The sequence below is a fragment of the Aphelocoma coerulescens genome, chromosome 26 (assembly GCF_041296385.1).
Source record: "Aphelocoma coerulescens isolate FSJ_1873_10779 chromosome 26, UR_Acoe_1.0, whole genome shotgun sequence".
In the NCBI taxonomy this organism is placed as follows: domain Eukaryota; kingdom Metazoa; phylum Chordata; class Aves; order Passeriformes; family Corvidae; genus Aphelocoma; species Aphelocoma coerulescens.
This window is the reverse complement of record NC_091039.1, coordinates 4176871-4315397: the sequence shown is the minus strand read 5'-3', so window position 1 is coordinate 4315397 and position 138527 is coordinate 4176871. Positions and strand designations below refer to the sequence as shown.

Sequence of the window (138527 nt, the reverse complement as noted above, 5' to 3'; positions counted from 1 at the left end):
CACAAAAATGGGGACACCACAAAATCCCCCCATCAAACACACCAGAGATTAGCCCAGCCTGCCCCCCACGCCAATATCAATCCCCCTCCTTCCAGGGGGACTCCCGCTGCAGGACTCAGAGTGTCAGGGTCGGGGGCATTTCAGGGACCCCCAAGGCTGCGCTGCCCCTGGGTAGGGGGATCGCGGCTGCGCTGGGGTCCCCGGGCTGTGGGCACGGTGCCGCTGCCCTCTGCCGGTCCCGGCACGGCCGGGGCTGGGCGTTGCTCACATCCTGCTCCTGCCAAGAACACAAAGCCCCGGACGAGGCCGGCCCTGGGCAGGCAGGGCTCTCAGGATCCCCGGTGTGTGTCCCAGCCTCTCCGGGGTGCTTCCCACTGGTGTGGAACAGCGTGTGGGGCTGAGGACCCTGTGACAGACCCTGTGTCCCGTGTTCCCCTCCCCTCGCTCTGCCTGGGGCTGGCTGTTTGCTGGAGGAGAGGGGCTGCTGTCCCTGCCCCCATCCCCATCTACCCCTTACCCCACACCTCATCCTGCACCAGTGAGGACATTAATCTGGTAGCCTCTTGCCAGGACCACCACGACAATGAGAACAAGACCCTCCAGACTTTCACTGCCCACCACAAGCTTAAAACTAAATTCCAGGTCAGAATTTTCTCCTCTTGCAGCTCCTCTGAGCCAGACTTGCAGGGGCCAGCAGGTCCCCACATTGCTCCCCATGTTCCCTTCAGCAATGGGGACTCCCCGAAGCTGTGCCACCCTCCCAGATGTGTCCCTGGTGTTTCTGAAGGTGCAGATGCTCAAGCTGCCAGTCACCCTTGCCCTGAAAAGAAAGTTTCCTGCAGCACCTTCTCAGTTGCCAGGGATGGCTCCCAGTCTTCGTGGCCTCCCCATCTGGTGCAGAGCCCTCGGGGCAGTGGGAAGTGGCACTGTGGGTGCCTGGTTCTTGCTCTGCCCCAGGGATAGAAAACCATGGGGTGAAGTCTGCACTGGAGAAGCCAAGCACCTCTCCGATGATCCCCTCATCTCCTGCTGCTTCCACTGCTCTGTCAGACAGGTACTTCCTGTTCCTCACCGTGCTGTGGTACATCTGTGCTCCCTCTCCATGCCCAAAATGCTGACCCTGAGCTGGGCATCACACCCTGCAGCCCACCCTGCCCAGGGCACAGCTCTGCTGAGGGCAGGGCTGAGGGGATTGGGACCTTGCTGCCAGCCAGGGCTGCTTCCAGCACCATCACTCTCCAGGTCCATCCCGAATTCCCAAAGCTCCTGCACATCTTGCAGCCTGAGGAGGTGGTCTACAAGATGCTGGTGGAGGTGTTGCACAAGGGGGTCCCATGGCACACACAGCTGCTGCCTGCACAGGGTTCTTTGCAGGGGGGGCTCCCACTTGGCTGAGCCACATCTGCCCACCCTGAGGAGGAGGTCCAGCTCCCAGCTCGATGGTCAACCAGAGCCTGCAGTGTGGCAATACAGAGGTGGACACAACCACCAAGCACCCTGAGCACCCACAGCTTCAACACCACCTCCAAGTCCCTCTTTCCCGGCAAGAAACCCTTTCTATGAAATGTTTCCAACCAGAACAGCCACAGCAGGAAATAAACCAAGTCAAGCACAACCCAGGTGGCTCCCTCAGATCCTGGGGCTGCTGCATCTTCCCCTCCCCAGCATCCCCTTTTTAAAACTCCCCTTGAGCAGAGCTCAGCCCATGGCTTACTGCTGGCCTAGCCCAGATTATTGTAGGATTGCACACACATATAGGTAAAGCCATCATGCCCATGTGGTTTTTTCCCGGACCTTCTGGCCCTGCCGTCCCCGTCCTGGGTCGAGTGAAAAAGCCACCTTGCAGCTTGGCAGAAGCTGCTCTTTACTCAAATTCTCCCACAGCCGGATCCAGGAATCCCTGGAGAGGGGGAGAGACACGGTGGCAGGCACAGCACAGAGGGGCACGGGGGGGGGGGGTCTCTCTTCACCGCCGCCTGTAGGAGTCCTGGGGGTCCCTGCAGACACCGAAGTCGCTGTTGGTGATGGAGCCCACGATGGTTTTATCGGCGTCACAGGTCAAGCCTCTCTCACACGGACACTTGTAGTAGACCCCATAGATGCTCTGCAGGGAACAAGGGCACAGTGCAGTGTGGGGGACATGCCCCCATCCTCGCCCAGCCCTGGGAGCAGGGAAGCACCTACCTTTGGGGAGCACTCCTGGAACTCAGCTGCCTGCGGAGCACATCGGGCCAGGCTGAGGCCGTTGACGCGGTGGCAGCAGCCGCTCTTGCACTGGGCACTCTGCAGGCACAGCTCCCCGATGTCCTGCAGCACAAGGCAGGGCCTGAGCACCAGGTCCCTCTCTGTTCCCCTTCGATCTCCCCCTAGCTGTGAGCCCAAGGGGTTTGGGTGGGTGTTGAACACGAGCTCTGCCTTTCAGCTCGGCACCACTGCCCACATGCCCCAGCCTCCCTCTCTGCAGTGTTTCCTCAGTCTGGCCCAAAATACCACCCACCAAAGAGGTGTTTTTTGCTGGACTCACGGGAGTAGGGCTGAGACACCACAGGGAAGACATCTCCCCTCCCCAGTCCCTGTGAGCCATCCAGGGTGGGGGTCCTGGCTGGCTCAGGCAGCTGAGAGCTTCAGTCTGATCCCCTTTCTGTCTTTCCTGTCCCTTTATAGAGCTGATTTCCCAGGCTCCAAATTCCCTCACAACACCAGAAAACCCACCAGACCCCTCCAACCCTCCACACACTGCGTGTCCCTTGCAGCAGCTGGAGGGTCCTGTGCCAAGGACAGGGTCTCCTCTTACCAAGTTGAAGATGAGCCCTCGCTCGTGCTGTGCTGACAGGGCTGGAGCCAGGAGCAGTAGGGCCAGGAGCAGGCAGGCAGGCAGCACGTTGGCCATGGTGGGCTCGTTTGTGGCTCTGCCATGGGGCCAGCAGGTGTTTTATAGCCGCGGTCTCCATCAGCTGACCTGGCTGCTCCTATCACACCTCAACTCGTGGCATTGGGGCACTGCTGCACTGCCCAGGGCAAGGAAACAGCGATGCCTGGGCAGCCAGTGCTTCCAGGTCCTGCTCCCAGGTGACTGTCCCCCACTGGTGGTGTCAACCTGCCCTTTGGCAGCTCCTTTGGCCAAAGGGAACACAAAATAATGGCACTGCTGTGCTTCTCGTCCTTCCTCCTCTGCTTCCCCCTGGCAGCAGAGGGTCGTGGAGCTGGAGTTCTCTGGAACGCCCTCCTTGCTGGGTGCTGCTGGGTTCACGGGCAAAGTGAGGGCTGGTTGCCACGGCAGGAGCTCTGTTCCATGGGAAAGCCACCAGATCCTCCATCGCTCAAACGGTGGGATCATGGACACCAAGAACCCTGCTGGAGAAAGCTCATATTGTGCAGGATAGCACAGCCCCCTGTGAGGATCCAGAGCCCACCAGGCTCCCCAGCCCAAGGGCCAGCACTTCAGCTTGCCCCGCCAAGTATTTGCTCTGTGTTTCAGTGCTTGGGGGGTGTGGCTGATGAAAGGAAAGCAGCCCTGGGAACGGCACAGCTTTTCATGCCCACAGTGGCTTGGACATGATTAATGGCCATGCAGCCCTGGCCTTTGACAGCCACAGGAGTGATGCTGAGGCTGGCACTGGCTGCGGGGTGACTGTCACACACAGTCCCCATGACAGGAGCTGAACCTGTGTGGTCACTCAGGATGCAGGGCAGATGTGGCTCCTGGAGAGAGGTCCCAAGGTGGACACAAGTGTCTGCAGCCCTCTGGGGTTGCCTATGCTCCTCTGGCAGCAGGACATGGGGACATGGGGCTTGGGCAGAGACCTGGCCCTGCCCAGGTGCTGGCTGACAACCCGGTGTGTCAGGCTGGCAGGATGAGCCATTTCCCTTTCTGAAGTGGAGCTGTGGGGACAGTCCCCTCCCAGCCTGCAGCCCACCACCCCAATGAGACAGCACCCTTCATACTCCTCACCAGTGTGGGAAGACCCTGGTGACACTGGCTGGGAGGGCAGAGCGGAGCAGCCGAGGGAACACAGAATTTGGGACACATCCCAGGGCGCACAGCAGAGCCTGGTGGGATCCTGGGGGTCATGGCACAGCCCCAGGCACATTCTGGGGCACACGCTGGGGGTCAAGACACATCCTGGGTCTCATCCCAACACGCATCTCGGGGGATGTGGCACATCCTGGGACACACCCAGGGGTGCACGGTGCAGCCCAGGCACATCCTGACGCACATCCCAGGTGTGCATGGCACATCCCGGGGCACACAGCACGTTACTGGGGGCACAGCAGGGGACAGAGCGCACTCCTGAGGGCATTGCAGGGCACAGGGGCACTCTAGGGTACAGCCCAGGAGCACAGGGTGCCTCCCAGGGCACACCACGGGGTGCACATTGGGGGTATTTGGATTATCCCAGGGTGCGTGAAGGAGGCTAAGGGTGCATCCCGTGAGAGCATCCCAGGGACAGAGGGGCACATCCTCGGGGCTCGTTCAGGGAGCACATCCCGAAAGGCACCGCCCGCCTCCTCCCGCGCCCGCCCCTGCTCTTCCCGAGTCCCCCCCGGCTGGGCGAGGGTGGGAGGAGGTCTCGCCACCGCCCCCCGGGGCGGTCCCGGTGCCGGAGCCGGTGCCGGAGCCTCCCGCTGCCCCCGCGGCCGCCGGGCGGGGCCGGAGCGGGCACCCCGGGAGCGGGGCCGGAGCGGGGCCGGAGCGGGCACCCCGGGAGCGGGGCCGGAGCGGGGCCGGAGCGGGGCCGGAGCGGGGCCGGGGCCGGGGCCGGGGCCGGGGCCGGAGCGGGTCCGGGGCCGCTGCCCCCGCCATGTCCAAGCTGCTGCCGGCGCAGGAGGCGGCCCGGATCTACCACACCAACTACGTGCGGAATGCGCGGGCCATGGGGGTGCTCTGGGCCCTCTTCACGCTCTGCTTCTCCATCCTGATGGTGGTGACCTTCATCCAGCCCTACTGGATCGGCGACAGCATCGACACGCCGCAGGCCGGCTACTTCGGCCTCTTCTCCTACTGCATCGGCAACGCGCTCACCGGTGAGCTCATCTGCAAGGGCAGCCCCCTGGACTTCGGCACCATCCCCTCCAGTGCCTTCAAAACTGCCATGTTCTTCGTAGGCATCTCCACCTTCCTCATCATCGGCACCATCCTCTGCTTCAGCCTCTTCTTCTTCTGCAACGCAGCCACCGTCTACAAAGTCTGTGCCTGGATGCAGCTGGCAGCGGGTGAGCAGCGCTGGGGAGATGCACGGGGCGCGGGGGGGCTGCCCGTGAGCCGACCCTTTTCCCTTTCTGCCCTCGACTCTGCTGGGGGGGGTGGGGTGGTCAGTTAAGAGACACCAGTGTCACCTCCATGTCCTTTGCTCCCCCTTACTGGTTACCAGTGGGGAGTTTTTAGTAAAAGACTCCTTCCAGAGCAGCTGAGACGCAGCAGACTCACCGCCTGTCGGCTGATGCTTCCCCGGGTGCTGCTGCTGCCAAACCTCGTGGCCCCACTTACCCCACTTCTCCCAGCGCCACTGCTCCTGCTCAGCTGCAGGGAGGCTTCAGAGGATCAGTTCGAGAGCACAAAAAAAAAAAAAAAAAAAAAAAACAAACAAAAAACCCAGGCCACAGAGCGCTCTGCTGTGTCTGGAATCCTGCCGGAATTAAGCAGGGAGACGGTGATGACGCTTGCTGGGCCATTGTAGTAACTCCCTGAGCTAAGGGAATTATAGACGAGGAAGATGAAACACGAGGAGGGGACTGACTGACTGATTTGGTACCACCACTCTCATTTTATTACGTTTCTGCTCATCCCGGTGGATCTCCAGCTTTCCCCATCTCTGTCCCAAGGCACTTGAGACACCTGGTAACCCAACTCCTGTGTTTGATCAGAGCCTCAGCTGAAAGGCAACCCAGCGCTTTGCTGCTCCTGAATCATTCATGCGAGCCCTGGCCACAGCCCCCACTGACACCCCGTGGGAGGTGGCATCGGGGTTTCTTCAGTTCCCAGCTAAAGAATCGAGCTCAAGCAAAGATTTAGATAAGGAGCTTGGGGCAGCTCAGCCTCCTGGGGAGCTGGAGCAGGGAAAGGCTTTGCTGTGGTAGTTGGGGTTTTTACTTTTTTTGTTGTTGTTCCGAATGGGGGAAGAGGAAATGGTCACAGGCAGTTCTGGCCAGATGGACAGGTACTGCTGCATTTTAGGAATTATTTTAAAAAGTGGGCAGGCTAAGAGAGGATCAATTTCCTGGCCTTTGCTCTGCACCAGGGTGCATTTTCACAGAAATTATTTCTTTCCCGCTTCCCCATTCCTCTGTGCAATTCATCTTGGTTAGTTACAGGGAAGATTAATTAAATACAGAATAAACCTACTGCTTTTCCATTAAGAGGAATCCTCTCTGCAGACCAAGGACGCTGCCTGTGCACCTTGCTGCTTGCTTGTCCCCAAGCCAAGGAAAAAGAAAACGTTGGCAAAGGACAAGACAGCTGCCCCAAAAGGGGTTTCTGATTTGCTGAGCACCCTGTGGCAGAGAAGAGGCACTGGTGTGGGGCAAGGTGCATTTCAGGAGGCTGCAGATGTCCACGAGGGGAGGGACAAACATCTGCTTGTCCAGAGCTCCCACCATGGGGTTATTTCTTGTGTGAGAGGAGTCAGGGACTGCCTCACATCTGCACCAGTTACTTCCATGCTCTGCACCAAGGTAAGAATGGAGGATGTGAAGAGTTTTTCTTAATCATGTCCCAGAACCTCGCAGATGAACTCATCCCAAGCCTGGTCATTGTTCTTGTCCAGTAAATACAATTTCTCTGAAGGGGGCAAAAAGGCACTTCAGAGATTTTGGGGCATGAGCCACCCTTCAGCAACCTGCTGGCACCGAGGTTGTTGCAGATGCCATGGCAAAGCTGCAAAGGTGAGGTGCTGGGGACCCCGTGGCCAGGCTGGAGCAGCTCTCGAGGTTGTGTGTGAGCTCTGAGAGTAGTCACAGGAGGAGCTGGTGCTGGAACCACCACAGCTGAACAAGCAGAATTAATCTGCCTGCAAAGCTGATGCTGACGGCAGCTCTACCTTAGCAAACCCTAAGCTGGAATCGGCTGCAAGGCTCTAGCCAGGTTCTCCATCTTGCACAGACTAAACCCTCTGCAGTTTTGCTTGGAGAAAGTATTTCCTTGGAGTGACACAGCCAGAGCTCCGTGCAGAGGCAGGAGAGATGTTGCCCAGGCAACGCCGTGATGAGGGATGCTGGTACAGCACATCCTTGACTGTGGGGAGGCAGCACAGCCTGGATCCTGCTCCTCCCTGCCTGTGGAGCAGAGCCCACGGGAATGAGCAACCACAGGGCCTTTCAAGGGATGAGTCTGTGGTACCTGGTGTGTTTGTAGCATGATGTTTGCTCCTCCAGCTGCTCTCTCCTCTTCAGTATTGATGCCTGGAAAACAGAATAGATCTTTCCAACTGGAGTGAATATAAAAGCAAGCCTTTAGTTGAAAGCCTTCAGGTACACAACAAAAATCACACATGGTACAGTAATTTTAATTTTTATAAGGTTAATCAATTAGTATACTTATCATATACTGTCCAATTAAAAGGTTAGTTGGTTAGGTAATAATTCCTGGGGTCTTGAGCTGTGGGTTATGCCCAGGCCCTGCCCTGGAGGGAGGCCTGCTGATAAAGAGATTGTACAAGCTCCCAGCAGAATCCCCTTGGAAAAGGCAGCACTTTCGGTTATGGTGAGAGAGGACACAGAACCACGATCCTCTTGGAGACCCTATGTAGATCCTTTGTAACCCATTGGCTTTTACCCTCTCACACCCACCTCTGTATCCCCATAAAAGAAGCCTGGCTAGCTCAGTCGGGAGAGTGAGCCTGTCACTGGTCACCTTTCGCAGGTGCAGGACAATAAAGCCACTTATGCAGGAATGGCACACGGGCCTCTTGTCTCTCTTTCCTGGTCTGGCCTGGAGATTGCCTCACAGAGCAAGAGCTGAAAGCACTAGCTGAAAATCACTAAAGAGCTGTTAGCTTGCTGAAACAGGCACCTCTCTGTGAAGGCACTCCAGTGGCTGAGGGAAAGCTGCACGGGCCCTGGGAGACGGTTCCTCACAGGACCATCTCTCTGGACTGGTCAGGGCTCCCTGGGTTTGAGCTACAGACCCCACACCAGCTGCCACACTGACCCACTGGAAGCAGTCTAGAGGTTTCTTTTGCCCCACTTCTGTTATGTCTGCTCCAGGTTCTGGTTGGAAAACAGAATGTCATTGTAGCTGGTTCTCTTCTTGGAATAAGACTAAACCATTTTTAGGAATGTGTTTATAAGGTTAGCTTATTATTCCTAAATGTAGTAAAGAAAGGAGAAATAGTAGAAGCTACAGCCATGCTTAGCAATCTACAAAGCTACAAATATATTAAAAAATATATAAAATATATATTTTTTTATAAAATATATAAAAAATATATAAAAAGCTAAAAAATATATAAAAAGCTAAAAATCTTAGGCGTCAGTATCAGCTCAGCAGCAGCTGGTGGGCACTAATGTCCCCCTCTCCCTGCAGCTACTGGGCTGATGATCGGCTGCCTGATCTACCCTGATGGCTGGGACTCGAGCGAGGTGAGGCGAATGTGTGGGGACAAAACAGACAAATACACGCTGGGCGCCTGCACCGTGCGCTGGGCCTACATCCTGTGCATCATCGGCATCCTCGACGCCCTCATCCTCTCATTCCTGGCCTTTGTGCTGGGCAACCGGCAGGACAACCTCCTCCCCTCGGATTTCAAGGTGGAGGAGAAAGGTGAGTGCAGAGAGAACACTCTGACTGCAGCGTTGCAGCCCCGCAGGTCACTGCTGTTGTTTGGGTGGATGGTGGGTGGCTTCCTCCCTGCCAAAGTCACACGCTGCTCTGTAGGGATGGAGCCAGCAGCAGACAGAAAATTGATGGAGAACAAGGCAGGAGCCCAAATTCACCCAGATTACCTTTCCCAAGTCTCTGGGGCTTTCTCCTCATCCTGTTTTAAAGATACTCCTTTTTGAAAACAAACCTGCAAAACACACCCAATGCTTTCAGTTTTACATATTAACTCTGCAATTCTCTTTTTGTTTTTACAGAAGAGGGAAACGACTGACAGAGCTGATCACCATGTAAGTGATAACCCACACCGATTTTTTTATATTCCCAGCATCCACTATGTCACTGTTGTATTCTGATTACCAAAGGACTGACAGCTGATTTTGGTGCTGGAGTCACATTGTTTTTATTTGTGGTTAGAGGAAATAGTCTTTGCTTTGCCTCCCAAAACTGGGAAAGCACAAAGCATTGTGCAAAACAAAACAAGCATAAAATTTGAAGCCATACTCCATCTCCCAACAGCTGACTTACTCTTTCTGTTCCCAGGGACATCCAGAGCTCTTCTTCCATCAGCCCTTTTCTTTGAAGTGACTCTTCTAGGAAGCCTAAACTTACCAAATTCTGTGGATTTTCTGCAGCTGTTTTCCTCACCCATGGGGCTGCTCTTGGCTCACAGCTCTTGTGGAGCTTATTTGGTTGGAAGAGCCCAAAATGGACATAAGAGTTTTTCTGAGTCCATCAGCAAGAGGGACAAGAGGGGAAGGATGGCAATTTTCTGCTTTTGGAGGGTTTGTACACCTTTCTTTCGAGGAAATTACTTATGAATTAAAAAAAACACCACCAAAACATTAGTGTTTTGGATTTTGTGCTCGTCTCCTGAGGGCAGAGGAAAACATCTGCCATGTCCCAGGCTGCCCTTTTACTGGAAAAATACCATGACAGGCCAATTCCCAGCTCAGCCATGAATCAGTTTCCTGCTCTGGGCAACAATAACCCAACACAACCTCTGGAAAAGGGCACTTTTCTGGGAAAAAAAGAAAACCAAACAACAAAACCAGAAACCAGCATGCTGGGCTGCAGCAGGCCTGGAACAGCACCCGCAAAGCACAGCAGCAGGTTCCAGTCAGCATCAACTCCCTGCATCACCCAGTTAATCTGATTTACCCATCATCTCCCATCCAGCATCCATCCATGGCAGGCCTTGGCACAGCCCATTTTTGCAGAGGACAAAGCAGTTCTTACCTGGTCAGGACCCAAAATCAGCCTCCATTATAATTTTCATTTTTACTTGCTGTAAATTACTGGTTCCTGCAGCAGTCAATTCAGTTCAGTTCTAACAAATACCTTCCAGTTTTAGGCTTCCCTCTAAAAAAATGTTTGGGAAGGTTTTATTGAGACTTTTGGCTAGATAAGACAGCAGAGGTATGACAGACTTGAAGAAAAACATACTTTAGAATGGAAAAATTCCAGCAGAGTTGTCCTATTTTTCACTCTTCTCCTTTTTAAAATGGATCACAATACCAGCAACAAAATCTTTACCTACCTCATTCTGGAAACAAAAACTGAGTGTTCACTAGTGAAACAAATCCCATCCCTGAGCCCCTGACTCAGAATTATAAGGGGAATGTATGAAGACTAGGGCTCAGTTATTAAATAATCTGTTTATTGTAGGGCTTTCACAAAGGGAAAAAAAAAAAAGACAAAGCACCCAAGTAGAAAGAATAAAAATGTATTTTCCTTCAGGTTTTAGACTGACACAGCAAGTACAAATCCTTTAGTGTGAGCACTTTGTGGCAATTTGGAAATGGAACAAAGCCCTAGTGAACGAGCGGACGGTACAAGACAATCATGACAGCTGCTTCTGCAGGTCTTCAACTCACAAGCTGGCTCTAGCCTTGGCTATCATGGTAAAAAAACCCCTCCTCCAGTCAGGGCTAGCAGAGGGAAGGGAAGGAAGGATGGGCAGGAGCTCTCAAGAGTCAAAGAGTGCAGGCCCCTTCTGGGAAATGTTCCTTCATCAGCCAGTCTCAAGTAGGCAGGACTGGGTGAGCTTTCAAGACCACAGGAATTGTTTGCCCTGCCAATGTATCTTCACAGTAAGTTGGAACCCAGTACTGTCTGCAGTCCTCCTGTAACAGGTACAGAAGTGACCCACAACTGGAAAATGCCAGATGAAAGGAAAAAAAACAAAAGAAAAGGTCAATTCAGCAGTTTAAAACATTTTTTTGGTATGGTACCTGCCTTTCTTTTATGATATGCATAGAGAACCTGATCTACCACTAAAGGAACATGCAGCATGATTTGCATAAATAAGCCAAATTGGGCTCTGAAGTGGAGAAACTCTGTTCAAGTGGATTAAATGGCCCCATTTGTGAGGGAATGATCCTTACGAACCACAGTTCCCAAACATACACACGGAAGGGACATGTAACAGTGGTCTTGGCAGCTTTGGCAATAGAAATTGTCTTGGATAGCATCTGCACGGTCTCCAGCAACTTCTATCCTCTGCAAACCACCACAAATCCAAAGGCCTGTTTGGTCCAGAGTAAGGAAGTGTCTCTGAAGTCTCAACGTTGCCAAATCTTGCTTAGAGAAGAGTGGGATGCACTGAATCTGTAACAGGATGGGTAAGTCTAGAAGAAGCCATCATAGAACTATCAAATGCCACAGTGATTTAACTTTTAATTAAAATTAACCCATTATGTCCAAACCCCCTCTGAGAAGCTTACATAGAAATCCCATAGAACATTTTTTTATTTGGGGTAACTCTAGAAACAGCTTCTAATCCAGTATCTACGTGGAAAAGTCAGTTCTCTTCCACTTCTGCTAGCTCTCTTCTTGTGCTAATGGCCCAGAAAATAAAAGGCAGTCCCATCCTGGGAAGTTATTTCTGAAGGCCTGCACCTGAAGCAAATTAAAAGAAATCTTTACACTGGAACTTCAAGTGTTGATTTTCAAAGTCTACGGCTGCAGCTTGGCTGTGATACAGGCGCTGCAACCCTTTCCTTGGAAAGGAATGGTCAAAAAATGAAAAATCACAGCAGACTGCATCAGTGAAAGCCAATCTCTCATGAATACCACCTCAAGCAAGGCAAAAAAGTGTCAGTAAGGGATAAAAAACCCCCAAAACTTATGGCTCGCTATCATGTTAAGAGTTGCCTGCAACAAGGCTCTCTCTGCAGGCTGAGGGTGCACCCATCTGTTTGCTGAGGGTTGTGCGTTTAGTCAGTTCCAGCTTTTGCTTATTTTGCTTGTCACCTTTAAGTCACAGGCATTGAAGTAGAAAACATCACCAAGTCCAGAAACTATTCTGACTATCAAGGGCACAGGGAAGGAGAAAAAGTAAATGGACAGGGCACTTTGGAGGAAGAAATAAAGGATACTAAAACCTAGGTTTAAAAAGCTCTTTCAAAAGCAGTACTAAATAAAAGGTTGTGACTGGAAAGCAAAGAATACAGTAGACACCTAGAGAGTGATGGCAGATTTCAAGGTCTTTGCTCTAACAAGGATCTGGCACCACCTTGATGCCAACTGTTACATCTCACCCCATCAGTAGCTACTGGATCAACAGTGGGAAAATTGACTCCTGAGTCAGTGAGATCTTCACAGGAAGACAGGAGGGTTGGAATTTAGCTAAGGGAGATATCTGAGCACAGGTGAGCTCACATCTGTCACACACAGTGCTTAACAGTGAGGAGACTGAGGAAAAATCTCTGATTCTAGTTAATTAGTCTTTGGTGAAGCCCAATCAAGGCAAAAACATGGATGATGCCCACTGGCTGAGGAGAGTCCCCATTAAGTCACACAAACAAATTCAGCAGAACAGGTTAGATTTATCTAAAATCTTGGAAGCCTCGAAGGAAGAACTCCACACTGAAACTGAACAAGGAGAGAAATGGATCTGGGAAAGGGCAGCTGGGTGTGTAGGCTATGCTGTAAACCAGAGTATAACGTTGTGGCATTGCTTGGAAGCTTCTAGGAGTTAAGCCAGGGGTGCCTGAGACACTCTGCTGCTGTAGCTCGTTTCTCTGGGATCAGCTCCAGCATAGGGAGTAAGAAGTCTGTGAATGCAGCTGCCTCATCTTGGGACCACTCGTATTTTTCCACCAACACTTCAAAAAGGCCCCAGGGCTTCAGTTTGGTGATGTGCTTCAGATCACCTGAAACCCCAAGACAAACGGGTTAAGTGCAAGACATGGGAACAGGGCAGCTCAATAAAGGTGGCTGAACAGCCAAACATGACCAAGTGAGCTCAAGAGACTGTGCAAAGGAAATACAAAGTGCTAGGGCACGCTGAAGGGACAAGTCAGTTATATTCAACCCCCTTTTCTATCTGCTTCAGAAGCCTGTTATAGAAATGTACTTCCTCAAAGGGTTCTTTTTTCACCCCCTGCTATTTCAGCTCTCCTATCAGCAAATATTTACTTCATTAAGTTACCAATTATGCTGCTTGACATGACAGATAAACTGTGCCACTGATTCTGGAATACATGCAATGCATGGAGCACTGTTTGAGAAATCAGTACACTACTAATAAAGAAGGGGTTGTTTTTATAAAAAGAATTAATAAACTAGATCAAAACCTAATTTTTTGACTCAATACATTTCTGGGGTACTCAGGACTTTTATGATAATGTTCTGTGTTCTAAGCAACATGGCTCATGATGCCAGGCACTATTTAAGGTGCCTGGCATGCCAGAAATGGAGTCAGGCTGTCTAGAAAAGCCTTCAAAAGTGAGTCCCCACCTCTAGCTGACAGAGATCAGCTAAATAAAACCACATCAAGTTTGACAAAACATCTACTGTGCTGTTTTTCTACCTGCTGCATTTGACCTACACCAAGATGCTGAGCACTGGGGTGTAGGATACTTTTAGGAGTAAGACAAGAATGCCTTACATTTAGCTGCAGTTTTACTGATAAAGCATTTCATAAAACAAAGGAAAGACTTAAAGATGCATCTTTGCTGGCATCTATTTCTAACTGGCATTTCCAGCAAGATACTTCTGTGTATTTGGGGCAAAGGATGAGGAGATAAGTGATATTTGCTTTGTTTCCTTTTACCTTTTTTGGTGAAAAACTCCTTGGAATATTTTCCTGCCAAAATGAGCTTGCGAGGTATTTTCCCCAGAAGTTCTATGATCAATGCAATATGATCTGCATGTGAAAAATAAAAAAAAACCAAACACAAAAAGACAATGAGATTCATCCACACAAAACATCTCTATGCTATTTTCATGCTCTGGGATATAAGGATAAAGACATTATCCCTTAAAAATTACTTTGGAGATGCACCTGAAACAAGATTACACTAAGCAGCAACAAAGACAAGAGGAAAGAGGAAAACAAAGATGGGCAATTTGAGGCACAATTGGTTTGAGACACAAGATAGAGAATCCAGAGCAAGAGGAATGCAAAACACCAGAACAAGAACATGGACTTCATTGCACAGTGTTTTACTGCAGAGGCTTGAGCACAGTTGCTGCTGATTTGGGTAAATGATCTTTTTGCAAGGAGCTTTTGCATTGTAAATTTGTAAGAGAAGGCTCATTTTGAAGGGGCAACCGTTGGATTTCAAGTCCCATTTTAAAAAGGAAAAACGGAGACAAACAGACCTTCATCTCGTGAGTAATCTTCCCCAGAGTGAGGCTCGAACAGATAGTCCCCTGTTGCCAACTCAAAGGCCTAAACAAACAGAAATGAGCACATTAAATCACTTCAAAACACTCTAAGATGTGCTGTAGGTTGACTCTGCAAATCTCTGTGGGCCAGAAGCAAAGCAGTGGGAAAGAATAACCTGCAAAACTCTGTAAACAGCTGTAATCTTAAATACTCCGTTACAGCCTAAAATGTGCTGTGACTTTGCAACACTTCAAAAATTGCATTAAAAACGTCATAGGCACACCTAGGATGAATTTTGGGTGCAGGACCACCAGTTAACCACAAAGTTAAGGTATTTCACATGCTTAGCCTTTGCTCTTCCTCACCAGAGTTTTGCAAAAATAACACCATGTCCAAACTATAGTTTCTAGGGTTGGATATTTTTAGTTTGTTTTGTTTGCTTGGAGTTTTTTGGGATTCTTCCCTCTCCCCAGTTTTCATTTGTTTTTCAAACAGTTAATCTCTGAACATCTGTCTGTAGAGACGAAAACACATTTTAAATGAGAAAAACATCTGCACTCATTTCAACTCACCACTTCTAAATTCTGTAACACATTCACCCTTTATATATTTCACTTGTACTCTGACCTTCTGTATTCTCAGTTTTCTTTATGACCTGCTAGTGCCAAACAGTTGAATCAGGCACACTGTGTAATTCTGGCCACATGCTCTGCAGAGAAAACATGACCCTACTGCATTTTCTTTTACCACATTCATCAAAATCCCAACTTATTTTCCAAGACAGCAAAAATGTCTATTTTCCAAACTTAAATTATAAAAACCAAGCTTTGGTTTGTAGAAAACACAGAATGGAGACAATGAAGGGGCACATGCAGTAACTGGCTTGACTGATTTCTTTTCATTGCCACATTCTACATTTGCCAGCTGTTACAGGAACAGCTTCAGCCTCATCTCAGCATTACTCAGATTAAACATTGATTCCAAACCTGCAGAGGATGATTAAAATTAGAAATTATACTGAAGGCACTTGTGAAACAATGCTAGATGCAGCAGAAAGGCTTCTTTTTTAATATAAAAAGATATTGCATCCAGAATTGCCTGGTTGTCTTGTTTTTCCAAAGAGCACGATGGCAAAGTGCAATCATACTTGAAATCTGCTGATGCTGGACAACGAAACTTTCAAAAGGAAAGCCACATGTGGAGAAAAAAAGATAAATAAAAAAACAACTCTGGTGTGGAAACATATTATTCAGCAAGTCTGGGAGTTGAGTGAACACTTGTAAGGGTTTCTTGCCAGCAGCTCAGAGGGCAGAGCACAGAGGAGGAACATCCCCAGCTGGCAGAACTCACCATGCAGGCCGTGCTCCAGATGTCAGCAGGGGTGTTGTACCCCGACCCTATCAACACCTCCAGGGACCGGTACTGTCTTGTCTGGATGTCTTCAGTGAAATGCTTGTGCTGAAGAGAAGAAATATTTTACTAAACAGCTAAAGACTGCTTAGAAAAGGAGAATCAACAACCTGGAAGGCCAGAGTAGATCAAAGCTCATTGCTGTTACATTTCAGCTACATTTTACATCCTTGTTAACTATTTCCTTATATTCCTGCAAGTGCTGTTCAAATGTTCTACACGAGATACTCCTCCTCAAGTGAAGCAGTCCAGCAACTTAGAGGAAAGCAAGCCACAAAAATCGAACAAAGGAAGACTCTGCAGCATCTCCTACCCAGTCCTGGCAGACAGGCCATGGTCCAGCTACCTTAAAGCAGATAAGCAACAGCAATGTGAGAAATCACCTTGCCAGGCACTGCAAGCCTGACTGCAACTCTGAATTGAGACTCATCCCTCCCAACAGATCTGAAGTAATTTGCCATTTTAGAAGCCAAGTAAAAAGAGACAGTTCATCTATTTGAAATGTCAAACATTTGAAAGCAGCACAGCACAACCATCAAAGAATAAATCTTGGGAGCTTTATTGTGTGAGTCTCTTTCATATGCTCGTGAATGCACTGAAATGGTCTGACAAGCTACAGAACCAGCACATCAGAGCAATTGTTTGCAACTTTCTCAGTCTCCAGGAGAGCTACAAACTCCTTCAGCAGTTTCACATGAGCAGATTTCTACACACTGTAATGTGACATGGGTCACAGCCCTATTAAAAGGAATCAATACCAGTGAGGCACCCAAAGCATGGACTGAAATTTCGTGTTTAGAGGACCATTTCTTCCTTTGTGTCCTTGCTTCCCCCTCTTTTTTCCCTCTCATAGTTTCAAACTTTCACAGCCAGGTCTAAGGATCTGTTTTACAGATTATTTTCCATCTTGGCAAACTGACTGAATCTGCAGGTTTAAACAGTCAATGTGAAAAGACTAAACTTACCACCCAGCAGGCGTTTCCTAGGTCAGCTATCTTCACTTTGAGCTTATCTGCATTCTTGGGCTCAAGAGGATTAAGAAGGAAATTCCCAGCAGCTGATTTTCCTAGAGGCAATGTGTACAACAGCTGATTAAAGCTACATAAGCAGTGTCACCATCTGTCACCCAAATCCTATCAATCTCTACCCAGCCAGGAAGTTTTTCTTATGGATCAGAACTGCTCCCTCCCTGATGCTTGGGTATAAAAATGAGCATCACTCTGCACTAGCAACAACATCATTAAGACCCAACTGGTGTCATTAAGCAGAAGGATAAATGAGCATATGCAAGAGTGACTATTTCCCAGCATTTTTTGCACAGCCTGTCTGTATTTTAAAAAAACCCTGTTGAAATAAGGGCATTGCCAGAAACAAAACAAGCCTCACAACCCCCCTTAAGCCTTCCTAAATCTTTGAAGGAAGAGTCCCCATTGTTACAGCATCTTTCTGACATACCCATCACTCACTGCTGCAACACAATTACAAGAGTTAAAGGATATATTGGAAAAATTGAATCACACGATGGAGAGTAAAAGTATTAAGTCACTAAATGACATCCAGCTGTACCTTTAAAGCTAAAATTTGGGAGAGTTCAAAGCTGGAAATTTGGAAGAGGGCTGTGAGAAGCAAAAGATGTCAGTAACCTAGCAAAGGCATCCAGCAAAGTACAGTTCAAGTTTCAAAATCTAAATTTCTCTTGTTACTTTTCATCCATATAACTCCCCTAGTGGTACTCTGGCAAGAAAATGCTGGAATACTTTTTAAAATAAGTACAAATGGTAGCTTTACCCTCCTTCTCCAAGCAGATATGTATCACCTGGCACGGACACAAAGAGGCAAAATTGGACAATTTTACCAATTCACATTTTTAACATATACACACCTGGAATGTGTTTAAATTGCTGTACACTACTTCATGTCTTATTTTCTCCTAAGCCTACAAGACACATTTTTTCCACTCTGAAGAAAATCATATTCAAATAAAAGGATTAAAGAAGTTGGGGTTTTTTTCCCTACACTGTATAAGCTTTGTTTCAGGCTGCATTTTCAGTTCTGGGAAAACATTTACCCATCTTGAGTAACTGAGAGAAGTTATCTTTGCTCTGTATTAAGAACCAAACTGTCAGAACACACTGAACAGTACCAATCCCTTAATTTAACAGCAAGTGACAATCTGTAGACTTAATGAATATCACATAAGCAACACCTGATTCAACAGAGGAAATGTTCCTCCACTGAAAACCAAATGTACAGGTGTTTTTAAAAAGTAGGAATACTTAGGCATTCAAAAGTCAAAACTGAAGCACAACTACAACTAGCAGCTACAAACAGCAAAAGTCTTGGAGTATGATTGTCAGGTTAATTACTCCTGGCAGGAAAAGTCTCAAACAGGTGGTTCTGATTACTTCAGCCTAAAAAATGCACATTTCTATTAATATGATGAAGTGTTGGAAAGGAATCTCCCACATCAAGGAGCCCTTTCTTACAAGGTTCTTCTTATACCTTTGTTGTCTGTTGGGCTGTTATTCTCATTCTCATCCTCTGAAGGGATCTCTGTCCTGATACTTTCCTGAAAATTGTTCATCTGCTCACTGAATGCCTGCTGTTCGTTGGACGTGGGCTGACACACCATGGAATCCTCTGGGGCCAAGGGCACAAACGAGTCCGACATTGCTTCTTGAGGCCTGTTCTCTGAGTCACTGTTGTGCTGAGTGTAATTACAGCTATGGAAGTTCTCAGCCTTCTGTGTGTGAGGGTGATTGCCACAGTCATTGGCATTGTGAAGGTCGTCCTCGAGTCGCACAGACCCTTCATTCCCAGAGTTTGTGAAGTCCGTCACTGGGATCACTCCGTTGCAGTTGATTTCTCTTGCACGTTTTTCCACGCTGCTTTCCATGAGATTAGATTGCTCCTGTCCAAGGGTTTGTGCTGGAAGAGGGGGAAAATGAGAATGTAGCAGAATATGTCTTAATAAATAGCTGGAAGCTGTTCAAGGGGGCAGTCTAAATGTAACTGAACACAGTAATTCATTAATTTCGTAACAGGAGATTTCCCAGTCTCATTAGAAGGACAGAACCCAATGCAAACAGGTGAAACGACAACAGCCACCTCTGCTAAAGGTACTCCCTCCTCATACCTACAAGGAAATGGACAACACTGTCCATTCCATGTTGGCAATGCTTTAGGCCCATACCTGGCTTTTTGCTGACATTTTCCTCTGGTGGACTGACTTTTATGAGCATTTCCAGAGGGGTCTGAGCTTCTTCCTCTTCTTCAGGTTGTGTCTGCCCAGGGTTTGCTTCCTTCTCCATTTCCTCTATCTCTTGCATTCGCTTCTCCAACAACTCAGCCTGTCGTTTCTGCTTCTTTTTCAACTTCTTTTTCTTATTCTTTGACATTTTGTCAGCCTACACAGAAGCAAGCAGAGAAATTGGACTTAACATTTTATACTTCAATAAATTTAAAATGCACCAAGGTTTAATTTATCTTAGAGCTGAGGAAGCAGTCTGTGATGAAAATGCTGGAGATAGCTCCTCTCCCAGATAAAAAGCAGCTATTCTGGGTTTTGAACCACTTGTCTATGGCTTTTATCAGTGCATTTTTGCCCTGACCTGAAAAACCTACATTATTCTCCAAGTGAGGGATCTCAGACTCCATAAAACAGTCACTTTCAGAACAGACCTTGAGATCACCACAAGGACTCCTTGTTCTGGTGATAAATGAGCCAATACTATTCACAAGTCCGAGACAGCGTTGAACCTGATGCCTATGCCAAACACAAATCACATTTTTTCTTCTGATATGAGATTGCTTTCTCTTAATGCTGACTGGATTATGAAACAATGCAAGAGATACTATCAGTAGATGCATACTTACAGATGAAAGCTATTACACTTACTGGTTTTGGCTGTGGTGCAGTGCTCACTGAAAGGGAAAGGAAGATCAGTAAATCAGTATGGCTATATTCAAAAGCTGCAACTGCATTCTGATGTTAAGGTACATTTCTCCTAGGTGGTTTGTTAACAACATTTTAATGATATCAGCAAATGTGATTTTGAAGGCTCATTTCTCTACAAAAACACAGCAATTAAAAAAAAAAGATAAAAACATTAAATGAGCAAATGCATTATTCAATTTTCAGACAGGAGACTTGCTTGACTGATATCAAAGACTTAAACTTCCTGTCACGTAGCTTCATTTACTGCATGTATTATGCATCCTACCCAAACGAAAATGCAAATCAAAGCATTAAAATACCAAACTTCAGGGAGCTTCCTTAAGCTAAGATATGCTATGATCAGTTCAGCTCAATGTTGGTGTTGTAAAATTATGACTGACAGAGCCTTCCAACACACACTACAGTGGTTTTTGAGAAGTACACATTGCTACAGATGGATATTCTGAGGAGGAACACAAGGAATAAAAGGAAATTTGCCCTCAGATCTTTAGGAGTGTTTGCATGCCAAGGAAGCTGTTTCTGTTGCAGTTTTTCAGACTTCTGCAAATGGACAACAGGTAAATCATCTTGTTGAAACTCTCGTCAAATCCATTTCCAGCATCATGCAATGAAAGGCAATAAACTTTAGAAGGAAATGTGAGAAGTATTTTGCCACATTTTCACTCCAGTTCTATACTGAGTGCATCAATGTTGTGCTACGTAAGACTGACTTCACCAGTGCCAGATTAGTTGTTGTTAAAAGCAGGTGCCAGTGTGCATTTATCCTCCCTCTTGTTTTCTTACACAAAATGCCTTCCCAGTCATCCCTGAGTTACAATTCATGACTAATTTCACAATTTACACTCAGCTTTTCAAAGGTTACTTGCATTATTGCTCCACTGTACTCAGGAAGTTTTTCTTAGTGATGATATGGGGGTATGTGGGGGAAATAGCATCCATTTTCAGAGGAAAAAAAAAAAGAAAAAAGGCAAATCACCTGCAGAGCCAGATGGTGGGGGAGCCCCAGATCTCTGCCACTCTGTTGCCTCTGCAGCCAGCCTGCGAATGTACTGGTCATTCACACACAGCAGGATGTTCTCAGGTTTTATATCTGTGTGAATGATTCGACACTTTGTATGCAAGTAATCCAGACCCTGAAGAACCTGCAGGCAAGTGAGAAGGAAGTCAACCATGAGACAATCTAATTGAGAGCAAAGTGAAAATGCATAAGTGCCTAGGGTGGCCAGTGAACCTGAAAGGGTTTGTGTGTTTGAGAATACTCCAGGTTAGAGCTGATGTGATCAGTGGTTACTACTGAGTTCCACAAAAAAAAGAGATTTGCATACAGATTGTAGCTACCATTTGGAAATACTCTATTTACCCTCATAACTTAACTTACCACAGGGGAAAATCTAATTTTAATATTCTACAATGAAATTACACTTTCCTCCTTCCCCTGCACCTCCCATGTAGAAAGGTGTTTCTTCTTAGGCAACCACCCAGTAGGGAGAACCAGTTTCTCTTGCTCTTCCCATCATTAAGCACTTTGCTTACTGTGACAGCTTTAAAAAAATACTTCACTTATGAGAAATGATTGAGGTAAGAAGAGGTTAAAAGCAAAAACCATCATGGTTTAAGTGTCAGAAAACCACGATCTGCAGCAGAAGGGGCTTGCAGTAGAGAAAGGAAGTATTAACCCAAGAATATTTTGCTGCATGAGTGGACCAGGGATTTTTAACTTTTGTTTCCTTGGATCTGAGAAAGATTAATGAAAGAGTTTTAATTGGGTCAAGGGGAGGAGTGCAGTCAGAACTGGAACTTACCTGTTTGATGATTTTTTTGACACAAGGGAGCGGAAGACCCTGATAATTTGACTTGATGATCCACTTCAGGAGATGATGCCCTAGAACTTCAAACACCATACAGATATCTGAAACTGAATCAAGGAAAAACCCAGACATCCAGACCCAAGGAGCCCTGAATTCCCAGGACTGAGGATCGAAAGAAATCCATACCACTTGGGCACTTTATGTTAAAGAACCCTAATCCTGTTCTGACACAGCTTGGAAAAGCTGCCTTCCTCAACAGCATCATCCTACACAACAGTGCCATTATCTAAAATAAAATTAAAAAAAAAATACAGAGGATGGAGCTGCACAATGGTCCTACTGCAGCAGCAGCAATCTCCTGCTTTGAGTGGAAGCCAGTTGCACAAATGGACATTAGTATTTCTGTATGTTTTGGAACAGCCTATGCTTTTGCCCCAGGCAAAACTCAATGCCAGATCTTTTTGTACCAGCATTACCTGAAAAGATAATAAAATTTCCATTTCGTAAGTAATCTTCAGAACAATTAAGTCACTCTTTCTTTGCCCTCCTTTGCCTCTTTACCAGCAAAACAAACTTTTGACAAGCCTGGATTTCAACTTTACTTGTATGATCTGCTTTTTAGCTCTAAGATCTCAACAGCTACAGTCACTCCAGAGACATATTCAGTACAATGCCCTTGTTTTAGAAGCCAAATGTCTACAAGTTTATTAGGCTGCTTTTCATCTACATTGGCAGAAAGCATACATTTCACAGGAGTGGAAGAAATACAAGCTCAAATCAACATTTACTCAGAAAAAAAGTTAGAGAAAATGCATTATGAGTCTACTGCTTATAATCTACAGCTCAATTCTCTCAAGCAGCCCAGCAATTCTCACTGAAATGAAATTTAAGCTATCTCAAAGTGAAAACAATGCACAAAAGTCCAACTTTCAAATTTTAAGGATCCATTATTAGGACTTGCTACAAATCACTGCCTATGAGAAGGCTGTTCCCAAAACTACAGGCCACTGTCAAAGCAATACACCTCAAACATCCTAACAACGTTGATAAATTACAAAGTAAGGTGTTTCCATAACTAGATACCAAGCTTATTTTCAAGTTATAGATGGCTCATTCACTATTCTCAGCTACTGATTTTAACATGCTATTCTGCTTTACTGAAATAACAGGTTATTAGCAGGCTGCTTGCAAAATTGAGGGGTTGAGATAGATGGGCTCTTCTACCTCGAAGGTACCTCTGACACAGCCACTCAGGCCTGATTCACAAATTGGTGGCAGAACATTAAAAGCACAACCAAGCCGTGCTGACACAAATTACGCCAGACTGAATCATCGCTCTGGATCCGAGCTCAGCAGGCAGTTTTGAGGCAGATCCTTCTACAGCAGCTTTCCTTGGGCAGGGAAAGGGATGCCTGGGCATTGCTTGCCAAAACAGGACAGCTGCCCAAGCAACTCCCATCTTTCTGCAATTCTTGGCTTTTATTCCACAAAAGGATACGGGAACCATTCACTCCTGAAATCTTGAAGTCATCTAATAACTGAACGACTCTCTCTTTGCTTGGATCATTTGGATCACTGTTCCGGACCTGCAGAGAAAGAGGTTATTTTGAAATCAGATCCACTGCACTGTTTGGTTCCCACACAAATTCTGGATGATCTGGAAATGTCAAGCACGTGACAAATGTAAACTCCCCAAAATGGAAAAAAAGAGTAAAATAAAATTGAGCCCAACTCAAGCACTCACCGATTTCAGCAACTTGATTTCATCCAGTGCTGTTTCTGTGTAGTGCTCTGCACTCTTCACCACCTTCATTGCCACAAATCTCCTCCCTCTGTGCACACATGGCAAGTAAATTGGGAACCGTTAATGCTCATAAAAAGAACTTATTCTCCAGGATTATCCCAATTCTTTTGCATGCAAGAGAGCTTATTTAATGCATCATGGTAAAATAGGGTTTAAACACTCAAAGACTGTCTTTGAGTCTTTTTTAAAAAAAAGATGCATGTTAGTCATTTCTCAAAATATGGAATAATAGGTCAGAGGCTGCTGAACACAACTCTTCCCACAGATACGGTTTGTCCTGTTAATTCCCTCCCACGCACTTGCATGAACAATATCAGGAGAAATTTCTGTGCTAGGATGTGGACAGCTAATACTTTGTGCTTTTATCTAAAAGCATGTTTTCTGCTCAGGTTTGTGCATTCCTGCCTGGAACACCAGCTGGAGCAGGAACACTTACTGGATGTCCCAAGCCAGCCACACGGTGGAGAAGTGGCCCCATCCAAGCTTCCGAATCACGTGGTAGCGTCCATTGAAGAGATCTCCTATTTTCACAAGGTGGTAACCCCCTGGAAAAACACAAGAAGCAGAGAGGTGTGTGGAACAAGCATCACAATCACGGCAGCATCACAAAATATTTCCTATTTTCCAGTCTGCTAGGCTGACCACCTTTGGAAAACACAGGTTGTGATGGTAACAGAATCTTGCAGCTAAATATCAGCATTGCTTTTGCATGCTCTGACCCTGTAACATGAAAGAGGTACTGCAGCCAAGATCCCAAAAGTTTTCCTTGCAATTTTCCTGACCGAAAGGCTCTCTGCCACTGAAAACAGGAAAGTCTCCTCTGCACCCTTCATATCTCTCAAGCTGCTGACTATACAAGGTGATTCCATCACAGAAGCAAAAACATGAAAAGCCAAAGATGGAACTGGCAGAAAACAGAACAAAGAGAAGAAATTGTGATTTGGTGCTTTCATTTGCCCTATATTTAGTTGCTACTCAGAGAAACAGAGGAAGGCTATTTGCAGAAACAAATTTTTCTGAAGAATAGATATCAAGATAATGATCTGATCTTCAAAAGAAAACCAAAGAATATGAAAAGGATTTGAAAGTGTCCTTTTTACAATGAAAATACAAAAAGAATTAAATGCCTACTTTCTTTATCAATATTGAAAGCCCACTGGTACAGAGAAAAAGTTAACAGCTTTCAACTTATGCATTAAAAACAGCTCTGCAACTTAAATCTTGACTGATAACAGAGGGAAACTTGGAGACCACTTTCTCCATTTCATGTTGGCTTGAAAAATGTTATTATCATGCAGTTTCAAAACACCCAATATAAGAGGGAGTCTATTTTCATTCTCTACAGCAAATGGGAAATGGAGGGAATTCCCTGATTGCATTGAAAATCCTGCATCTTAAACAGACAAGTGCTCACCTTTACAGTAATCATTTGGATCCTCTTGCTCATCATCATCTGATCCCAGGATTTCCTCCTCTTGCTCTGGAAGATCATTCTCGGAATGGGCAGCAGGGCCCCGGTGCTGCGTGTCAGGTCTGAAAGAGAACACACTGCATGTCTCACACACATTACTCCTCAAGTCTGCAGCTTCCACAGCATACGAGGGACTGCTGAGGATGGAGGAGATGCAATATTCAGCCTTCAGAAAAGCTATTCACATTTCAGTGCTTTTATTTCTAAGCTAGGATTAAAGTGGACAGAACTAATTTTTTTGTATACTAGCGAGAAATGCACCTTAATGCCCTAGACCCACTTTTTTAGTGGAACCAAGAAAAGTCCAGACAAGACAGAGAGTTAAAAGTTTAGTGAACCCACCAAAATATTAGCCTCTGAACCTCTTCTCTGCTTTTCATTCAGTGAGAACTCTTCTAAAGCAGGTTTATATTTTATTTGTTATCCTAGGTAAAACTTGAAAATTTAAATGTTGATGGATTTTATTTTAAAGACTAACATCAATTAGTTTTTACTCTTTCGGACAAAAAAAGTTAACCAGTGTTTTAGAACTTGTGGCCCTTTGTTCCTTTCACATTCAAGGTCAAACAAATATTTGACAGTCCTTCTGCTTCTATCACTTTAGAACACTAGAGCCCCTAATCTTGGCATTTATTTCTCCTGTTCTCAAGGGGCAGGCTGCATTTTTAGTTCATCTCTTTACTCAAGATCCAAAGTTTATTACAGTTGTCTGAACTACAGAGAGCGAGAGGACGCAGAGCAGATGTTCAGTAAACCCTCCTGAGAGCTTGTGATTGCAGAGGGATTGGAATCAGGCACTAAGGTGGTGGAGGTTTTTCACTCCCACATTCATAAATAAAAGCATTCATTTTAGGTGTTTAACTTTTCACCAAACGTGCTACTCTTGAGTTCTTGCTTGTGAAGGCCGTGTCAGCAAAGGCCACCTCCGTGCTCTCGCACACTCAGGCTGTGCTCCCCAAATAAAACATCTCCCATGTCTCAGCTCCTTCATGGCATCACACTGATCACAGCCAATCAGCTCATGAAAGAGTAACACCAAAATCAGGTAATTTATTTGCTTTACAAAGCATTACAGGGAACGATTACGTGCCTACAAAGATTCAAGATCCTTCTGTACAAAGCAAACACTTATAATGAAAACAGTGCCTACAAGACCATTTGCTTTGGCAGGATTTAAGGGCAAAGTACTGCAAGATAGCAACATAAAGTTTTCTTTCTTTAGAAGCATGAGATATTAAAAAAAGCTGGAATTGTCCAAAGAAGTGGGGAGCAAACTTCATTGCAGCAGTGACACAGAAGCACAAGATAACATTCTTTACATCGAGTTCCTCGGCAGTGAATTAGCGGAAGTTTCTTGTATTGAAACTATTGTTGCAGGGAAGTAGCAGATAACACCGGTGCCTTCCAGCACCCTCTTTCAAATTCAGCTCATTTTGCTCCAAGAAAGAGGAACTGCCCACCCAGTGGAAATGCCAGCAACATATGCAGGCCCTCAGATGCAGTTTTCACATCTTAGACCTGAGCTGGAGTCTTGCACATCGTACCAACTCGTCTTAATCCATGGGGGAAATGTAGTATTTCCATTTGGAATAGTCATACAGTAGAATGAATGTTCAGCACTGACCTACTACACATGCACTCTGCTGAGATTTCACACATTAAATACACTGCTAACACATTCAAACTACAGCCATCTTAAACATCATAAAAAGGGAGAAATCTTGCATTCCAATCTGATGATGACCAAATTTGTAGCTACTTAAAAATCCACAACTGAAGTTCATTTAAGCAAGGAAGAGCCACAAAGGTCATTCCAGGCACAACCCATCACCAGACACTTACTTTCAGTCTGTTGTCAGTAAGTCCTCCTGACTTTTTAAATTCAGGAACAGCTTAGTGGTCTCAAACCATAAACCAAAGACTGCCAAGCTAATGAGACTTTTATTAACAACCCTGCAGCTTGATCCAGCCCCGAGATATTTAGCATTTAGACTTTTTAGTGACTGAATTATAAGTTGGGTGTAGGAAGAAGCAAACCTGCAGTAGGGGATGCAGAAAGTCTTAAACTTTAAAATTGCTGCATTCCTTTGGGGACAACTGAGATACAAATAAAGTCATGCATTATCCCCAAATTAAGAGCAGGCATCAAAGGCAAGAAATAGCCATGGACAGAATGGTTGAAGGGGAGATTAGATGCTCATAGACTACAAATCCTATAGACAGGGTAAAGAGAACAGGAACTGGACAGAAAGATTTTAAGCCAGAAACCTCACACATAGCGTGAGTAGTAAAGAGTAATTCTCCCCAGTGCTGCTTCAGGATTTTCACTTTTTTAACTGCACAGGATGTAGGGGATTAAAAAGGACTCAAAAGAAAATTCCCCTTAAGTGGCAGTGATGCAGACAGACACATCACGCCACTCTGCAGTCCCAGTGCTTCTCAATAATAGCAATTTCATGCATCGAGGAAGAAGTTACTGGAAGCACTAAAGCCCATTCTCCTGGAAGCTTTCTGTGCCCCTTCTAAGGGGCTGGCAAATCCTGCTGCTGGCAGTCTCACACACGACACACCCTGGAGTCTGCAGCTGAGTCTTTCATGGGGATCCAAAAGCGTTTCACTTCTACATTAGAAGCTATGATACCAAGTAATGTAAGAAAGCCGTATTCAGGTCACAGACATCTCTACAGTGCTATTTCCTTTATGAAATCACCTCCAAAATACATCCCATTCCTTTGCCTCCCTGTGAAAATTTGTTTGATGTTATTACACACCACCCTCTTCTTCCCCTGAAATGACCATGTCAGCCAAAGATACAGATTAAGACAAAATTAATCAGTGCAGAATATGTGTTAATACCTAATGATATACAAAATGATATACAAAAGCACAAACCTCGTCTGCCTGCTTTGCTCACAAAGACAGTACTCTAAAAGGCACAAAAGGCTTAAAAGAGAGCAGAAAAATCCATACCCAGTATTTAAAGATGACAGCTGAAACAGCTGTTATCAAAATTGCAAAATGCAGATAAAGTACATAAAAATTCTATACTAAATGATTGTTTACACATTAAAAAACAAGTGTTCTAGGATACTTTTTTTTTACAGCCACCTCTGATCTACAGAAGAACACCATGATCACCTTTTCCTTTTGCTCTCTCATTCTGCTAATTAATCATCAGAATAAACTGGATCTGCAGGGTCTCTCTACAACTATATAGCAATATTTTACTTAATAAAAACAACATGGAACAGCAAAGCTAAGGCAAAATGCTAGGTCTTCTATGGAATTCATGTGAATCCACATCTACAGAGACCCTCCCAAAAGTCCCTATTCCCTGAAGAACTGCAAATTCACAAGACAAAAATTAGAGAGGGGCACCTACCTGCAAGAAGCACGGCCTCCCATGGATAAAAATATTCCCGAAGACAGCCCAATAGTTTTCGAAAAAGCCATCAAAAATCAGACACCACAGTGTTGGGGAAGGAGGGGGACATCAGCAGCAGGCAGAGGGGCTGGTTCTCCTCAAATGCAGCAAAGCTTTGTGCAAGAGTGAAGGAGAAGAGGGATTTGCCTCCAGCACCCAGCTGCAGCTGCCCAGCACTGCATTGCAGGTGAAGGGCCGTGCAGCAAGGCTGGGGCTTTGCTCTCAGCTGATCTTCCTGCAAATTCAGTCGTGGCAGGGGGGTGAGCATAAAGACTCATCCCCTCCTCTTGATGTCTACATGCCTCTTCTTCCCTCTAATGAAATTAGAAATTCAGGCAGATACTTTGTTTCATCTTCCTGAACTAGCCGGTTTTATTTGCCTATTCAATAGCCCAGTGGATTCAAAGCTGGGATGAAGACAAGGATCATGGTAATTGTTGACAGAGCAACCCTTTTGATAGAGGAATTCCAGCACAATCACGCAGCAGGGAACGGGCGTTCAAAGGAAAAATGAATTTTCTGAAGTGATTCCACACCTCCCCTTCCAAAGTTACAAGAAAAACTTATCCTTTATGCTTAAAATGACAAAACAAGCAGAAGGAGTCAAATCTTCTTTAAAAAGTTGAACTGAGTATTTTTCACAGCAGCGGGCAATTAACATCATCCTCCAACAACGTACAATTCCCAGTCATTTCCGGTGCCTGTTTATCCTGCTGGTTTATGTAAGTGATAGGGGAAACAAGTCAGCAACATGACATAGCAAGTAACAATGTAGAAATTTCTCTCCTAGGGAAGACTATTAGTGAAAGACACACTGAAGCTGCCCCTGCACTTTTAAAGCAAGAGGTTTAAAGAACCTCTTTAATATTTTCACCTTAAAAGTTCTCAGAAGTCTGAATATGCTTTTAATAGTTTAGCATTGCCAAACCTCTTCATATTAAAAAGGTGCTAAAAATATTCAAAATTTTCCACTGTAGACAAGATTTTGCTCCATGTTGACTGAAGATATCTCCCAACCCCTGCAATGCACAGCAGGGATGGTAAAGAGTTATTTGCAGGAGCTAAGATTTGAGTCACTCACTTGTTCCTTACAGAAGGTGTTAAAGTTGGAAAAACACTGTGGAATTCTCCTGCCAGTTTTCAATGATATCACTTATCTGGTCCACACACTAAAAGTAAGGTAAAAAATGATTAAGAAATCTCAGCCACACAATGTGGGTTCTTATGGATTTGCAGTGAAGAAAGGGTGCCCTCTATAAATTACCCGACACACAGCCAAGTCCCCACCCTCAACCTCACCATCAAACTCTGAGCGTGTTTTCTCTGCTCCAATAACTTACATTAAAAAAAACAAACAACCACTTGAAAGGAGGTGTTTGGTTCTCTTATTCAAGAGTATTAAGAGTGACTTCAAAACTCTATTTTGGACAGAAAAGATGTACTCTTCCTTGTCCCTAAAACAGCAGGAATATTGTCCATGCTACCTAATGACTTGCCTTAAATAAATACAAAAACAGACTCCTTCCATCCTCAAGCAAGGAAGGCAACATACTTTTAGGCCAAATCATTTCTGTCACACCCATCATCCTTAAATACATACTAACAAAAAAAGATACTCTCCTTACTCCTCTCTCTCCCTCTCCGTTTGCCTCTCCCTTGATATCTGCAAAGATGACGCCCATCTGCAGGAAACTGAGGGGAAATGCTTTCCTAATTTTAAGTCGCCTGCAACACAGTCTTTATAAACAGTGTCATCCCTTATTGGTGAGCTCAAATTACACACATGAAACGCCCCCAAGCAGAACTCAATTCAGTGAATGCAGGACAAATGACGAATCCAGCTCCCACTGTAGGCACCACAGATAAAGGTACTGCAAACACACCCCACGACTCTTCTTTCCACCTTAACCATCCAGTCAATGACTTCCTGGGCTCTGCACCCACTACAGCAAGATCTCACTTAAGGATTCTGTGTCTTCATTCGAGAAAAAGCTCCATATGGCATGGTGAAAAGCCAGGATTTAAAATCCCCCTCCCATTTTCACATCTGTGCAATGGAGACAATGTCTCTTTAAGGAAGAATGCTCGCAGGCTGCATCTCATTACTATTTCTTAGTGTGCCTGTAATTTCCAGATCATGTTAAGACACATTTAGTGAGAATGAGTGCTGCTGGTGCCAGCCTCCAGCGTGCTCACACACAGATCTGCTGGCAAACCTCATGCTCAATGAATATGGTAACTGATTACACACAACTTTCAGGACGAATCCAGGTCTGAAATGATGAAAGTGTTTCCCTGCTTGTACGCAGCTGACCTTTCTGCTCAAGAAATTCCACCTCTTTTGGGGGAATTATAAATCACAGATGGTGGGGGACTTAGGAGTGTACAATCCACGTTATTTTGTGATTATTGCAACTTATTCACTGTTGCATCCCTATTTTTCTGAGTAAATAACTGGTGTTTTCTGCCAATAGGGCAGATCCACAATACTTGCTGCTATAGAGCACTCATCCCAGAGCTACAAGAATACCCCTGTCAAGAGCTTAAAACAAGACTGGAGATGGTCAAGCATTTAGTTTTTAAATAACAGCACTCAGAGGCACCAAGACATACTTTTGATTAGCAGATCTGTGGGAGCTCAGTTTGAAGACAAGTACTGGCTTTCACATGAGAACAGTATTAAAACAAAATAACAGGCAATCAAGTTTCTTGCTTCCCATCCCCACTCCCCCACACAAGCACTTAACAAGCTGTTTGTAGAACTGTCTGCTATTCCAGCTATCACAAACCAAGGAACTTCCATGGAAACCAGCAGATTTCAGTTGTGTCCTGTCATGGTCTGATAATCACTTCTGTATTTGAATGAAAAAATTACAAGGGCAATGCATTCTGACTCTACCTTAAACTTTATATTCAAAATACTTAAGGAAGACAAGTGAGGAAAACATAATCCAGGATCCTGATCCCAGGCAAAGCTTTGAATATTGAGGGAGAACCTGAGAGAGCTGTCAGAACTCTGGGGCTCCTCAAAGACAGAAGTGATACAATACAAAAACAAGCTGGAAACTATCAGATCCTATTAAGAATTTTCTTCTGCCCAGACTGCACAGATGGAAAAACCACCAACTGTGTCTCTCTTCAGAGCAATTTTAGAGAGGAGGAAGAAGTGAAGCTTCACTACATGGCAAGAGTCTTGCCAGAGATTTTCAGGTAATGATAATCTTGTAAACCCAGCTGATGATCTCCTGTTAGCCTGCTCTGCTTCCTAAACAGACACCACCTTCTGCACCAGGGCATTACAACGTTCCCAGCACACCCGTGCAGGGACACCTGCAGAGCACAAAGCAGGGCTGAAAGGCTGAACTGTTGGCACACCCATCACACCTTCCTCCTGGCACATCCCCATCCTGGACAGCTCATGAAACATCAGAACACAGAGAATTATCTTTGCAATTCCATAGAATACAAGGAAAACTAGTAAAAGAAATGTTCCCAGGAAAGCACTGAAAATAATGAATATTGCAAGCATTTGGGAAGAAGTGGGGAGAAAGCAAGACTGCTAACTTAGCTTTGCCACTGCTTCCCTGCAGGAATAGAGGGAGACAGAGGATCTATTCAAAGTCCTGTGAAAAAATACCTCCCACTCAGTAAAGCCTGTAAGAAATGATTAAATTCACCAGTGCAGGCAGAATTAGCAGAAAGAAATTCAGATCATGCACATTTTCCAGAACAAGCCACATACCTTATGGCTACCACTACTTTTGTAGATATTCATGCTTACAGTAATAAAATGCTCTGCCTTGAAGCACAATTGGTTCAATATCCCTTACATAGAACTAGTGGTTTTATACATGAATAGGCCAGCTTTTCCTGAAACGAACACTGAATTGATGAAATGGCATTATCATTTGGGTTTGCTACTGAAACAGCCACCATGTACATATTATACAGACCTGTAGCCTAGTTCTATGTAGTACAGTTATTTTCTTCATTACAGAGAAATGAGCTGTAATATACAAATTTTTCTTCAGTCTCTTGCCTGTTTCTTTAACTGCTTTGAATCTGGATGGGTGCTTCAGACTAGTTTTTAAATTCTGGCTCTTAATCTCAGTAGTAACTAAAGGAGTAATTTTCTCCTAGGACAAAGAAAACAGTTTGCACTTCTAAGGCCTTGCAACACAAAACATAGACAGAAAAAACCCACAGTATTTTACTAGCAGTTATGATCTAACAGTCACAAGTGCCCAATTTCATTACAAATTGTCAAAGACATCCGTAAAGTACAACTGTATTTGTATTTTAGTTCAAACAGAAGCTTGTATTTTCAAACAGGAGCACAGTTCTGAAGTAAACACCAGATTTGCCTTGTGTATTAGGCTTTTACTCACACAGTGCACTTTTACAGAGTATGGTAATGAAGAAGGAATTCTCTGGAGGAATTTCTCCATGGAAAGGGTTGTTAAACATTGGAAAGGGCTGCCCTGGGAGGTGGTGGAGTCACCATCCCAGGAGATATTCCAGAAACACCTGGAAGTGGCACTCAGTGCCCCAGTCTGGTTGACAAGGTGGGGAGTGGTCACAGGTTGGACTCAATGATCTTGGAGGGCTTTTATGACCTCAATGATTCTATGAACATGAATCTCTTCCAAACGCAAGCTGACAGAAGCTGTGCTTCAGCATCACTTCTGAACAAGAGTTAACTCGAAGCAACCTTCCCATGCAAACAGCACTCGGGGTCTTCAAAAAAACCCAGCTGATGATCTCCTGTTAGCCTGCTCTGCTTCCTAAACAGACACCACCTTCTGCACCAGGGCATTACAACGTTCCCAGCACACCCGTGCAGGGACACCTGCAGAGCACAAAGCAGGGCTGAAAGGCTGAACTGTTGGCACACCCATCACACCTTCCTCCTGGCACATCCCCATCCTGGACAGCTCATGAAACATCAGAACACAGAGAAATATCTTTGCAATTCCATAGAATACAAGGAAAACTAGTAAAAGAAATGTTCCCAGGAAAGCACTGCGCATTTCCCTCCTCAGGAGCAGGGCAAGTATTACATCCAACACATCTGTCCACTATGATGAACTCCAAAGACACAGTAACTGCTCCAAAGAACTGCAAAAGCCTTGTCAAAAATGCAGAATTGGGCAAAACCCAACTACCTGAATGCACCTCATCAGATACTGCTGTCTGGAGAGTTTACAGTTGAAGTTACTAAAGCTCTGGTATGAAAAAATACTTGCAAGCCTACAGGCTCCTTTTTTAAAAACAGGTTTTTTTGAGTGCCTTTGGGAATCAACTGACTGTGAGCACCCAGGATGTTCACACCTCAAGAAATGATAAAATTAATACATTTCATTCTTCCCCAGATAACTTTTGGAAAAGCTACCTTTGGGCAGCAACACAATCTGCAGGAACCTACCTACAAAACTTTTGTTAGTAACTACTTCTGGCATGCAGATCTGACATTCTTAACACTAAGGAAAAGGCCTCTCATTTACCAAAAATAGATTAAAGCAATTTTAATTCTAATTCCTTGCCTTTTCAATGGAAAATAAGTGAAATTAAGAAACTGATAACAGTGCTTCACTCAAGGCCACAAAGCAATCAGTGACAGTCAATATGAGAACTCAGGATCTCCCTGTATCTCAGCTTGTCTTTTGTCCCTTCAGGGCATTCACCTGTCACTGTCCCTGCCCTGCTCCTCAGTTCTTACAGAAATGGGACCTGAACAAAGGTACACAGCCAGGACATCCTCCCAGCCTGACAGTGGCAGAAATGGAACCACCAAGCAGGCAAGGCAAGTAGAAGCTTCCTGAGCAAACATTTGAGGCAGCTGGCTTAATGAATCTTCCAGGTTACCAAAAAATTTGGGGTAGTTTTATTGGATTGGGAAAATACAGTTAACTCACCTTCAGAACTCCGAGAAACTCTGCCTGCTCTTTTTCTATGGAAGAGAGTCAGGATAAATGCATTCTCTACTTCATTGATGTAAAATTAAACTTTTAAGACAGGAAGGAATGAAAGAAATAGGATCATCTTGAATTTGCAGAAAATTAAGAAAGTGGCTGATGTTCATATAGGAATATATATTCATTTCAAAAATATATATTGATTTCCTATAAAAAAGTTTACACACAGAACCATAATTAATATTTCCAAGGTGGTTCTGTAAATCATCAGTTTAGACTGGTCTTGTCTGAACCAAACATGCAGCAATGTTAACTACTGGATGATGAAACAAATAAGTAACTTTCCAGTTTCCTTTAACCTTTCCAAGTGGTTTCTTTTGTTCTGTTTTGAGTGATATTGGATTTATAGGTAAACTTAAAGCAGGTGTAGCTCATTTCTAAAATGAAAGATATTTTTAATTGTTTTAAATCCCTTCAGAACATTCTCTGCATTTTTATACTTACTCATAATAATTCATAATGCTGAATTAAACCTTTTAAAATCATTGTTTCATGCCTTTTACTGCAAATGTATAGAAAAAGTATATTACAGGAAAAAATTTCATGTGTGACCTAAACTATCATGGAACATCAGATATTAAAAGCACATTCCATGTGGTTTCAAGTATAGATTTTACGAAACAACCCAGTTAAGCCTATTTTAGAAGATTTAACTAGAGCAGCTTTGTATTTAAATAGAATAAATACAGTGGAACTGTACCTAAAGTTAGAGGCTGACACTTTTAGTTGCACAGCATAAAGCACGTGCAAGCTTTTTTAATTTCTGAGGTACAATCCAATAAACTTATGGTACCAGAGAATAGAGCTGAAGCATGCAGTGTAAGAATATAAACACAGCATTTGACAAACAGCATGGCTCTGCACTCCAATCAAGGTTAGTGGCAAAATCAAGAGCTAACCAGCAGTGCATTTAACCTGTCCTGAATATGTGGTTAAAAAAAGATTTATAAAAAACCCCTAACGTGCCAGCTCTGAAGTTATCACTCAGCAACCTCAAAATCTACACAGAAATCAGTTTTCCCAGCTACACTGTGGACTTTATTGGCAGAATCAGTATTGCTGGTCTGCAGCTAGCGATGGAAAAAAACCCCCATAGCACATACAGGATTAAAGAATGGATTATTCATACAGAAATTAGAGAAGGAGGAAAGCATTTCAAAAACTGACCTAATGCTACCTTCAAGAAATACCAGGAGCATGTACAGAATAGCATGGAACCATAACACACATCTCCCAAATACTTTGGTTAAGGCTCCTCACTCTTCAAAAGCCCAATCTCAAAACCACTGACTCTTGGCTGGAGGCAACAAGAAAAAAATATTTTAAATCCCTGTGATGTGTCTGAGGAAGTGATTGAGAAAGCATTACTCTAGGCCTAAAGAAAAAACCCTCCAACTCCCACCTCCAGTGCCTTAGCCTTACTTACTATCTTTGGTTCCTGGACCCCTTTGAGTAAAAAACATCCTGAGGCACCAGAGATTTTATAGAAATAAGCTGCATTTTATGGAGCACACAGAACCAGCTCCAGGATTTACATCACCTTTTTCTAGAAAGGAATCCACGAGCAGCACTGAACACAGCGCTTAGTGCAGCCTTGCTGAAAGCCATTGTTTAGTATTTACTTGAGTTCTTTTAATTTTTACATCTGCCTCCAAAAGTTCCCCACACATAAAGACTCGTGACATTCCTGCGGTAGGAGAGAAGCCACACGAGAGCATCAAAGTTAAAGAACGAAGTAAACAACACACCACGGCATTCTTTTGGCAGGATTTAAGAAAAAAAAAAACCAAAAAACACCTCAGGGGGAAAGAAAGTCAACAGAAGCTGGTTACTGAAGTGCCCCGGGGACGGCAGAGAGGGGACGCTGACAACTCCCGCCGGGGTACAACCCACGGCCAAGGGGAGATTGCAAGGGCAGACCACCACCCGGAGCCCAGTCCCTAAGCACTACCACAACTCCATGGTCGGGCTTTGGGGACAAGCAGGGAAGGCAGAGGCTCCCGTTCCCCGTCCAGCCCAAGAAGCCGTGACCGGACCCGGAGAGGGGCCGGCAGCCAGAGCTGGGCGGCAAAACGGCCGCCCCCGGCCACGCGCTGCGCCGGCTCCGCTGCTGCCCGCGCCCGAAACGTGCGCTCGGTTAACTCTCGTTAAAAACCCGCCCAGCCCCGGGGGCTCGCACATTCCCCCAGCGCCGAGCGCCCTCCGGGCCGCCGGGCTCGGCAGCCCCTTCTCCGCGGGGAGGGCCGGGGGGGAACAAAGAGGCGGCGGTGCCGGCGGGAGATGCCGCCTGAAGGGAGCCGCGGCCGCACTTACTTCCTCTGGGCCTTGTCCTTCTTGGCTTTGGTCCGCTTCTTCCGGGCCTGCAGCGCCAGCACTGAGGGAGAGAAGGAGAAAGAGGCGTGAAGGGCGGCGAGCCCTGCGGGGGCCCCGCGGGGCGATGGAGGCCGCGCCGCGCTCACCTTTCCGCTCCATGGCCGCCACCGCCGGCGGCCCCGGGCGCCTGCGCTGCGCCCGCCGGGCTGGGCACGCGCGGCTCGGCCGCGCGGAGCCGCCGCCTCCCGGCCCGGACCCACCCCTGCCCCCGCCCGCCTCGCGCGGCTCCGGCTGCTGCGGCGGCTCCGGCGGCGGCTCCGGCTCCGGCAGCGGCTCCGGCAGCGGCTCCGGCAGCGGCGCGGGCGGGGCGCAGGCGCGGGGCCGTGCGGGAGCCGCCCCGAGCCGAACGGCGGCGGGTGGTGCCGGTAGTCCCGCCGGGCACGGTGCGGGCTCCGTTTGTCGCCCGCCGCCGGGGCCCGCTCGGGGCGTCCGCCGGCCTCCCGCACCCGCCGGCCTCCCGCAGCCGTCCCCGCCGGCCTCCCGCAGCCGCCTCTCAGCGCGCAAAGCCTTTCGCTGCACCCATGTGTAAACTCGTGTGCCCCGAGCAGAGTGCAACGCCCGGTAGACTCAGAGATTCTTAATATTAAATCATTTCTTTAATAATGCCCACGGAAAAAACCTTTGCAGTTATTGGGCCGTTCAGGCATTTTGCTGCATGCGTTGAACAAATACCTGTGTTTAAGGTGGTTATATATTCACCTAGGAACTTTTGTAGGTTCTACTGTCTGTAGTTTTGCTCAATACTTTTTAACTTGAAAGGAAAAAGATGAATGTTCACAAACATATTGTGTGAATCTGCTTGTAGGTGAGGCCAGAGACTTGTAGATAAGGAAGAAATGGGAAAAACCATCAATTTCAGAAAATGTTACTAATTGACATAGACTGCTGCTCAGCCAAGGTCATGCTAAACTCCTGAACTTTGGGAAGAATAACAAAGACTTATTAGGGTTATCAATATTACCTTCTCTGCCCAGGGTGGACTTGAAGCTAAGTCTAATGATTACGTATCGTATGTTATACAAAAGGAGGGGTGCATATTAAGGGGGACATAAAGTAGGCTGATTGGGAAGTACCTTCCAAGTCCTCAGCCAGTGGGGAAAGGGAGAGGCTGATGAGGCTGGGAAAATTAAGATAAAAAGGAGGCTGTGTCCTCCAACAATCTGAGGGACCCCATGGAGAAACACCCCATGGCCTCTCCCTTTGTTCATGAATAAAGCTACAGGATTCCTCTGTCTCCTTTCTTGGACATAAACCTCTGGCAACATGAATTTTTCTGCACAAACTGCTCCAACCTACTTGCAGATCTGCCACAAGCACATTACATATTCTATCAGGTGTCTATCTGGGATTCTGATCCCCTACTGCTGTCAGGGAGCCACAGAGGGAGTCACGGCAATCAGCTGGGACCAGAGCTTGAACCATGTCTGGTGTGGTTTTAATTTCTAGGACATTTTAAAGCATTCCCAAGAGCCGAGCCCTTCGGCATAGGATTATGGATATTTTTCATGGAAAGGCAGGTATGCATGTGCAACTTTGGAAGACAGAAAAATCCTTTTCATATTTGTAATTGTTGCTGTATTCTACAAGCAGCAGATATTTAGGACATCTGTTCTGCAAAGAGTTCTGTGTGAGAAACTAACACAAGATTTTGTGATAACACAACAGAGGGGCAAATTTCAGCCTTTGCTGAAAAAGTGATCAAGGTAAGGTTGAGCTGCAAAGACCTCAAGTGCAGTAGAGTCCCTCCCCTGCAAGCATTGCACAGCAATGTCCTACCTCAAAGAAGACACAACATTACAGACCAGAGAAGATTATTATAATCTCTGGAGTCTATCTGTCATATCTGTACAGAGTGACTCGTGCTGTTGGCTCTGCAAAGGTGTGTGCTCACACCTGGCAGGCTCTTCTGTGCCCTACAGGTTTCTTCATGTGGGGATGACAAAGACACGGCTGGATTTAGAAAGCCACAGTGAAGCACATGTGCAGGCTGGCATTGTATGCCCTTGAGCAGTAGCTGCCACCAGCCTGAATGAGGACCTCCCCCCTGTCCCCCCCAGAGTTCTGCTACAAAAACAAGAGACTACTGAGCATCTTCCTCCTTGCCATGTTTCTTCCACACTTTCCTAATTTGAGGTAGAAAACATGAGAGTAGCACCATCAAGGGGTTGTTGAGCCAGGCCTAAGCCAAGATAGAGTCATCTTTCCACAACCAGCCTGGCACTGTTTTTTAGAGCAGAATAAATGTCCCCAGACTATGCCCTTACCTAAGTGGTTTATCTGGTCCTTCCTCCAAGCTTCCCAGTGCAGAGGGACACACTGCCATGCATGGCCCCAAGAACTGCTCCTGCCATGCTCTACATGACACCGAGATTCCTCAGTTGCTTTATGTCTTCTGCAGCTACTTCTGCACAAGGGGAGCATGTGAATAAAAGCACAACAGAGCAGGGGATATGGAATAAAACCACACCAATATGCACACTGCACCATCAGCAATGATAATGTGCATGTCTGGGGATCTGTATCCTCTAATTCAGTGCAGTGGGAGAGCAGCCTGGGTTTCTGCAGCATGCCCTGCCAGGAAAACATTGTGGCATCCCACTAGCTGGGAAGAACATTAGAATATTGCTGCGTGTAAAACAATTGTAGTTGTTGCAACTATGTCAGGGGAGAACATCAGGCTGCCAACAAAAACTATAGACAGGCCTTCAAACTCTGACTTCTGTGGGTTTTTAGATATAGGTGGAATATGGGGCGATAAAGCAGGTGCTTTGTCACTTCACAGCCCATGTCCAGGGATTTGTGCTTGGCTGAACACAGAAGCCTTGTGTCTGTGTGTGGGAACAATGTTATGGCACTGCACACCTGCAAGGGAAAAAGATCAGGATTTACTGGACTTTCTCTCAGCAGGATATTTGTTTTGCAACATGAATACCTGTAATTTGCATGCTGACATTCTGACGCCTGATTTGTCCCCTGGTGCTAAACTCTGCAGTCATTGTGGTAGGAAGGGAAGATTTGGAACTTTGCTGAATAAGACAAAAAAAAAAAATCTCTTTAAGTTTTCAGTGGAGACCTTTCATGGTACCAATAGCTAGGAATCCATTTCATCTTAAATCAAGGCTGCCGTAGGAGAATAAATAGAATCTGGAAATGAGGGCTAAGCTTTTCAGGGGTTTTACATTACTCGTTTTGAACAGAGCTGAGAGGAGCTTGGCATGAAGCCACTGTCCAGAACAATGTAGGGAAGCATATGTGGTTTGAGAATTACTCAATACCATTTGGGCCTTCAGTTTTTCCTGTCTTTCAGTCCAAAAAGTTCCAGGATTCAGTTTCCTCTGCAGTAAGAAACTCTACACAGTAATGTTCACTAAAACCCTTTACCATTACACTTTTTACACTGCAGTAGTGTGGCTTCCATCTAGAAACTGCTTGGAAGCAATCAAAATTTAAATGGCAAAAAATGAAAATAACATTAGAAGAACCCAGTGGAAAACACTACAGATAATTTAATACTAATATTAATATTCCAATTAGCCATCACATCATTGCTACAATTTTACAGCTAGGAGGAACAGAATTCAGAGGAGCCACTTTGCTGTTACTGCACACCCAGAAACCACAAAATGCCCAGCAGCAAAATTTAGAGCTGCTCACATGTTAACAGATTTAGCCCAGAGCACATGATCAGTGTACAAAGGATCCATCATTTGAATTCAAGCTTTGCCCTAAAATGGGGTCTGAATTGTATGTACTCACAGTGCTGGCCATCCATCAAAAATAATTCACCTGCAACTCTTCACACAAGGCAATTTGTGCCAGGAGAGAATTCTTCAGACAGGATATGGTGAAGCCTTGTGATGTGTATTGCTGGTGTAGTTAAATGCTTCTGCTTTCAGCAGAAACCTAGGTCACATTTTTATACTGATATTACTGCATCAAACTCCATGGCTGATCTCCAGACAATATAACTAAGTTGATTTTTTTTTTTCCTCAAGGGCTAAGTTTATTTATCTCAAGTGCTAAGTCTACAATTTTCCTGCCTCTTCAGAACAAAGGGAATGCATTCCTCCATTCTCCACTATTTCAGTACAGGACTACAAAATATGAACAAAAACATTAGATTGCCTACTGGGGTTTAGTTCTGGTGGATTAGAAAGGGACTGAGGAAGAAATTATGGAGGGACACCCTGTTATGCTGGTGCAGTCAATATCAGCTTCAGCACAGTGATGAAGAGTAGTAATAAAATGTTTTCTTTGAAGCTTCACATCATTCTAAATACATCTGAAAATAATAAAACTGCTTGCATGTAATCTGTTGAACTACACTAGATTGATTTTACTTACTAGCAAGAAAGACATATTTAAGAAGTGCTGAGTTAGGACATTTAAACTTCTACAGAATTTTGAAAACCAAGTCCAAATAATTTTTTTAAAGTAGCTACAAAACTAGGAATTATACATTGAAATTTCTCTGCTTTTGGCATTGCTGTGTAGCATATCTATTTGAAAATACTTGAAATAAGTAAGTGTTGCTTTTTGTTTAGAAAAACAGAATTTCTGGAGGCATTAGTTAGGCTATTTTAAGAACTCTGGAACAGAAAGAATGAAAAGAGGATCAACGGCTGATGAAGAATCACCAGAACTGTTGCTTAACTGTACTTTTGTCATCTCCACTGAAATCTGAATCCCCCAAAAGTTGTCCTTCAGGGATTGCTGATGTACCTCCATCTCTTTCTCCAGCCTGGGTCCTGGAAATCCAACTGAATGGGTGGAGTATCATGCTGCTGGGAAGAGCTTGGCTCTGTTTTATTCTGGGCTGAGCATGAGACCTCGGACATTGCCCTTCATGCAGAACTTTGTTGTCAGAGCTTTTTTCAGAGAAAAAGTATTTATTCTTCTTCAAAAGCCAAGTTCATATCTGGATATAACTCTGAGCCAAGCGTGGCCACACTGTCAAGGTGGTCAAGTGCAGTTCCCATAACAAGGCAACACTGTCTGAGCAGCGAGAGGGCCCTGCTGGCATGGGAGCAAAGGACAGTCCAAATCCCCACCTCTTGAGGAACTGAACTCACAGGGACTGCTGAAGGTGACATCCCCAAGCTGCTGTGGGTCCCTGCTGCACTGAGATGAGCCCAGCCTCATCTCAAAGGGGGCTCCTGGGGAAACAGTCACCTCCTGTCTGGGGGCTGCTCCCAACCCTCCCACCACCTGCATTAAAAGGAGATTGGGGAATATTTACTGTCACCTTCATTCTTTGAAGTTTTTTCTATGGGGGAGAGAGTCCAAAAGGTCAATATCCTTACATTAGACTATTAGGTACAATGTCAAGATAAGAGAGTTAAACAAGTTGTTCCAAGAGCAATAGAACTCATGAACTCTGCTTTTCTGCAGATTTGGAGAGGTTTTTCTCCTCCTCCTTGCCTCATTCAGGCGTAGGACCCCAGCATAGGATGATTAGCCAAGACTGGGTTCTTTCCCTAGGTGGAGCAACTATTGGAATATTTTACTCAGAACAATGGCTTTTCCTGGAACTTCCAGCCACCTGCCTATTCAAACTTGGCTGAGACAGCCACCAAGCTTAAAAATTATTGCAGAATACTGACAGAAAAGGCATGTGCATAAACTCCAGTTCTTCAGGAAATCAAGCTATCTCTGTCCTTCACTTCCCCCATCAGCCCTGAGACAGCTGGTGCAGTAACCTCTGGAAAGAAAAAAACTTGGAGCTTTTGCCCTATCCTGGCAGGGTCCTCACTCTGTCAGAGAAATGGAAACAATAACAAGGTCATTCTCTGCTGCAAAACTCAGCAGGATGCCTTTCCAGCTTGCACACAAAGATGTCATTGCCCAAACAGGAACACAGGACTCAAAGCAACAAATTGGATTATCGATCCATTACAAAAAGACAAGTATTGGTGAAAAAAATGAAGAATTCAAAGGAGGATTTGCCCAGCCCCATTTCCTCAACTCCATGGCAACATTTAAGTTACTAACAGGATAATGTAACATGAAGGCTTAAATGTCAAGCCAAATATTCTACCTTCTGCTGTTCTGCTAGACTTCAGCAAACTGTTTTGCAGTCGATTCTACCTCACCTAACTTTTTATGCTTGTCCAAAGCAGCCAGCACAGCATCATAAAGAGTCAGAAAGAACCTTTCTTTGATGACACAGCTGTCAAAAAAAAAAATTCTTCCCAAAGTCTGCTATCTGCAGGGCTCCATCCTAGGTTCATTTCTCTTCAACATCTTCGTAAACCCCTGGGACACAGGAGACTTGAAGGCATACTGAGTAAGTTTGCTGACAACACTAAACTGGGAGGAGCTGTCAAATCCCTTGAAGGCAGAGAGACTCTGAAGAGAGACCCTGACAAATTAGAGGGCTGGGCAATCACCAGCTGTATGAAGTTTAACAAAGGCAAGTGCTGGGTTCTGCACCCGGGATGGGGCAACCCTGGACGTATGGGCAGACTGGGGAGCAGTCTGTGGAAAGGGACCTGGGGGTCCCTAGTCATAGCAAGGTGAACATGGGTCAGCAGTGCCCTGGCAGCCGGGAGAGACATCCCTGTCCTGGGAGGTCAAAGATGGGGATTATCCTGCTCTGCTCTATGCTGGTGTGGCCACACCTCAAGTGCTGGGGCACTTCTTGGTGCCACAATACAGGAAAGATTTAAAGCTGTTAGAAAACATCCGAGGGACAAGATGATGATGAGGGATCTAGAGGAGAAGCCATACAAGGAGCAGCTGAGGTCACTTGGCTTGTTCAGCTGGAGGAGACTGAGAGGAGACCCCAGAGGTCTGCAGCTTCCTCACGAGGGGTAGGCACCTGTCTCTGCTCTCTGTGAGCAGGCACAGGACCCAGGGAAGGGCTGGAGCTGTGCCAGGGCAGGGTCAGGCTGGAGAGCAGGGAAAGGTTCTTCCCTCAGAGGCTGCTGGGCACTGCCCAGGCTCCCCAGGGAATGGGCACGGCCCCGAGGCTGCCAGAGCTCCAGGAGCGTTTGGACAGCACTCCCAGGGGTGCACAGGGTGGGATTGTTGGGGTGTCTGTGCAGGGCCAGGAGCTGGACTGGATGGTCCTTGTGGGGTCCCTTCTGACACAGGAGATTCTGTGATTCTACCACACAGGCTATAAAACATAGAGGAAAATAAATAAAGCAGCAAAACCACATCAAGAAGTACAATTAAAACATTTCACTTAAGTTCAAAACTTATCCTTGGAGAAAAGTCAATACTAGTAAACAAATACTGCTCCCAGTGACAGACAGCTGTAAGGACTGTTCAACCCAAATAACCTTTAAATGAGATACAAAGAGAAAATAAGAAGATGCAAAATGACCACCAACTCCACGCCAGCACTTGCAAAGTGCAGACAGTATTCTCCTCACAGTTGTATGAAGAATGTACATAGGGAAATGTCACAAAAGATATAAAACAGATTCATCCTCCACCTGAATGACACCAGTCAAAATGTTATTGATGCAGTAAGTGAAGGCTTCCATGTAATTTTTCATAATTCTAGGGTCTGAGAAGGTGTCCAGTGAACCATTAGGGGACAATGTTTAGTTGAAATTAGGATGCTGAATGAGCCTAGATCTGACAGATGGAACTGCATGAGATATTGCTACAAAGATTTGCCTTAAAACCACACGTCCTTCTCTTCTCCTCAGCATCAGTCTGTGCAGTATGAGACAGTCTATTTCCATTCATATATATAATTCACATATATCATTAACTTCTACTGTTTCTAAGTACCTAAAGTTTTCCAAATCCTGTCTGAAAATTTCAGAGTCCTACCATTTTATGACTAAAGACTTCAATTCATCAGATGCACAAGAAGAAGATTTTAATGTAAAACACAAAAACATGACACATTATAATGAGCTGCCAGAAAGACTGAAAAAAAGACAGAGAAAAAAATTGCTAAGTTATCTGACAGGCCAGAGCTCTACATATCCATTTATTATGATAATGTGAAGGGCCTTCTCCCATATGAACAGCAATTTAGTAAGTTAGCTTCTGAATAAACTACAGACATAAACCCATCAAACATTAAGCCATGACAATAAACTGCATGTAGAAGACCATGGAGAAGACCAGGACCCAAATCATGATTCACAGTGACATCCTGGGGGTAAATGTGAAGCTGCCTACACTACTCTTTATGCAGGAGACGCCTCCATCAGCCTCCAGCCATCCCCTCTGCACAGGACTCTGTGCTACAGGAGCTGTGCCAGCTCCATCCTCAGGAAAACAAAGCAAACTTTACTGACATGGTGAAATTCTCACCACAGAGCAGCTGCAGGAGTGGAACAACAATAAACTGAGAATCTGGAGGTCTGGATTCTCACCTAAATAACATCTGCCTGTTAGATGAAAAAGACAGGACATCTTGCCAATACTTCGAAGCAGCAGTGAACAAAACCTCCAAGTCCTGTGGAAACATTTCATGGTACAAAATAACCCTCACCCAGGTATTATGTGAAGCCTCAAATATAACATCTGTCATCAAGCAGCAGAAAGCAGAAAGGAGGTCATTCATATTTGGCAAAAGTAATCTGGTCAGCCAAACTCCTAAAAGCCCCAGAAAGTAAAAATCTGTTTCTAGAATAAAAAAAATTTAGTATCCTTGGTTACTGTTTTTAAGTAAAACTTTGCTGCTGAAAACCTGACAACCTTTATGAAAATTCCAGTTCAGAACCTGATAAAGCCAGGCCAGTTAGCAGCAAAAGCCAATGCTGTTTTACGTTATGGGCTCTTGCTAATTAGAAATTAGACAAAGAACCAGAACAACTGTTCAGTTAGGCCTCCTATTAGTGGGATGGTTATGCCTGTGAATACCTACCAGACCTGATTTTGCAAGGTGGATTTTAAAGACCATGATACTTTGTTTATAGGAAAATGATGCTATTACTTTCTATTTTGAGTAGTGTCCTGTCCTTGAAATGGTACCATGGAACATCTGATTATAGGAAAGTTATTTTCCTGCAGATATGCAAATAATTTGCTGATGACTCAAGGAACTTCCAAGCTTAAAGCTCCCACATAACCTGATGACATCAGAAAGAACAGAAACTCACACAGGAGACAGATTATGAAAACCATGATATATAAAAGGGAAGCTTGAGTATGTTTTTCTCTCTGCTTACTTTGAGGAATCTGAAACACACCAACCCTTAGATCCCTCAAGATTCAATCTTTGAACCAGTATGAAAACAGCTGATTTAGGATAGGGAATGTCTTGAGTGTGATCTTTCTGAACCTTCCACAGGAGAAGCTGAACAGATAAACAATTCCTTTTACAACCTCTGTCTCTGCAGTGCTTTTATGTGACCTCATGCAACTCCACCATGGTTTGCTCTCTGCAGGCACCTGCACAGGTGTTATCCTGCCGCAGAGCTGACACACAACATCAATCCCAGGTAAGCACCTCTGTGCCTTTGCATTCCACCCAGATGAATCACAAATACTCTGTGTGCTGTTCACATGATAGCCTGTCACTGGAGAAGCCCAGAGCACTGGATACATCAATTACTTGACCTAATTAACACTGCAGAAAAAGAGGGGATGGTATTTTGATTCCTCCTGTTCTGACCTAGAAGAAAATCATATAAACACTGCATCTGGGAAGCAAATATAAACAAACCTATCCCACCTCCCCCAAACCAGACAAATGTTTCCTGTATTACCTTATTTAGTAAGTGAGTTAAATCAGGACTTGACCTACATTATTTATTTCCCATGCATGTGTTTGAATCAGAATTTCCAGTAGCTAAACTCTGACTAACCCCACTGCCCAGAGCTCCTTCTTCCCCCTTTTAATTCCTTGGCAATGTTGGTGATTTTTTTTTTTTTATTTCCAAATCAAATATAAGTGAGGCTTCTGGCATCCCTGAACTGTGAATAGTGACTATGGGGACTCACATTAACATTAACATCATAGAGCTGTGTCCCTCTCCATAATTTCGTTGTCAAAGGTGGCTATGCTGACAAGTGGATACAAAATGGAGAACAGAGAAAACACATGAGATAGGGAAGTGGTAAAGAAACAGGGAAAAGATCATGAGGAAGCAAGGCAGACATTTTTCTTAAAATAATGAGTTGGAGGAAGAAATAAAAGAGATTTTCTTATAAAACATTAACTGCAATGATAAAGTTCCCAATAATATTAGCAAAATTCTCTCTTTGAACTCTGGGCAAATCCAATTTTACTGCATCAGGTAATTTTGAGTGGACAGACATAACTCTACATCACATGTCATAATTATATACAAATCAACCCTTTCTATCAAGTGATTTTGTTTCTCTGACTCCAGAATTTCATCCAAACTCCTTCTTACACTTTTTAAGATATAAAAAGACAGTGGTGGAACAGAAGGCTTTTGCACAATCTAAAGGATCTCACCATAACAGAAAGTAACTTTGTTGACAAGTCTTCATGGTTACTGAAAACCAGAAAACACAATAGCAATTCAAACCATAGCTCTTTTTGTCTGCATTTATCACCAGAAAATTACTTTACAGCAGTGTAAATTGGACAAAACCCATAGTTTTAGGCTTCAGTACCACACATAGCTAAGCTGATGAAAGAGCTGGTTATCCAGAAGGAGAAGGCTGGCTCCCCTGCTGTCCTTTCCATGTGTGGTCCTGTTCCTTTTGGCAGCAGCAAGCTGATAGACTAGCTCACCACACCTTGGAGAACCTCACCCAGTGTCTCAGTCTTGAGTCTCAAGCCCTGTCCTGGTCTCAAAACAACAGTTTAAGTTTCAGTATACACTGAAACAAAGCCCAGATAAATGATGAATCAGAGATTCTGTGTTTACTTTCTTAGGAGGACTTTGTAGAGCAGACATAGCCATAACCATTGAGAGTCCAGTCTAGATGTAAAAAGAGATTCAGAAAGGAAGCTGCGATATTCATAGTCAAACCAAAGTCAAAACCAAAGTCAAAACAAAGAAACAAAACTAAGATAAATGGGACCTGTTTCTTCTGATGCCACAGCAGGGACCCCAGCATTGTATTTACTGTCTTGTACATGTACACCTGCCCCAGTCACTCCACCACAGAGAGAGCGAGCTGTGTCTGACATCCTCGAGCACAATCACCTCTTCTCAAGGCAAAGTCATACAACAAGCAAAACGAACAGGAAGCAAAAGAGTTTGCAAATTAAAGGCATTAAAAACCCTAACACACTAAGAAGTAGTTACTTTATAGATGATAACTTTTAACTGTTTACTTCTGTGTGGGCTTCAATGACTCACAGGACCTGATAAAGCCAGGCCAGTTAGTGGCATAGGACAGAGTGCCACTTTGTGTAGAGAAAGAGAAGGGTTTTGACACGGGAAGCCAAATGTTTTAAACACAAGCTTCTACAACCCATTAAGAACGTGTCTATCTTGCACTGTATTGCTAACAATTCATCTTTCTAAAGCTTGAGATCAAAAGCTAAGTGGCCTTGAACACAGATCCCTAACATTAATTATTTGCTGTGATATTCTGTACTTACTACCTGGTGAAGACACCATGGGTTCCACTCCAAAATTAGCATAACCTGCTGCACTTAATGACTCGAGACTTATGCATGCACTTGAAAGCAAACACGTGTATCTTTGATACTGCAAGGCCTTTTGAGAAGTATTGAGAAGTAGCTTATCCTCCAAATACACAGAGAAAGATCAGGACACGGGGAAATCTGTGCAGGGCGAGTAAGCTCTCTCCATCCCTCCTGGCTTGACAGCCCTGGAAGGGAACAAAACATCCTTGGGAAGTTCACAGGAACAACTCATACCAGCTTGCAAGGCTTCAGGAGCACTAGGGCTGAGATACACCGTGGCAGGCTGTTACTCACCCTGCGCTGCCCTAGCTAAGCTTTCTTATCTATTTTCCTTTCTAGTTTTAGAACAGCCCAAGGAGAAGCGCAGCGCTCGCTGAGGCGAAGGCGGGACAAGCTCGGCCCGGCCCCTCCGCCCTCACCGCCGCTCTCGCGAGACGCCGCCGCGCGGGCTCCATATTGGGGCATCTGTGCCCGGGGCCCGGAGCTCTCGCGAGCGCGGCCCTGAGGCGCCGCCGGGCTGTGCCGCCCGCGGGGAGCGGGCTCCGCGCTCGGGCTGTGCGGCGACAGCAGGGCCAGTGCCCGCCGTCAGCGCCCGGGGCTGCCTGGGCTGTGCGGGGTGTACGGGGCCGGGCGTCCGGGTCCGCCGCTCGGGCTGTGCCGCTCGGGGAGGGACGTGAGGGGCGGAGGCGGTGGCTGCGGTGTCGCCTGCGCCGTCCCACCTGCGGCGGGAGCGTGTCCCCGCCCCGCACGCCGGCGCCCCCGCCTCGCTCGCCGCTGGCCGCACGACCTCCGGCCGCGCCTCACGGGGCCATCCCGCCCCTCGTGGCACAGCCCGGGGAGGGAGAGAGGGAGGGAGAGCGGCGGGGGAAGGCGGTGACAGGGCCGCGCTCGACCTCGCCCCCCGTGCCTGTGGGAGGGGGGGCAGCGGCAGCGCGGGGCGGGGCGTGAGGGGCCAGCGGGGGCGTCGCTGCTGCGGGGCTGCCCCCACCCGGGAGCGCTGAGGGGAGGGAGCGAAAGAAGGAAGGAAGGAAGAAGTCGCTGCTGCTGTTGCTGCAGGAGGAGGAGAAGGAGGTAGTGGCGGCGGCGGTGCTGTTGCAGCCGCGGGCAGAGCCTCCCCCTCCCGCCGGGCCGGGCGGGGCGGGCTCCGCAACCGAGATGTCTCAGGAGCGGCCCAAGTTCTACCGGCAGGAGCTGAACAAGACGGTGTGGGAGGTGCCCGAGCGCTACCAGAACCTCTCCCCGGTCGGCTCCGGGGCCTACGGCTCCGTCTGGTGAGTGCTGGGAGGGGACCGGACTGTGCGGGGGAGGTCGCGTTAGGTCGCTGCCCCGCCCCTCGGCCCCCTCTGCCCTGCAGGGACCCCCGGCGGGATCCGTGCGGGGCGGGCACCGCGGCGAGCGGGGCTGGTCTGTTCCCCGGGGGTTCCTCTCCCCTAGCTCTTCACCAGCCTCCTGCAAGAGGCATTTTTCCTCCCGGGTTTACGCGCGGTGCTGCCGGGAAGCCGCAGTCTCGTCTTTGGAATGCGTCGGGGATTGCACCACATGGCAGGTGGCTCTGAAACATTTTTGCAGGGGAAGATAATAGTGTGTCGTTCCCGGCCCCCCACCCCCCCGAATGATCTCATAGGGGCATATTTCTGTGTGGTTTCTTGTAGCCAGTAGGTGAGGAGTGCAGAGGGATGGAGCCTGGTAAGCCCCCCATAGCTGGCTTTGTAGAGCTGAGGGCTTGGCAGCTCTTGTCCCAGTTTCTTTCTGGACCTGAAAGATAGATTATACTTAAGGCAATTGTATTTTTATCTGGAATTTGTTGATAAGCAAGAAGTAGAGGGAAGGCTATGAGAGCTTTTGTATCCCTGACTTGTTATAGTGGATTTACAAGCGCCGATATTGTCTTGGCAATAATAGATGAACACTGGAAGACTCGTTTTATTGCTATAGAATTACTGCAGTGTGTGCTCCCAGAGAGAGTGAAGTCCTGGTATGAGACCTGCAGAAATACAGGGAGCTTGAAGAGTTTAGTTTTTAATGCTTACCTAACAGGAACAAGCCAGGCCACATGTGTGAGGTACAATACGTCCTTAATTTGTAGCTTCTCTGCTGAAGTATGGTGGATCATTAAACATAAATGGAGCTGCATACTTTGCTTTAGTTTTAAGACAAGGTAGTATTTGAATCAGTTTGACTCCAGACTTTACCGATCATTTAGTAAAGTGTTCACAGATTACTGCCTCCTTTGACTAAGAAACATCTTTCACGTGACCATTCTGGTTTTTATTCCCTGTTCTTTGGTTCTGTCAAAGTGCGGTCAGAATTTTGAAATATGGGTGCATAATTACGTAGCTGCTTTGCTGTTGTGTTCAAGCAGGCATGCATATGTTTCTATGAACACAGTGTGCAAATTTATGTTATGAATATCATTTTTATTATAAGCAGGGATGCATGCTGCATTCTGCTAGTAAAGAAAATAAGTTGCTTTGCATGTGCTACAGTTTTAATGAAATACTCTCAGCTGATCTTAACTGGTTATAAAATTGTTGGTAAGTTGAGCTTAAATAACATGCATTTCTTAAAATGCTGCGATTGAAGTGTGCAGATGCTTGCATTTTATAAAATTAAAACAGGCTGGTCAATTTTGTAGCAAGAATAACCAGTATACATGCTGAGGTGTTTTGTTTATTTTGGTTTTTTTGAACATAATCATAGAATGATTTTGATTGGAAGGGAATAGACAGGTTTCATTTGGTGAAAGAAGGATCTTGTTGACACAGCTGATAAATACCCCTGTAAGTGTCACAGAGTTATGCAACTCCTGAAATGTAATGGGAAATTATTTTGCTTGGTGCCTTGTCCTTTGTGTTTTAAGGTTGATCCTACATCGTACACCCCATTCCCTTTGTCTTTTCCCCCTCCCTGCAATCTCTGCTGTACATATAATACTTGCAAAGTTTGTTTTCACAACCAGTAACTAAAGAGTTTGCCTCATGAAATTTCCTGTTTTGCTGTGTCAAAACTTTCAAAGATTGTGCAACTTTGTTCAGACCAAATGAAACAGTTTTGTATTGGAAGCAATTTCAGACATGTGGCACAGATTCTTTTTACAGTCCATGTTAATGGCTTCCTGTATGTTCTTCTAAAAATAGTTTTCAGAAAAGATATAGTGATATGGAAAGTATGTCAGAATTGAAAAATTCAAGAAAACAACAAAAACCTTTGCATATTTTTGGTAGTTTATTAAGCTATAAGCAGTGATGCATATTATTTAGGGTATTCCTGCAAAGACTTGCTCCGCTCTCTGTCCCTTTAGAGATTTTTTTTTCTCCCCAATAAAAAGTGACCTAGTGTCATTTGAGACTTGGAGTTTGGTGTATCCCTGTTGGGACAGTAAATAGTGGTGTTTTAGCAATCCTTAAACAAAATGGTTAAATATACTTCCATGTATGTTCAGTGCATTATTATATTCAAATGTAATCAAATTCTCTGTTGTTTTAGTTGTCAGAATGAGGCATTTGAAAATGAAGAATCTCTAGAAAGTGGAGGAGAAAATGAATAAAAAAGAAAGCATTAAGCTGGCAGATGAGTCACTTAGACTGTGGTGCTGTTGTGGGCTGCTTGACTGTGCTGTGAGTATGGCTTGGAACATGCTAATACACAAACCTGACTCTTGTGGAGTCAGTGGATGGAGGGAGAGGCATTTTCTGCAGGCAGCCTGAGTGAGACACCTGAGACATGTGCCTGAAGTGAGAGCATATATTGCAGTGTTTTCTGAAGGGTGATGTGCAGTGTTGGAAGAAGGAGGTTCCAGTGGCCAGCTCAGGTATTTTTCAGGATCCATTTTTTAAAAACTCGAAGTGTTAGAGATACAAATAGGGATTCAGTTCCAAAAACTTTGAGAAAAATCTACACGTATCCTCAGATTGATTCTTACTAAGTCACGTAACAATTGTCGTGGCATCTGTTGTTTGAAATGCTGTTTCATTCATTCTCGCAACAGTTTTGTATATTTATACAACACAGGCTTTTGCGTGCTTTTGTAACCAAGCCTACATTGGGGAAAAAAATGGTTCCTGATATATCCATTTTGTAATATTTCACGTAAGGAGGAGAGGGACCTAGACAATACAAATCTTGCAGTGGGAAGTTGCTGAACAGAGATGGGATTGATTGGTGACTCACGCTTTGGTTGGAGGATTGCTTCATTTCTTGCGTGTGCTGGAGGGAAGTCTCGACTCCTGGCATCAGTTCAGCCAGCTCTGAGCTAAGCAAAATGGTGTTTTCACAATTTTTGCCATCAGTTTCTGAGATGCTGTGAAGCACATTTGGTATATTCTTAGTTTACTTAATTGTTATATTTTTAGCAGCTGTTCTTTGTTGTATTAATGCCTTTGTAAAATAATGGGCTTGGTTTAATTGCTTTGCAAGCTATCTGTATTGCCTTAATTAATTTGGAAATAATTGAACAGCCAAGACTTACTCTTCCTCAAAATCTTGTGTAAGACTTTTTTTAGCTTTTATTTTTTTTTTTTTGGTAGACTGTCAGGTGATACAGCCCTTCCAAAACCTGTGATTTCTTCCCATTTCAATCCACAGGTGTACTAACACTGAGTCTGAATTTCTTGGATACTGAGAATTCCCAGAAAAACATTATAGATTTAAGAAATTTTAAAACATTAGGTTCCAGAGGAAATGAAATAACCCTAAATATCAGCTGTGTAGAAACAGTTCCTCCGTGGATTTCTTCTAATCCCTTATCAAAGCATGCAAGTGCCTCCAAAGCCTGTGTGTGCTTGGAGGGACGGGTGCCTGCTCCTCCAGCAAGGTGTGGTAGATCTGTGAGGAGTGATAGGAACAGAAGGGTAAAACTGAGTGGGATGGAGCAGCCATACAGGAAAGATTGGCAGAAGATGTGTGAGGAAGGGGGAGTTGAGTAGGAGAAGGGCAGGCACAGAAAAGCTGTGAGCAGAGCTCTGAAAGTGCTGGCAAGGAGTTTGCACTGTATGGGAACTTGGGATATTAAGAAGGGAAATTAGTATGAGCACGTGTCCTATAGGGAGATTTTTATTACAGCTTTCTTGGAAGCAGAAGCTAATGCAACACAGGAGAATGGTATTTGCAACTTCTATAATGTGCTGGGAGGGTAATCACTGAAATGCAAGTATAGAAGTGACTGAAGTCAATAATGAACTGTCAGGTACTAACTGTGTTTTTCTGTCTGATGAGGGGTCCATACATTAACTTGAGAGGTAGCACTAAAGAGAGTCAGTTAGCTTGGGTATTTGCAAAGGCACTAGCAATGAGCAGCATATATTTAGCAAAATAGCCTTTGCATAAAAATTAACATTCTGATTATCTAATATTTAAATAAACTGTGCTCATAAGTAACTTTGTGCGTCCTTTAGTTCCTCAGACTGCTTTGAATGTTTCTTCTAAGATCTAATTTGGATCAGTGGATAGGTTCTCTAAAATAATTGTTTTCTTCTACCTCCTGTGTTCTGGATTCAATTCAGGTTAGATCAGAATTGTAATTTTAGCCCGCTTAGGGTGAGGTGGATGCAGTACATTTGCCATAGCACATGTAAGAGGTTAAAAAAAAGTGTGATAAATTCTGAATTTGTGCTGATCTTGTTTTAAAAGGGATTTAAAACTGTGGATCATGCAATTTTTTCCTAATTGGGCTTCTTTAGCTGAAATATGATCAGTTTAATGCAGCTGTTTTAAGTCTGTGATGAAAGGCAGCTTAGTGTTCTTTAAAATGTTCTCCAGCTGACAGCTGTTCTGTAGCTCTGCACGAACCATTAACCAGTTATCTGTATTGACAGAAAAATATTCAGCATGATTTTATCTGTGGGGAAATAGTCTTCAGGCCACAAATATGACCAACCTTCGTGTTCTGACTTTAAGTCTAGACTGTGAATGTGCAGTAATACAGAATTTTCTGTCCTGGGCTTGTGCATTGTGCTGTTTAACCAGTACTGCTGATTGTAATTCCCTTGGAGGTTGTACAGCTACTACAACAGCACAGTGACTTGATATGACCCCCAAAAATGTCATTAGAAGAAAAAAAAAGTGAAATTGAAATTCATCTGAATCCTGAAAATAGCTGATCTTACGTCTGGTGGCTCTGAAATTTCAATATTTTGGAAACCGAAAGAGAAATTTGACTCTGGAGCTGTGGAGGTGGTTGAGATGCAGAGGATTCCCTTCTTTGCAAGATGAAAGAGTTACTGGTATATGCTGTATTTTGTACCTGAAATGTTTGCAAACTGGTGAAGAGTCATGACTAATTTATAACAGCATGTGTTGAATGATGATGACTATGCTTATTTTTGCTCTAAGTCCTAGAAAACACCTTACACATCAGTAAAATACTGGCACGTAATTTCAGGCCGAACTAGGGGTATTTGAGTACTGCAAGATGGTGAATTTTACCTGAGGCTGAAAAAAAAATTGAATTCTACATTTCATGAAGTATTGCCACTTAAATATTGATTTTTTTTTTTCTAGTGATGTGTGAAAACTTGACAATTTGAAATCAACATTAAAAAATGAATGCTTGATGGCTTCTTTTGTCTGCCAGGCTGAGGTGTAAAGGATAGCTTGTATGTGGAAGCAGTTGCTAAAGGGTGTTTTTTGAGCCAGTGTGATGTAGCTTGAGTAATTCAGCTCTGGCAGGTTGCTGCTCCTGTGACCTGGTGTACTCCTGTGTATTTTCCAGAGAGCTCTTTCCTCTGTGTGGATGCCCTTTATAGAAAGGGAGATGCTCTTCTCCCACTGTGCACAGTGGGTTTTTCCATTCCCTGGCAGGGCCTGGAGGAACGGTCACTGGTCATAGAAGGGTGCTGGTGTTGTGTTTTCTATTTCTCATAAACTTCACTTACCAAATTCCTTGGAAACTGGGCAAATTTGAGATAAAGAGTCTTTTTGTAGGTTTATTCCAGGTGGTTGCTTTAAAAGTAAATGACAGCTACATTTATTTCAAATAGCTCCTTTGGTGGGGTGGGTGTTGTGGCTTGCATATGCAGTTGTGGGTTTATTCTAGGACAACTCGTGTGATTTGTTTTGAGCTCCATTAGCTAAGCTTTATATTTCACACTTTACCTTTATAAATATGTAGCATTTATTTTTGCTTGATATTTATCAAGAACTATGCATACTCACTTTTAAATGGAATCAGGAGTTCACCTGAATCATAAACACAGCAGGAAAATCAACCAGTATTGTCCTTGTATGACTCTTTACTTGAGTCAAGTGTTGATTTCACATCCTCTCTTTCTCCTCCTCCTTCCTTTTGGACAGACCAGAGCTTTATAAGTTGCATAAGGAATTAATTCAGAAAATATAATTTTACAGTACAAAATATATATGTGCGTGTGTATATATATATTTTTAGTTGCTGAGTAGGATTAAATAAGTTCTTATGGACTCTTAAGAAGAAATACTATTTGTATGTACAAAGTTTCTGCTAAAGGGACAAGTTTTGGTAATGTACAGCTATGTATCATTTATTCACATGCATTTTTGTATAACAGAACTTGGGGATTGGATGTGATTTACTGAAGAAACTTAATTTCAGCTTCAATTATGATTGACAGCAGTCATAACTGATTTTATTAGGCACAAGTCTTGGATTTTTGTATGGACTTAAACCCTGAAAATAGTATTTTGAGCATAGCATTTTTTGATCAAGTGTGGGGTATGAAAGTATGTTTAGGAATTGTGATAGTATTTATAAGTACTCTTCTCTCCAGAGTTTTACTGCATAATTATGTTTAAGAGCACTTTAGACAGCAGAGTCATAAACATTTCTCTTTTTTTCAACAAGATTTCCCTTTACTGTGTGGACAAGACTCATCTTTTAAACATTTTCTGCAGAAACCAGCAGTTGTGTAAATATGTGGGGATTTTGGGTGGTGTGCAGGTTCTGGACCAGGATACCTAGAAATCATTTTCATTGGTGCAATGGTGTTGCCTGTGACTCAGTGTCTAGATAACTCCATCTAGAATAAGTGTGGATTTGAAGGCGTTCATAAAAAGTTGATTTTGTTAATTTGGTTACTCTCTGTTGCAGTTCTGCCTTTGACACAAAAACTGGTTTGCGTGTGGCTGTGAAGAAGCTCTCCCGGCCATTCCAGTCCATCATCCACGCCAAGAGGACCTACCGGGAACTGCGGCTGCTCAAGCACATGAAACACGAAAATGTGAGTTGAGGGAGAGGGTATGGAATGCTTTCCTGAAGCTGGACCGAGCATCCATCAGGATTGCATTTAAATATCTTGTTGCGGGTTTTTTTCCTAATGCTAAATGCTAAAAGGTTGTGGTAGTCCAAGGGATTATAGCTGTGGAAAATCATGCAGAATAACAAAACCAACCCTAAAAATCCCCACAATAACTCATTTTGTATTTAAAAAAATCTTAATATTTTCTAGAATAATCTCAAAATTGTTATTTAGCAAGTTCATAAGTCACTTGCATTCTCCTGGTTACTAGTAGTAAACTGCAGTTTTTGTTATGTTAAGCATTTATTTAAAGAAAGAAAATCCCAAAGCTTGTTTTTAGTGTCTTCTGGAGTGTTTTTAATAATTTTTTTTCGCCTTGCCTGTTTCAGGAAGTTATGAAGCAGACATTCACTAGATTGCTGTGGGTAAAATAGGGAGGAAAAAAGGGGTGGTGATGAAGGGGTGGAAATGAGATGGCTGTTCATACAAGCCATCCACTTAAATCATCAACAAAGAAACAAACCATAAGTGTGGCAAATGTTATGTTGAACTATTTTTTGGTAAAACTTCCATTTGGTATAGAAGACAATTGCCTGACCAGTCTCCTCTGTGTGTGACATTACCATGCCAACATATTTGTACTGCATGGTGCTGGGAGCAAATTCTATGTGCAGTGGAGTGAAAATTCTCATAACGAGCTCTTGGTAGAGCTGTCAGAGCATCAAGAAGAAAAGAAGGCTCTTGATTTCTTTTGTTCCAGTGAACTCTGACTTGACAGAAGGGAGGTACTCTTTGGACATGAACTGAGCAAAGCCAGGGTGTTTACCTAGCACAAAAAGCCAAGCAAGCATAGTTTCATTGTAAGGATCTCCTTGGCTGGTCTGTTCAGAGCTTCTGCTGTGGTACCAATGGTTATGTGGTGTGGTTTCTAACCACTGCAATCAGCAGCTGGTATCCCATAAATCATCTTGATGTTTTTAGTGTGGCTCACATCACAGGAACTTCTGATGCATGTGTGTTACTGTCAGTAGTTCTTCCTGTGTGATACCATTGTCTCAGCAGTAGAGGTAACTTTTGATCCTGCTTAATATCCATAGAACTCTCAAGTGCTTTGGGTTGGAAGGGTCCTTAAGATCATCCAGTGCCACCCCCTGCCATGAACAGGGACATCTTCCACTGGACCAAGTTGCTCCAAGCCCCATCCAACCTGGCCTTGGACATTTCTAGGGATGGGGCAGCCACAGCTGCTCTGGAAATCCATTCCAGGGCCTCGCCACCCTCACAGGGGAGAATTTCTTCCTAATACCTAGTGTAAATCTACCCTTTTTCAGTGGAAAGCCACTACCCCTTGTCCTATCATGACATGCCCTTGTGAAAAACCTCAGTAGTACCCAGGAATTTCTTTCTGGACCTTTTCTCATAGCTGAGATATTCTTCAAACAGGAAGGCTTTGATTTATCTATTGACACACAAAAAAAGGCTAATCAGGCAATGAAAATTAGTTTGTGACTACAACTGTCTGAGATTCATTAATATTTTTTGATTGGCATTGCAAAGAGCCTATGTAGCTTTAAGAGTAAGGAAGTTAAGTCATTTTTATAGAGAGAGATACATCTTATCAGTTCATCACATCATGATTTATCCGTGGGAAGTTTATCTAGGTTGTGATTTAAAAATCCTGCAGATGCAGAGATGATCAGGCCTGGTTCAGGCAGGCATATTAGTGCTATTGTCCTGACTATTCAGATCTCAGTTTTGAAGAAAAGCATTTGGTTTTATGTGGCACAGAACACACCAGCAAGCGTGGAAGATGTGGTGGTTTGAGGGGCTTGAGCATAAGGTGGTTTTTCATATCCTGTATCTAGTTCATGATGATCTTGAGCAAATAAATGGAGCTGCAGAGCACTCACGTGTGTCTGCATCAGGTTTTGAAATTCTAGGAGGCCTCGTTAGCTTGCATAAAGCACAACACTGAACAGATGGAAATTAAACATCTACTGGAATAAGTACTTCAATGCCACAAAGGATCTTAGTAACTGTATCAGAGTATGCTATAAATATATTTCACAGCTTTTCTCTTCACTGTTTTCTTTTTAGGTGATTGGCTTGTTGGATGTGTTCACCCCTGCCAAATCACTAGAAGAATTCAATGATGTGTAGGTAACTTCTCTGAAGATTGCAACAGAATATCTTTTGGATCTCCTTATGCCTCCCAGATTATGACAGAAATATTTGTCTCTTTAATTTGTCTGCCATCATTCACAAATAATCCTGAATTCCAACACAAAGTTATAGTATATCCTAAGGTATTGGACTTGTCAGACTTGTCCACTTGCTGTGTTTTACTGCCCAGTGCTGTTGGAATCACTGGATTAATTTCCTACATTACTTAAAGTGTCACGGTCTATGTTTCATTCAACAACGTGCTTTGCGACAGTCAGCCCTGCCACTGGAGATTTATAGGGGAATTTTTATCCTAATCCTATTCAAGAGATTGCTTCACAGCCCACGTGTTTGCTTTGTTCACAGGTACTTGGTGACACACCTCATGGGAGCAGATCTAAACAACATTGTGAAATGCCAGAAGCTCACTGATGACCACGTGCAGTTTCTCATTTACCAGATCCTTCGGGGACTGAAGGTGAGTGACCCTGTCATCCCTGAATGGTGACAGCTCACCGTGGGGGGTGGAAGTTCCTGGTCAATGTTACATCCTCAGAGATTCAGATGAGTACAATCTGGGGCTTCTGTAACTTCCCTAAAGTATTGTAGGATGACATTTTATTTTTGTTCTTTCACTTCTGCCTCTCTGGAGCTCTGCATCAGTAAGGTTACCTATCATTTTTATGTGTTCCTATGGGCAGAGTCTGGGAGATGGTGAACTGTGATGCCCTCTAATCTGCTCTGGCTATGAATTTTCCATTTCTTCAGTTTTGTTTACTTGTGTTGTTCCGCTCGGGTGGCAGCACTCCTGGGTGTTCCTAAGGAGAGGCAAACTGGAACACCCACCTGCTTGAAACCCACAGACACACAGCTGGTTCCTTCTGCAGACAGACTGTAGCATCTGAATTGTGTGGGCTGGGGTAGGGCAGTATTTTCTAGGGAAGAGAGGAGGAGGTGGCTACTTGGACTGTTACATAAATTTTGTCACCTTATTTTACAGTACATCCATTCAGCTGACATAATACACAGGGTGAGTATTTATTCTAAGATTGTTTCCTGTAGTGAAAGAATATCTTTAAAAAATGAAGCATAGAATTTTACAACGTGGCACCAAGAGAAACAAAAAATTTTCTGAGAATGATTTTGGTGAAATAGTAAAAGATTGAACAGGGGAAGTGGTTGTCAAGATCCATAATTTCTTTTCCTTTGTGAAATAGCTTTTTTATTAAATATAAATATGCAGCACCAGTGTTGCAATAAGCCTTTATACATTTGTGCTTATATGTGACACCTCTGAAAACCACGGGAGAGATATGTGACTCTGATAAAATAATTTATCCAAAGTTAGTATTTGCACTCAGTTAGAATCTGTATTTTTATCTCCATTTACAATTTTACCTACTTCAGACTTGTGAAACAACACATACACCACTGTTAATGCTGATGTTTAATTTTTTAGGATTTAAAACCTAGTAACCTAGCTGTTAATGAAGACTGTGAGCTAAAGGTAATGTAATTTAAAAAATCTGATTTGTTTGATTGAGATTTGAGTGAGTGCCATGCGAATGTCCCTTGCAACTAAAGTGTCAGAATAATTCCTTTTGAAAATACTTTTGTAGAAAAGCAATAATGTGCTTCCCAGCTGTAAAGAGTTGTAAGGATGTGGTACCTATTCCTGGGTTTTTAGTGATCATCATGAAAGTGAAGAGTTAACAGCTTTAGTATGTGCTTGCTTGTTTTGGAGACAAGATACCCAGACGTGATGTTGATTGTCAAGTCCTACGCTGTTCTAGCCTAGTGTCTTTTCACAGGTTGTGAAATTTGGTTTCATAATCTGTTTTTGCAGCTTTCCCACCTCTCCTCTCCCCAGTTCAGTGATTGCCTGGTTGGTTGTGCTGGGTTGTTTGCATTGTTGCCCTGCAGTAGTTGGTGTGTTCTGTGTTGTGTAGATCCTGGATTTTGGCCTGGCCCGGCACACGGATGATGAGATGACCGGGTACGTGGCCACCCGGTGGTACAGGGCTCCTGAGATCATGCTGAACTGGATGCATTACAACCAGACAGGTAATGCCTTAGGCCAGCACAAGACTTTTCTGTTTTGTCAAGTTTCTGAATTGTGGGGGAGAAAAAACAGAGGTTGTCCTTGCACGTGCTCCCTTTCATCTGATTGCATAAATTGGCAGTCTTGGTAATTATGCTTCAGAATTGGTATTTGAACCACAGTCTGTCAGATGGAAGTTAAGAATCACTGTAGTAGCATTCACAAGACTTCTTTAAATTGTAACCTTTGAAACTGCAATCAGCAAAATATTGTCAGCACTTACGCCTTGCTTTTCCTAGCAGAGTGGTTTTTAAAATAAGTGACTGGAATGTATCTGGTTGAGGAGAATGTCTGGAGCTATAGCGTGAAGAAATGATAAAAAGTGTGTAAATCTCCCATTCTTTCCTCTCCTGTTAGCCACTTCTTCACAGATTTATCTTCCTCACAGTTTCCAGTATCTTCTCTCCAGCAGTACTTGCAGATCAGGCACAGAGAAGAAAATCAAAGTCTGAGAATAGTTCTTGTACAGGAGAGCACCAAAGAAATGTGCTACCCCAATTTCATATATCACTACCTTATCTTTCTCTTTTCCCCTCCTGCACCTATATGGCTTGTCTTGTATCTTCAGTGTAATAGTTGGTGGTGGTTTGGGTAGAATTTATGTAAGTCCATTTATGCAAATCCATTCCTCAGAGTCCTCTTGAACAGGTTTCTTCCTCTTGGATGGTTTAGATTCCTCCCCAGCTCTTTGGTGTTCAGGTCATGCTATAGTCTGGAAAGAAGAGTTGCCTGATCTTGAATTCTGTTGTTTGTACAAGTTTTAGATGACACAGAACAGTATCAGTTAGCTTGCAATGTATTTCAGACTGCTTCAATGCCTAAGACTATTTAAGGATGGAGTTGTTTGCACTGGTTGGATGGGGTGATTCTGCTGAGACTGTATTTTTATGTGTCATGTTTTGTTTTCTGTTTTATTTTGTTCAGTTGATATTTGGTCAGTGGGATGCATTATGGCTGAACTGTTGACTGGAAGAACATTGTTCCCTGGCACAGACCGTATCCTTTAGAAATAATTTCTTTTTTGAAATTGAAATTAGATCTTCATTTTCACATAATTGATGAGAAAAGAACTTCTGGGTTTAGTTATGGACTTTGTTTGTTTTTAAATTAATGGCTTCTTTTACTCACAGTACAAGGAGGCAAGTTCTTGATTTTGCTGCACATCTGTTCCCCTTTATTGTCTGTTGTCATCACTAGATTTACATACTGTTTGTATCTGGGAGTTACTTTCCTTTAAGTTTATTTAAATTTATTTGTTGAGTTTGTAGCTAATACTTGCATGGATGTCTGCCAAGAATCCTCTCATGCTTCAGGTTTCTTGCAAATGTGAAGCATCCCTTCTGGCCTCTCTTCTTTTTATCCTGGAGCTATCCTGGCTGTGAAAGCAGGGGGTTTGCAGATTCTCTAGTGCCAAGGTTCTCATTAAAATTGCTCTGAAATGTTTAGGTTCCATTTCCATGCTGTAAACAGACTGTGGACCTTCTTTCACAGTGTGCTTGTACTGGTGTGAAAAATAAGGCTTGGATAAGATCTTTCCAAAGTATTTTTTTTCCTTTATCGAAGTGGACTGGGTAGGACACTTTGGCAAATTTATGAGCGGACTTTGTGAGATTTGGTCATATTTTCCCCAGGAAATTGGAAGTGAGACTTGATGCAAATTGTTAAAATTTTTGTTCAGCCACACAAGTTAGGGGTGTAATTTACTACTGGCAAGATTTTTCATTGCCTAGAAATTGGGCTTTTATTTGCCAGAGAAAATTGCATTGCCCACCTTTTACCAAAGTTTATTATTTCAACCACTGTTTGTTTATTTTAATAACTTTTGTTAATTTGTTAGTATCTATGTCAGTTAATTCAAGTATGTTAGCTCTTGATGAAAAGAAAGCTGGTGTTGGAATTGCTGCCTTTTGTTTAATGTTACCTCCAGAAACCATCTGGATTCCAAAACTCACTCCTGAGGAGAAGCTCTCATTCCAGCTCTTACAGTGTCACCTCCCTTTTGAATGTGCTTTAACTTTATCCTCTCCTCTTTTTCTGCTTGACTCCATCTCATAATTTCTCTCTAAATTTGTTGAATTTGTTGTACTGTACTGTGTAGTCATCTCTGCTGTATTTTTCTGTTGTCAGAGACAGAAACTGAATTAAACAAAAGCTGGTATATTTTTATCTGTTGATTCAGCATATGTAGGTTGGTTTGGACAGATTTTTTTGTTTCTTTTAAGAAAAACTGAGATACCAGGAATTGTTCATTCAAACAAAGCAAAAGTCTTGAAGCTGTTGCCATTGTTTGACCCTAGCAACAGTGACACTTTAGATTTTAAAGAACTTGACACTTGCAACTAAAATACTTGCTAATAGGATTTGCAATGTGTGAGAAATGCTGCATGATTTTATTTTCTGGTTTTTGTGAATTGAACAAAATGGTGATTTTTCCAAGTCTGAGAAGTTTTTTCTCCAACTCTGTTTTTAGTTGTAAATTAAAGCCACTAATATCTGCAGTGCAAAATGAAGTTTACTCCTAGGATCTAATTTGTTTGCTTTATCATAATAAGGTACTTCACTAATTTATCCTTCCCAGCAGATGCTTGTGATGATTTACTTTAAATGCTCAATTTCTTTTGCAAATGGCAGTAATGCTTTTTAATTAAATGCTTTTTCTGTTCTGAGTTGCTTAGATTTAAGAAAAACAGACCCAATCCTTTCCCATCTTAAACAAAACTCTGTAGTACTGTAATTCTTCCAGTCCTTCTGTGTGGTTCCCCACTTTGTCTGTGCTTTTTGATCATGAGGTTAAAACTAAAAGGGGGGGAGCAGGGCTGGTTCTGAATCTTGTTTGTGCATGGAACACTTACCCAAGGTTTAGAAAGGACCCAGGCTGGCAGCTTTCACTCCAGTTTTGCTGACATCTAAAGATAGTAAGCAGAATTAAGATGGGTCAGTTCTAGTTACTTCCTGTCTTGGAAGGCTCTTTGAAATCTTTATATATGCATTATTTTAGGAGAAAGTTGAAGGAGTTTTCCAGGTTCAGATCCTGTTGGGTAGTTCTGGGCTCTTAATAATTTCATTGTACCCACAGATTTGCAGAGGCTCTTGTTCCTCCTGTAGTGTCACTGTGCAGCTGCTGACTTACTGACTTTGGAATTAATATTAACATGAATAACTCAAGGTATGTTTGCCTTGTCTCCAGTAGCCAAGGATGTGGTATATCCAAATCCACTGCAGTTCTACAAAATTCCCTGTGCACTTGGAGGCAATATGTGACTTTGTGTTGCTGGAATCTGCTCCTGTTTGACAACTGAAAATTTGAAGTAGTTCTTGCTTTTTGGTCTCAAGATGTAAATTTTCTCAACTCTGTAGCTTTACATTTCCAAAATTAGAGTGACAGAATATGTAATGGCTTCCCAGGATGATCATCCCCCCTGTTCAGATGGTTCTCTTGTTTGAAGTGTTGGTCCCTTTCAGCAAGGATTTAGCAGAAATGCTCTGATGTTATTTACAGTCCATCACATATTTCTTTGTACAGCCTGGGGATGCTCCTGTTCAGTACAGGTAAGCTGTAAGCTCCTTTAATCAGGTAAGTAATAAAGTTGTACTCTGAAATTATGATCTTCAATGCTGTCTGTGATGATTATGCCACTGATAAATTAATATTGAGTTTAAACTTCTGAATCTGTAGAGATTCTGAACACAGCTGTAATTGTCTTAAAGCAAGAATTGAGATACTCCTACAAAAAACCCGTGTTTAATTTGGGCTTAGCTGTGCAGGATTGCTGAAGTACTTCTAAATTACAACTGAATGTAAGGTAATTGAATTATTCCTGTTGTAATCTATGGGTAGAAGTATTTGAATGAAAGATGGATTTCTAATACTGGTAAAATCTGTGCCAGGGGGTGGAGAAGGGATCAAGACTGTGGGAAAGAAGTCAGAGACCAAAAAGGAGGTGATGAAAATCAGAGTCCTTCAGGCACTGGACTCTGATCCTTGTGAGTCCCTTCCAACTCAACATATTCTGTGATTCTGTGCATGGGAGGCTTAGCTGAGGCTTTCTTGTTGGTGTATGTGTCTTATGCCAAGATCAGTTTCTGTTAAACACATATATGAAATTTTTACATCTCTTGTAATGTGAATGATTCATACAAGTAAGTAGGAAAGTTGCTTTGTTTGACAATTTGACTTGCATAAAATCATATAAAGTAAAAATAAGAATATCTAGATTTTTCTTGTACTAGTTTAATTTTTCTGTATGTTTTAAGTTGACTGTTTTCCTTTAAACTCTGAAGAGTGTTTTTATTACTATTTTTATTCAGTAGTATGAAACTTCCATGATAACTAACTAGTCTGAAATTACATATTCTTCTGATACAACTTATTCTTGCTTGTGGTGGCAGCTAAAACAACTTTGACCTTTGCTTTGCCTGGATAAACTTTTACAGTCTTGTGAGATTTGCTGCTGGTGGTGATGGCAGGTTATTTTCTGACTTTTAGAATCCTTCATCAGTCCTTGGGAGTACCTTGAAGATGGCACTTGGGGTTTGCATGCTGTGCTTTCCTTCTCCATGCACTTGTGGTGGTGTTTTTCTTCTGCTTTGCATTTACTAACTCTCTTTCCTGTCTTTAATTGCTTGTGGCTCATTTCTCTGGGATGTGATGGGTCGTCTAGTTAAAGAATGCTGCAGTTCAGCAGGCCTAAAACCAGAAGCAGGGTTGGGTTTTGGCATGGCTGTGGCAGTGCCAGTTCCATATTCTGTGGCTTTTCTTGTTCATCTGAGAAGTATCTTCCAGTAGCAAACAGGGCAGCAAAATTGTTGGCACACCTGTGCACAGGCTTTTAAATGCCTTCAAAATAAATATTTAAACTGAGCTGTGGCATGTTAGCATTCTAAAATTTGCACTTCAACTGTTGCTTGTACAAGAATAAGTGAAAGATGTAAGAACTATTTTAAATAGCTCTGAAGAAAATCTAATTTAAATGAGCCAGTTGTGGTTAGTAGAGTGTCCTTTGCTAATTCTGCAGCGGTGGATATTCTGATTTCATTTTCAGCATTGACAGTTCAGCGTTAGCAATTCAGCTATGCTAAATACAACTAAGTATTGGATTTACTCTTAGATTTTGAGTGTTTTGAGTAGCTAGAAGTTTGCCAAGTAACTTGACAAGTGAGAAATTAATTCAGCTGTTCTGACAAAGTGCTATTTCCAGGGCTCTTAATTAATTTGATATATAAAACTTCAGACCAAAGTTTACCTCAAAAGGTGAAGGTTTTAGCAAAGCATTGATGATTTCCTATATATAGAGTTTGCCAGTATTGCAGGAACTCTGAGTCCTTTTTTTCTAGTTTTTTTTTTTAAACAGGTGACAGTTTTTGAAGTTCTTGTAGTACTCAAAAGATACTCTGAGAAGGAACTGCATCTGTATCTTAAGTGCTCAGGAAGGCATTGATCCCAGAAAAGAAGACTCACTAAAAAAATTTCTGTAACTACTTTGGTGTCATTTTAAAGGCAAATATAAACATTACAGACAGTCTGACATCCCTGTGGAGGATAATCCAGGGAAGAAGGGAGATTATGCATTGATGGTTTTAAAAAGGATACTTTGTGTCTCCTTAGTGCCTTGAGACTTAGATGTAAAACAGTGTCTTTGATGGATTTTTCCCCCCCTCAATTGTGTGTTTTGTCACCTAGGCCTTGTTAAAGGGGACAGCTCAGACTGGCTTGTGGCCTGCTGGGAGCTCTGTTCCTGGTAAACATTCTTTCCATCTGCAGTGTCCAATCCTGAGAGCTTTCCACAGAGATGTATTAAACCTGAGCCCATGTTCTGTTTCTCCCTGCTGCTCCAGCCAGGTCTGTAGGGCAGAAGGGGTGTTCAGGTGCTTTGATCCCCCTGCCCTGATGGTCCCCAGGAGGTGCCAGGGCAGGACCCTGTGCCAACTGCAGCAGCTCAGCTGCCCTGGCCATGGGCAGGGTGTGCCCATGCTGAAGTGATGCTGTAGGGTACAAGCAGGGTCCAGTCATTTCTTTACCTTCGGAGTTTTACCAGTGGCTGAATTAGCCTGGAAGGTGTTCACAAAAAGCCTTGACTTTCTTCTTAATATTAGTGCCTACCCTTTTCAGCCTTCTGCTTTACTTCAGCTGTCACTAATGCAACCTAATCCTGCTAACTGCAGCTTGTTGTGGGGCCTGAGGGGGTGAAGGGAGCATGGAGATTCAGCCTTTGCCAGTGGGGCAAAAGATTTCTGCTCCAAAATAGTTCAGGACGCAGTGCCCGATTCAATGCATGTGGGGTGTCTGTAGACAAGATGTTCAATCTGTCTGATACAGAGAGAGCTCAGCTATATTCAGTTGTAAACAAGAGGAATGAATATGGTTTACCTAAAATAGCTTTTCAGTCAAGGCCTTGGCAGGAATTAATTTTCAACATTAATAGGGTGATGTGTTGCACTTTTCATTTTGATTTCTCCCAGCATTTTCCTTTATGGTCCATCATTAGATATTGATCAGTTGAAGCTCATTTTGAGACTCGTTGGAACCCCAGGGCCTGAGCTTTTGAAGAAAATCTCCTCAGAGTCTGTGAGTTTACACTTTGATTGTAATATCTGCCCTTTCAGAAGTCCCAAGTTTGTGTGTTGTTCTCCTGTAGTCTATCTGTAGAATGTGTTGGGATTTATTTTCTGTTATTTTTCTTCCTTTGTAATTCTTTGCTCTTGGATGGCTTTAAGTTCTTATGCTTTGTGTATCTGATCTTTATTCCTCTTACCTCTGCCCATGGTATGATTTCATCCTTTCATATTCTCATTTTACTGCTTCGTGACTTTTCTCTCAGTTTATGGGTTTATGCTTTGTGATCCCAGGTGTTACTGGGGAAGTTTTTTTCACAGCTAAGAGCTTGAGGCTTGTCTCAGTTATTATTTCTCCAGATTGCATACCCAGGGGTCTTTCTAAATAGGAGCAGGTGTGTTATCTTCTAAACACACACAGTCCCTTCTGTAGTGTGATTAATTTCTGAAACACTGCTGCCACTATCTTTGTTTTTGTAGCATAAAATGCCTTTTAGGTGCCGTTCTGTAGCAGCTATTGCAGGGCACACAGTAGAGTCTGCTGAGCATATAACTACTTGTGCTATGTAGGATGTTGCTGTATGGGGCCCTTTTACCAAGGGAACAGCAAAAAGGCTTCCTGCAGTCCCCTTTTGGGAGGGTGACCTCTAGCACAGCACAGCAAGTGGCTGAAAATAATCCTGAATTGTGAACTTGTGCAAAGACAGTGTGAAATGGCCTTTAATTCTACCTGTTCCTGAAGGTAGAGTGAATAAATCAGTGCCAGGGATTAGCAGGTGAATGCACAGTGAGCACTGAGGTCACTGCTGTTTGTGAGGTGCAGCAGAGGATCAGAGCTGTGGAAAGTGGTGATAAGATTATGTTGTGCTGCAGCTTAATGTTCTTGTAACAGTGACTGTAAATACAAATGTGAGATTAGCCTTGAATAACACCTGCTGAAGGTACATGTGCAGTGCAAATTGGAATAAATTGGTCAACTTGCTGGATATCCCACCAATGTAAAAAGCCCTGGGATGTTCCACCTTTGGAGAGGTTAGAGCTGAATAGCCCAGACTGATTTGGTTGCCCTGTGAACTGACCTTAAGGCTGCTCTGGTGTTTGAAGTACAGGGGGATTAGCAAGAGACAGAAGATGGAAGGTTGACTAAATTAAGCAAAAGATTAATTTGCATATGTAAGTTGAAGTGGGTCTTTTTTAACTATTATTGCACAATAAAAATAATAATTGCTCTTATCCAGGTCTGAAACAAGAGTCTGTTTTAAAAAAAAAAAAACAAAAAGCAGTAAAATACTGTTTCTACTCTTTTTTTTTTTCCATTGTATGGGGAAAGCAAAACTCTTGAATGTTTGATGGTTTTTAGTGTGTCACTATAACAAATTCTGGTTTTCTGCTGCATTACTTTACTTACTCTCACTTTCCCTGTTCACTGATACCTGCTAACTCTGTTTTATGCAATGATAATGTTTTGCTAATTTTGCATTTAATGCCTTCTGTCACCCAGCCCATGTCAAAGGGCACTCAGAGCTGTTCAGAAGGTGTCAGTTGTGAGCCAGTTTCACTTTGCACCACAAGAAACTTAAGCACTTTCTATGCAGCAAGAAAAAAAAAGCTGGTAACCAGTGCAGAGGGTACAGTTTTTGTTTCTGTTTTAATTTTTGTCCATTTTCCTGGAGCTGTCTGTAGCTGCACAGCACAGGGAAAAATGTTTTGGAGTAGCCTCAGCCAAAGGAAACATCTACTCTGATGGTTTAAAACTGCTGGGAAATGTGAACACAACCTTGTTGTAGTGTAATGCTACTTCCATCGGACAGAAGTACTTTCTGTACTGGCAGTTACCAACTGAGCAGTGATTCTCCATTGCTTTAAGTGTTCACTCGTGTAATTGCTGAACGTTTCACAGGTAGTTGAAAAAATTAGTGGACCCTGCCTGAATGGCTTTTGCCTTGTGGTTTGCAGAAGAGATGCTTTTGTGTGCGACTGTTTTCTGTTTGAAATGGTTTTTGCACTGTTTTTAACAAAGCCCTTGACGAGGCACTTAAGATATTAACCAGCTTCAGCAGATCATGCGTCTGACGGGAACGCCCCCTGCATATCTCATTAACAGGATGCCCAGCCACGAGGTGAGATCTGAGCAGATGAAGGGGGTTTGCAGGGCAGGGCTTCACTCTGAGCGTTCACCACTTCTGGAAATGAAATGCTTGCATGTGGCATGGGGTGGGCAATTAACTATCTGCTCTTCTGCAAGATTTTTGTTCTAAATGAAGATGTGAGATTTGGACGGTGCGTGCTCAACCACAGACCTGTGAGCCTTAGGAGAGCCTGGCTGTGAGTTGGTTTTGCAGTGTGTGCTGTGTTGTGCAGCTCAGCAAAGGGACAGCAGGCTGCACCCAGCCTTGCTGGGACACCAGGGAATCAGCTCTTCCTGCACCTCTCTGCTTTCCAGAGTCTTACTTTACCACAAGTAATGTCAGCTCTTCCTCTATCTTGAGTGCCTTAGTTGGGACAGGATAATGTTGATGTGCTTAGTGTCAGAGTAAGCAAGGAGACAGACCATAATAACCAATGCTTCAGGATGGTTGAAAAGTAACTTGGTCTTTCTGCTGGATATTGTCTGATACTTCAACAGAGCATTTATTTCCACAGGCAAGAAACTACATCCAGTCTTTGTCTTACATGCCAAAAATGAACTTTGAAAACGTGTTTATTGGTGCCAATCCCCTGGGTAAGACTTGCTTATTAAATTCTCCTGAAACTGAAGCTAGCATGTCCTGGGACACAAAGATTCCCAAAGCTTTGTTCTGACTGCAGCAGTACTGCAGAACAGGGTTATATTTATGAAGGACGTGTAGGCTGAGGGTGTAAGTGGAAGAAAATGGTGGATGATGGGTGGGTCCTGAGAAACTACAGATTCCTCATATGTGTTGGGCTTTTAGAAGCTTTACATTTCAGAGTCGAGTCACACAGCTCATGTGAGAAATCCTCTCTCTTTGGTGCTCTTTGCAGCCGTGGACTTGCTGGAGAAGATGCTGGTCCTGGACACAGACAAACGCATCACGGCTGCAGAGGCACTGGCTCATGCCTACTTTGCCCAGTACCACGACCCAGATGATGAACCCGTGGCAGACCCCTATGACCAGTCCTTTGAAAGCAGAGAACTTGAGATTGAAGAATGGAAAAGTGAGTCTGGGGGAGGAGAGAGCCAGTCAGCTTCTCTTGTGGTTGTAGAATCATAGAATATCCTGAGTTGGAAGGAACCCGCAGGGATCATGGAGTCCAACCCCTGGCCCTGCACAGACACCCCAACAATCCCACCCTGGGCATCCCTGAGAGCGTTGTCCAAATTCTGGATCTCTGGCAGCCCTGGGGCCGTGCCCATTCCCTGGGGAGCCTGGGCAGTGCCCAGCAGCCTCTGAGGGAAGAACCTTTCCCTGATACCCAACCTAAATCCCCCTGGCACAGCTCCATCCTCTCCCTTGGGTCCTGTGCCTGCTCACAGAGAGCAGAGATTGGAGCCTGCCCCTCTCAGACCTTGATGGGTCTTCCCTCAGTCTTCTCCTCTCCATCCCTTGAGCTGAGGTTCAACTAAGCCATGGTTAGAGGCACAAAAGAAAGTGATAGAAATGTGAGCATCCTGTTGATCCTGAGGTCCTTAACACTGAGTGAATCTACCACATGCTGTGCACATATTTAGCATAGTCCCTGGTAACTAATTACTACTAGAAGCATACAAACATATCTTTGTTTTCAAACTTACTCATATCTCCTCAATGCTCTGGAAGTATCTTTTATTGTGTATGTTAGTCTCCGAGAGTGGTGTAACCATTCTTTTCTTCTTTGTCTTAATTAAACAATACTTTTTGTTTAAAATAGTGTTAGAATATTTGAGATTGCAGCTTTTCTTGCATGAAGGTGTGTCTAGTAGTGCTATCATAGTCCTTACTGCTAAGTGTCTATCCCACTTTTCCCCCCAGGTCTGACTTATGATGAAGTAATCAGCTTTGTGCCACCCCCGCTTGACCAAGAGGAGATGGAGTCCTGAGAAACTGCTCTCTTCTGTTTGTCCCACTTCACTGTGAAGGGAAGGCCTTTTCATAGGGACTCTCCGATTATCGTTCAAGTGCCTCATCACAACAATATTCTCCTTAGTGGAGGGGTTTTGTGTGTGTTGAACTGGGGAGGGAGGGGGGAGGGAAGAAAGCTGAGTCTATGTAAACATGCTGCATGCTCTTGTATTCTGTGTACAGCCTGGGGCAAGCCTCTGGAGACCTGTTCTGACTGCACTTAGTTCTTCCAGAGTAACAGTGCACCACCAGTTTGCACTGCTGGGGCAAAGTGGGGAAGGTGACAGTTCAAGGTTTGGTTGCAATCATTGCCATTTATCAATTCTCCTACAACTGAGTAACCTCAAAAAAATGAAAGTTGGTTTATAGGCTTAGAGGGTCCTCTGTTTTCTTCGGACTGAAGGTGGGGTTGAGGGCTGTCCTTGTTCAGTGCCAGGTGTCTGATTCACATCCAGATCTTCCTGGTACAGCAGAGTGTGGAGGCCTTCCAGTGTCTGATTCTTGGAACACGAAAAGATGATGTTTGAAACTGTAAATATGTTTGTGCCTTAAATGAATGGGGAGAGAGGGGAAAGGAAGTCTGGGGTGGAAATCTGACCCACTGTTCTTGAGGGTGAAGGCTCCCAGGTAGCCAGGCATGAACTCAGTGTAATTGGGAAGTAACTTTGAGGCAACAACTTCAACCCCTGGATTGGGTATTCCTGTGTTTTATCCTTTCCTCCTCCTCTTGTTCTGAGGCTTCTCAGCATTATCTCCCAGGAGACAGAGGTTGGGGAAGATCCTTGCTAGCCACACATTTGTGTATTCTGTTCCTTACAAGGTGGTGTGTTTTTGCATGTTGTAGCTGTATGTGCATGTAGAGCTGCTTGATTTTTGTCCTTACTTTTTGGGGATGGCACTGGGGGCAGTTCAATCATCAGTGAAATGTTTACTGAGTACCTCAGGCAGTGCCATAAAATCACAGCACCCTTCCTCCTGTGCTGCAGCTCCTTGTGAAATACCTGCCATTCTAGAGGCTTCAACGAGGGAAGGATGTCATATCCAGCACCTTTTTCTTTGTTCTGACCTTCTCTCTGCAGAGGAGGAGAGCTTGGGCTGGAGGGTTTCTTGTGAGATCAAAAATGTAAAAAATGTTCTTTAAAGAAATGACTATAGTATCTTGTGCCAGAACTTAAGTTATTTCCTGAAAAGATTTTTTTTTTTTAGAAATATTGGAATCCAAAGCAAAGAAATAAGCATGCATTAACACACAATCACCCTTTCACTGTCTATATCTATAAATACAAATATTTATATACATTAACATTTACTAGAAGGTTTTTTTATCCTCTCACATAAGAGCTTCTTGGCTATTTCTTAGCAGGTTGATCTCTGCCCGAGGAAACATGAGAAGGGAGTATGTTTGAATACAAACGTGGTTCAAATATTTTGTATTTTCCAGGACTCTGCATGAGTGAAGTGCCCACAGTTAGAGACTGGCAGGAGGGGAGGTTTCTCAGCATGTTTGTGTGCTCCATCTGTAGCTGGGGAGCTCAGGAGCCCAATTTTAGGGCTTCTGGAGGAAACATTTTTAGACTTTAATTTGTTGCAGGCATCCTGTGTGGGCAATGTACCCGTGTATGTGAGGAGAAAGGCTTTTGCAGTATTTTGTATTCTTGTTACCTGTGGGGCAGAGAGTGTTTTTGTAGTTGCCCCATGTTTGAAGAGGCAGCACAAAGGGATGGGACGTGGATGACAAAGCCATTGATTCTTCCCAGGCTACTTCCCAGCGATCTCTTCTGGCCAAACGTTTATTAAAGGTCTGGGCTGAGATGAAGAGAGCAGCTCTGTTGTGCTCTAGGATAAAACTCTCCACAGCCCAACAAAATCAAGACAAAAACCCTCCCTTTTCTGTTGGGCCAGCAGTCTGGGTATTCAAATGAAAATGTAGATATACTATGTAAACCTACAGCAAGATTATTTTTATCAGCCATTTTATGTGTAGATGCTACAGTGTGATTTCATGCGGAAATATTGCTAAAGATTTTTAAAAACTATCGGTGTTGTGTGGGTGTGGGTGTGTCTGTGTGTGTGAATGGTTCGTTGGAGTCTGTCCTCTGAGGGAGCCCCTGGGGCACAAACTCCCTGCTGCCAGTGCCGTGCTGCTCAGCTGCCTGGGCAGGAGCTGCACCCGGAAGACGAGATCTGCTATTTTGTTCCTATCCATGGATTTTGCTGTAATTGGTTATGCCAGATAAGATGTCACAATACCACTGGTTAAAAATAAAATCTATTTTTCAGATTTACTGCACTGCTGGTACTTGGAAACCTCCTGCACTAGTGTTGAGTTTTAGCACGGTGTGAATTTCTCTGCTGTGCTGTGGGGGATCCGGGGTGTGATGGCTGGGGTGGGGGACAAGGCCATGCCTTGGTGCTGACTCTGCTGCCATGGGGCTTCCTGTCCGTGTTTGTCCCAAGTGAGCTCTTTGCTACAAAAATAATTTGATTATGACCCTGATTACTGGACACAGAACCCCACTCCCAGCTTTTATTTTCTGTTTCGTGCAGGGTAGCACTAATTCAGCACAAACAGAGCAACATCCCGCTGCTTACCTGCACCTGGGACCCTCCCCCAGCAGGACTGGGTCGTGCTTGCTTGCTATTTATAAGTGTTTTCTTTTTTCCTCTGCAGCTGCCATCTAGTTGGTGGTGGAAAGATCAGCACAGTGGAGCTTTTCCAACTCCTCTTGTCTATCAGTGTCACTCCCTCAGAAGAACTTGGGTTCACCAGAGCTGTTCTTCACACTCACACAGCCCACAATCACTGAAGTTCTAGGCCGTGATGAACTAAGGGAGGTGGTGCTGATCCCAGTCAGGCAGTTGACCCCCCCTCCCACAGCAGCTGATTTGAGAAAAGATAAAGAACAGTGCTGGGGGGGTTCTCTCAGCTCTGTGAGCCTTCCTCTTCACTTTGCTGTCTGCTGGCTTCAGGAGAGGGGGGACCAGTCATGTGTTGGTTTCTGGGAGAAAAAAAAAATAATTCCAAACACCCAAGACTTAAAATTCCAGAATGTGCTCAGTTACAATATATCCTGATCAGCAAAAAAAAAAAAAAAAAAAAAAAAAAAAAAACACCAAACCAAAAACTAGAATCAGTGAGAATTGAACTGGGGAAAAAATATAAACTACATCTATAAAATAAATTACTTGACTCATGAAGCTTAACAGTCCGGGTGCAATTCTTGCAAATTATTGTCCAACTGTGCTCCAGTCAGTGATGGGGCCATCACAGGTGTGAACAACATGCTGGGAGTTTGGGTAGGCCCATGATGAAATGTTTATTACTAGAAGGGAAGCACAGTCAAAATTGTAGCCCTGGTTGTCACCCCCAGCTGCACTGTAGAGAGCGCCTGGAGAAGGATTTTTGGGTCATGCCACCACTTCTTTTTGTGGACTTGGCAGAGTTGAGCTCACAGTAAGACTTGATCTTGAAGGTCTTTTCCAGCCTCAAGGTTTTCATGATTCTTAAGTTCCCTGTTTGATTTGGTCACTGAAGCTAACTCATCTTTGTACAGCCCAGACATGCCCCAGCTATTCAGGACTCCCTAATTGGGTGCTGATTGCCTGCATGTGCACAAGCAGCTGAGCAAGGGTTGTGTTCATCAAATAACCGAGGAGTTACATGTTTGCTTAAGGACCAGGAGGTTTTGCTGTGCCACCTCTTGCTCACAGGTGTATTTATAGACCCAGCCAAGCCGTGGTTTATTTCCGGGCCTGTGCTGCTGCTGCAGCCAGGGCTGATCTACTCAGATATGGCCATAGTGCCTTGTCCTTGGTTTGTGTTTTATGAACAGCGGGCTCTACTGTGGCTGCTTGAAGAGCATGAGGGCCAGTGCAGTGGTGGCACATAAAGCAGGCACAGTGATTTTTTTTCCCACCCCCCAGATTGTGGGTTTTTTTTCTGTAGGGACACTTTGCAGGTGACCTGTATGAAAGGAGCAGAGGCTCTGGGCAGGGTGGAGGGCTGGTGGGATAGAACACTGTGCAAGCAGCTGGGCTGGCTTGGTAAGGCTCGGCTTAGTCACTTCCTTTGGGGAGTGGGGAGGATGCACCTCCTGTGTGGGAGCCCCACCTGAGCCTCCTAATGCTGGAGCGAAATGTTGAGGTGCTCTCTGCTTACCAGGAATGGACCTGCTCGTGGGCTGGGTTTGCTGGTCTGGTTGGTCACAGCAGTGAACATGGGCTTTGTTTTGTCCAAGAAGGCCCAGGAAGGGGTTGGAGCTGCTGCAGGAGATGAAACCGCACCCAGCAAAGCCTGGGGCACAAACCGTTCTCGGGCCGTTCCCATCTCCCAGCTGCTCCTGAACCTCCTCGCAGCAGTCACTTGGAGAACCTCAGCCTCCTTTCAGCACCTCCCCACCCTGCTGGGAAGCCAGGCTTGGATGAAAATCGCCATCGCTGTGACCCCCTGGTGTCCTTTGTCACGAGCCTGGAGTTGTCCATCGACTTTGAAAGAAGGACGTCCACGTCCCTGCGTGTCTGACGCGATGCTGTGGCTTGTCCCTCGGATTCCCCGGCTCGACAAGTCCTTACTCATCCCCTTGTTTAGAGGAGGGATCTCATGCGTCCCTCTCCGCGCCGTGTGAGGATATTTCTCGGTTGATGGAGCAGCAGAGCGAGAGCTGTGCATGACAGGGGCTCCCAGAGGCGTGCCCGAGCGGGGCTGGGTGCTCCCCTCCTGCAGCAGAGCCCAGGGGCACCTGTACAACACCGAGGCGTGTCAGGAAATCTGATGCCTCACCTCTGTCAATGTGGAGGCGGAGGGAGGAGGGCCCAAAGACATGTCCCTTCACGCTCGCAACAGCTGAAAACAAAGAAGGAAACTTGCTAGAGCCTTTTTTACCAGCGCAGGAAGCTTCCCTGTCCTGCTCTCACCCCAGAAGCCCTCCCGTACTCCACTACTCTGGGGGGGTGGCTGTCCCACACCCGTCGGGCGATGAACATCGCAAGGAGAAGAGGCTTTTACAGACAGGAGGTGAACAACACGCTCTGGGAGCTGCCCAGGAGATACACATCCCTCCACCCGCTGGGGTCCGGGGCCTACGGCTCGGTGTGGTGAGTGGGGTCCTGCTCGCACCGCCCGCGGCAGCGCGGGGCGGGCTGGGGGTGTTTGAAGTTCCGTGCCGGGGGGGAAACGAGGAGGTGCTTGGCAGCACCCCTCCATTAAGGAAGGACATTTGCATGTGTGATGGAGGCAGGCTGTCTCCTGCTCCAGCGCAGGGCTGGAGACTCGCTCGCTTGAAGAAAATGTTTCCCCCTTTGGCCATCCCGGGTGGGCAGAGAGGGGACCGGGTGGGCAGGGCAGGGGTGCCGGGGCAGCCTGGAGCGTCACCTCGGCACTGGGGTCAGGCAGCTTTTGAGCTGCTTTGGACTCGAGCTTGCATTACGGTTCCTGTCTGGCAGCAGAGGCAGGAGGCGGGGGAATACCTGGGTGTCTGGAAGAGATCTGTAGGTGATTACAGAGGTGGGAGCTGGAATAGGCTGTCCTTGCTGCTCAGTCCCCGGCAGCTGATGCTGGGCTGCCTGGGGGAAGCAGCTGGACAATACAACCCCCACCCTGATGCTGTTTCCAGCTTGAAATCATAAAGTGGATAGAAATTACTGTAAACCAGGATCAGTAACAGGCTGGCACTTCCTTCATGGCTGATGATAATCCCCAGCCTACAAGAGAGCAGCAGGAGCTGCTGTTAATTATTCAGCCGGGCAAAGGTGCCTGAAGCAAGAGCAAACACAAGTCAGACATTGCTGGGTTTACACTGACGAACCAGAGATGGGCAGTTCTGAAAGGTTAAATATTAAACAGTCCATTGATAGTATCTGAGCAGAGCTAATTTCATAACATGCTGAGCTAAAAATAATAATAATAAAGGTATGTCTGTTTTCATAGGTGTTGGGCAAAGTCTGGCCTGCCACTGGGACTAATCCTGAAACCCTGGTGCCCAGGTTTTGTTCTTTCCCCCAGTTTCCAATTTACAGAGAGGCGCCCACTTGGCTGCCCAGGTGCATTTATGCTTCTTAGATTCTTAAGTAAGTCCTGCAAAATTAGGCAAGATTAGACTTGACTTTTAATTTATATTTGTACAGTGTTCTCTGATTTTTATCACAGAGAAAATCAGGAAGAAAAATACAGGACCAAAAAAAAAAAAGGGGAGAGAGAAATCCTTTCAAAATTTCCTTGCCCACCCAAAAAAAAATTAAAAAAAAAAAAAATCATCAGAAATCTTTACTGGTCCCTGTAAAACTCTCGGCTGCTCTGGAGCTCTCAAGGAGGGAGGCAGAGGAGGGTGTTGAAGCAGCCCGGGGGTCCGTGGTGGTTTTGAATGGACAGAGCTCAGCAGGGAGGGCTCGGTGCCGATTCCTGTACAAAGCTGAGGCAGAAAGTGTGGAGTTAGGATTTGCTGTCCTCTGCTGGGAATTGCTGGGAAACTTTCCTATTGCAGCGTTCTGCAGCAGCGGCTTTTACACCTTCCTGAGCAGCTGAGAAAGTAACTCAGGAGGAACAGCAAAGGCTTGTTTCTCCCCTTATTAATTTGCCAAAATGTGCGGTGATTTGGCTTCCAGCTGAATGTAATTGTGAAGGAAGAATCTTCTGACCCCTCCAACGCTGGTCTTGCCGATCTCTGCCAGCCAAGGCAGGGACAGAGCTCTGCCTGCCCGAGGTCACCCCAAACTGCATCTGTTCACTAAATCTGTGCTGGGGAGAACACGGTGGCATCTCCCAGCTGCACCGACTGAATTGGCTCTGGGCTGTGATTATGGCAAGGCTGCAGGCAGCGCTGTCTGTGCTGTGCAGGCTGAAGCTCCACCACCAGCTCTCCCGTGTTGGGCACTGGGGTTAGATGCTCTGTAGGTCAGCAGCTGGGAGGGCAGGTAAGAACAGGCACCCTCAGACTGGGAAATCTGCCTTGCATTTTGCAGTTTGACTCCCTGGTCAGAGTTCCTTCCTCTTATTTTCCTGGCTTCTCAAAAAACTTTGCACAGTGCTGTCCCCTCTGCTGGCATCGCTGAAGTCCTGAACTGAGACAAAATCTCACTAAGAGCTCTCTTCTGATACCCTGCAGCATCTTCAGTGCTTCAGCTGCTTTGTGTAGCTGTTCCTGCACTTCCTTTGCTTCCCCTGACTCGGTATGTGCCAGTGCAAGGCTGGAGGATGGGATTGAACATGATGATTTACAGCTCTTCTGTTCCCATGGGAGATGGGATAGGGATTTATGAAGCAGTGGGAGCTGCTCTGGGAATCCACAGTGGGATTTGGCAGGGAAAATCCTTTTTTTCATCTGTTTGCCTCTTGGGAGGGGGTCAAGGAGGGGCTGAGACACGCCTGGAAAACACCACTGAGAATCCTGAATGACAGCTGTCTGTCTGAGCACCTCCCTTCCCAGCTGGAACGTGGAGCCTCCTTTGCAATCTGAGCAAGAGCTTCCAGAGGAACAGGAACTGTCACAGAATTGCCGTGTCCAGCTGCAAACAGCAAATGTGACCAGCAGGAACAACACAGCGAGTCTGTAGCAGTGGCTGCTGTACCGTGTTTTCATCAGCTTTACAGAAGAGTCTCCTTTTCAGCCAGACCTGCTCTTACACAGAAGCAAATGTGTAGCACCAAGGATTCTGAACACGGCAGAATTAATTGCAGCAGCATTTTCAACATGTGGCATCCGCTGTCTTTGCTCCAGAATCCAGTGAAGGCAGCTGGCCTGCCCTAAAATACAATAACCTCCAAGCAGATGGCAAAGCAGAAATCTCCATTATCTTTATTCCCTTATCTCCATGCAATAGGGAAGGAGAAGGCAAAGTTAGAACTAATTCTGACCTCTAACCACTTGTTTCCCTTTTCTCGCAGCTCTGTTGCCTCCAGCTTGTTTCTGCAGGTTAAAGGGAATAAAGATGGGCCACTCATGCTTTCCTTGGTGTCCCACCTTTGCTGCCCAAAGCCACACAGGGTAACATCTCTGCGTGCAGAGCTCCACTGAGCTCCTCAAAGGGCCCTTCTCTGCTGTCCTTCAGCAGGCACAGGAATTAACTCTTCTCTAGATGACCTTTGGGGTTGCAGAATCTGTTCAAACATACTGCTGACATCAGAATGGTTTTTAATTTGCCTGCTGCAGTTCAGCCATAGACAAGAAGACGGGGGAGAAAGTGGCCATCAAGAAACTCTGCCGCCCATTCCAGTCAGAGATCTTTGCCAAGAGAGCCTACAGAGAGCTGATGCTGTTGAAGCACATGCAACACGAGAATGTAAGTGCTTGTTTCTCCCTTCCTGCTGATACAAGGTGTTTCCTTGCCACCTGCAAGCAAGTCCTTTTTGGTGGCATCACCTCTGTTTTAATTGACATTTGGTATGTGCAGGCGGTCGTGGGGTTTACCTGTGACCTGTTTGCTGTGCCCAGGCTGAAAGAGGTGTGTAATGGGTGAGCCCAAGTATTTGTAAGAGGGAAAACATCTGTGCAGCAGCAGTGAGGAGTCCCTGGATTCCTCAGATGGAATTCTCTGTGTCCACCCACGTGCATGTGCCAGTGGAGAGCTGATGAGTAGCATGTACACAGCAAATGTGGTTTAAATGTGGGCTTCTCTCCTTCCTCAGGTCATTGGGCTGCTTGATGTCTTCACCTCCACTGCCTCCTACCAGGGGTTCCAGGACTTGTAAGTTTGGAGTTGTTTGCTCTGTCTAGACTTAACTATTTTCCAAGACAGCTTTGTCTTAGCAGCAGCGGAACAGAGAGGGTTGAGGTGCAAAGGGAGCAGACTAAAAGCCAGGCATCCCCAAATAATGCAAAGAAAGAGAGGCACACATCAGCTCCCATGGCTGACACACCCAGAAGACATAAACAGATCCCATCCCTGCTCACAGCTGGGACACCACAGCATGCACAGACCAACCTGTGCAATGAGGATGTGTTACATTCCATGGTGCATCATCACATGTAGGGTGATCCATGCTAGCACTGTGTGACTGCCGAGCTAAGGGGCTGCACTCAGAACTGGAGAAGTATCGTTCATCAGGCTTCAGGGCAATTAGAATTTGAAAGAGCTGACCTTCTTTTCCTCTTGATTCTGGCTCTTCTTAATTTTTTTTTTTTTTAACATTTTCCCTCCGTGTTCATGGTCAGGTTGGACAAGTCATTTTCACTTCCCCATCACTGCAGATGAACTGTGTGCCTGGGTTTGGGGCTTTGGCTGATGGCTCAGTGTTTAGCAGCCTGCAGGATGAGTGTTTGAAGGTTCTCAGAGCAGTTCCTGCAGGAAGACCATCAATTAATTAGCAGCCTCAGCAGGCAGATACTGAAGGAAGCTGGATGTTGTCTTTTGAGGCAGGGCTGGAGAATATTACAATGACAAATTTGGGAGCCAATGCAGCTGCTTTGCTGTGTAAGATGTTTCAGCTTTTGGGTGGTAAAAGGCCGTCCAAAACTGAACTTCACTTGAGGTCTAAAGTAAACTAATTTAGGATCCTGAAGATCCTTGTTCTTACTTGACATGAGATACCTCATTTCAGGGGAGGAAAAAGCAATTTTCAGAACAGGTTGAAATTCCAGCTTCACTGCAGGCTGTGCTGGTTAGCCAGGAACACTGTCACAACAACTCATCTTCGTTACAGTGAGTTACACAGCCAAAAAAACCCAAACCAAGTGAAAACAAGGCTAGCCTGGTCCCCTGCATTTTTCTTCCAGACTCAGGGCCTTGTCTTACTGCCTTTTAGCTACCTGGTGATGCCATACATGCGGACAGATTTACAAAAGATCATGGGACATGAATTCAGTGACGAAAAGATCCAGTACCTGGTCTACCAAATGCTGAAAGGGCTGAAGGTAGGTGGGTCTGGAGGAGTTTAGTGACTCCCTGTGTCTCCTCTGTGTGTCACCTCTGGGTTGACCCTAACTAAACTCCCCTCCAATACCATACAGGAAGATGTGGGGAGTTTATGGCATCCCCTCAGAACAGGTATTGGCTGTTGAACCATTCCTGTTCCAGCACACAGCAGTAGAAGGAGTGCTTGCTTGCATCAGTCAGCTGAGTATCAAAGTAATCAGCAGCCATAGATAGGCCTTGTGATGGTTTTTCCATGGCAGCACTTGCTTCTCTCTTTGCCTTGCCCAAACTCTCAGCAAAACTCTACAGAGAGGGTGAGAGGCTGGCAGCAGCAGGAGCTTCTGCTGAACCCGTAACAGAGGCTCTCAGGGCAGAACACAAAGGGAATGATTTTCTATTCAGTAGCATAAGGGAGGAATATGTTTCTGTAACTGGCTTTGAGGGAGCTGAAAGCAATCAATGCAAACTCTGGGATGCAGAGACAGAGCTTTACAGCTGCCCTCTCACATCCTTCACCTGGAGTCACAGCAGTGGCCTACAGGCATCAATGAGTTCACCTAAATCACACCTCTCCCCAGTTCACTGCTATCTTGTGTTTAAATAAAGGGGGGAAGAACACACAGAAGGTTTGACTGGTGTACTAAAGGCCCTGTAGTCAGTTTTTGCAATTTTGTGGTTTTGGGCTGAGATTCTTTTTTTGAACACCCGAAATAACCATGTTTTCATGTCATCTGCTGTAACCTTGATGACTTTGATAGTTTGAAGCTGTTGCTGTACTTGCTCTAAGGAACTATTGCTTCATCCCTCCTCTTCTGCTCTATGCCTCTTCTTTAGACTGGCAATAGCATTGCAAATATTGTCAGTAATTTGGGGCAGAAATTTCTTTTCAAACTGCTGCCCTAGGGACCAGGAACCTGTAGAAGGCTCCAGAGGTTTGTTCTCAGCAAGTTCTGGTTTGTAGCTCTCGTTTCTCTGCTGGAGAACAGAAAATTTTGTCTGCTGGTGATCACATTGTGGCTCCTCTTTTTATTGCAGTATATCCATTCAGCTGGCATCGTCCACAGGGTAAGTTCATGTGTGCTCTTATTCTGATTTTTATCTGTTTGAGAAACACAGTATAGTCATGAAGTTAATAAACTCCTAACCATCATTTCACTAATAGCATTGTCTGCTCTAATTTTCCATCCTGTCTGCTCTTTTTTCCATCCTACACCCTATATATGTTTGGATTTGCTAATATCCAAAATGCTGTATTTTCTGATGAGCTGAGAAGCATTTTATGATGCTTTCTGAATTAAAACTGTTTCAGAAAAAAATCAAATAGCAATCTAAAGCTGTACAGTATAGCAGGGTGGTGTTAATTCAGTCATTTGCCGCACTGATACCGAACCTGGGGTGTTATGGGACCCCATCAAAGACAAGCAGAGGTTCAATTGAGAGCTTTGTTGATGTGTTGCAACTTGAAACATCCAATTTTTCTGCTCTTGTCTGTTGTAGGACCTGAAGCCAAGTAACCTGGCTGTGAATGAAGACTGTCAGCTGAAGGTAGGTGGCAAAGCAGCACTTTGCATCAGCAGCCCATCAGCTCGTGGAGGAGCTGCTCTGCCAGCAGGAAATTGGCACTGTCCTGTTTCCTCTTTCCTCCCGAGCCTCCATCCCAGGTGTAGTGTTCCTTGGCGGCTGCAGCAGTGGGAAACACTCCCCTGCTGATGTAACTTGCTGAATCAGGGCACAAGACTTCAAATGAACCTTCTGTCACTGTAATCCTCGTGGCATGGCAGTGTGTAATGACTTCCTAGAGAAATTCAGCACTGCTGAGCAACACTTGCAGTGGGTGAATGATCCCTGAAGGGTAACTGGATTCAACTGCAGTTGCCCTTTGGTTCTCATGGACATTGTGGTTGTGATTCCAGACAAAGTTATTTTCAGGGTTGCTCTGAAGCGTTTGCTTGCAGCTGGCTGGGGTGGTGCTCTAGCATGCATTTTCTGTAATGTATATTTCAGGGAGTGGCTCTGCTGCCCATAAAGGTTGGGTCAAGCTTGTTCATCTTCAGCATTGAGGGAGAGGCCATGCTGTGTCACCTGCAAGGTGTTCTTATAGGAAAGGGTGAGTTGTGGTGACCTGGGAGCATGCCTTCACCACCAGGTCATAGACCAACTCCAAAAAAGCACAGAGACTCAAAACTTAAGCTTCAAGAAAGGAAGTGACCTTCCAGGGAACACAAAGCACTGATCCTTCCAGCAGGGTCTTCTCACGACAACTGGGTCTGCAGCTGGCTTGCAATTTACTGCGGAGTTAAGACATACTAATTCTTTGAACCATCCCATGGGTGTCTGTGGTGTAGCTGGAGCTTTGTTATTATCTGACTGGAGCTACTTCATTGAAGTAGAGTCTCACTTGCCCATGGGATTTCTCTTTTCTCTCCTGCCCTTCCTTCTCCTTATTCTTCCTTTGGAACTGCAGATCTTGGATTTTGGCTTGGCCAGACAGGCTGATGCTGAGATGACTGGCTACGTGGTCACACGGTGGTACAGAGCCCCAGAAGTCATCCTGAACTGGATGCATTACAACCAGACAGGTGAGCAGCCCTGCCCCAGCAGTGTGACTCTCTGGTGATGAGCCAGGGGATCCTGCTGGTTCAAATCTCACAGAATCGTCCAGTTGTTTTTCCTCTTTATTATCAGTGTTCCCTGGAGTGGAGCAGAGCAGGTCCCAGAGGTGTTGCACAACTCCAAGAGCTGGTGCTTGCAGGAAATGATGAAAGCAGAGATTTTAGAACAGAGGAGGGTGGGAGGGAGTGAATTTAAATCAGTGCTTGCTGCAAGCAACAGCAAAAGCGACAGCCCCAGCAACCTCTGCTGCCTTTTTAATTCCTTTTTAAATTTTCTTCCTTTTCCCCCACCCTTCCTTTTTCTCTCTGGACAGTGGATATCTGGTCTATTGGCTGTATCATGGCAGAAATGCTGACTGGGAAAACACTCTTTAAAGGAAAAGACTGTATCCTTTCAAGATGAACCTTTTCCCTGAGGGGAATAATAATTCTTGGTGTGTGTGTGTGTGAAAGCGCTTTTGTGAATGAGGCTGCTGAAAAAAACAGGTATCATTCTGGTTTATCAGGAGGTAATCACAAGGACCAGTCTTTTTGGTGAGGAAAACAGAAAGGGACTTTAGAAATACACCTCTGTGGTGGTGTGGCTCTACATCAGCAGTTCAACCTTGCATGGCCATAGCTCCATTCCCAAAACTTTGCATATCCTCTCGAGCCCATGGATGTGTGTCCTGGTATAGTTATGCCAGAAAAATTATCTGTTGATGGAAATGCCATGCCAGGGAGAAAGGCTTGGAGCTCTTTTTGTCAGTCTAATGAATCTCTACTTGTGTGACTGTGATGGGTTTGTACCATGAGCTAGTTGCAGCTCTAGCAGGCTGAGCCTGGGGACAGGCATGTCCAAGGGTTGCTCCTCAAAGGGTGATCTTTAACACAGCTTGCCAGACCTGGATCAGCTGACCCAGATCCTGAAAGTTACAGGGCATCCAGGAGAGGACTTCTTGGAGAAGCTGGAGGACAAAGCGGTAAGGAGGTTCCCTGTGGGTTTGGGTCCTGCTGGCAGAGGTGTCAGGGGAAGAGGTTAACTTGTGCTTGACGTGGGGGAGGTGCTGCCTCTACAGCAGCAGAAGTGCAGCAGCAGCAGCCTTTTCCCCTCGGCAAGGAAGGCATTCCTCTGTGCTGGTGGCACATCTGATGGACCTGGTGCTGTGCTGGGAACTGCTGTGTTTTGCAGGGACTCCGACGGGAGGTGCCTGATGCCCCAGCAAACCACCAACCTTCTCTGTTCTCCAGCTTGGCTCTTAAAACAGAAGTATTTCTCTGTCTCGACTGATAAAAATAGTTGCTTGTAAAGTGCTTGCTGAAATGGGACATCTGGGATGCTTTGCTCTTGTCTCCATTTGCCTTTGCTCATCGGAGCCATGAGACTGAGAGCTGTACTTCACACCTGTCCACGTGCAGTAATTGTGCTTTCCTTGCTCTTTCAGGCTAAGAGTTATATCAAGTCCCTCCCTAAAATCCCCAAGAAGGATTTGTCTGTGCTTTTCCCTAAAGCAAATCCTCAGGGTAAGTAATCTCCAGCATTTCTCATGAGTTTTCACAGCTGGAACAGAGGCAAGCTGACTATCACAGCCCCGACTTTATTTCTCCTTCTTCCCATAATTTCTTGCTACTTTTTTCCCTTGCAGTTTGTGCTGCTGCCCCTCCTCAGGGAAAATCTGTATCAATTAAAAGCAGAATTATCTTTTATTGGCATTACAATGGTGATGTTCTGCTGTTCTTGGCCATTTATTACTTTAAAAAAATATATTATTTTTTAAGTACAGTGTAGATCCTGTTTGTTGAATAACTATCTAGCAATATTTAACAGACAGCAGATGTGCAATTTTCAGTGTAAGAATTATCTCTTACAAAGAGCTCTCTTCCCAGGTAGGTTAGAGGTGAGAGCAAGCAAAACTCTTCTAGAAACTGAACGGAATAAAGTCTAAAAATGTTAAAACCAAGTGGGAATGGGGCTGACAGACTAGTCAGCATCTGGGTTTCATGCCCTCCTCTTTACCAGGGATGTATAGGTTTCTATACAGATTATTCATGTTAAGACTCCTTTGAGATGCAGGGCTCTGAATGAAAGCAAATTATTAAAACTGAAAAATATCTTGAGGTTACTGGCTTACTCCTCATGTTTCTGCAGCCCAATCTGTGCAGCAAGGCTTATTCAAGTCTAATTTGTTATTTCTGCACAATTTAACTTCTATTAGTAAGAGCTCCCTGAGGCTGCTCTTGGGCAGACTTTGCATCTCCACTGATGGGAGCTCCTTGCTGCCTTGACCAGCTTGAGGAATCTCTTCAATTTTCAGCTCTGGAGATGAATCACTGGAAATACCAGTGCCATCACTTGCAGGGTTCTTGCACAGGGTGCCTGTGCTTCCCTGCACCTTGCTTAGCCCTGTTCCCATCCTCTGCAGCCGTGGACCTGCTTGACAAGATGTTGCAGCTGGATGTGGAAAAGCGCCTTACAGCAACAGAGGCCTTGGCTCACCCCTACTTCGACCAGTTCCGAGATGTCGAGGAGGAGACAGAGGCACAGCACTCCTATGATGATTCTCTGGAACATGAAAAGCTTTCAATAGAGGAGTGGAAAAGTAAGAAGTTTATTTTCTTTGAGGTTTCTGTCTAGCATGGGACTTTCCTACCCCTCTTTCTGTCCTCTACAGATGCTGAGTAAGGCTGTGATTGCCTGCTGGTGCCTCAGTGGTAGTGCACAGATCTCTCGCTTTTATGCATTCAGCAAAGATCCCTCCAGCTCTTCAGGCAGACTTTTTTTTGTCTCTCTCCTTTGTCTCTTTCAGCTGCCACTGAATGCCTTTCTCTCTGCACATCCAACACTCAAACTTTTGTGTCCTCTGAAATCACATATTCACAGTTATTTTGTTCTGTTTTTCAAGAGCATATTTACAAGGAGATCTTGACCTTCAGTCCCATTGCACGGAAGGATTCAAAGAAGAGAAGTGGGATGTCATTATAGCGACGGGTGCAGCTGTGGCTGGGACTCAGTTCTTCTTGATGACATGAAATTCATTCCACACTGCGTTGCTGGTGGCCATTATTTGGCCTGTGGGACCTCTCTCTGTGTGCCAACACAAGGATGACACCATGCTGTGGGCACTGGACTTTGTTCTACTAAAGGGGAAGCACCCCAGACAGTTTTCAACATAAAAGACAAATATATTCTTGTTGAAACTTTAAGTGAGAGAATTTTACCTGGTGGTTTTTTGGTTTTTTTTCTTGTATTTGTCCATATGAGAGAGGAGAGGTTTCATTCTTTCTCATTAGTCTTTTCAAACACAGGGTTTAGGACATTAATTATGGATGAGGTAAAGAAAAAGGTAAAATTAACTGAGAAGTGAGTCCTATGCAGAAATTCAGCATAACAAGGCCTTATCCAATCTCACTCTGACCGTGTCCTGCTTCCCTGAATAGTCACAGAGCACCCAGCAGAGCAAGGCTGCTGGGATGGTGTCAGCTCCAGGGCACCATGGGATCAGCCTGTGTTCCGAACAGCTACACACTCTTCCTATACACAGAATTCTGATCAGATGCTTCCTCTCCAAAGAGCCACTGCCTCTTTTTTTTATTTTTTCCCCTGCTTATTTAATTCCCTGGGATTTGATCAGTGCTGTTTCCTCCTCACTGCCAGCAGCAAACGCAGCCCGGGAATTCAAGGCCGCTTCCCACAGCGACAGGCTGGGTGTCCCAAGCAGCTGCACAAGTTAGTTTGAATATGGATCAGCAGGAAGTTTTGCAGCCTGTGCTGAAACTGGAGTATCTGCAGATGCACGGCTTATCAAAACAGTCACTTGATAGTGCAGTGCTAGGCAGGCACAGCTGCTTGTTGTGATAACACCTTCGGACTGCAACACGTTTTTCCCCGTGGTGATCAGCCAGTCATTCCAAAGTCTGTCCCAAGGGATATGTGCCAAGAGACAAGTGTCTTCTCTGTATCAGAGCTCAGAGCACAGAGTCCCCAGGACCAGAGAAAAGTATTGGAGATATGTGGCCTCAGTAATACATGTAGTGAATCTCAACTCCCCCCTCTTCTGTAGCTGCTGACTTGGTTTGGTTTAGCCAGGTTGTTTGTTTTCAGTACTCTCTAATTTTCTCCTTAAGTAATGTTCAGTTTTGCTGTACAGACCACAAGTAAGGGAAAACTGCAACACTTCCAGAATTTTCTGATCTGTCTTCTCCACTGGGAACTGGACACAATGATGTCATGTTTCTTGGCTGTCTCCCTGTTGCAGCTCATGGCATGCAGCACTCAGGATAACCCTCCAGTGACTGCAGCTTTTTGATAGGATGGTGTTGATGTTTGCCTGCTGTAGCTGCACAGCTGGTCCATGATGATAAGATGTGGTTTCTCGTGGCTCATATCTGTCTGGGCCGTGTACAAGCCCTTGGCTTCACTCCTCTTAGGAAGGGACAGTGAGCACAGAACTGTGGTGATGTGCCCTCAATTCCCTGGAAATTCAATGTTTTCTTATGCAGCACTCTTTTGTAAAGAGCTAGGCTGGGGGATATGCAATAATGTTCTGCTGACTCTGTCTTGAAAAACACAGCTTGATGAGATTTAGGGTTCATCCTTTCCTCTTGCTAAGGAACAACCTGCATTTTCCTTGAGTGGCAGAAGGGAGAAGTTCTTGCTGCATCTGTCAAACTGCAGTCCTTTTGAATCTGACTTGGCTGCCACATGCCCTGCACAATCTTGAACAGAGGTCAGAGAGGAGCTCTCTGCAGCTGCCATTTACATCTCAGAGAGCTGCAGATGTTTAGAGCTGCCTGTGCCAGGGTAAAATGAGGCTTGGTGGTTTGCAGGGGAGGGTCATTGTCCAGGTGAGTGTTTGTGAGTGCACAGGGAGATATTTCAGGGCCGTGGGTGAGGCAGACTTGCCCTCCTGACTATATGCAACCCTGGACATCGAGAGGCAGAGAAAAGTCTTAAAAGCTCAATCTTGTAGAGAAATTTGAGTTTATCTATGGAGACCTTGAGAGTAGAGAGCTTGCTTTCAGAAAGTAATCTCTAAAGTCAAAATCATCTGTTAAGGCAAAGAACCCATTCAGACAGAACTCATGAACCACTGTAAATGGGAATGTAGTGTATGATTTCTTAGTCATCTTGCCCTCCTTCAGAAGGGGATAGGTAGACTTGAAGTGTTTTGTCTCAGTAATGATGGCTGAGGGAGAAAACATCTTCATGATAAAGGAATGTACTGAGCAGTCTGCTGGTAGTTGAAAAGGGACTTGGATAGCTTTAAAGATTAATTTAAGATGTCCTTTGGGAATTGTCTGTCTGAGCAGAGGACAAGCATGAAGAGGCACTGGGGACACGTGATACAAATAGGTGTGAGAAGAACAGTTGTGAGCATAACCAAGTAGGGTACACAGATTTTACAATCATCAGTCTCACTTGTTTTAGGGGTAGCACATACAAGCTCTTCAGCATCACTCTTTCTGCTGAGTATACATCCAGTTTCAGGGCCTGGGTTTCTGGGTTTCTTGGTAGGTTTACACTTACCCGGAATGCTCTGAAATTGCAAGAGCAATCCCAACAGCTGCTGTGTGGGCTCCATGCTCTGGTTTCATTCATTCATCCACCAACCCCATATAGTGACAGTACACTGTCCAAAAGCATTACCAAATATCCCAACAAATGTGGAGAGCAGGTGCTCTGTCAGCCCAGAAACCCTGGAGGTGTATGTATATTTGTTTTTTGTGGTATGTATCATCCAAGAACTGAAAATAGACAGTAGAAAATGTAGCAGGTTGGTAGTGGAAAGAATATCTGTCTGTAAAGACCAACCATCCCAGTGCTCCTACGGCATCTGAGGACATGTTTCAGTGAAGAGCTACCAGAAGGGAGAGGTGGGGGGAAATTCTATTGACATTTCCTGAAAGGAGTTTGAAAAACACCTGCTTGACAGAGGCAGTGACTCAGGCCAAGGCTGGAATCCTTCAAAATCAGCACAAGAACGAGAGGGGGTGTGTGACCCTGACAGACACTGTGAGTCAAAGCAGAAATTACCTCATGCAGAGGTGCAGGCAGTGCCTGTTGGATGACTCACACTGACACATAATTCATGGACATTCCTTTCATTACAAGTATAGTTTACATACTTAAAAATACAAAATCAACTGATAAAAATTCCTCAGCCATTAAGGGGTCCAAAATTCCATAAATCTGGCCAGCCAAAAATCTGTTTGCTGTTTGTATTGAGGATGTATGATAAAAATTTACATGGATATATGGATGGAATTTTTCTGCCTCGAGTAACATACAGATGTCTAACTTGGAATACTATTTACTTGCTAGTCTTACATTAATTTCTGACTTCCAAGCATCTTTTTTAAATTTGGAAAATAAAGCCTTCAGAAACAATCTTTCTCTGTTTTTTTTTTTTTTTTTTTTGGACAGCTAATTAGGTCTGTGAAGTTGCAACTTTATGGGGCCTATTTGTTAGGTACTTGCACATGTTAAGTGGGAAAGAAAAAGCAGATGAAGCAATGATTATTTTATGTTCTTAAGAGACACCACAAAATTACCAGGATTTTTAAAGAGAGACAATAGTTACTGTGTTTTGGATACCACCTAGAAACCTTTCAGTGCACAATTTTGAAAATTTCCACAGCCTCTTAAAAAAACTACTTATTTTATCCTGTAGGAAAAAGACAGATCATCTGTTTCATATTTAACATTTTCACATTCTAGGTAGCAGACTAAACAAATAATGTTCATGTTTTAAGTATGTGATAATGGGAAAGAAGAAAAACATAGAAAATTATAAACACATCTGAGAACTCTAGTGAGATACTGTACAAAGGATGGTAATACCTTTTCATATTCCCATGTCTCGCTGTTGCCTGAGCAACCAGGGAAAGCGTTCCTAATCCTCTGCATTTTTCCTGTATCACGGGTCAGCAGAGTGTTGGCTGGAAACGTGATTATGGCTGTTTTTCTTTTCACAGCTGAGAGAAACAAGACATGAAAGACTGAATGAAGACCAGAATAGCCAGGAGTAGTTTGTTTTTCCCCCAAAAGGATGGACACTTGCTGCACTAATTGCACTTATCATGGAATCATTCAGGTTGGAAAAAGCCATTAAGAGCGAGCCCAAATCTACACTGTGAAAATGTCAGAGTTTCCAGGTGAATGTGGTTTAAAGGATGTTTTGCCTGATTTCTCTCTACAAGCCCATTTTCTGAGCACATGGGCTTTTAATGTGATGTTCAGCTGGTGCTGGCTCACAGCTGATTCAGTCAGCTCTCCTTTTTATTGGAATGCACTCCATTAAATAATACTGAAGGGTGAGTATATTACCTCTGCAACCCTCATTGATTTGCTGTTAAATGAAAGTGAGTTAACTTCTTTTAGCCAAGTTTGGCTAGAAAAATAAAAATTCTTCTGCCATAAACCATCATTTCATATCTGTCTTCAGAACAGTTCAACTGAAAAAAAAATGTTTTAAAATTAGAGGATGTTGAGATTTTAAAGAACCACTGAGGAGGTAGTGCTGGGTGCTTGTGTAACCTCTCTGATGTTAGTGAGGCTGAAGAGGGTTTTATATATATATATTTATTTATATTTATAAAGGGTCTTAGGAAATGCAGCTGAGCACTTCCTAGGACCCTATATAAATATATATATAAAAATCCAGTGAAAATACATGTCAGCTGAGGCTTATCACTTTGAGGTATCAGGTTTTAGCCTTTAATGCACAATGGTCCTGTTTAGCAATTGCTCTAATTTCAGCAATTCTGAAGAAAACAGCAGCAGAACAAACAGCCAAAGAGAGATACAAACATAACTCAGTTTCAAGGCTTAATAAATCAACAAAGAAGAAAGGTCAGGTTGCAATTCTAAATGCTAACTCACTTCCCTTTTTAAGTATGTTTTATATGCTTGAATAAACATGGAGAAAATTGTAATATGACTGAAGGTGCCCAATTCTGTTTGAGGTGTCTTGGCTGCTGTTTCATGTGAAGCAACATCAATAATTTTGCACTTGCACCCTTTAAAAACTGGGACAGCAAAGAAATTGAATTAAGCTGTGCCTCTGGGATTTGAGAGAAGTTCAGAAGGTTTTTTTCAAATAACACATTAGTTCCACAGCTTTGATACAAAACTAAATGATGAATAACTTGTTTTGATGTTGTAACACATGGCCCCCAGTCATCAGAGATGTCTGGACATCTCTGTGCACAAGTCATCCCACTGTTCTTAATAGGGAACCTAATATGATTATAATAAGCTAATTCCAGTGCAAATTTAAGAGTATAAAGTTTCAAAACTGAGGTCAACATGAAAGTGTTTGCAAAAGTTGGTCATATTTAAAAAAAGAAAAGTAAAAAAAAAAAAATTCAAGTAAAACCCAATTAAAATTCCCACATAAAGAAGGAAAATCATAGAATGGCCTGGATTGGAAGGGATTTAAAGAACATCTGTTTGCAATTCCCTGCTGTGGGACACCTTTCACTAGAGCGGGTTCATCACAGCTCCATCCAACCTGGCCTTGAACAATTCCAGGAATGTGGCAGCCACAGCTTCCCTGGACAACCTGTTCCAGTGCCTCACCAGCCTCGAAGGGAAGAATTTTTTTCCTATTACCTAATCTGAACCTACTCTCTTTTAGTTTGAAACCATTCCCCCTTGTCCTGTCCCTACATGCTCTTGTAAAAAGTCTCTCTTCATCCTTATTGTAGGCTCCTTTCAGGTACTGTAGGGCTGCAATTAGGTCACCCCAAAAGCTTCTCTTTTCCAGGCTGAACAAACCCAGTTCTCTAAGCCTTTGAAGTCGCTCATCAATTATTGAAATTATTTTATTTACTGTTTAACTAGGAAGCAAATGCATCTATAGATTGTTTTGGGTTTTGTTTTATCCTTCATGGCTAGGACCATACTCTTAAATAGCTGTTCTTTTGAGGGTGAGATCCTTTGTAAAACAGTAAGAGTATTGAGACTTTATTTCTAAATCTTGGATATGTTATTTTTAATGCAAGACAAGGATAGATTATTATTTATTTTCAAGTTTTGATATGTAAATAGTAGATTTGAAAGAAAGTATATACCATATATACACAGTATACACTTCAAAGGTGATATATGTAAAGACTGTTCAGCAGTAACACATTTTCCTTTGCTTTTAAAGCTGCAACAAGCTCTGGTCCAACCTCAGTACTTTGCGAAACAGACTGTCACAGATTGGCTGCTCTCAGATTCCATGGTTAACATACGTTAAGAGACAAAAGATCTCCAGCTGGACTATAAATGAGGGAAAACAGCATTCATTGCTTCCTTCTAAAACAGTTAATTCTATAAATTCAGATGGTGATATTATGCAATACTCTGCGCAGAGTGGGAGGTGGAACATACATATGCCCAAGTATGTGGCATGCTCTATAAAAAGTAAGTGTGGGAGCCTCTGCAATTCCTATCTCAATGCTTATCTCAGTTGCTAACTTAACTTTTTCCTTGTTCAATCCCCTCAGTTCCTCTCTCACTGTCCTTCCAGCCCGTCACACCTCTGCATGTGAAGAGGCCATCTGGTCGTGAAGTATTAGTCTAGAAAATAAATACAGGCTCTTGCTATTTACACCGTTTGTCTGATGTTGCTTGTTTAGGCTAACAGTGGCAGGCAAAGGTTCTCTGGGAGTGTAGCTGGGTTGGACTCTGGCACCTGGCGATGCTCCAGGGTGTTTCCTGGGACCCCATGCTTCCTGCAAAAAATAGTGGGTTGCAAGAGGAAGACACCCCAAATGAGCCTGGGACAAAAATCCCACATTTCCCGTGGCCCGAGGGCGCCCGTCTGTGAGGTACCGGCCTGGGATGGGCCCGCACGGCCGTACCCGAGCTCCCAAACCCCAATCCCGCGGATGATGTGGGGGGCAGGGAGGCACAGGGGTAGCAGCCCCGTCCGGCCGCGGCTGCCCGGTGCTCGCTGCCTCGTCAGCCGCGCAGGGGGGACGCGGGCGGTAGCGGCCCCCGCCTAAGCCATGAGGCCAGCGCGGAGGGACCCCCCCCGCCCTCCCGTCACCACCAGCCCCCGGGGGCCTCCCGCTCGGCGCGGCCCGGGTGTGGGAAGGCACCGGGGAGGGGCGGGCGGTGCCTGCCCGCGGGGGGAGCGGAGCGCGGAGCCCCCTCCCCCGCCTGGCCGCTGGCTGCCGCCTCTCCCCGCCGCTCGACCGGCCCGCGCCGCCGCCACCGCCGCCTCCATCTTGAGCGGGTGTCCCCTGCTCCCCCCCCCCCCGCCTCCACAGCACCGAGAGCGTCGGGGGCGCTGGAGCCCCGGGGGGGAGGGGGGGGAGGTGAGGGTGGTGGGGGGCGAAGCGGCACCGGGGCCGGAGCGGCAGCGGCGGGAACAGCGGCGGGAGCAGCGGCGGCAACGGCAATGAGGAGGCGGCGCTGAGGAGGCGGCGGTAGCCGGAGCGGACGGAGCCGACATCTTGCGCCCTCCCCTCCCGCCGCCGGCTGGGTGAGCCCGTCCGCCCCAGGGGGGAGGGGAGGGGGAGGCGGAGAGAATTTAAAAAAAAAAAAAAAAAAAAAAAAAAAAAGGAAAAGGAAAAAAAGGAAAAGAAAAACAAAAACAAAAATTCCCCCCCCCCAAAAGGAGGCGGCGGTGGCAACGGTGGAGAAGCCGCGGCGGCGGCGCGCTGAGCCGGCCAGGTAAAGCTCTGCGCGGGAGGCCGCGACACCCTTCAGGGGTCTCTCCTCCCTCACACACCCCCGCGCCGGGGTCGCGGGAAGGTGACCGGGCGGGCGGGAAGGAGCTGGGGGAGGCCGGTGCGCCGCAGCCTGCGGGCCTCTCCCGTACCCCCGCTCTGTCTCCGCGCGGCGAGGGCGGCCCGCGGTCCCTCGCCGAGGAGGGGACAGCGGCGGCGAGCGCCCGGGGACGGGGAACAGGCAGCGCCGTGTCAGCCGGACCCCCCCATTGCCGCCATCTTGGCCCCCCCCTCTTCGCGGCGCGGCGGGGGCGCCGCCCACCTTCTCCCACGCGATTGGCCCAGGCGGGGCCGAGCGCACCCGCCTTTAGCTCCGCAGAGCCGTGCGTTGCTATTGGTGGTGGAGCTGTGATGGACGGCGGCGCCAGCCAATGGCCTTGCAGCCCTGCTGCGCTCGCGCTGCTCGCCCCCGCCCGCTCCCTCTCTCTGGCGACTGTTGCGGGTCCGCGGGGAGAGGCGCCCGTGCCTCGGCCCGGACCGGCATTCGGTCCCGCCGTGGTTAATCGCCTTTTCCTCCCCCTCCGCCCCGGGCACGCCTTCATTTTTGTCCGAGTCCTTGTTGTGCCTTGGCCCAGATCGCTGGCTGCTATTGGAGTTCCCTGCAGGCAGCCCTCGGTGCGCAAGGTAGCTCCTGAGAGGAGCCGGCGCCTGACAGCTGAGGGCATGTCACAGTTCCCTCAGTTACTGCTGAGGCCGGACACAGCTCGTGGCTTATCACAGTTCCCTCGGAGCGCTGCTGCTGTGGTCAGACACCTCTCATGGCACACCCCATCTGTTGCTGAGCCCAGAGTTTACCTGAAACTTCATCCACAGCCTATCACACCCTCCCCATTCCAGAGGGAGGGCCTCTCTCGAGGCCTGCTGCATTTCCCATCGTCTTGACTTGGTTACAGAAGTATCAGGGCATTGATAAAGATGAAGATCTCTGCATGTGTCAGGGCAAGCAGCTCTTTGTGACATCTGTTGAGCACTGACACATTTCATTGTAGGCATCAATGTGGGTGTGAGGCGCATAAACCCTTGGCAGGTGTGTGAAGGGAGCATGGGCCCATGGCAAGCACAGATGTGGCAGGAACATGAAGGGACATTGTCGGAGGCAGCAGGAGTTTCGCTGGCGTTTTGGTTGGCAAAAGGTGGAGAGGGGGCTGCAGCTGTTCTGGGTTGTTTCTTTCCTCTGGCATCCATTGCTTTTACTTTACAGATGTGTTTCTTAAATAGTTCCATGGGTGTCTGTTCCCCATTGCACAACAGTGGGTTTTAAATCCCAGTTGCTGCATGGAACTGAGTGGCTGCTTGTGCAGGAGAGCAGTGCTGAGGAACATCTCCAGACCCTGTGTTTGGCCTGATGTCCCAAAGAGGGACAGTCTGTGGTAACAACAATCCTCAAACTCTGTAGGACTTTATGAGCTGTAGCCACCGCCAGTAGTCATGGTGCACCAGAATCCAGCAAGAGCCATGTTGTTCCCATCTGCTGCTGGACACTGAAGTCCAGGTGACCTTTTTGCTGCAAGTCACTGAAGTTCTTCATTGTTGAGGGACCTGGTTTTTCGCTGGGATCACCAAGCTATCCTAAAAGAAAGGGCCAGGAAACTCCCCCAACAGCAGTGCCTCGAGCTCCAGCCTTGTGTCCTCTGCACATGAGAAACCTGGTGCTGTAAAGTGAATCCTTGGTTGTTCAGCATGGGAAGGCTGGAAGGAAGGACTGCACTATGAAGGAGAGTTTGGAAGGAGACTGAGGTCTTCTGCAGTGTGAGAAAAGAACTTGGAGATGGCCAAGGCAGCATTGCATGGGTTGAAATCATGGCCTTTCCTTTGGAGGACCCACTTGTGTTCAGTATTCCAGGCTATGTGTATAATGGGGCCTGTACTGTGATGTTGTTCCATACATGTTGATCTCTTTGGTTTCTTCAGGAGAGCTTTTGTCTTCTTTGCAGTAAATTTAAGTGTCCTGATGATGGGCTTGTTTTTTTAGTCACCTATTTCAGCCCTTCCAGGCAGCTGTTGCCCACAGGTGTGAAAGCTGCTGCTCAGAATCAAACCACTCCTGAAGGAACTCCTGAGGTAAATTCATTCTCAGCAGCTTTATGGGCTGTAGCCACCTTGTTTGCTCAGTTGTGCTCTCTAGGAACTTCACTCCCTGCTCCCGTTGTAATCCCCAGCAGAAATGGGCGATGGGAGCTTTTTGGGATGCCTTGAGCATATTGTGGCAATGGCCAAAGGATGTCTGTTTGAACTTTCTGCTTTCATATCAGCAACCTTTGTCCATGGCAGGACAGAATCATCATGGGCTGAAATAGCATTTAACCCCACTGATGTAGAGTATCTTTAGCATTTCAGTGTGCACAGGTGCTGTTTGCAGAGGGATTCTTTTTATGTGTAGCTGGGAGGTGTTTTCAAATGTGCCAAGGGAATCAAAACATTCCTAGATTTCTGCTTAGAAGTTCCTGTTGCTGTAGACAAGGTCACAATGCTCAGCTCAGTGTGTCTGAGTTGATTTTTTTTCTGCTTTCAAGGTATTTTGGAGGTGTGTCTCCTAATATCCAGGTGTATGTCTCATTCCAGGCACTCAGCTCTTGCTGGCACTAATTTCCATGCCATTTTAGATGCTGCTTCATAGTGCTAAGTAATTGTATGTGTTACAAATGGGTTGTTTTATGGCAGCTGGTTGCTGTGGTGCAAAGCCCACTTCGGGGTAATTTTCCTAGAAATACACTGATTGTTTCACTAGAGGAACCCTGCACACTTGTTTTTTCTCATTAACAGATAAAACAGGTACTTGTTTCACTGAAATCTGCTTGCCCCTCAGCATTCCAAGCAATTGGCTATTGCCTCATTTTTCCTGAACACAATATTAATGAAGTGTGTGGTCAGCTCATAATAATTACTTTATCCTCCATATATCTTTTTGCCTCCAATATCTTCTTTGCTTGTACCAGCCTGAATTGTTGCAGACCTGTTTGTGGGCAGGATTTTCTGGTTGTTGTTTTTTTTTTTTCATTTTGTGATCAAGTTGCCTTTATACCCTCCTTTTAAAATTCTTTTTTCCTGCTGATTGAAGCCACTGGAGCTCAGCTAGGATGAATGCAGTTGGGTGTCTGCAGTGTGTGGATCAAGTGACTGATTAAAGTTTTAAGGCAAAGGTACCACCAAAATTTGTGGTACCTATATTTGCAGGTAGAAATGATGATCTTTTATTTTACATCTGAAGTAAAACTGCATTTACAATCTCCATCATTATGGGTGTGCATACTGAAACTGGCACCTGCAGCTTATTTCTGTCGATGCAGGGAAGAGCTTGGAAACCTTTCCCAGAGCCTGTTTGTTTCTTAAGACACAGGTGGTGTCATGGCTTAATCTCATGGTTCACAGAACCAGTAATGAAAAAAAAGTATTGCTCCTGGAATTTGTTCCTTCTTTCTGGAATAAGCTTGGACTTCTTGTAGGTTCTGGTCCTGTGAGATGCTGCTTGCTGCGGCACACAGTTGAGAATTTCTGGAACTATGTCCTTCATAAAACACAAATACTGCATTGGCTGAGTACAGATTGTGGGTTTGTAGTATTTTTTCTTGTCTGTGGGTCCCAAAGAAAGGAACTGAATATGTTGATTGCTTTAAATAAGGGTGAGGTGCTGGTTCAGGCCTCTGCATAGCAACAGATAAGCTCTGGGCTGGCTTATCTGCTCACAGAGAATTTACATTTGCTTTTCTTTGTCTCCTTTCCGACTTCTTTCAGCCTCAGCTCGTTTATTCCCATAAGTCATGTTCCCATCCTTGACTCTGCCCTTCTCTCTTGCATTACTCACTTGGCTTCCTCTCTGCTTTCTGTCTTTGCCAGCTCCTTCCTTCACCCTCTGATCACCGAGCTGCTGCTACCATGTCTGAATCCTCCCCCAGACCACCTCCCCAGGCTTCTCCTCTGCTCCCCTCTGACAGGCACCTCCTTAATGTCAGCAGCTGACTCTCAGCTAATTATCTGGGTTGCTGATTAGCAGTTTGCGAGGGCAGAGCTGGCTGGGGCTTTTTGTTAAGGCTCTGAGCAAATGCCATTGCACGGTTCCTGGTGCTGGAAGCTGTCTTGCTGTTCTCCTGCTTGTAGCCCTGCAGACTCTCCATAGGCAGCTGGCTCAGGTGGATGAATGGGAATTGTGGCTCCAGAGGGTCTAACGCCAGAGCTTGTTAGGCCATTGGGATCCATGCTGCTTGTTGCCATGTTTATTCCTCTTTGCTTCCTTGTGGAAGAGCAGAAGAGATGCACATCTGGTCTCTGCTACATTGCTCAGCTCATTCTCTGGTTCTGCTTGTGACCCTTGAGAGAAGGAAAAGCAAAGCTGGAGGATGATTTTTCATTATGGGACTTTTTTGCATCTGCAGTTCCAGAATGGAAGGATGGGTGGAGGCAGCACTGAGCGGTGAAACTTGGAGAAGCTCCCTCCTGGACTGAGGGAGAACCACTAGTTTTCTCATCTGGAGCTGACAAAAAAAAAAAAATTGGAAACTGCTTTCATAAGACCTGAACAGTTCATTCCTTTTCACCTGGAAAACATCCAGGACATTCAGGGATATAAAAGAAAAGTCACAGGCAAAAGAGCAGAGAAGAACTCATTGGTTTGTGTGAGCTTAATATGTGAATGCTGCCAGCAGATGTGAACAGTGTGTGAATTTCAGGGGATCTGAATGGTTTGCTGATCTGGGTACACAGCAGACTGCTTGTATATTGTGCTGTCAAATTGAGTTTTTCTCACTGGTGGTATGGTGGAATGTATATCTGAGGTGCAAACAGAGGAAGTTGGAAGGTGCTGTGCATTGCTCTGATACACATTGCAAGAAATGGCTGATATATCAAATACCTGCCTGTATCTAAGGTGTGGAGATTCAGTGAGCCTGAAATTTCTGGAGTCTCTGGTAGAAATTCACTCTGTTGCAGCATTGAGTGAGTTTTTCAGTCTGTGCTGCTTCTTGCTTGTGTCCTTGCCTTACGCTGTCCTCTGCTGTGTTATGTCGCAGGGTCTCTGGACCACAGGGATGAGGAAGCCCCGGAGGAGGAGCCGGCAGCACTTGGAGGGGAGGCGTTCTCCCTCGCCCTACAGCCTCAAGTGCTCCCCCACCCGAGAGACGCTGACCTACGCCCAGGCCCAGCGCATCGTGGAGGTGGACATTGACGGGCGGCTCCATCGCATCAGCATCTACGACCCCCTAAAGCTCATCACTGAGGACGAGCTGACAGCCCAGGACATCAATGAGTGCAACAGCAACAAGGAGAACAGTGAGCAGCCCCTCTTCACCTCCAAATCTAAGAAAACACCTTCCAAAGGCAAGAAGAAGGAGTCCTGCTCCAAACATGCACCAGGGATGTCTTTGCACTTGCCCCAACCCAAGTTCCGTGTGGTGGACTCCTTCAGCCAGCCAGATGCCCCTCCCCTCCCTGCTGCATACTACCAGTACATTGAAAAGCCTCCCGAGGACCTCGACGTAGAAGTGGAGTATGACATGGATGAGGAGGATCTGGCATGGCTGGAGATGGTCAATGAGAAGAGAAGGGCTGATGGTTACGGGACAGTTTCTGCTGACACTTTTGAGCTGCTGGTGGATCGGTTGGAAAAGGAGTCGTACCTTGAGAGCCGGAACAACGGGGCTCAGCAGTTCCTCATCGATGAGGATGCCTTCTGCTGTGTCTGCATGGACGATGAGTGTCACAACAGCAATGTCATCCTGTTCTGTGACATTTGCAATCTGGCCGTGCACCAGGAGTGTTACGGTGTGCCCTACATCCCTGAGGGGCAGTGGCTTTGCCGCTGCTGTTTACAGTCCCCTTCTCGCCCTGTGGATTGTGTTCTTTGCCCAAACAAAGGGGGAGCCTTCAAGCAGACCAGTGATGGCCGCTGGGCCCACGTGGTTTGTGCCATCTGGATCCCAGAGGTCTGCTTTGCAAACACTGTGTTCCTGGAGCCCATCGAAGGGATCAATAACATCCCTCCAGCTCGGTGGAAGCTCACATGCTGTATCTGCAAGCAGAAGGGCATGGGAGCTGCTATCCAATGCCACAAGGTGAACTGTTACACTGCCTTCCACGTCACCTGTGCACAGAGAGCTGGTCTCTTCATGAAGATTGAACCCATGAGGGAGACCAGCATCAACGGCACGACATTCACCGTGCGTAAGACTGCCTACTGTGAGAGTCACTCCCCACCTGGCACGGTGAGAAGAGGGTCTCCAGCTGCTAGTGGTGATGGGCAGGAGGTCACTGTGAAGGAGGAGGGAGAGGAGGAAGCCAATTCTGGTTCTCCCAAAGGGTCTGTGAAGAAGAACCAAGTGAAATTGAAGCAAAAGATCAAAAAGGAGCCTGGTGACGTGACCAAAGGGCGTTCGTCCATGCCCGTGGTGACCGTTGCACAAATTCCCTCTTACAGGTGAGTGTTGCAGGTTTGAGGAAGGAGTTGAACAGCTGGAGCTGAACAGGGTCTGTTTTAAGGACTCAGTCCCTCTCATTGCTGACCTTGGAAACACTGAATCTTCAGTCAATGCTTAGCAATAACTGTTCAGAGGGCTCTGTAGCGTACTTTGTGGCTGGATTTCTTCTAACTGAGTGTCACTGAGGTTTTCTGGCTTTGCTGAGCAGCCATCTCAAGCTGTTGTGTAATGCAGACTCTGTGGTGGTCCCTAAGGGCAAACACCCATCTGCCATGAAATATTTTTAAAATAGGGTAGGGACCATCCCACTATTAAAATTTTTGAGATCTCATTTCATAGTTTCTTAATTCCTCCTTTTATTACAGAGCGTCTTAATTCCTCCTTTTATTACAGAGTGTGTCAAACCTGACAGTGTTGCAAGCAGCGTTGAATTTGGCTGTATTTTTGTATTTTTTTCTCCCAGCTCTTCCTTGTGCAGAACTAGGTAGTGCTGAATTTTTATTTGGTGCCTTAGGAAGTGTGTTGATGTGTCACTGGTATTTTAACAGATAGGCTGCTAAGGCACCATGTATATCTAAGAATGGTAAGCAAAGGTCAAAATAAGTGATATATTATTCTTGGACTCTGTCAAGTTAATTTCCCAGGCTCCAGCTTAGTAACATCAAACTTAAACAGCCCCTGGAAAGTTCTTGCTACAGGAAGTAGTTCTGAAATTAAGGCTTGGAGCTGAATTGATGATTTCATACTTCGTGCTGTGGCAAGTGCTTGGTGGGACCCTCCAGTATGAAAAAGGGGCACATCTGTCTGCATGTGAGGAGATCCCAGATCGTCCCAGTTCCTGTGTTTGTGCACACCTCAGAGTGTGCATTGACATAACACTGCAAAGCTTCATCAGGAAACCCGAGCGTCTGCAAAGCAGTTGGCTCTATGACACTCTCTGCTTCCTTCAGGCTGAACAAGATCTGCAGTGGGCTCTCCCTGCAGAGGAAGAACCAGTTCATGCAGAGGCTGCACAACTACTGGCTGCTGAAGCGGCAGGCGAGGAACGGGGTGCCCCTGATCCGGCGGCTGCACTCGCATCTGCAGTCCCAGAGGAACGCCGAGCAGGTACTGGCTGCTCCCCAGCTGATCCCACCTGGGAGGACACAGAGCTTGGCTTCCAGGAGGAGATGAGCTTAACACATGGCTGGGGAGGGGAGTGAGGGTGAAAAGATCAGATTTAGGTCTCTTTTGGTCTCCTCTTGGCATGCTCGTGCCTGAGGAACTGAGTTAGTGTATTAGTGGGGTATCCATGATATCCCAAACTAAAGTTGGTGTTGGGGAGACAGCAGGTAGGAAGGAGTTTTCCCCCTGAGTCAGGAGACCCAGGGTTGTGCAAGGGTGTGATGGGCCCTTGGTGGACTGATTTCTTAGATGAATGATAAAAACACTTTCCTTGTGAATGAGTAAAGAAAATGGGTTTTAACTCCAGAGTTATGGCCAAATTCCAGTTTGAGTCATTCTTCCTGCAGCTTCAATTTCTGTTCATCCCATGCACATTTAGACATAATCATCAGCTCTGGACTCTTTTGCTTCCTCTTTTGAGCTGGCATCTGGAGTCACTTGATCTTGGTGCTATTAAGCAGCACAGCATTTGGCATGAGAAGTAGTTGGTGGAGTAATGAAGCAGTAGGACTCTACCCTCTTAACACAGCCTGTCAGTAGGGATTATATACAATGTACATGTATATTTTTACTGTAGCTGGAGGAATTTATAGGCTTTTGGTTTCCAAGACTGCTTTGGGTGCTAAATAAAAAAATTATTCCTTGGGAAAGTGCAGCGTTTCCTTGGTGTATTACGTTGGCAATTTACCATAAGTTCTTAAAAACAAATGTCCTATTAATATAAACCATGAAGATCTTGTGAAGCAATTGTCCTCTTGGCAGTCATGTGAAAGTGCATGCACTTGAAGTATATTATCCAAACCATTAAAAAATCTACAGATTTAGGAGAGGAAGGTTGATTGTGTTGTGAAGCCACTGAACTGTGTCTTGGAAGGTGTGAACTCATCTCCCAGTGTTGGCCATTCTTGGCAAACGTCTTTCCATGGCTCTGTTTCTTACAGGTTACAAAGAGGATAAGAATTCTCTCTCCCCTACTTTTGGTTGCCTTCACTTTAGACTGTAAATGCTTTGGGATGCTGCTCTAATACACAGAAAGATTTCCAGCCTCTGTGATAAACATGGATGTAAAAGCAGGGAGGGTGTAAATGAGCAGGCACTGAAGTGTGTTCCCAGGGTGAAGCTGCAGTATAATTTGGGGTAATTTCACAGAGAAGGTAAAATCTAGAAAATCTGATGTTCTCTTTGTTAGACAGCTAAATGCTGGAGGAAGGAGGGGATACGGTCTGACAAGGGAATAAGAGGAAGACTCAGACCAATTCCCAGAGGATTCCTAGAAAAAGAAGGAAACACAGGAAGCCTGTTGTGTTTTTTATCTTGCCCCACTTTTATCTTGCAGAAGGAACAGGATGAGAAGACGAGTGCAGTGAAGGAAGAGCTGAAGTACTGGCAAAAGCTTCGGCACGACTTGGAGCGGGCTCGGCTGCTCATCGAGCTCATCCGGAAGAGGGAAAAGCTCAAACGGGAGCAGGTAGGAAACTGTGGCTTTGGAGTTCCTGCACTCAGTTTCAGTCCCATGCAAGCTCTCTGTGCTGCAGGAGGCACAGGAGGAGCATTACAGTTTTTCTTGAGCCTTTTCCTCTTTTCATAGGTTCTCACTGTTGGGTGTGCAGAGCCACCTCTCCCTGTGCCAGTCACAGGTTTGCACTGTGCAGCCTCTGCCCTCAGAACCAGGGCTGGGCTCCAGAGTGCTTGGAAAATGTGTTTCCATCATTAATACTGGATTTGATTCCTGACCTACAGAAGCCCTTCTATTTCTGGGCATGGACCAAGTGTTTTGCAGAGTAGAAGTTAGGTCTCTTTTCATGATTATTTCAGGAGTTTGGTAACACCTGCTCCAGAGGGAGGTCTAAATCACAATTCAGCTCTTACTTTATAAAGGTAAAAATTCCTGTAGTTTGTCCTCTAAGGACATTTTTAGAAGAAAAAGTTTTAAGATGGAGACCATTTACTAAATTTTCCAATTTCTTCTTTGACCTATGTGCACATCTCCAAAGTTTCACTGGTTGCTTCCAGTGCTTGCCACCCTTGCCTGTCTTTGCTGTCCTTACCTCGCTGGTTGCTGCACCCACAGCTGTGCCCTCTGTCTGGAGTATCCTCCAGGGCAGCTCCAGCAAAGGCTCACTGGGTACGCAGTGAGTCCATACACATCCTCAGGCCTTGCCTGGATGCTTCCAGCCTCTCTTCAGGGAGAGGGAAAGCAGCATCCTCTGTGATCACAGCTCCACTGAGAGCAATTTTTTCATGACCAGAAACTACCCACAGCTTTTTTTGAGTCCTCTTGATGGTTCATTTACTGCACTGTCCTTGATTTACATCAGTAGCTCAGCCCTCATTGCTGCGTGAACATATTTTAGGTAGGAGGATGGAAAAAAAAAATCATTCTTGGGCTTTGTTTGCTTTTGATATCTTGCTATAACCTTATCACAGCTGGCTAAATCCATAAAAGCTTATGGAAACTATGGTGTGCTTTATAAAAGGATAAAATACCACAGAAAACTGTATCTAGTTGGGCTCTATCCCAGTGCAGCTTTCAGGTGAGTGGAGAAGGATTCTCCAGAATCATGCATCTCTGTTTGGCTTTTTTCCCGTTCTGGGGAAAAAGTGTGGTCTTTTTATCTGTCTGTATTTGTTCTCTCACTGATGCTGTCTTGTTGCTGAGCACATCAAATACAGTTTGCTTTGTGTAAACAGACTTGCTTACCTTTATTATTGAAGTGTTGATTTAATGACATAACAAGTGATTATAAGATCAAAGAAATGAAGATGTTAAAGGATGAATAAATACTTTTATCCTGTTCCAGTCTTCTTTGAATAGATTTTCAGTGTAAGAGATTTTCTGTGCTACAACTTGTTTGCTTAAAAACAAACACTATTGGAGACTTCCTAAAGGATAGAAGAAACTATATTAGGAATTTGCAGACATCTAACCACTGTTGTTTGGTTTCTGCCTTGAAGTCTGAGAGCTTATGTCTTAAACTTTGTTTTTGCTCTCTAGTTTAATTATGGATGTTGTTGTTCATGTAAATGCCTGCATACTTTTAATTTTTATATAATGTTGCTAATTGGCATAATAACAATATCTTGAGGCAGGGAGTTCTCCAGGATAATTTACCAGGCGTGAAAAGCCTGTTTTCATTTTTAATTGTAGTATCCTTTAATTTCCTGGGGTTTCCTCTTGTTTTGACTTTGTGAGATTGAATAAACAGGAGTTCCCCACGTGAAAGGATTGGACTGTGCAGTTAGACTGGGCAATGTACATCCTGCACCTGGAGAGTGCAGGGTGTTTGCTGGAAGTTCTACAACAATGCTGGCCTGAGGTTTCCACCACTGAGTAAAGCTAGGGGGATCATTCAGAAGAATCTGGAGGAAGACACCACTCCCAGATCCTGTCCTCATGGCTGTGTTCCCATTCCCAGGTCAAGGTACAGCAGGCTGCCATGGAGCTGCAGCTGACCCCTTTCAATGTCCTGCTACGCACAACCCTGGACCTGCTGCAGGAGAAGGATGCTGCCCAGATCTTCACAGAGCCTGTTAACCTGAACGAGGCAAGTCTCTTTCCTAGAGGTGTTTAATGGGTTGTAGATGAGATATTGCTGGGCAGAACCACAAACCACCTTGTCCCAGGCTGCTGGTGGACTTAAGAATATCTTGAAAAGGACTCATGATGTGTGTATCCTTCCAGGCCAAAAAAAGGGTATTTTTTTCTGGAAGTTTTAGCACATCTTGGATGAGTAATGTTTTACAGAGCCAGGGTGTGTCTGCCTTGCCTGGGTGACACAGAAATGAACATCTGTTGCTGTCCCTTGCCAGTGGAAAGGGCATTAAGAGTTCTTGTGCTGGGTGCGCTCTGGTTGGCTAGTAAATGGTTTTTGTAATTGTACAGGTTTTATATGTTTAGGTTCCAGATTACCTGGAATTCATTTCCAACCCAATGGATTTTTCCACCATGAGGCGGAAGCTGGAGTCCCACCTGTACCGAACCTTGGATGAGTTTGAGGAAGACTTTAACCTTATAGTTGCCAACTGCATGAGGTATAATGCTAAAGACACGATTTTCCACCGAGCAGCTGTCCGGCTCCGGGACCTCGGGGGAGCGATTTTGCGTCACGCGCGGCGCCAGGCCGAAAGCATCGGCTTTGACACTGGTGTGGGGATTCACCTGCCTGAGTCGCCCAAACCCCACGACTTTTACCGCTTTTCTTGGGAGGATGGTGAGTAATGATTAATGGTTTTTTTCTCTCAGGAAGATCATAGCTTTAGTTCTGAGCACGTCACTCAGCCTGCATGGAAATCCTAGCCATTCTGCATAAGAGAATTTTCCTGTCCATCTGTTTACCTAGGCACATTTCTAACTCCTTTAGAACCTCAAAGAGTGGGATTTCAGGTGAGCTGGGCACTCAGAGCTAGGTGCAGCTTAGCTCCAGCTCTCCTAGTGCATGTCTGTGTTGGCACAGCCTTGTAAACTGCCCGTGCTCTTTGATTTGTGGCAGGAATGTCGTACGAACTTCCTATTTTAAAGAGCAGTGCAAAGGTGGGTCTGGGATTTTTTACTCCGGGGAAAGCTCATACATTTCATTGTAAACTGGCAAGATGTACAGCAGGTGGGTTAGGAGGAGCACTGAGGGCTGAAAGGGGGTGATGAGAGGTCACCTAAGCCATCCTTTTAGCTGAGACTTCCCATTCCCAACATGACCCCATCCATTCCCACAACCTTCTTGAGATGCAGCTCCAAAGCATTGGTTGAATAACTTGGCTAAACCTAGTACAGCCATCAAACACACAGAGCTTGCAGTGTGCCATCTGGTTCCTAAATGTTGAAGCCCTCTTGGGTGCAGATGGACAGTCATTATGAAATTTGTGTTGGTGTTCAGCTGTCTGTCCTGCTCCTGCAGATACCAGCCCTCCAGCAGAGCCAGAAGAATGGCAAACATGTTACGTTTCAGCCACTTCTGTTTGTGGTCTGATTTTGTCATTTAATCTGACAACGAGATAGGTTTCTGACAAGGGCCTTGGCCACAAGCTGTTCTGTGTGCAGGCATGTCCTTTTACTGTTGCTTCTGGGGCAGTAACAGGAACTGAAGGACAGTGCAAGTTAAATCAGCTGCTTTTTATCCAAAGGAAGGAAGTCCAAGCTCCAAGATTATTGACTGCTAAATCCCCGGGCTAAAGCGATTGATTCATGGATAGCATCAAAGGGAATGAGGCCTGGCACTGGCCCCAGCTGCTTCTCCAAGAAGCCTTACTCCTTTCCTTCACTTGTTCCATCTCTTCTGCTGCAGTGGATAACATCCTGGTCCCGGAGAACCGGGCTCACCTGTCCCTGGAGGCGCAGCTGAAGGAGCTGCTGGAGAAGCTGGACACGGTGAGCACCATGCGGTCCAGCGGCGCCCGGACGCGGCGCATCCGGCTCCTGCGGCGCGAGATCAACTCCATCCGCCACAAACTGGCCCAGCAGCAGAGCAAGGCCCTGCCCAACGGGGACACTGTGCCACGGGAGGGGCTGGAGACAACGTCCAGGGAAGGGGATGAGGAAGGGGAGAAAGGTGAGCAGCAGGATTTTGATTCCAGGTCTCTAGTGCTCGTCAGCAGTCAAAACCTGCTGTTTCTCCTGTGACCTTAGTGAAGGATGGGAATGGCTGTTGGTAGTTTTGGGAATAACTCTTTTTAAAATGTTCAAGCAGATTCTTTATTCCTTTAGCAGATGGTGCCAAGCTCCCGTACCCTCCAACCCTGGAGCCCACAGGACCTGCACCCACCCTCTCAGAGCTGGACTCTCTGCAGGATCCTCCAACACTCAAACCCATCAGTGAAAGCAAGTCCCTGAACCAGCTGCAGAAGAGGATGGTGTCAGACAGGGAGCTCTTTGACAAGAAGGCTCTGCAGCAGGAGAGCCAGGCTTTCCAGCGCCTGCTGTCCAACAACGGCCTCAACGGCCTGGCCCTGCCCCCTGCGGACAGCCCTGCCAGCCCCGCCCTCAGCAGCGTGGGCCGGAGGACATCTGTCCTTTTTAAAAAAGCCAAGAACGGTGTGAAGCTGCAGCGGGGTCTGGAGTGCTCCCTGGAGAACGGGGAGGAGCACAGGCAGGGCGGGCAGCGCTCACCCTCCTGCCCTGACGGGGAGCGGCAGGCGCGGAAACGGCCCCAGAGCAGGAGCTGCAGTGACAGCAACGGAGAGAAATCACCCAGGCAGGCAGGACAGAGAGGTGAGGAAAGGGCTGGATGTGGCAGTGCCATGGGCTTGGGTCCTGGGTTGTACTCGATGATCTCAGGGGTATTTTCTAATTGATTCTGTAATTTCTTGGGATTTCTTTTCATTCTGGAAACTCTGGAGGGGGTAATCTTGGGGCTTTGTAAAAACTTCTGTGTCCAAACGACAAACCTGGAAGTGACTTTATGCTTAGGGGAGAACACAGTCCTCATAACCAGATGTGCCTGGTGAAAGCTGCATCTCTTCACGTGTTCATAAATAGGGCAGACAAGACATGTCCGTAATGAGTTGCACTTCTCTGCTGACTGTACATGTTGGTTTTGGTATCTTAACTCTAGTCACCTCCATTTTAGACATTTAAAGGTACCAACATGAAGCCCAGGGCAGTCACCAGTAATTTTCCTCTTTGCCAGGCTGCTGTAAGAGGGAGTTTCCCATTTTTTGTAGAGCAAGCCAGTGTGCCCAGCTGCTTAGGAAGCTGTTGAGTGGCCTGGCTGGAGACTCTGGGCTGAGGTGTTGGCATTCCTGCCCTTGTGGAAGGGTTTGTGGTGTCTTGGTCACTCTTAGGAGAGTTTCCTGCTGCAGAAATGATGCATTTGGTTGGAAGTGTTCACAGTGTAGAGTAACTGAAACATTAATTTGAAATCACTTCTGGAATTTAAATAAAATTAGTGGGAATACCAAGCAGGTTCCTTTTCAAATTAGATCTGCAAATGAGAATAAGCAGCTGAGACAAAATTTGGAAAGACAAAAGAGGAAAGGAATGTCTGAGTGACAGCACTGTAATTTCTTTTTAGTTCTGTGTGAACAGTCATTGTGGGACAGTTCCCATCTGGCAGGTTTGACTTAGCCTACACCTCAAATATTATCTTACAGTTATTTGGCTATCATAAGGTTGCAAGCATATTGAGAGTGAGAGGACAGCAATGGAATGTGGGGATTGGCTTGTCAGGACAGGTTAAAGGAAACACAAAAGACTTCTCTGAAGAGTGGAGGGACTCGCCATCATCATGTCCTGGTAATGAAAGCAGAAAGTTGTCATCCACACTGGATAGAGGTCAGAATGAGAGGCTGAAATTAAAAAAAAGAAAGGGAAAATGAAGGCAGAGTGCTGGAAAATCACTGCTAATAGGCAGTGACATTTCTCCTCTGCTGAAACAGCACAGCTGGCTTTTTTCTGAGTTGCACCATTGCTTTTGGGATTCAGCTCCAGCTCCTTCCACAATTTCAAACACAAGTGGTTTGTCCTGACTGGAGGGAGTGTCTGGTGTGATGAGTCTGTGTTACTGCTGAAGCAGGTCAGTGTGATGGGGATTTTCACAAGGTGTTTCCCAGAAATGTGCTCTTTGTGACAATCCCGTATTTACAGCTAGAAAAAACAAGAGGCTTTGCCATGAATTTGCCCTTTGTGTGGCTGTTGGACTTGTGAGCCCATGGGAGTGTGGGTGTGCTGGGTCCATGGACTGGGGGAAGGCCATGGTCACCTGGCTTCTTGTGCTTGCTCAGGGCTTGGGGATGCTCTCAGGGGTCATTCCTTGTCATTCCCATTTGTCTCCTCGGCAGGAGTGACCAATGGCTTTGCAAAACATGGAGAGAGTGGCTCTGACTCCGAGTGCAGCTCTGCCCTGGGCAGTGGGCTGGTGTTTGAAGCCTGCAGGTAAGTGCCCAGGCAAAACTGGAACACCTGCTGGTTCTGGATTAATCTCTCTGGTTCTGTTCTTTGACTTCTTAGTTTCAAACCCAGCCCAGACTGTTACTTACTTGTGTGTTGACTATAAAAGATGAAAAGCTGCTGAGTTTTCATCCTGTCCTCTTCAGCTGCAGGTCCCAAAAACAGTGCTTGATTTTTCAAGCAAGTGGGTGTGTGTTACACTTCTCTTTCTCGGTGCATGCACATCCTCTCTGCTGATGCATGCCTTACAGTTCTTGAGACACAAAACTGGAAAAAACTTGAATTCAGATTTTCAGTTCAGCACTGCAAGTAAAGCTCAACTTTTACCACCTACTAAATAGCAGCTTTCTTCCTCTCAGAAGTTTAAGAGCAGAAATGGGCAGTTCAAACATGACTGAACAGACTTAAAGCAAGCACCTGACTTCCTCTGATGTCTCATGGATAACTTGTACAATTACTCTATTCAGGAACAGTTCTTTTTACTACTTTTTCTCAAGTCTTTCTTTTCCAGCACCAGAATCACTCACAATAGGTTGCTTATTACAAAACTGTAAAAGAAAAAAAAAATTACAGTATGTGAAAAAATACAATTGCTCGAGGTGGAGGTGGTCCATTTTCTGAAGTGTTTGTAGTAATGGGGTGAAGGATGTTCAGAATATGGGCTGACAAAGTCCAGTGTCATACTGGAGTTGTACTGGAGGGCTGCTGTGTCATCTCTCAAGTCTATACACAACTGGTGTCGCTCATGCAAGCTCCAGGCATCATTGCATCAGCTCTCAGGTGTGAAGTCTTCACTGGGTTTCTCCTCATGTTTACAACTTGGTTTCTGTGAGGCCTTTTCATGGCTCATGGGAAAGCTGGGATGATGCCCAGTGTGCTTTCACCAGAAGAGATCACATTTTGCACCAGTATTCAGTGTTCTTTTCATGTCAGTGATGCACCAGTGCAGTAACATTCCGGCATTTTAAACAGATTTGGGGAATCCATTGTCTTTGTTGTCAAGGATAATCTGTTTTCTCCTAATGCCCTGCTTTTCCATATCTTCCTGACAGTGGTTTGATGCCTCCCAAGCGGAGTCGAGGGAAGCCGGCTCTTTCTCGGGTGCCCTTCTTGGAGGGTGTGAATGGAGACTCTGATTTCAGTGGCTCAGGTGAGAATTGCTGCCCAGCACCCCCTGCTCTGGGCCCACCTGAACCAGGGGGAGCACATCTCAGAGCACACCAGGAACCATTTCTGCACAAACTACCCAGGTTGGACCTGCCTGGGCATTATTACCTGATTTAGGTTTGTTACAGATTTAGGTTATTGCATGTAACGTTTTTCCTGCTTGCACCTTTGGGGCACAGGCCTGTGCCCTGTGTTCCCCTTGGAGGGGTGCTTTCTGTAGGGCTGGTGTGTGTAGCGTGCCTGTCACTGTTTCCTCCTGTTTTGGGACTAGTACTCTTTAATGATGCTGTAACACAAACAGGAAATCATAATTATAAGAGGGGTCTCTCTGGAGATGACTTCATAGCTGTTCCCTCTTGAATTGCTTGCAGGATCTTTGTAATGAAATTGTCTTTGTCAGGCTGTGTTGTACATCTGTAGAATTGTCACATTCCTGTAATCGAGGCACTGCAGCATCCTGCCAGTGCTCACGACCAGACTGTTGTGTTTCACAGGGTGTGTCAGTGATAGAGTTATTGCAGGTTTATGCTGAGATCAGAATTCAGCTTTGAGGCCCTGGTACTCCTGTGCCTTTCTGTGCAGCTCCATGTGCTGGCTCTTGTCGTGGCTCTCTGAGAACCTTATCCTGGACCTTGAGTGCTCAGCAGTCTGCTTTGAGATAAGCTCACAGGGTGAGGCTGGTGCCATGAGAACTGGAATCAGTGGGACAGTTCTGGAGTTTGGAATATGATATCATTAATGAAAGAATACATCTGGAGTGCAGTAGTGGAGAAGCACGTCAGATCTGTCCTGACAGGGTGCTCAGCTGGGTTATACTCAGCATTTTCTGGATTCAGTTTTCAATGCCAATATTTGACCATTTTCCCTAGAGCAAGCACTACGTGTTGTAAAATTTTAATCAATGAAGATTACTCCTTTTCCAGGACCAGGAGCTGGCCCATTTCATATCTGTGACCAAATCCATCTCTTGTATGGCCATTTGATTTCACTGACTCAATTTGATTAACATTCCTGTATTGAAGAGTTCATGTGAAGCCACATGCATGCACAGACCCATGATTTAGGAGACTGTGGCTTTATCTTAATGCTGAACTTGACTGTACTGATAGAGCATAAAGAAGGCTGGGCATCCCCTGTGGCCAGGCTGGAGCTTGGTACATGCTGAATTTTATCATTAACACCCAGTGCATATAGATACAAACAATAAGTGATTTTCCACTTTGTCCTGTTGAGTGTGCTTTTAAGTACTACAGTGGTTCATCTGTTTTAGTTGATTGCTACTGAGACAGTGAGGCCTGGGTTAGATGACAGTGTGGTTCCTTGTGTTTTCATAACCCTCTTGCTGGTAACAGCCCCTAAGCTCTGTCTCCTGCTGTCCCTTAGGCAGGCCTCTCCTGATGTCCTTTGAGAGCCAGGCTGAGCTGGAGCCCCTGGAGCTCGTGTGGGCCAAGTGCCGTGGTTATCCCTCCTACCCTGCCTTGGTAAGTGCCCTGTGGCTCTCCCACAACCTGACCTTGCAGCTCAGGTAGCCCAGAACACGGTGCTGTTGTACAGTGTAACCAGACAGAAAAAGAAAACTTCCCAAAATAATGTAATATGTGCTTTTTTTTCCCCTTTCCCTCTTGCAGGATTTTTGTGAATTTTCCATGTGCTCATTGTTTCAGAGCTTTGCAGAGGATTCATAAAACATTGCTCTCTCATTTTCAGGGCTAGGAGCTCTTCTCACTCCCCTCTCCTCTGAGGAAAGTCATCAGTACTGTGGGGATGAGAAGGCCTAAATTTTATAAATGCAGGCACCAAGCTCCACTGCCTGCACAATTTCCTGTTCAGTGAGCACAGCTCCATCTGTAGGTGCCCAGCTGGCCCTGCCATGTCTACATCCTCTTGCAGCAACCATATGTTTGATTTAAATCTGAGCATATATGCATGTGTCAGTCCCTTGAATGTTATTTCTTCCTGTTTATCTGTCTTTGGATATTTATCTATTAATGCCATCAAAAAGGGCAGATTCTGCTGGAAGTGTGACCCTCATCCATGCTCTTGCTCCAAGTGGGAACCCGGACTAGGGAGCATCCATGGATCTGCTGGCCATCTTGGCCAGCCAAAGCAGTTTTAGTTCTCCACGTGGCTACAGCCTGAGTTAAACTGTGCCTTGGACTGGATTTAACCCCTGAGATTGCCTCCAAAAAAGGCTTTTTTTATAGCAGCCTGTTGTGGTGGTAAAGTGTTTTAATAAATTCCTACAGATGGCCAATGTCAAAGCCAATCTACTTTTTCAAGCCCTTAGAAGGGGAAGAAGAACAGACTGAGTACTGCAGCCACCCTCTGCTGTTTTTTTTTCCTCCTGTGCTGACATAGCACAAATGTGGATATGGACATTTCTGCTTCATATGGGGAGAATTGATGCATCTGTTGTGACTTATCTTCAAAATTACTGTAGTCTCTGTTCCCCTGGCTTGATGCAGCCAGCACTGCTTGTCAACTCTCAGAATCTTTGGCCTGATTCTGATCTAATTCAGTGCAAATCTGAGCAATGCCACTGATGTCAACTGAGTTGTTCCAGAATGGAGCTGTTGTGAAATTGCATTTTGCCTGTGGAGTACAGCAGGAACATTACATTCATTGCATGAGTTTGGAGTGAGGGAGGGAAATCCTTTCCTGAACACACTAGTACTGAGTTTGTACTGAGTTACACATTAGTGTAAATGCATTTACAGCCCCACAGAAACAGACAGTTGCATCCCTTTTTCAAGATGGGGTGCCTGGCTTTTGAACTGGCTGGCTTCCCTTCCACAGGGGAAGCCTCAGGCTGGCATTTTTTCAGAGGGAGACACTGAAAACAAGCAATTTTGCTTACCCACCCAAAGCAGACTTAATTTGCCTGGCTTGGATACACTGAAAGAACAGAAAAAAGAATGCATTCTGTTCATTGCTTGGAAAGGTTTTGTGCTAAATGTCCTCTCCCTGTGTCCCCAGATTATCGACCCCAAGATGCCACGTGAGGGTTTGCTCCACAATGGAGTCCCCATCCCTGTGCCACCCATGGATGTGCTGAAGCTGGGGGAGCAGAGGCAGACAGAGGCAGGAGAAAAGCTCTTCCTTGTCCTTTTCTTTGACAACAAAAGAACTTGGTGAGTGTGTGCAGACGGGGCTGTGGTGAGTGTGTGCAAGAAGATTTAACATAATCTTTGGGATGTGGGAGCAAACAGGGATTATGAGGGTGTTACATGTAAATTGGGGAATTTAAACATGCAGCAGTCAAGAGGAGTCTAAATAAAGAAGAGGGCCTGCTTTTCCTGGCCCAAGAGCACAACATCTGACAGCTCCACTTCCACAGTGAACAGCCCAGCATCCTTCACCCAGAGCTCACATCACCACAAAAATACTGAGGCACACGAAGAGCCAGTTTGCAGCAAATTGCAGAGAGCATTTGACTTCAGAACACCAGCAGCCTGTTCCAATGCTGCACAAAAGTTTTGCCAAAAATTTCCAGGCTAACACTTTCAGAATGCTGGGTTTATTTCATTATTTAGACTCTGCTGATTTTTCAGAGGTGCTGAGTACCAGCAGTTTAAAAATCAAGATCTTTAAGATGGAAAAGGTAGGTGTAAGCACATAGGTTCAAAGCAGGAAAAATATCTCAAGGCCTTTTGTTGCTGTGCTTCAGGCAGGATGAATCTGCTGATTTTAGCATTAGTTACTGACCATGCTCATATGGTAACAGTCAACCAGACAGATATAAGAAGCCATAAACCAGTGAAGGGCCTTAAAATTACCAATAAGTCTTTGAAATCTGTGTGAGAAACGATGGGAAATTTGTGAAATTGGAGATTCATGCTAGAAGAGGTGACAGCTGCCTGCTGAGCCCACTGGATTATTGAACCAGCAAATACCACATGGGAACATGAACCAAGTAACCAGTGACACAGGAGGTGGGACCTGTGTGCAGCTGGGGTCACAGAAACACAGTTTATGTGGATGCTAGACTGTTGGGATGCTGTGGGAACAGAAGAGAGGTGGGCTTGCCTTTTCTTCTGCCACCTCTATAAAATAACATTATCAGGAGTTTAAAAAGAAGCCTTGTGCTGTTTGAAGAGCCCTTCTCCTTAGTCTTCAGGGAAGGGTTTGTGCTGGCATTCTAGGAAGAGCAGGGAAGCTCCAAGAGATCGGGGAAAGGCTGGAGGAAGGGGGTGAACATTGCCTGAGGGTGATGCCAGGGCTGGAGGGAAGACAGAGCAGAACCAAACACACAGTGGGGTAAAGCAGGGGGGGAGGGTTCCCCTTCCATTTGGGGGCTGCTGCAGTGTTTTATGGGGTCTGAAGAGATGGGAACAAGGTGCAACAAAGAAGAAGTATTTGCCATGTGCTTGGGAAGTTGGGAAGGGGATCACATTTACATCACTTGATGAGGGTGTCTGTGTCCTCTGGGTAAAAAAGGTGTCAGGAGACAAAACTCCTGAGGCTTTTTATTAGCACACTGACTGCATTGTTCCCCTGTTCCTGATTACAGGAACCACTTGATAAAGAGCATGTTCTGCAAAGAGAGACTAATGATTTGTAGCAGAAAATCAATGGCACTGCCATGCTTCCTGTTGCTGTAGTCATCAGTTTTCAAAAACTTAAATCCAAGGTTGTAATTGAAGCTATCTTCCCAGTAGAAGTAAACATTTCCTTGGCTTTGCCTTGCTCTTGTTGAATACAAGCTCTGCTGCATGTTTACACTCTTAAGAGGCCACTCAGAGCCTTGTTTGCAGTTTGTGGGAAGCTGAGGTGCCTCAGGAAAGTACTAAAATCCCCTCTTGGAGTCAGATCCAATTTTGATTGACTTCAGTGATGCTGTGGAAGGGTGACAAAGACTGAAATTGTCATGTTTGTGCTGAAGATCAGCTGAGCTGCTCTGGATTGCCCATATTGGCTGAGTGGGAGGTGCATTGAGCTGTGCCAGCAGTGGCTGAGGTGGAGCTCTAAGGGGCTGGATGTTCTTAGGAGAGGTGGGTGACACATTTCTCAGTGTCCAGTTAACCTGGACAAATGACCACGCAATAGAAGCTTGCTACAGCCAAGGCATTTGCAATTTAAGTCATTCTTTGGGGTCATGCTGTGTCATCCTGGTTCTAGGTGATAACTCAGATAGTTGTACCCACCTAAACTAATGCTCACGGCTTCTTGGAACTAGACAGAGCTTTCTTGGGGATAAAAACTCACTTTCCACCATGGACATCCCTGTATTTGCTGCTCTGTGGAACAGGAATTTCCAGGTTTCCCCTGAGCTCCAAGGAGCATTGAAAGCCTTGAGTAAGGACTCCAAGGAGAGAGAAGACTGTGCTCAGAAGGTATTTTTGCTGCAGCTGGTTCTTCTATGCCAAATGCAGAGATTTAAACATTTGTACCATTGTTGTGGGGCGTTAATGATAAATAAATACATTACATGAGGGTAACTGCTCCTGGGGAGGAGGTGACAGCTCTTTGCACTCCTCTCTGCTGCAGGCAGTGGCTGCCACGGGACAAAGTCTTTCCCCTGGGCGTGGATGACACCGTGGACAAGCTGAAGATGATGGAGGGACGCAAAACCAGCATCCGCAAGTCGGTGCAGGTGGCCTACGACCGAGCCATGATCCACCTGAGCCGAGTGCAGGGGGACAACCCCTTCATCCCAGCCACCTACCTGTGAGGGGCTGCTGGGGCCAGGCCTCCCGTTCCTCCACACCTCGAGCTCACTGCACTGCCAGAGTGCAGCACCTCCAGCAGCTGTCAGCACTCCTTGGAGTACCCTGAAATGTGCCAAAAAAACCCCCTCGTCCAGCTTCTTTCTGAATGTGTCTTGCTGAAGAGCTGGCAGGAGATGAAATGTAGTCTACAGGGAGTAAGGTAGGTGGGAAAAGCTGACAGGTGACAGGAGCAAAGGTGAGTTGCTGCAGTGAGCAGAGCACACAGCACTTGGATGTTTGGACCTCATGCACCGTCCCCTGCCTCTCCTGTACCGCCAGGGTTTTGAGTCGTCAGCCAGTCCCAGGTAATTCCTGGAAACCTGGCACCCCCAGGACTCTTTACAGAAATCCCAACTGGACTTTCTTGTGCCAAATTTACCCTAACCATCATTGGCCTTTTCATTTTTCTTTAAATGACATTGTCCTATCACATAAAAACCCCACAGAATCGTAGCTGGGAGCTGTGATTGTGATTTCCCTGCCTGCGTACATTTTGTTTTCATGTTTAGATTTCTCTCACTGCATTTAGAAAAGCCTGAGATTTTGGTAACCTTCCCCCCCCCTGCACAGTTACATGCACAGATGCACAGAGCTTTAAAGATGAAAGTCCAATTACCTGATGTGTGTCTATATGTATGTCCTAGAAATTTATTTTGTAGTTTCATGTTTGAGTTCTGATTTCTGTGACTCTGCTTGTTGCAGTAACATTTCATATCATAACTTAGCACAGTATCTAAGGAAAGAAAACTTCCTTTTTTAAGAAGTAATTTTGGAGGTGTCTAATGAGCTGGAGCAGCTCTGCAGGCACTGAGGTTGATCAGGGTTGGAGGGAGATGCATCTTTTGTGTTGGTTTATGCACATTTGGTGTAAGGCTCCTCTTCCTTTCCCCCCCCCGCTTTTTCTGTCTGTTTTCCTCTGATGCATTTTGGACTGAAACCAAGCACTGACCAGAGCACACAACCCTTCTGCTGTTCACCTTCTCCCACACGTGCACATCCTTCCCTGGTGTGTGGGTCTCCAGTGTTGTCATCCAAGTAAACCCAGACAATCCCTGTTGGTTTGGGTTTGCATTGCAAAAAACGGGGACAAACTGATGTTTGGAAACTTGGTGACTAAATCTTTTCTATTAGCCAAGGACTTAATGATTTCTCTGATCTCTTCTGTTGCATATCCCTCTTTGCTTTCCCATTTTAAAGAGCCAAAGGTGCAAAGCAAGATTGTAGATTGAATATCATCATTTTGGTTTTTAACTCAGTATTTTTTTATTATTTTTAACTTTTTCATACTGAAGAGAATGTGGAGTCAAAATAATAATAATAACTAATGATAATGAATAGTAGGGAGTAATCACTGCCATTTCTACTTGCTCTACTTTTTTAAAATACCACTTCTTATACATTGGGGCATGGAACTGCCTTTGAAGGAATTTTAAGATTCCTGTAACATATAGAGATGGGGCATAGGAGTTTGTAAAAATATTAATAGTGATACTAATGCCCATGGAGTGTGGCTAGGGAAGGATGTTGTGTATATAGTTGTAAAATGTTCTAAATTATTTAGACCTATTGTCACCATTCTTGAAGTCCTCAGTTGTGTTGCTGGGTCTTTTATATGCACACAGTGTAATTTATTTAAAGGAACATACACTTTTCCAGGTGGTAGCTCAGCTGTGGACTAGTGACCTGTGTATATGTTTTAAGGTCTTGGGAGTTGGTCTTTTATTTTTTTTCCTCTGTTTTGTTTGGTTTTTAAATGATTTTAGAATTTGGATTGGCTGATACCCTGTTGTTGCTACAGAACCTAAATGTTACTGTGAGTCTGCTGTAAAGCACAGATTGCTCTATTTATTGTAGAAAGTGAGTTTATTTGCTTTCTAGAATTGTTTATATCAGATGGTATAAGAGAAGTAATAAGAAAATCTATGCTTGTAAAGAAAAAAAAAAGCTAATTTTACCTACTATAATCTGACTGTCTGAGACTATATTTTCTCTCTGAGAAATAAATGTTCTAATGTATGAAAAAAAAAACCAAAACAACAAAACAGCACCCTCAGACAGAGTTCTTCCTTGCTAATGTTGTCCTGAAATCCAGAACTTACCGTGATGGCTTTTAATCATCCCAGTGGTCCCAGGTGCAGGTGGGAAGAGCAATGACAGGGAAGTGACACAGGGAGGGGTTTCTTGTCCTGCCTCCACTGTGTCCCAGGGGTGAGGCTGTTCCCCATGCAGTGGGTGACACAACTGGGTGCTGCATGGAGAGGTCCCACCTTGTGCTGGTTTTGTTTGTTGGGTTTTTTTGTTTAGAGTTTTTTTAAATTCTTTCTTTTTTTAATTGATGTTCAACTAAGGAGCACGAGGTCTGTCTCTCAGAAAAACAACAAAAGTCCAAATGCCTGAGAAAAACAACTCCACCTTAGGAAAGAGATTTCTTGAGATACTGTTTGGAGTTTATTGGCAACAAGGTTCTGCCTGTCACATGCTTGGCCCCAGCCTCACTGCCTGCTGTGTTCTCCCCACTGCCAACAGAAAGGGAAAGGGGAGAGACTGGGAGCCTCCAGCCCCTGCCAGGAAAAGCCCTGGTGGCCCAGCAGGAGTGCTGGGAGAAACCCAGGGTGGCCCAGATTCCCTCATCCCCTCCCAATCCAGCCCTTGGCCCACAACAGGTGTTCTGCCCACGGAAGGAAAGGGCCCATGAAAACACCCACAGCTGCTCTGAGTTAACAGCACCCACGGCAGGGCCAGCCAGGGCCTGGCCACAGGGATGCTGTGGGGGACAGCTCCAGAGAGCTGCACTGCCTGCTGGGCACAGCCACTCCTGGACCCAGGATTGTTCCTCCCCGGAGTGCTGCCGGCAGCCCCGGCACAGCCCCGCCCTGCAGGGCCCGGGGAGGCACCTGCCAGCACTGCAGACCCTGTCTCCAACAAACAGGCTCTCCCCTGCTTCCACTGGGAGCTCCCATCTCCACTGCCCAAACCCTTCCTGCAAGGGATGCCTTGAGATGTGTTTCTGTCACCCCTCGGGCAGAGCCAACACTGCAAGAACACATTGGGGCAGAAATACCTGCAGCTCTGGAACACCCCCCACCTCCAGAGGGGGTCAAAACCCTACAACACCACAGCCAGGCATCCTTCTTGGGTGTGGAGAGGAGGGGGAGAACAAGGGGTTCATGTTATAAATATAAAATCTGCTACAAAGAGAAGACATATATTGTACATCTTTGACCCATATACACAAGAACACAATATACACAGAACGCCTCGGAGGAGTGGGGACGCTGTCAGGAGGTTTTTGAGAGATGTTGCTCCCCTACCAACACCCTCTCCGTGCCTTCCCCACACGCTGGATGGGGCTGTACTCACAGAACATCAGTCACCAAAAGTTCCACCAAGCTGGCACGTGTCATTCCAAGTGTGTGTGGATGGAGTGGTCGTGGCCCCCGTGGTGCCTGCCCCGCTGCCCTGGGGAGAGGTAGGCGAAGAGGATGGAGAGAAGGAGGGAGGGCAGGCACGAGGGACTCTCTTGTGAACCCACAAAGTGCTTGGGGGGTCTCTGGACCCTCGGAGCGAAGGTAGGCCCTGAGAGAAACTTCTTGCCCTGCCACCCTCGTGGGGAAGGATTCTGCAGCCAGGCAGGTCTCTGATAAGGCATTTTCATCTGGGAGTTGGCGCAAACAGTGTCAGAAGAGAGGAAGGAGCAGATGGGGCAGCGCTCGTGGTGCAGGTCAACAGGAGGCAGCGAAGCCAAAGTGGTCCCAGCCAGACAAGCCCAGGACTGGGAGTGCAGAGGACAGGAGGGCTTCGTCTCTGGCTCAGTTTATCTGTAAAGCTTCTCCCATGTTCTCCCTCAGCCCCTTGAAGCCTCCCTTCCTGGCGTGAGCCATCAGCACGGAGTGAAATACTGAGAGTCGTCAAAATGGCACATCCAGGCGCATGGAGTGGCAGACAGGCACACGTTCAGAGTTAAGACAAGAGTCCAGGTGAGCTTTGTACAGCAAGGAGCAGCTCCTGGCTGGAGTATCCGAGGACTTGGGATGACAAAAATGCCACAGTGATCAGATCGGGCGAGGACAAGGGGCGGGCACGGGAGAGAGGAGCCATCTGGGCACCTATCGGCGGTAATGGTTTGGGGCATCTGCAAACATGTACTTGAGTCTGTAGGCTTCAGCCAGCAGCAGCCCAATCTCTTCGTTACCCCAGTGTATTGTGGGCAGGTTTTGGAGCAACATCAAAAGGCCCTGGAAGAGGGGAAGATGTTTAGTTTAGAGAGGGTGAAGGCAGAGCACAGATCCAGCGCAGGCTTGGGGCCAGCCTGACCAGTGGCAGCTGCACTCAGTAACACAGGTCTGAAAGGCTCATTAAGATGTGCTTGTGTCTAGATCTGAACTAGTGAAGCACCCCAAGCCCCTTGAAATAAAGGATGCTATTCCAGGGTTACAGCTGGACACAGGAGGGCAAACACTGTGATCAGAGCTGGAATGGGATGTTTGAACCCTCAACAGCTCCGTTCTCTGTCATCACCAAGGCAAGTTACTTCTAGGCAAAGCTCCTGAGACCAGATGTTCTTGGAGCCAGCTCTGACAGTTGTCTATGTCCACACTGGGCTCCCAACCAGAGCAATTCCCTCCCCTCCACACCCAGGGAATCACCCCCAACTTCAGGCTCTTACTTGGAAGTCTTCCTCATCCAGGATCTCTTTCCGCCACTTTATCAAGAAGGCAGCGCAGACGTACAGGTGGAAATGGGAGAATCCTTCTGGCTCTGACTGTGGACAGCAAAACTCTGAGTGAGCTCCAGCAGCTCAGCTGCAGAACAACTTCCCCAGACACAGATGTCCTACTGGGTCACCCATCACCCAGCTGGCTGTAAACATCCTGGGGCCACCCTGCTTTGTGCCCCTCAGCTGGTGCCAGGAAACCTCTGTCCCCCTGGGGACAGGGACACAAGTGACAGTGACAAGCCAAGCAGGGGGGTCAGTGGAGCCTGCATACCTGGTAGGTGTCCCAGAGGCGGATGGTGCAGCGGAGGGGCAGCTCCCTCATGAGCAGGTTGTTCATCCAGCGAAAGGCAAACTGCAGGTACTCGACCTCGTACTTCCTAAAGTGATTATGTACCTGCTCTGAAACAGCACATTTCACTTACACACCTGGGGCTCACAGTGCCCCAGCTCCAGCACACTGCTCACAGCACAGTGGCTTTCACACTTTCAGGCTGAGACCTTTTTCTCCTGAATTCCTCCTCTGCTCACCCTGTGCTGTCACCAGGAGGTTTCTGGCTGACCCTGCCCTGCCCTGGTTCCATGAGTGTTGTAGGAAGTGTCTACCCCTGCCCCGAGAGTTCTCACAAAGGAGTCCTCCCTCTGTTGTGACAAACCTGACCAGATTCCTGTGTCACCTACCATCGATCCTGCTGACCAGCTCCTCCAGGGCTTTGACTTTCTTCTGGATCCCTGGCTGTGCAAAGGTGTAGTTGTCCTGTGGGGAGAGGCCCCGAGTCAGAAGCAGCAGCTTTAACAACAGCTAGAAATGATCAAACCCAGATCAGCAGTTGGACAGGGAGATGAGATTATCATGAGCCAAGGAGACAGGGCTCTTGGGCACCAGGATTGTCTGCCTGCTGTGAATTCCCTGGTCAGGACAGGGCCATCTGGACAGCCACAGCACCCATCTCCCCAGAGTTCACTAACACATTCAGCTCAGGGAAGGAGCAAAATCTCCCTAATGCTGGAGCATGCAGAATACTCACCCAGACAGGGAGAGGAGACAACCACACTGCTCCCCCAGCAAGGGCAAAGAAACTCCTGTGGCCCCAGAGGCTCACCTGTATCCCATCCAGCAGCTTGCTCATGCACCAAAAGCTGTCGGCTTCGATGCTCCGTAAAACATCCTGGGACAGGTTTGTCACGTCAAAGTTTTCCACATCCTCCTCTGCAAAAGGGAGAGGGAAGAGCATCAGGGAGATGGGAGACACCAGGGACATGGGACAAACCCAGGGGCTTTATCAGGCTAAAGCTTTGCAAGAGGCACTGCAAGACTCCCTGTGTGTTAGGGGTGTGCCTGGCATAGTCACAGCACCCGTGCACTCACCTACTCCTCCAACTCAGCTGAAGAACCCCAAAAGACTTGCTGGCCATGCCCTGAACCCAGTCCAGCTCCCCAGGGAACCACAGGAGGGATCCCACAGTACTTTTGTCATCCTTCTGGGACAAGGGCTGTGCAGGGACAAAGCTCTGGCACATTGGAACCCCTTGGGCACACCTGCCGTGGGGGACAGCAGGTCTCTGCCAGCTGGGAGCACCATAGGGAGAACTGGGAAAGGGGAAACCTTCACTGCAGCCAGAAACCAGAGAAGGAAACTCTGCCCTTGGCTTGGGGCAGCACAAGGGAGCTGCCAGTTGCCACTCCCAGCTGGATTCTTCACCAAAGCACAACAGAGGCACCCAGCCTGGAGGCTGCCAGCTTTGAGGACCCATGAGAAAGAACTGCCAAAGCTTCAGGAACCTCTGTAGGGAGAGCAGGACCCTCAGGCATAGCTGCAAGGAGCCAGAAGCATGCAAAGATCTTCCTGGGCAGCAAAAAGGCACGGAGTTGAATCCAGCACAGGGACAGCTGGGCCACGTGGCACAGAGAGGACTCAGCTTCGTGGGGTTTCTCTCTCTCTCCTGGAGCCTGGCTGGCAGGAGAGCTCCAGCAAACAGAAGCTGCCCCATGCATGGCAGAGCCTCGGTGTGGGGGAAGCAGAGATTTGTGCAAGTTTGTTTTTTAATACCCAGGGGGAGTCTGACAGCACAAGGGTCAGCGGCAGCTCTGTCCCCAAAGGATTCTCAGAGAGTGAAAAAGGCTTCTTGCTTTTAGATGGGCTTGTGAACCCCCAGGGAGTGTAAGGGAGAGATGCCTTGAGGAGGGAGTGACAGTGGTGCTGGTGAGTTTGGAGCAGAATCTCCTGCTCTGGCTCGAAGCCAGGCTCACCTTAACCTGGTGGCTGGAGAGGGAAACAGGCATGGGAAAGCAGTGGGACCGAGGTGGGGAGACAGTCAGGAGACACAGGTCTGGCCCTCCTGGCTTGGCTGACCCAGCAGTTCCCTTCCTTTTCTCCATGGGAAGAGAGCACCCACCACGCTGTTGTCACGCCACTGAATCAGATCAACAAATAACAGGGCTCAACTGGCCCTGTTCCAAGTTCAGAGGCTCAGAAATCCTTGGGAAAAAACAAGAGAAGGAGAAGATGGGGCTCGGGGCTGGAGCCAGGCCACCCTCTTGGCTCAGATACACTGCAGGGCACTGCCACAGGCTGGTGAAAACCAACACCAGCAGGTCCTGCCTGAAGGAGGAAGGGCAGGACAGTCAGTGACTCCAACACTGCTCCCACCTCTGCTTCTCCTCTGGGGCAGAGCTCAGCTCCAGAGCAAACTGCCACCAGGAGCTCTAGGGACAAACAAGAGCTGGTCAAGCACTAATCTCACTATCTTGTACTGCAGAAAGAGCAGCAACGCTGTTTTCCAGCTGCACATCATCATCACCATCCAAAACTGTCACTCTTCTGCTGCCTTCTCTATAGACAGTCTCAAAGGGTCCAGGCAGGGAGACAGGCAGGCAGAATATGTTTAGTGTCCATCTCCTTCCTGAGGTCTCACAGAGAGGAAGGTGGATGGGCAGGCAAAGGAGCAGGACGTGGACACCCAGAACTGGTGGCAGAGGCAGGCTCAGCCCTGAGGGAATGAGCCCTGTGCAAAGACCTGCCCATGGATGGAGGACCACGATGGAGAAGGAGACATGGTGACCTGCCCAGGTGATGGGGAACACCCTGCTCCTTGCACCAGCATGGGGACAGGAGGAGCAGCTCTGCCAGCACCCCCGTGTTAAAGCAGAACAGTGGCAGGAGATCCCCAGCAGGAGGCAACACACACTGCAAGAGGCTGTGAACCGAACCCCAGGTCTCTGGTGGGGCTCAGCACAAAGACCTGCTTAGCAGCAGCACTAAAGAGGCCTCATGGAAAGGAGATACCAACATATGGCTGTGACAGGGACTGAAAGGAAGCCACTGGCTTGGTGACAGCCACCTACAGCAGTGCCACACGGAGCCCAGGGATAACAAGAGCTCAACAAAAGCAAAGTTCTGTGAGTGACGTTTCAAAAGGGCTCAAGGAGGACACAGGAGAAGGGAAAGACCAGAGAAGCCAGGGCTCTGTGCACCCACATCCCTGCTTTCCACAGGGAGGCTTTAATGACTCCCCGTATTCTGGAGAGCAGAGGGGGCTCAGGGCAGGACTGGACAGCTGGAGGAGAGTTAAGCCCAGCCTCAGCTCACAAATTCCCACAGCTCTGGGCAAGTCTGCACTGCACGCAGTGAGCCCCAGGCCCAGGACAAAACTGGAGGTCAGGAGAGGCTGATGAGTGGTGACACAAGTGTCCCCATTCCCATCACCCAAGTTTCTGCTCCTACGTGCAGGGAAAGAGTGTCTTCATTGGACTGTGATTAGGATTTAGTGACAAAGCCAGTTAGAGGCAAACAAGATCAATACTTCCCATGGCACTGCTCCCCTCTACAGCCCTGGTGTGGTGCCAGACAGGTCCCAAAGCTGGAACAACCTCTTATGCAAGGCCTGGAATCAGGGATGGAAGTGGTGTCACACAGGCAGAGAGCACTGGGAGAGGCTGCAGGGCCAGCACTGACACAACCTGGGGATGCTGAACTCACTTGAGCTTTGTCACTGCCATCCTAAATGCAAACACAAGCCCTGAGAGCTGGGCGTGACTCAGCAGAGGGGCTGCAGGACCTGAGCTGGGAGGGACTGAAACCTCAGTGCCTGTGCTTGTTATGCCCTCTCTGATCACCTGGAAAAACGGGGGTATGGTTTCCTCCAGGAGGTGCTGAGGTGTCATTCCTGCCCCAATTCCTCAGCTGCCACAACATCTCTCTACATCCCCATCCTCCCTAGAGGTCCTGGGAGCTTGTGCCCATCCAGAAGGCACCACCAACAAGCTCAGCTGCTCCTGCACCTTCAACACCTCCCTCAAGCTCTTCCTCAGCAGCACCTGCAGCAGAAGCCATCAGTCAGGAGGAAGAATCACTCCAGCTTTGGATTGCTCAGTGGCAGGGGCCCAAAGCTTCCATGCTTGCTGCCAAGTAGCTGAGGCAGTGGTGTCCATGCAGGAGGCAGGGAGAGCATCACAAGAGGTGAGCCAGTTTGCCATGTTGGGGGAGAGGAGAAAACACAGCAGTTAAACCTATCCCACCTGCCAAGGGTGCACTGCAGTCTGCCCACCACCTGCAAGAAGCAGGAGGTTTGGATCCAGACTGGGTGGATGCAAGTGTGGGAAAAGCAACTGGTCTCAACTGGCAGAAGGGGTCAGGGGAGTTCAGATAAGGACTGGAAAACTCTGGGGATGAGCTTCTCCCTGCCTCAGCCTAGCTGGTGTTTTCTGGAGCTGGTCAAAGGAGCACACACACCCAGGATTCAAGGCATTGCTCAGAAGGAAGAGGCAAACAGCGTCAGTGGGATGCCTTCAGGCAGGCTCAGGAGATGCAGGTTAATAAAGGGGTCATCCAGGCCCCAGAGCATCCAGGGCAGCTAGAAGAAGCAGAAGAAACAGCTTCCTGTGAATGTTTTCCCCTCAGTTCCCCTCCTTCAGGACCTGGAGAGGCCCACATCCTTCCGGCACCTTCCATGGCGATGATGGAAAGGCATCAAGACAAAGGCACTGCAGTGTGGCCGAACTGCTCTCACCACTGCCCGAGCCAGCTGTATTTAATGCCTCTGCACACAAGGGCTGGAGTTTGTTGGGTAACTGCTGACTGTTCCATTGTTTGTGTCAACTTCAAACAAAGGAAGCTGCTGAACTGTTCCCTGGAAGTGACTGACAAGCTACAAACCATTCCCTGCCTAAACCACACTCCTTTTCCCCATTCCCATTTTCCCTTTCCAACCCTTGCAGGAGATGCCAGACCAGACCAGTGAAGGATGTTTCAGGCCTTGGGCTGATAAAACGTAGAGTGCAGACATTATCAACCAGACACATTAATCAGCTGCTGAGCTCCAAGGAGAGATTTTAACTGATCTGCAGAAAAGAGGATTTGTTGTCTGCAAATGCAATACCTCCCCAAATCACAGGATGATGGGTCAGAAGCCTACAATGAACTTGGCAGTGGGGACCAGCCTGTGAGACTGCTTCATGAGAAGCCCCTGGATTGGACAGTAGAAGATCAGGGTGTCATCCTGGCCTTGTGTTTCACAGCTAAACAACATCACCAGCTTGTGATCTCCCACCTCTGGCCGTCAGCTCTGAGTCACATGGGCACCCCACGGTCCCCAGAGAGCTGCAGTGGTCCCGGCTGTGGGGGACAGCCCTTCAGAAGCTCTGATTCCAACATCCCAGGGGACACGGTGGGCAGCCAAGCAGAGGAGCCGGCTGGCAGCACAGTGGGTTCCTTTGAGGATCTCGTGGTCAACAAAACACCTGCTCTGAAAGGAGAGCAGGAGCAGCAAACCCAAGAGATTTGAGGATGGAGCCAGGGCTGGTGCCAACTTCCCAGAGCAAGGGAAAATGCAAGGGGAAATTTTCCAGGCCAGTTGTACACCCACCTGTGAGCATGGGAATACCTGCAGGTGCCACACAGCTGTGTGAGCCCTCAGTGGCTCTGTGGGCAGGGGGTGCCTGAGCAATACAAGCTGTTCCCTTTCCCAAGGAAGATACAGCTGGGAAAATACAGGGAGAATTTCCCTTGAGCAAGAGACTTCCCACAGAAAGGTGAGCTGTCCCTTGGTACAGGCTGCACAAGGATTACCAAACTGTGCAAGGCCTCTCTGGCTGCAAGAACTTGGGTGCAGCACAGACTGAGCTGATCCAGGCTCCAAGGATCCTGAAAATTAATGATCCAGCATGGAGAGCCCTCAGCCCTGCCCTGCCCAGCTCCTCAGGGGCCTGTCTGCAAAGGCAGCTGTAGAGAGGAGGCTCCAAACCAACTACTTAAATCCTGTTGCAGAGGGGTTATGAGGGACTGACCACTGCCAGCTCTTTCCCACGGACATTAAAGGCAATTATTGATTTGTCTTTTAACTCTGACTGCTACACCAGGGAGCAGGTAGGCACCACAACAGCTTGTGACCTAAAGGCTGGCTTTCAGTCCCAGGCTCTGGAGACAAAAGGGTTGTTGTTGCTTGGCCAAATTCAGCTCAACTGGTCCTGCAGAGGAATTTTTCCCTCCAACCCAAGTTTCAGAGAGAGCTGGAAACAGGAAGGCCACATCCAGAGAGGAAGCTTCAATCAGGAGTGAAAACAGCCCTGAAGGATGGTGAGAAGTACGAACCCAGCACAGAGCCTGACAGGGCCAATGCAGCATGAACTCTGCTGCCACATGCAGGGAGAGCTGAGCCCTAGCACCCACCAGGGTACAGGACTGCAGAAGTCACACCACGTACCCACAGGCAGCTCTGATGCTTCACACCAGCTCCCTTCTTGCCTGGGTCACTCACTGTGCACAGCTCTCCTTCTAACCCAATAAATCAATCCTGAGCAAGTGGTCTCTGCCAGGACTAAATGCCATGGATGCTGCTCAGGCCACAGGAGAAGCCTCTCACAGGGAACCTGCTCAGATCTGACCTGCTCTTCCCACAGAAGGGAATTCACTCCAGCTGCCATCAGAGACACATTTGGTGCTTTCTCCTTCAGGCTGTGAGGAGCAACAGCACTGCCCAGGGATCAACCCTGAGCACACTGGCTGTCTCAGTGGCAAGCAAGGTGGCTCAGCTCTTCACAAGGCCCTCAGCAGAGGCAGATCAGCACTAGTTTACAAAGCCTCAGCTTGATAGTGGAAGGCTTTCACTCACTTCAACACTTCAACTTTTGGATAAAACCTTAAAAATATTTATTCAACAGGATTTCTGTCACTAATACAGTCTTATAAATTCGTTTTTCCTTCTATTTACAGTGAAAACTAAGAGCCTTTAAACATGGGGATTATGACATCCCAGCATTAATGTCAACTCCAAAACACAGCTAGAGCCAGAGAAAGAATAAAAGCATGATGGGTGGAAAGGACTTGATCTCCAGGTAAAAGCAAGCGGCTGACAAGAAATCCAGAAGCAGCAGGGAGAAGTCAGTTTGCTTTCTGAAACTCTCAGTTTGAGAAACACACCTGTACTAGCAGCAATGGAGGGAATCTGTATTTAAATAGTTTATTTCACATTCTTGGCAGGGTCTCTTTATATTTCACTTATTCCTCCTAGAGCAGGAACTGTCTCCCAAGTCCAAGCTTTTAGAGCAAGACCCTCCTCCCAACTCCATATATCAGGGCTTTGCCTGAACTCCCTCAGTGCCTAAAAGATCCCACTGCCCTCCAAGCTGAGAGGTTGGTGAGTACACTGAAATGCAAACCCACCCTTAGCACTTAACCTTCTGTGGGGCTCAGCAAGATTATGAAACTGAAGTCAATTCAGCCAGGGAGCAGAGATACAAGAGGTCAAAATACAACTCCAGCCTGGCCCAGGCACTCTGAAGGAGGAGTACATCATCCCCTTCTCCAGCAAAGCGAGTTTTCCTCATGCCAGCATTTCACACCATTGCAAACCCCGTGGTCAGGAGTGCTTGGAGCAGCAAGTGTCACTTACCAACGTGCTCAGAGAGGAACACGACAAAGAACGGGGTGACCAGGTCATTGATGCCCTGCACATAGCCGCTGGCTGGGTGGCGAATGGCCCAGATAAACAGGATTCTCTCAAAAATCTAAGGAAGAATGAGGGAAAGCAGGTACCTGCATTAGCCATGCACAAAGGGAAGGCAGAAAAGCATAACTGCTAAGCTCAGGGAGTGCAGACCATGCACTGACAGGCTTTTCTGTAGCAGTAAGGTAGGGTTAGAAGCATAAAAGTCCTAAGAGAAACTCCTGTGTGATCCACAGATCCCATACACAGGCCAGCCCACTCTTCAGACAAGACAGTCCAGGCTCCTCATCAAAACCTCTGCCTGAAGAAAGGCAAACCCAACTTTTCAAGACCCAGATAGCTTAATATCCACAGGACAGGGCTGCCTCTTGGCAGAGCAGCGTCCTTGGCTGAACATCAGGTGTGAAGATGAGGTATCAGCACAGTACTTCCAGAAAAACACAGATCAGGACAGTTCCCAACAGAGCAGCCTCCCTCACAACAACCAGCATTCCCAGACTGCCCCAACCCCCTGGACACCATGCTCTGACACACCACATACACACACTGAGCTTGTTTCCAGAGAGGACAGGTGCCCACACCTCCTGGCCACCTCTCGAACCCATCCCTGCCCGGTAGCTCCCATAAAAAAGGTTTTGAAGCAAAACAGAACTATCCTGTGTTCTGGTTCAAATGCCTTCAATTTGTCTCAAAACAAAAGCTTCAGGTTTTTTACCAGCTCTTGGCTCCATCTTGCCAAAGAAGAGATCATCTCATAACCCCCAAGCTCCAAGTTTGATGTCTTCCAGAAACATGGGACAAGACCAGACAGTTCCAGGAGGTATTTGCATTGGGAGCTGTCAGGCAGGGAAGTTTCCTCACAAAGTTAACTCACTAGGAGCAGTGCTGGCCTCACTCCACACACACATCCCATGGCAAATGTAGGGCAGGAGCTTCACCCCCCCCCCTTACCTCCTGGACGAGTGGCTGCTGGAAGAGGGGAATGAGTGGGTTGGTCCTTGGAATGTCAATGTGGATCTGGAAAAGAAGGTGGGTTACACACACCAGCTGTGCTTTCCAGGGGCACAATAACTCATCACAGGCTAACAGAGGGGAATCCACCATCAGTGTTCCCCCAGGCAAGAGCTGACAAGCCCAGTGAGGGCTACCTATGACAACTGTACTGACAAAATAATCTACAGGTATCTGCAGTGTGCTCTGCTCACATGCAGGCAGGTAGTTCAGAGCTGAAATTTAGTCTTAGATCAATTTAGGAAAAGCTTAAACTAACAAGGACAGAACCACGGTGCCTCTTCCCCAAAGAGAAGACTCCTCCCAGCTACAGCTAGAGCAAGTCCTGGCATGACCCTACCCACGGGGAGAAGCAGCAGCAAGAGAGAGGAAAGGGCTATACCCAAAGCAGAAAGGCAGAGGAGGTTCCTACCTGTCTGTAGGTGTCCTGGTGGTGCTCCTCATTCCGGGAGTCGTAGTACTGCTGGATGAAGCCAAAGTACTCCTCCCTTTTCCGCTGCAGGGTCAGCTTCCGGCGCTCCGAGTTGGCGGGGAGATAGCCCTGAATTGGGAAAACTCAGCTCAGGGCAGACCCTCTTTCCTCACCAGCCCTTGAAATCCTGCCAGCTGTGCACCCAGAAACATCAGGCACACAACTCAGGAGCTGGGGAAAGAGCTTTCATGGAATTTGGCCTTTTCCAGTCCCTGATCTTGGAGAAACCCAACTTCATCAGGTTCAGTTTCCCAAAAGAGCGTGAACCACCCAGTCCCCCCACCAATCTGAGCTTTGAGCTCAAAGAGGATGCAGCAATGACACTCCCTGACCAAAAAAACCCTACAGCTCACCTGTAAGCTGGGCACTGGGAACACACAAGCAAAGCTGGCTGTGGGACACATGGAGCACATGTCCCTGACGTGGCACAGTCCCCCCAGACTGCGGGGTCACAGCTCCCAGTACTTACTGAGAGCAGTCTCCACGTCACAGGCCGGACCTCTCTGGGCACACCAGGCCAGCTGCATTTTCTCAGCTCATCTGCAAACGGACAGTGGTGGCAATGGATTAGATCCTAGGCACGTCCAGGCACCACTACACCTAGAAGGAGAGGAAAGCCCAGTCTGCTCCTGCAGGCTCTGGAGACAATGAGCCTCCAGGAAGGCTCCCACACTAGCAATGACTGGGGATGTGGGTCTACTGCAAGGAGAGTAGAGATGATTTCAGCCCAGCTTGGGCACAGAACTGGGAGCTGCAGGGTCACCAATGTGCCAGGACCTCAGTTCTCATGCAGAGCCCAACAGCCCCCAGTGATCCCAACCATCATGTGAAAGATGGAGAATGATTAGGGACAGACAGGAAGTGGTTGGAGGACATCATCATCTGCCAACAGAGAGTTTGCAGATTCTTGCAAACATCCCACCTGGTACAACTGCAGGCAGTAATTTTTTCCACCCTGAAGCAGACCTGATGCAGGCAGCAGGCCCCCTCTGCCTTCCCCTGCCCACCCAGAGGCACCTTCATTCTGCCCCACTCACCCAGGTCGGTGTTGTGGCTGGAAAGGAGCTGCCGGAACTTCTCCAGGCGCGTTTTCTCCCTCACAGTCATGGGGGGAGCCCCAGAGGCGTTTTGGTCAGAGATTCGAGCCACAAGTGGAATGACAGGCCGGAGGGGAAGGGACTGCTGCTTCTGCAGGGGACTCCGCACACAGGCCTCCTCTGCAAGGACCAGATGCTGCACTGAGCTGGGGAAGGAGGTTCCACCTCTCCAACCCCACCTCGCTCTTCCAGCCACTGTCAGACACTGCAGATTTCACCCTTCTGTTCCTCAGCACCATGGAACAGCATCACTGGTCCACTCCAATGGATCAGCAGTTCACAGGCATCTGTTGTAGGTCTTCCATCACTTCCCCCCATTTCTGCCTCTCTTTCTTCCTCCTGCATCCAGACACCTGGCTGCAAGTGGATCAGACTTCCCTCTGCGCAGGGGAAGGCATGGGTAGGACACAAGAGACAAGGCAGAACTGACCTTCAGATCCCTCTGCTCTCCAGTGATCCAAACACCCAATCAAGCTAATTGCTAGTGCAGACAGAGGAGCTGGTGGGCTGCCAGTGCCACCTCCTGGGGTACTCTCACTGCACAGGCAGACAAGGCAGAGCGAGCAGGAGCTGCTGCTGCCAAATTCCCTGCCCAAGCTGTGTCAACAGGACCTCACCCAGACCTTTGCTAAACGCGGCACACCAAGACACAGAGGAAGCAGACAGTGAGCAAATCTCAGCAAGAACTTAACAGATCTCAAAACTGACTTAGCACCCAGAACATGGAATACTCTGGTACAGACAGACATGCCTGTATGCAGGATATTGAGCAGCTGAGGGCACAAGCATTAAAGCCAGGGCTCTGAAAATGGCTCCTTGGAGTACAGGATACTAAAAGGAAGAAAAAGTCTCTCTTGTGCTTATGGGCTGTGTCACAGCCTCTTGCCCACACTATGAGTAGCAACAAGCAGTTGAATTCAGTGGCCAAGCGGGAAAGCACTGGAGCACGAGGCTGCTCCTGAAGATGGCTCTTACCAGAGGTCCTGGAGAGCTGGGCCTCGCTGCTGGACTTGATGACCTTGCAGTTGGTGGGCAGGTCACCGAGGGCAGGCTGGCACCGCTCAGGCTTCACCCGTAGCTTGCTGTGGTTCTCCAAAACCTGCGCTGCCGTGGCCTTGGCCACTTTAGAGTTCAGAGTTTGCAAAGAAGATGAGGAGGAGGAGGAGGAGAAGTCCTCATCTTCGTCATCCCCGATGTCCCAGGCATCGCTGGTACTGCGGGCAAACTCGTGGAAGCTGGAGGCCTTCTTGCTTTTCATGGGGAGCCCACTGGCCTTGGAGCGGTCCTTGATGAAGCTGCAAGCCAGAGAGGAGCAGGATCAGAGCTGTGCTGTTGGATGAGTTCATTTTCTTTCCTTTCCCCATGCCCTCACTCCCTTTGTCCAGTTTCCCTGTTCCTCCTCCCAGACCTAAGGAATATGTTAAGTCTCTCTGGGCTGCCCACTGCCAGGAGTGGCTGTCACAGACTGCTGTGACAGCAGTCACAGAAGCCACAGTGGCAGCACACAGCTGGAGAGGTGCCAGGCTTCTTGGCTCAGAAGGGCAAAGGGGAGACAGGTACAATTCCTCCAGCTCTGCCTTCCCCCACCCTACACAAAAAAGGTAGATTAACACCCAAAAATAGGGCTTGCAACCTGGAGAGAGGCATGTCAGAAGTCAGACACAGCAGGTCTCCTTCCATGGACACTCCCAAAACAGCTGCACTTGTTCCCAGCAGCCAGACCAGCCTGGGTCTTTCCTCAGGCACAGAAGGAATTTACTCTTAAGCTACAGGAGCCAAAGTCCACCACCTGAAGCAGGGAACTTTTACCACTACACAGCACAAGATGGGGACAAGGAGGCAGTTCAGATCCAGAATTCTCCCTTTTCCTGCTGCAGTTCTCCAGCCTCGTAGCTGCTGGGCAGCTTTACCTCCCTTTCCCTTAATTCCTCCAGATCCAAAGAGGAGCTGAAGGATCAGACACCACTGCTAAAAAAAAAAAAAAAAAAGTCTTTCCTTTGATGTGGGTGTTACTGTGTGGATTTCTGGCCATAAAGGGCACCAGATAAGCTCTCCCTGCAAGCTTTCATAGAGCTCAAGGCAGCACCACATCCCAGTGCTGTCCTTCTTTGTTGCAATATCACAGTGCCAGGGATGCTGGAGATCTCCACCTACTGCAGAACTGAGCCCTGAACCTGCCAGGCCTTGTGGCCTGCATCTCCAGGAGACAAACACTTACTTTTTGGTGAGCCGGGAATCCAGTGGAGGATGCTGTGCTCCATAGACAGGTTGAATGCTGCAGGAAGGGGAAAAGAAAAAAAACCCAAGGTGCTGTAAAAAGAGGTCCTACAAATAATCTCAGCCTAAACTTGGGTCATGCTTCTTGCCTGCTATTGAGAGCTGAATGAAAGACCAAAAGCAGCTTTAAAAACCTTCTAACTTAAAAGCCTTAGATCCAAAATGACACATTCAGATGAAGACTTGTTCTCTGCAGCAGCAAAGAGAAACCTTCTTTAAACTCTTAGGCCCTGTCCCGCCTGTGCTGGGATTTGAGATCTGCTCTTTTCTGCACCACCAGCTCACTCCAAACAACCACATGTCTCAGTCTACCTGCTGCATACACCGAGTTAATTCTCTTTTCCAGCAAGGGGACTTCCAGTTTTGGGAGTTCACCCTTCCAGGCACTGTGGGACAGGGAAGGACTCCAGGCAGTGACACTGGGACTCCTCCGTAAATGTACTTTAGGGTTTGAACCCCATGCTGGCTCCAGGATCACAGCCAGTGCCACAGGAGAAGGAATGTCTGGTACAGTATGTGGTTTGACTCGGGTCCAAATCCTGGTTTAATCAACTACTTCCTATGTGGCCTGAAATGAGTCACCACATCTCAGTTCTTTCAGTTCCTTGGGACAAGGAGCCTGAGGGCTCCAGGCCCTACATGGGGAGCATCACCTCAGAGAGGAGCCACTAAAAACACACTCATCGCTGGTTTTGCAGAGTCTGGAGGTGAGACAGGGATCCTGACTTATCACCTGCATTTGAGGAACTATTCACAGCCACCCCACCCTGGAAAACAACCTCTGGAAAACAAGTCCTGCAATGCCATGGCAGAGACAAAGGCCCATTCAGAGCTGGCACACAAGGAACAAGCTTCTCTTGGGTCAATAGAGCTGGCCTGGTTTCTAGGAGCTGCAGATGGTGCCCGGCAGTAAAACCAGCAGAGCCCAGCCATGGAGGAGAGGGATGGCAGCCTGGTGCAGCTGGAAAGCACGCTGGGAACAAGCTGAGGATGCAGAAGCAACAGGTCCAGCTGGCAAGGAAGAGATGCAGAGAGCCAGGGCAGAGGCTGGAAACAACCACAACACAGAGAGATCCTGGTGGAGCAGCCCAACAAGGGGTGGGCTCACCACTGCAGTGGTTGTCCCTCGTGGCTGGAAGGGCTCACTGTGTTTATCCATCGAGGATTAAGCCTAGGACAGCGTGTGATGACTAATGAGTACCTGGAAGTCAGGGCAGCAATTAAGCAGATGTACCTCCACGGGTGGACATAGCAAAGAGATGATGAGTAAGAAGAACAAGCCCTCCAGATCAGCACTGCTTCCCAATGACTTGTGGCAGCTCCCTGCAGGACAGGAGCCAGCAGAGCCTCTCCCATACCCAGTACCAAACTCACACTGTCCCATGATAGCCAGCACAAGGCTGCTCCTTTTTGTCAGGGACCCACAGGCTGCCAGTGGGGAACTGCTTTGATCCACCTGTGAAGGCCTGGACTTCACAAGAGCAATGAGCGTGTGTGTTAGAGAGAGGAGGGGATGTGGCAGCCAGTGCTGGGGGAGAAAACCCTTTCCTGGGGTTCTGAATCAATGTTTGATAAAATGGCAGAGGGTCCCACCTGCACACAGCTCTTTTTAAAGTCCTACAACCCAGACATTCCCAAACAAAGAATCTCAAGCTGATCTAAGCTGTGCTCCCAGCCTGACTGGACAAGTCCCCTGTTCTGTCCCAGTTTAAACTCTTTGGGACAGGTATTTCCTGTTACCTGGATGTTCAGTGTAGGGCACAAGGGGTGACCAATGGTGTGAGGTACAATGTCTGTGCTCCCCGTGTGACACCTCACAGGATCATCACAGGGTGTGGGTTATTGACACTGCAGCAGAGCGTAGCCATGAAACGTCACTGCCCCTCTGGACACAGAACATATTTATTTCCAGCAGGCTGTTTCTCCCCTTTTAAAATAGCATTTAAATAACCCCACCAGACCCTGGCTGCCCATCTCTCTGAAGAGCAGGGAATAAACAACACATCGCAGAGGACAACACACCAGAGCACTCTGTCAACACATCCCTAGAAAATTATCAAGGAGAAAATTCCCAGTGCAAAAAACCTCAAGACAGCACTGGAAAAACAAAACACTGTTTACCAGTTCTAAACCTACACCTAAAATCCACCCTGAATCTACAGGGACCAAAAGCTAATAAACTTTATTAGCAAATAAAAGCTAATACAACTAAGTGACCAAGCACACAAAGTGTCATGGAAAAGGAAGCTAACACAGTATCCAAGTCCCTACAAAGCCTCCTTCTGCCAGATTGTCAGGGGAAAGAAAGGAGAGAGCCAAGAATCTGTACAGGAGGGTCTCTCAAAGCTCAGACAAAAAAGAAGAAAGGGGGGTTCATGTCTAGCGACTACGGATGCAGCACATCACACCTCCACCTTCTGAGTCAGGTTGCTGAAGACCTATTGGTGACTGTCCCTGGAAACCACCAGCACACAGGAGGTAACAAGGCTCCTGGATCCAGGATATCTGCCAAGCAGGCAGTTAGGAGCAGGAGAGAACACTGCCAAAATCTTCTAGATGCAGAGTGTCACAGGCAGGACCGGCTGCCGGCAAGACCGGTTCACCTGGTTTGGGGTTTCCAAGGCAAAGCTCAAAAGTCACCAAATGCAGAAGAGAGGTGGTGTCCAAGACCACCAGCTGAGAGCAGGGCTGAGACCTTCGGATAAGAGACAGGAGCAGTTGGGAAATAACCCAGGGAAAGCACAGGATTTTCCTCCCACAGGAGCAGCAGAGGAGGAACAGAGAGCTCCTTGCTCTCCCTTTGCTTACTGCAGACATGGATTGTCCAGCCAACCTGAAGGAGCTGCACAGTGACAAGCAGATGAGTGAAAGCACATTAGAAAGAGGTATTTAACTGGCCCAGCAGGATTTAAAGCCAACTAAGCATTTCAGACTGCACCTGTACCCCAGGAGGCGAAGGGCAGGGTTCAGATAAGGCAAATGAGAGCAAAAGTAAGGAGCACCAGGCAGGAAAAACACTTGAGAGAGCCTCCCCAGAGAGGTGGATGCCCTCTTTCCATGTGAGCCTTGCTCCCAAGGCGTTGTAGGGAGCCTCTCCTTCATCAATACCAGCCTCTTCTTCCTAAATACCATGTCCATCACACATTTCACTTGTTTCTCCCATCCCTGAGTGAGTAGAGATGCCTTGACAGGAACCAGAACATCACAGCCAGAAGAACTGAGGCACAGGAGCTACAAACAGAGCCCTCACAGTCCTTCCTCTTGAGCAGAGGGGGACCAGGAGCGACATCCCACACCAGAGAGGATAATGGGGGGTTCTATGCATTATCAGGGACACCCCTGTGGGACAGAGCTGCTGCCACCCAAGGCGACACCTCTAAGGACTTCGGGAAAGGATGTTCTCTTCAGTATCTGTGGAAAGGAAGACAGTACAGCCCTGGCTCTGAGACCACCCCGAAGAGGCCTCCAAGGCACCCTGATCCCTCCATCCTGCTCCCCATGGGGGGCACACAGGGGGTCCCCGCAGCCCCCACACAACCTGCCTTGTCCTACAGATGAGGGAGCAGCTCTGACCCTATCCTTGACCCTTATACATGAAGCCTTCCACCAGCAAAATTCCCGTCCCATAGCCTGGCGTGGCCCCGGCATCCCCCCTATTCCAGGGAAGAACCCCGGGGCCCCCAACCAGCTTCTCAGCCCCGCAGCCAGGACAGATCCGCCTGGTATCCCTCGAGGTACCCTCAGCCCCAGAGCCAGGGTGGGTGACAGCCCCTTCCCCAGGCAGAGCGACGGCTCCAGCCCTCAGCCGGAGCGCCGGGGGCGCGGCCCTCGCACCCCTTTCCCGGGGCTCACCTGCCCGGCAGCTTGGCGCTCCGCTTCCAGAACTGCCTGCCGCTCTCGGCCGCCATGGCGGAGGGCGGGGCGGGCCCGGCGGGCCGGCCAGCCCGCGAGCGGGGAGCGGGGACCCCCGGCCGGCCGGCCCCCGGCGCGGCGCGGGGCGCGGAGCAAGGCGCGGCCCCCGCAGCCGCCTCACGGCCGCCCGCCCGCAGCCCGCGGCGCCGCCATCTTTGCTCCGGGCGGGCCCAGCGCCGCCATTGGCCGCTGCGCGCGAGGCGTCGCGGATCGGCCAATCGCAGGCGGGCACGGCCGTGGCGCGCGCGGGGGGCGGGGCCTGCTGCGCTGGAGGGGCGGGAGAGACCATGGGGGGGACGCGGGGGGGGGGCGCGGGGCGGCACCAC

At 46.5% G+C, this 138527-nt stretch overlaps 8 protein-coding genes and 1 long non-coding RNA gene across 23 annotated transcripts in view; 5 read left to right on the top strand and 4 right to left on the bottom strand.

Moving 5' to 3' along the window:
- LOC138098970 (uncharacterized) overlaps window positions 1-1710 on the top strand; it is a 3619-nt gene extending 1909 nt beyond the window's left edge. The window contains exons 2-3 of the mRNA XM_068995917.1: window positions 571-642; window positions 788-1710. Of these exons, the coding sequence (XP_068852018.1) occupies window positions 571-642; window positions 788-1501 (786 nt within the window). The 3' untranslated portion in view covers window positions 1502-1710. The remainder of the gene's footprint in view (window positions 1-570; window positions 643-787) is intronic.
- A 128-nt stretch (window positions 1711-1838) lies between these two features.
- CLPS (colipase) lies at window positions 1839-4479 on the bottom strand. The gene is made up of 3 exons (XM_068995920.1): window positions 2795-4479; window positions 2185-2307; window positions 1839-2104 (listed from the first exon to the last, which is right to left on the bottom strand). Exons 1-3 carry the CDS (start codon window positions 2888-2890, stop codon window positions 1967-1969), a joined length of 357 nt encoding a protein of 118 aa, XP_068852021.1. The 5' UTR covers window positions 2891-4479; the 3' UTR covers window positions 1839-1966.
- A 268-nt stretch (window positions 4480-4747) lies between these two features.
- LHFPL5 (LHFPL tetraspan subfamily member 5) lies at window positions 4748-10449 on the top strand. 2 transcript variants are annotated; one of them, XM_068995919.1, is made up of 5 exons: window positions 4749-5025; window positions 5107-5214; window positions 8522-8758; window positions 9073-9105; window positions 9359-10449. In XM_068995919.1, the coding sequence occupies exons 1-4, from the start codon at window positions 4803-4805 to the stop codon at window positions 9087-9089; spliced, it is 585 nt and encodes a 194-aa protein (XP_068852020.1). In that variant the 5' UTR covers window positions 4749-4802; the 3' UTR covers window positions 9090-9105; window positions 9359-10449. The 2 variants fall into 2 exon arrangements, with proteins under 2 accessions (XP_068852019.1, XP_068852020.1); XM_068995918.1 differs by having other exon boundaries at window positions 4748-5214.
- A 76-nt stretch (window positions 10450-10525) lies between these two features.
- On the bottom strand, window positions 10526-36818 carry SRPK1 (SRSF protein kinase 1). Of its 3 annotated transcripts, none has more exons than XM_068995913.1 (16): window positions 36742-36818; window positions 36596-36656; window positions 24827-24945; window positions 23849-23957; window positions 23353-23440; window positions 23107-23194; window positions 21603-21709; window positions 20777-20942; window positions 19741-19766; window positions 19036-19249; window positions 18345-18770; window positions 16808-16908; window positions 15783-15890; window positions 14426-14495; window positions 13875-13967; window positions 10526-12972 (listed from the first exon to the last, which is right to left on the bottom strand). In XM_068995913.1, exons 1-16 carry the CDS (start codon window positions 36752-36754, stop codon window positions 12788-12790), a joined length of 1974 nt encoding a protein of 657 aa, XP_068852014.1. In that variant the 5' UTR covers window positions 36755-36818; the 3' UTR covers window positions 10526-12787. The 3 variants fall into 3 exon arrangements, with proteins under 3 accessions (XP_068852014.1, XP_068852016.1, XP_068852015.1); XM_068995915.1 differs by lacking the exon at window positions 36742-36818 and adding an exon at window positions 35823-35969 and having other exon boundaries at window positions 36596-36653; XM_068995914.1 differs by lacking the exons at window positions 36596-36656; window positions 36742-36818 and adding an exon at window positions 28266-28972.
- Window positions 36819-49141: 12323 nt separating this feature from the next.
- Window positions 49142-73568, top strand: MAPK14 (mitogen-activated protein kinase 14). Of its 3 annotated transcripts, none has more exons than XM_068995591.1 (12): window positions 49142-49471; window positions 56263-56392; window positions 58508-58566; window positions 58940-59051; window positions 59574-59603; window positions 60033-60080; window positions 60523-60637; window positions 61599-61670; window positions 67160-67239; window positions 69472-69551; window positions 69870-69948; window positions 70230-70318. In XM_068995591.1, exons 1-11 carry the CDS (start codon window positions 49356-49358, stop codon window positions 69910-69912), a joined length of 885 nt encoding a protein of 294 aa, XP_068851692.1. In that variant the 5' UTR covers window positions 49142-49355; the 3' UTR covers window positions 69913-69948; window positions 70230-70318. The 3 variants fall into 3 exon arrangements, with proteins under 3 accessions (XP_068851692.1, XP_068851691.1, XP_068851690.1); XM_068995590.1 differs by lacking the exons at window positions 67160-67239; window positions 69472-69551 and adding exons at window positions 69267-69346; window positions 71198-73568 and having other exon boundaries at window positions 49149-49471; window positions 70230-70403; XM_068995589.1 differs by lacking the exon at window positions 69472-69551 and adding an exon at window positions 71198-73568 and having other exon boundaries at window positions 49151-49471; window positions 70230-70403.
- On the bottom strand, window positions 72111-75506 carry LOC138098786 (uncharacterized). The gene is made up of 2 exons (XR_011146645.1): window positions 75447-75506; window positions 72111-74286 (listed from the first exon to the last, which is right to left on the bottom strand). It is a non-coding gene; the product is annotated as an uncharacterized lncRNA (long non-coding RNA).
- Window positions 74285-86928, top strand: MAPK13 (mitogen-activated protein kinase 13). 6 transcript variants are annotated; one of them, XM_068995584.1, is made up of 12 exons: window positions 74285-75101; window positions 79432-79561; window positions 79908-79966; window positions 81024-81132; window positions 82169-82198; window positions 82631-82678; window positions 83598-83712; window positions 84060-84131; window positions 84628-84707; window positions 85170-85248; window positions 86148-86324; window positions 86628-86928. In XM_068995584.1, the coding sequence occupies exons 1-12, from the start codon at window positions 75079-75081 to the stop codon at window positions 86705-86707; spliced, it is 1002 nt and encodes a 333-aa protein (XP_068851685.1). In that variant the 5' UTR covers window positions 74285-75078; the 3' UTR covers window positions 86708-86928. The 6 variants fall into 6 exon arrangements, with proteins under 6 accessions (XP_068851685.1, XP_068851686.1, XP_068851687.1 ...); XM_068995585.1 differs by having other exon boundaries at window positions 75094-75182; XM_068995586.1 differs by lacking the exon at window positions 74285-75101 and adding an exon at window positions 76075-76301.
- Window positions 86929-94117: 7189 nt separating this feature from the next.
- Window positions 94118-120686, top strand: BRPF3 (bromodomain and PHD finger containing 3). 5 transcript variants are annotated; one of them, XM_068995929.1, is made up of 13 exons: window positions 94118-94202; window positions 99453-100855; window positions 101807-101963; window positions 103357-103488; window positions 105437-105565; window positions 105919-106231; window positions 107300-107563; window positions 107719-108222; window positions 109791-109884; window positions 110952-111049; window positions 112450-112547; window positions 114043-114197; window positions 116554-120686. In XM_068995929.1, the coding sequence occupies exons 2-13, from the start codon at window positions 99471-99473 to the stop codon at window positions 116735-116737; spliced, it is 3513 nt and encodes a 1170-aa protein (XP_068852030.1). In that variant the 5' UTR covers window positions 94118-94202; window positions 99453-99470; the 3' UTR covers window positions 116738-120686. The 5 variants fall into 5 exon arrangements, with proteins under 5 accessions (XP_068852030.1, XP_068852028.1, XP_068852027.1 ...); XM_068995927.1 differs by lacking the exon at window positions 94118-94202 and adding an exon at window positions 94315-94393; XM_068995926.1 differs by lacking the exon at window positions 94118-94202 and adding an exon at window positions 94747-95582 and having other exon boundaries at window positions 107722-108222.
- Window positions 120687-120733: 47 nt separating this feature from the next.
- TBC1D22B (TBC1 domain family member 22B) lies at window positions 120734-138269 on the bottom strand. The gene is made up of 13 exons (XM_068995931.1): window positions 138142-138269; window positions 134231-134287; window positions 132988-133307; window positions 131953-132132; window positions 131385-131455; window positions 130856-130984; window positions 130384-130449; window positions 129379-129493; window positions 122592-122698; window positions 122170-122245; window positions 121763-121890; window positions 121441-121536; window positions 120734-121009 (listed from the first exon to the last, which is right to left on the bottom strand). The coding sequence occupies exons 1-13, from the start codon at window positions 138195-138197 to the stop codon at window positions 120881-120883; spliced, it is 1530 nt and encodes a 509-aa protein (XP_068852032.1). The 5' UTR covers window positions 138198-138269; the 3' UTR covers window positions 120734-120880.
- Window positions 138270-138527: the final 258 nt, after the last annotated feature.

Bases quoted from the DNA above. Each gene is read 5' to 3' on its own strand.
- MAPK13 (XM_068995583.1), top strand. From the start codon at position 76,263: ATGAACATCGCAAGGAGAAGAGGCTTTTACAGACAGGAGGTGAACAAC. The intron at 76,382-79,431 runs GTGAGTGGGGTC...TGCCTGCTGCAG, and splicing joins GGGGCCTACGGCTCGGTGTG to TTCAGCCATAGACAAGAAGA. The intron at 83,713-84,059 runs GTGAGCAGCCCT...CTCTCTGGACAG, and splicing joins GATGCATTACAACCAGACAG to TGGATATCTGGTCTATTGGC.
- BRPF3 (XM_068995925.1), top strand. From the start codon at position 95,526: ATGAAGGGACATTGTCGGAGGCAGCAGGAGTTTCGCTGGCGTTTTGGT. The intron at 100,856-101,806 runs GTGAGTGTTGCA...TGCTTCCTTCAG, and splicing joins GCACAAATTCCCTCTTACAG to GCTGAACAAGATCTGCAGTG. The intron at 107,564-107,718 runs GTGAGCAGCAGG...TTATTCCTTTAG, and splicing joins GGATGAGGAAGGGGAGAAAG to CAGATGGTGCCAAGCTCCCG.
- SRPK1 (XM_068995913.1), bottom strand. The intron at 24,946-36,595 runs GTAAGTGCGGCC...GTTCTCTTTCAG, and splicing joins AAGGACAAGGCCCAGAGGAA to ACCTGACACGCAGCACCGGG. The intron at 23,441-23,848 runs GTAAGTGTTCCT...ATGTGTGCACAG, and splicing joins TGGCTGGCTTGGGACATCCA to AGGGAGGAGATTTGTGGCAA.
- MAPK14 (XM_068995590.1), top strand. From the start codon at position 49,356: ATGTCTCAGGAGCGGCCCAAGTTCTACCGGCAGGAGCTGAACAAGACG. The intron at 59,052-59,573 runs GTGAGTGACCCT...CTTATTTTACAG, and splicing joins AGATCCTTCGGGGACTGAAG to TACATCCATTCAGCTGACAT. The intron at 69,347-69,869 runs GTGAGATCTGAG...TTATTTCCACAG, and splicing joins ACAGGATGCCCAGCCACGAG to GCAAGAAACTACATCCAGTC.
- TBC1D22B (XM_068995931.1), bottom strand. From the start codon at position 138,197: ATGGCGGCCGAGAGCGGCAGGCAGTTCTGGAAGCGGAGCGCCAAGCTG. The intron at 130,450-130,855 runs GTAGGAACCTCC...CTTCTTTTCCAG, and splicing joins ACCAGGACACCTACAGACAG to ATCCACATTGACATTCCAAG. The intron at 122,699-129,378 runs GTAAGTGACACT...TCCCTTTTGCAG, and splicing joins GTTCCTCTCTGAGCACGTTG to AGGAGGATGTGGAAAACTTT.
- CLPS (XM_068995920.1), bottom strand. From the start codon at position 2,890: ATGGCCAACGTGCTGCCTGCCTGCCTGCTCCTGGCCCTACTGCTCCTG. The intron at 2,308-2,794 runs GTAAGAGGAGAC...CTTGTGCTGCAG, and splicing joins GAGGGCTCATCTTCAACTTG to GACATCGGGGAGCTGTGCCT. The intron at 2,105-2,184 runs GTAGGTGCTTCC...TGTTCCCTGCAG, and splicing joins TCCAGGAGTGCTCCCCAAAG to AGCATCTATGGGGTCTACTA.
- LHFPL5 (XM_068995918.1), top strand. From the start codon at position 4,803: ATGTCCAAGCTGCTGCCGGCGCAGGAGGCGGCCCGGATCTACCACACC. The intron at 5,215-8,521 runs GTGAGCAGCGCT...CTCTCCCTGCAG, and splicing joins CTGGATGCAGCTGGCAGCGG to CTACTGGGCTGATGATCGGC.